A 144,179-nucleotide genomic window follows, 5' to 3' on the forward strand; every position below is an offset into this window, starting at 1 on the left:
TACAATATAATGAAATACATTTTTCCTTGAACAACAATAGATGGTATATTTAGTTTTTATAGACCTTGGAGAATGGGAAAAGGGTAAGTATTGCAAGGTTGAAAAAAAAAAAGTTAAGATTTGAACAGATCTAATGTACATCGACATTTTTAAAGCCAACCTAATCCCCTGGGTCCGAACAAACATTGCCTTTCAGCTATATGGATCCCTCACTCACACTCCTAACAAAAAGGAAGACACAATTCGGAACTAGAATGGACACTCTGTAGAGCACAAAATCCCTGCATAAAATCTAATTAACCTTTATATCTCAATTTTTTCTAAGGTGATGGTTGATACCTTGACTTTTGAATTTGACCTCTCAAATTTTAATGGGCAGTATATATATCTTCATACCAAGTTTGATGAACATTGGTTCATAGCTTTTACCCTAATCCTGGTGACTAACAAACAAACAGAGGGGAAAACATACCTCAGTTCAACTTCGTTGCAGAGGTAGTCACAAAATTTGCTTTAATATAAGCAAAAATACACGTTGAGGAAGACTAACTGGATCAAATGAAATAAAAGTTGACGATATACACGACCAGCAAAGGTGTTAATTGCACTGATTTGAACAAAGTCCTTGATAATTTACTTTCAAAGAGTATACAGGGTCGTGCTTTAGATATTTTTTAGAAGCTAACAGTCTAGCAAAATTTACAATAATTTGATTCTTTTTCCTTCTACTAAGAGAACAGAGTATTTTCTCTTTCTTTGCGTTAAATTCAAAACATCAGAGTTTATATACATCCCGCTAGAACAGCAAATGTGAAATATTGTAACCTTGCTCGGACCTGTAATGTTCCCCTAAGCAGTTATTGTGGTCAAATATTGGTCAAATACATCTGGCTACTGTATCAAGGAGCGCTGTGATAAGAGTGAACATCTCAGAAAAGTCCCTACTGAAGCTTTAGTTTAAAGCCTTTAAAGAGCAACCAGATCTCTCCGTGAAGGAGATGGCATTTGACATCAATGTATAAATGTATCCCGTTAAAAATGAGCTCTGTGTCTCCTCAATCACCAGATTTGAAAACCTTGGCTTATAGTACCTGGTGTCAGTTGAGTCCCAAGACTTGAGAATCCGATACTCAAGACTTGAGACCTAAAAGGATCGGTTAATAAGGAGTGTGCTGCTATATCAGAGGTCTAAATCAAAGACACCAGCAGCAAATTCTACCACCCCATAAAAGCCGTTATTGCCTCCTCTGGTGTTCATATTCCAGATGAATACTCCTAATTTTAAATTATATTAATTAAATTATTTTGTATATTGAATATATACAAAATTATACAGAATTGTTGAGTTCGGTTATTTAGTCTCAAAGCTTTTGCAATAACCGGTAGGAATTGAAAAATAATTAATCAGTTGTATAGTTTTGACTAATTTTAATGCTTTGCAACATATTTACTTTAACTGGATTTTAGAGAGTAAAAATGAGTCATATTTATCGGAATGTATTAAATGTATAACTGGCTCGTATTAGTCACTTAATTTTAATAGAAGTTATGTTCAATAGGAGCCTATTTAAGATAATTGGAGTGTAAAGACTAGTTATTATTAGAGGGTGAATTGTTTAGCTTTCCTGGTTTTTGGGAGTTGTCACAGTGATGAAAGGATTTTCTTGTACAAAACTTCTTTGCTATTTCATTCAATTATATTCAAAAACGAATAGAACATTTGTGTCTACTCATAAAAGACAGGATTTGTTCAATTGATTGTTGAACTTGGAGTAGAATTGAGGATCCACATTGGATTAATTCTTGACTATGACCCTATTTATATCCTTCTTCCCTCCTCCCTGGTCACAGCTGATGTATTGAAACGTCATTAATGATAAGCTGCTCTCTTCCAAAACATTCTTCAAATGGTCAAGATTACTATCTTGATTTTCGGTTTCTTTTTTTAACATTCCCAAAATACACAAGATATTCATAACTACAATATAAAAAAACTAGTGAATTTAAGGACTGTTCAGCGTATCCGTAAGAAGCTAGAGGACACCTGGGATGTTGATGCCACCATAAAGAGGGCACCCAAGGAGGAGGGCGCCGACAGGAAGGTCAGGGACACCGACTTTGTCGACAAGGTGAAGAAGAGGGTTGAGGATGACCCTAACAGGTCCATGAAGGCCATGGCGAGGGATCTGGGCTGCTATGAGAAAACATTAAAGGACTGTGTATCTGAGGATTTAAGGTGCAGGAGTCCAAAATCTCCATACAGTGGTTAACTGAGAACTGTTATGACGTCGTAACCAAGGATCTGTGACCTCCTAACTCTCCCGACCTTAATCCTTTGGACTATTTTGTCTGGGGCTATGTCGAGAGACATACCAACAGACATCCCCAAGGCCAGCCTGATGGACTCCATCAAGGAGGTATTCGGCAACATGGACAATGAGATGGTCAGAAGAGTCTGCGGCCGGTTCAGAGGCCGTATTGATGCCGTTATTGATGCCAACAGTGATTATATCGAATGAATGGCTACTCTATACCTATATGCTCGTCATAGTTTTGATTTACAATAAAAAAGTTAAAAAATGTAAATTTTGTGTTGTTTTTTGTAGAAAAATATTTATAGTTAACATTTGTGATGTAAATCGTGTCTATTTAGTAACTCACCTCTGTCCTTTTTATCCTCAAAGTAAAACTGAGGATCGGCAACGAAGTAATTCTTTCCAATAACCTTGTTGATGCCATTCTCCCTCTCCTCCTTCACACCAGCTGATTGTAACTGATCTATTCAAACGTCATATCCGCCTAGCAGCTTTCATCTAAAATATTCTTCGAATTGTGGGAGTAACCATGTTGATGTTTGGTTTCTTTTTTTACACGCCCGAAAGACACACGATTTATATCTCTAGTTATAAGTATAAATCCCTGTTGAATAAGATTAGAATTGAGGATCGAAGACGGAGTCATTATTGCTTTTGGCCTTGTGTTTATTTCCTTCAACTAGCAGCTAAACATTCTTCAAAATTAATAGGGTTGATTTTCGGTTTCTTATTTTATCACGTCCAAAATACTAAAGATTTTCATCACTATCTATCATCTCTATTTTCAATTTATTTCCATAAATATTTAGAACATTTTCTAATTATATTTATTAAAAGGTTATTTTGTTTGTATAATTTATAAATAAATATCCTATTCTTGGAAGAGGAAAAAATATATTATAATTACCTAATTTGAATAATAATTAAATAAACAATTTGGAGAATAACAACTCAGCTAATTAATTATGAATATGAATAAGAATGCTCTTTATAAAATGAATGATTAACGTGGGAAAACTTCGCATTTTTCAACAAAGGATTTCTAAATTCATTTAAACTAACTTCACTTCATTTCTCTCCCGTGTGCATATCGTGTTCAAAGTGATGAGTAAGCTTTGTATGAATGTATTTTTGTACATAAATACTTTGTTTCTTTCATTTGCATAATGTAATATTATTTTGAGAAAATGAAAAAGTTACGAGGGGGTCACTCCGGTGAATATGGTGGCTGAGGAATAATTTTGCTCTGGGGTTGGGCCAAAAATTCTCTCAGAAACAAAGATGAGTGAGCATGGGCATTATCGTGATGTAAAAGCCATAAATTGTTTTTCAACAATTCTTGGCGTTTTCTTCATGTTTCTTATCAAAAACCGGCAAATAACTTTAAGGTAATACGCTTTATTGGGCGTACGACCATACGGTAAGAACTCTTACTACACTACGCCATAGTAGTCGATAAAAAATAGTGATCAAAACATCCAAAAGCGAGGCTCCTCATTTTATTAAAGGTCCTTATACCACTTATCAACATTTTTTATTATTACTCAGAACAGTTTCATCGTATGCCATTGTCAACATTTCATGTGTTTTAGAGACCTTAACTTCATTTCTTTTACAAAATTTGATACAAATTATTTTATGCACGTTTTTCAATAGCAGACAAATTGCCGAACAAGCAAAACACTTCTAACCGTTATGCCTCTCACAAACAAACTAAACATATTATAAAGCTGAAATAGTAAATATATATTTGTGGCGAGGATACTAACATTAAAAAAATTTAGCAAAGGAAATATACATAGCTTGCTAAATTTGAAAAAATCACATCCTATATAAATGTAAAAAACATAATATTACTAGTTTGGATAATTTGTGTTCGTTATTGGTAGAAATAAAAATCCTGTGTAAAATGTGAGCGCTAAAAAAAACAAAAAAAAAAAAAAAAAAACACGAAAATCAACATGGTAACCCTGACAATTTGAAGAATGTTTTGGAAGAGAAGCAGATGTGACAAGGGAGGAGGGGAAGAAGGAAGTAAACAAGGTCATTGTCAAGAATTACTCCGATGTCGATCTTCAATTCTACTCTGAGTCCAACCAGGACTTACAATTATAACTCTGTAACAAATCCTTAGGGTTACTCTCCATCTTTTATGACCCCACACGAATGTTCAATCAAGTTTTGAATATAATTGATTGTAGTAGGAAAGGATGTTCACTACTCAGGAATTATTAAAAAAATGACTACTGCTAAGGAAAAGAAAACTCATTTTGTAGATTACCAATCCTAAAAAATCGGCAAGCTACAAAATTTACACGATTTACATTACTAGTAATTGACTCCTCTTTCGTCTTCTACGCCTTTGGCGTGAGTTGTATATAACATGACCTACCGGCGGTATGTAAAATAAAATAAACAACAACAAAAAAAAAAACATTGTAATTCTCACAATTTTAAGAATATTGAGAAGAGAAGCTGTCATGACGTTGTATTAAATCAGCTGCAATCAACCGTGAGAGGAAAAGGATATATACAAATCCCACTCTCTATCCACCATACACATTTTGAGGAATTACTCGGGTGTCGCTCTTCAATTCTACTCAACTAGGTTCATCAATTATAGCTACTGATGATAATCGTTTATATAGTTTTTAGCTTGCCCGTTTGTATTTTATAGAATTGGTAATCTGTAGCATGAATTTTCTTTTCCTTTCCTGTTGTCATTATTATTTAATTCCTGAGTAGATCACTTCCTTTCCTAATACTTTCAATTATATTCAAAATCTGATTGAACCTTCATGTGTTCTCATAAACTAGTTAGTATAAACCTGTGGATTTGTTGCGGAGTTATTATTGTAAGTTCTTGTTGGAGGCAGAGTAGACTTCAGGATCGACATCCTAGTGATTCTTGCCAATGTCCTTTTTATTCATTTCTACTCCTTTTCTCTTGTCACAGCTGATTGCAGCTGATCTAATGAAGTGTCATAAAAGCTTTCCTTCCAAACAATCTTTAAATTGTCAGGGTTACCAGTTTGATTTTTGGTTTCTTTTTTTAACATACCCAAAATACTCACCATTTTCATAATTACATACTTTTAAATATAGTTAAATAAATATTACATTAGACCTGCTCGATGAGGTATGTAAAAATGAAGTTAAAACCTGGTAAATAAGATATGGTATATATCCAAACATCGTTCAAGGGTTAGCAGCTGAATGCAATGGAAAATTATTTAAAAATTTAAAAAAAAATCCTGATAATTTTAAGAGTATTTGGAAGTACCTTCATGACGTTTTATTAGATAAAACTACAAATAGCCTTGAGAGGAAGGAAATAAACTCAAATCCAACTACGTCAATAGCAAGTACATGCAGACTGAAGTTACTCCTATGTCGTTCCTCAATCCTACATCCGAGTCCAACTATCACTTATAACTCCTGAGGAGCAAACCTCATTGGTACTTTCGCCTCAACACTTCTGAAATTTAAAGCAATTGACTCTTCAGTCCGAAAACCCTAAGCCCATTATAATTTTATCTAATTCAGTACATCTTTGGTCTGGACCGGCCTCATAGTATATAGCATTAACATATTTTTAAAGGCATTCTCTGACAAATTATAAATGTTATTTAAAAAATATTCCAACTATAAATGAATGCATAATTTTAATCAATTGTATCCTTCATATTTGATCATAATATGTATTATGCTGTAGATTGTATTTACGCATACACTCTTTTTGAACCAAGTTCATGATTATTATAGGGAGTGGGTTTATTGAAAATCTGTAAATTGTACTCAAAATTAAGAAGGCCCCCCCCCCAAAAAAAAAAAAAGTGTCAAAATAAATGAATGTTTGAGTCCCCATTGCTGAGAGGCCACATAGGATTGCATTATTTAATCTATTGGATCTACGCAATAACAATGTGGATTTCGTCATTATAATATATTATCAATTTCTTGAGATAACAAATACATTCTAGATAATTTTGTTATCTCTCATTAACCTCTCAAGGTAGCATACAGGGATGCTCAGTGATGAATATTATATGCCCCCCGTATGTCAAAAAAAAAAAAAAAACTGAACATCAACTTGGTAACCCTGACAATTTGAAAAATGTTTGCGAGGAGAGCAGCTTAGCTGTTATGACGTTTGACAGGGTCAGCTGTGAGGAGCTTTGACAGAGTTGGGAAGGAAGTCCACAGAAATTCCACTCTGTATATAGGAAGCACATAGTCAAGAGTTACTCCGATGCACACGCAAATGTTCAATCCGACTACGTGTCTATCAATGGTATATAGCAATGAATGGTTTTACTATGGTATTAACTATTCAGTATTCTCCCATTATCTCACCCTGTGTTTATAAACAGTTGACCAAATGTTCAAATAAGATGAAAATGACCCAGCATGGATAATTGATGTTATGTTCTATAATGTTAATCCTCTCAACTAAGGCTTGGGAAGAGTTGATCCTATGGATCGCAAACTGCGGTTTTTATTCAATAATTTTCGTTGATATCATTAATAATTTAAGACCCAATTGCTATATCGTAACATTGTTACATATTATAAATTATTTCTTAATAATTGCAACCGCCCAGAATCGGATTCAATATTATGAAAAACACCAAAAATAACGTCCATTGGCATCGTCCAGACCAACAAAATTCTAAACACGTTATTTCAATTTATTTACAACAGAGTTTGATAAAAACATAAATTAAATTGTTTACTATACTGGTAAAAAGTATATTTTATGTTAAATTGATAGTTTCTAATTTTCCTTAACGCATGTTAAAATAAAAAAATGGTTTCCATATGCGATTATTAAATTTAATATTTCCTAACAAATTTCTGAATTGTGTTTACTCAAAGACACTTTTCATTATGCCTTCAAGTTCAGTATTCATTTTCCATTGAAGAAAGTATAATTTGTTTAAAATGAAAATGTATGTAAAAAGAGTTAATATTATTTTATTTCAAAATTCATTAATATTTTATATTTATATAATAACTTATAAAGGGTAAGCAAATTTTTTAATCGCTGATGATTTATATAAAAATATATTGAGTTCAGAAGATTCTTCTGGGCTTTTGACATTGGGGGTTTTTGTGTTCATGGGATCAAAGTTTTGAACAAATTTATAGTACAAAAACACATTAAAACCGAGTTCACAAGAGGAATTTTGAACTGTACATGAGTTGCAAAAATAATTTCAATTTTAATACTTAAATAACCAAGTCCTTTCCTGCAATATTCCACTCCATTTCGAGTATCACTCAATTTTTGTTATTTTCATAGAACTTTAAAATGGAAAAGTAATTCATTCTCGCGTCTCCATTACCAACTAAATTGAATCTCGAAGTAAAGAAGTGTTATTCAAGATCCATTAACCATTTGAGGATAAGCATATATTTATTTCATTAGTTGAAACTACAGACTTCACAGCAATTCATAACTGCAGTGATAATTGGGTCTTTAGAGGGTAATTTTTGGGTTGTCCTTATCTGAATAATTTATAAAGTATACATTAATCACAAGTTTTGTATAAATAAGTATATAAGCAACATTCTTGCCTCGGATTTCAGAGATGAAAGACTGAAGGTTTTCATTACCAATGAAGGAGGGTATTGTTTTAATGGAATCGACCAAATCTGGAACAACAATTTCCAATGATGTTCCATATCACTTATCTTTCTTATAGAGTGAACAGAAAAGCAATGCTCTTTTCTGATGATTACACCTATTATACAAACACTATCATCTCTGAATTGAATATATATTTTTAGAATTGAGGGGATCTAAAAAGGTTCACGGCAAGCAATTCAAATCAGTTAAAGAGTATATTAATATTATGTATGAGAACAACGATGCAATTTAAAAAGAATAAGATGTTCTGAGGAGTGGCTCACTTTTGTCAGAAATAATGTTTGTTCAACAAAATTTAAATCCAATCCAGGTAACCATTAAAGTATTGAAAGAGAGATTGGCGCTGCGCCCAAGTGTAACTATAGTTGACAAGATATTCATCTTGAACATTTCAAAACTAAATGTTAGGAGGGAATAGAGAAAGACAAGACATTGTACATCCAATTGAGAGAATGGGCACCTGAAACCATCAATCACGACAACGAGTAAGTAAGAACAAAGGTTTTTTACGGAAATAAAAGAATATGTGGGTTTTGTCGGAGCAAGAAGAGACGAGTTATCATTTTCTATTTGAATGTGAGACGTTGTAATCCAATTTATAACGCCATCGGCAAACTTTGGGAGGAACATTTTTTTTATTTATACGATGAAGAAGGATGATTTTTTAGCCTTTTACTCTGGAAAAAAAGAAAAGAGTATTAATGAAACTATTACAAAGGCTCAACATATCTTGAATGTGAAACGTGCTTCCTCGGACTATGAAACCTACAGTGTTTTACCCGTCTAATTAATCATAAAATAATTTTATGATTAATTAGATCATTTAATCATCTTCGTAGTAAATCTCCAACTTTTAATAATTCAATGTTCCACTTCATTATCATAATATACTTGTCACGATTCCCCGTTTAACGGGACCTTATTGGTAAATCTATGTCACACATTACTCTGAAAACTCTCTTTAAGTCAAAATTAAGGATAGGAGTGTTTTTGTATGAATAAAAAAAATTGTTATCGTGATTGAAGGTTTCAGGAGCGAATTCACTCAATTGATATATTGATATTAATACTACTAATAATATTAATCTTGCTATTCTGTCCAGATCATGAGCTAGACAAGTGATATATGAAGATAAATATTGTTTATGGTTTTGGGTGCTTTAATTGAATATGATGCTCCATTGGTAAGAAAACGTGCGATCTTTCACCTTTGAAATCGGAGTCAAGAACGTTGACGATAATTTTTACTGATACACTTGTAATCGTTTTATGGTCGGCTTTTGTAACATCTTCCAAATTAATGAGATAAGGACGACCCAAAAAATAACCATCTAAAGGGTAAACTAATACTGTAGTCATGGATAGCTGTCGTGTGTTTGTAGTTTGGTCCAATGTAAGAAATATACCTTCCCCTGTAAGTTCTTTCTTTACCTTGGATCACACTTATTTAATTTGATACTCCATTGACTTGTTGACGGAAAATCGAGAGGAGAAAGTTACTTATCCAGGGTAAATTTCCATGAACTTAACTAAAATTATATGATTTATGGAGTGGAAAAATGCAGAAGATAAGGATCTTGGTTATATCAGTAATAAAATTGGAATTAATTATGTGAGTGGTATCCTCTAGTGAATTTGGTTTTTAATGCCTTGTTCTACTTTGAACGTCTTCAGGACTAAAGTTTTATAGATATAAAAACGTCATGCAAAAAAACCTCAAATCTTCTTCGTAACTTCATAATTTTTACAACAGTTATCCAAGATCTATGATTCAGTATCATGGGTCAATAATGTATATCAAACGTCATCACCAAGTAACTTAATACGTTTCTAAAACTTATAAAAATAATAAATACGTAGTTTTTAGTTAAATGCTACTTATTTTTATATGATTATGAATTCTGATAATTTTTTCCCCCCTCAAGATGACAGCTTCTAATACTACCTTTAAAGAACACACTGTATAATTTACATATTTAGTGATGACACTGGGTAAAAGTAAGTGAAATTCTTTGACGCCGCGATATCATCACTAATTGCCCATTTTATTTAAATAAGTTATATAAATAGTGTTATAAAAATAATAAACACGTACTAAGTCTACAACATTAATCTCATAATTTTATTAAAAGCGTATTAATTATCACAATGCAACAGCATTTTTGCCCGAAGGCCGAAACCCACATTTATTATTGTTATTTAACCTGTAAAACACAAATATGACCATTAAAACTGTCAATTTATGGAAGTTTGTCCTTTAAAGCCTTATTTTTAATCAAGTTTTTAGGATATAACTAAGACTCAGTGCCATATTTTGACATGAAAAAAAAAAAAAAAAAAATCACGATATATATGAAAATCAAAGTTTAATAATAAATTGATTATAATTTATTCCAATATCTTGATTATATTTAATAAAAAATGTATAGAACCACCAAAAAGTTGAGTAAATTGAAGAATCCTACTTACATCTCTTTTATTTTTCTTCAAATACTTTAGATCATACCTGAACTTATAGAATATACCTAATATTTCAATTTAAAAAAAAATTATTTAAAAAAGGTCGATTTTGATTGATTTATGGTCAATTAAGTTTCTAATATTTATTACAAAAATTAAATAACATAAACTGGTTAGGTTGCGTTAATATAGATTAGAATAATATTTCTACGAAAAAATATAATTACTTATGAGTCTATATAATTACATAATTTATGAAGGGAATTAAAACTAGTTAATAAATGCTTCATATTCAAATAAATTGATTAGTTTCATTGAATTTAAGAATGAATAATTATGGATTCTTAAATTGAATTCGAGTAAGAATAATCTCCCAACCCAGGAATAATATTTTTAAAGGCTAAATAAAATTATATTTTAATTAAATTAACGTGTCCGTGTGTGTCCTTTATGCCTGTCCACACTGTTCAACCTAGGACACTGAAATTTTGCATGGGTGCCTTTTTCGAACCTGGACAAGTTAAAACGGGGATGCCAATTTTTAGGTAGGCTATATAAAACCAGTTTTCGGAGCTCAACGAGACTATGTAAGGGGTTGAGTTATTTATCAAAAAGTGATTGGCGTCTAAAAAAACAAATATACGAACAACGATGTTTTGTAAATATATTATAATTTTAAAAGTTTTAAGCAAAAAAAAGAAATCAGTGAAAATTGCAATTTTTTTTCTTTTAGGTACAAAAAAAATAAACTTTCAAAAAGATATTGGATTCGTATATACAATAAAGTTTGTTCAAATTTGTCTAGATATAAATTCGACGCATTCAAACTAATGTTGAACTAAAATATCTATCATTTTTCATTTATTTTTTCAATTTTATCATTTTTTGTCTCTTTTTTTATCGAGCATCAATTTTCCATTTTGAAGAAGAAATTCCGCAAAAGCATGCATTTGTAAATAAAAATTTAGACTCAAAAACTCTCTACAATAGTGTACATAATTTCAATTTCCGGAACATTTTATCAAATAATTTTTGAAATATTTGAAAAAATGAACCAGTTATTCCCTGTTGGTTTTTCGAGAACCTTATTTGTTCCTGCAAGTACGAAAAAAATATTGATATGATTGTGTTTCTCTTTTCAATGTAAATAAATACTACTTTTATTTTGAAAATTAGTACAGAAACGTTTTTTTCGATTTTCTTCGAAAATCTCGATTTGACAATTTATTGATAAAAATGAAAATTGATTTATCATCTAGACATTTTTTTTGATGTACATTGTATGGTTGCTATGTCATTTGAAGTATATATCAAATATTTAAATATATATATTACAAAACTACTAAGCTTACAGCTTATTTGGGGAAAGGGAGTGCTATGATGATACTTTGTTGATAGCCTTATTCAGGGAATACAATAGTATTTTCCGGGAGTAGTATATGTAGTATAAAATATGTTCATTTACCCGCTCCATCGTTATTATCATAGCAAAAAAACTAGAATTATCAGGATCTTTCTCGACAACAACGAAACATTTACATTATATTTATTTTATAAAAAAATTATTCTATATATAAAATTATTTTTGTAATAATTTTTCGATAATTTTGACCATTATCAATGTGATGTCCCGTTCCATCCTTGACCGAGCAAGGCCGGGTAACCCTTTGTTAGTAATTTATAAAATGATCTCTTTAAAAATACTCTATTAAACTATTGGCATCTATAAATTGATATAATTTTTAGAATAAACATTCTAAAAATAAAAATATTTGAAGCACCCTCTATGTTTTTAACATGCCTAACTATTGCAAATTGAATGTTTTGGTCAACCTTTTTTTGGCAGCGTCAACTACTTCTTCACGTCATCATTCTATGTATTTTATCTCTATGAATGTGTCTGACATAGAGGGCGCTCTCAAAATTATTCTGAGCTGGCGCCATTTTTTAAACAACAAGCTACAAATTGTCACACCTCCTTGCGGAAATATATATATATATATTAGTTTGCTCATTTCTAGTATCGTGTTAGTCCTTATTTAGGACTGAAGACTGCAGATATTTGTCCTAAAAACTTAAAAAGTTCAATCCTTGATTACGTCACTCAACTTTGTTTCATTTTTATGAAATAAGTTCCAGTAATGGTAGTCCGAAGGACCTACTGTCTTAAGGACCGGACTAAGAATGGGCTGGACTGAATAAATAAGGATTGACACAACACTACTCATGCCCAATGTTAATAGAAATACAAGGTCATCATGTAATCGGGATCGATAGAATTTTCAATTTGATATACTGTACAGAATGCTTGGTAAAACGAGCAGATTTAACAGTAACAGTCAAGGAAGACGATGTATGCATACTCTTGGTAACAGTATTACTCTTTAAAAAACATGGTGGAAGTTAAACATCAGTCGGAAAAGCGTTATGGTATAATATTGAGCTTCACAGGCGTGAAATAGGTCCCAGAGACATCTTTTTCAACTATATAAAAGTGTCGTACAGCTCACTTCCTACAACTTGACAAACCGATCAAAACGCAATACATTTAACAGATTAATCGCAAGACAGACTTGCTGAAAAAAGAAGCACCGACTCACAAGATACTTAAAAGTTTATCGAAGGGATAATTTAATTTATTTGTTTATTGGTTTGAGTATAGATTTGTCACTAATACGCTGACGACAGGAAGTATTATTAGAAAGAGCCCAGAAAAAGAAATTAACTGCAACGTCTGTTTAGTGACAACAGTTCATTTTTTGTCATAATGTGAAGGCACATGAGATATAAGAAACAAGATATCTCGCATGGTTTTCATACGTAGGGAGTTATTTTATATCAAAAACACTTTTTTTTTTATTTATTTACATGGGTCTCCATTAAGATGAAATTAGTATTTTTATTACAAAGGTTTTCATTATTTTGTACAAACTTAGAAGTTCTCCAACTCCAATACCATATAATTTTATTCAACATTTAAAAGCAACTCTTACAGCAACAAAGTCAAACACAAACAAAGTTTAGATGATTGAATGTTCATGTTTAATTTTTTGAGTATGACCTTTATTTTTGTTTAGTTTGATACTATGTATATTGTGTCCTAGTTTTATTTTTTTCTTTCAAATTGTTTTTAGACTGACCTGCTTGTAGGTAAAATGGATTGCATTTAACCTTGTATTCTTTCAGGAATATTCGTCAATTTATATTAACAAATTTTTATTACTAAGTCTTTTGTGTGTGTTACAAATTGAAGTTACAGTAACCAAACAAAGGTTCTAATCTAGGGATTTACTAGCTGTGGCACGGTGTCCTCTTAATGTGTACGACTCATTCACACTTCAAGTAGTATTTTTAAGCAAAATTGTCAAAATATCATCAAAACGCGTCGAATGAGCATAAAACGTATAAAATTGTAATATATTTCACAAATAAAGGATTTTTTTTTGAAAAGTTATCAAATTGGAGGGGAAAAAAAGTTATAAGAAAATAAAAATAAAATCGATGAGCAGATTATGCAGAGGAGAAAAAATTTGATCGACTTTTTCAAAAAACCAAAACAAAACAAGTCCCTTTTTAAATAATATCCTGCGGGAACCCTTAAATATGACTGCCAATGCAGTCATTTTTCAAGTAATTTGGCATTTTAAAAGTAGATTTGCCCTAAATTTGAAATAAATATGCATTGAATAGTTTTGTTCTATAAAGGCATTTTTCATGAAGTTTAATTGAATAGGTTCTGTGGCCTGTCAACACAAAAACAAGCTGAAGTGATTTTTCACAAAATTGATTACATTTGTATTCTTTGACGAATTATCTTCAATTTCTATCAAGAAATTGTACTTTTTGCTCATTAATGTACGTCGCAATTTCAACTTCAATTAAACAATTTATTGATTCTCACAATAACAGAATAATAAATCAATATATTTTATTTGCAAGGCCATAAATGGGAAAAATAAAAGTTATCAAATAAAATAAAGCCTTTAAACTTTTCAGCGTCTTAACTCACCCACAAATTTGAATCCAAAGTCTCTAATTAACTCAAATATATTTATAAAATATTGCGTTGTATCTAGATATGAAGTAAAAAATATGAGGGTTTTTCTCATTTTTATTGAACATCTCTTCAGTTCCATTTTTGAAGGAGAAAAATATATTTGATGACATTGTTGCTTGAATGAAAAATAGATCCAGTGTATATATCTTTAAAAAAAAGACCTTTAGCAAATTTATCACTCAATTACAGAAAATACGGAGGTAACAGGGTTACAGGTTACAACTTTAATCCACACAAACATACGCATTCTCGGATTTTATGAAATAATGAGAAGAGGAAAAATTGGAAAAGTGACGTTTTGGAAAGAATGGCAAACTTACTTTAAACTGATATAATACCTATCACCAATATAGTAGTATACCATATATTAAGATACAAGAAAAATAAACAAACACGAGAGCGGTTCGAATGGAAGAAGTATTAATCACTTAATTCACGGTTATCAATTATAATATCAGTAGTAGATATGATGGATTACTAATATTTTTTAGCTTTTTTAAAATTGGTAATCTGAAGAATGAATTCTCTTTTCCTTGGCTGTTATCATTATTATTTAATTCCTAAGTAGTGAACTTCCTTTCCTAAATAGATTCAATTATATTCAAAGCCTCATGAAACATTCCTGTGGGACAATAAAAGATGGAGAATCCCCTTAAGGATTATTGGTTGCAGAGTAATAGTTGTAAGTCCTTGTCGGCCACGCAGTAGAATTAAAGATCAACATATTACGAATATCCTTGTTTGTTTCCTTCTCCCCTCGTTACGGTCGATTGTAGGAGATCTAACGAAACGTCAAGAATACTACTTAGAAGCTCTCCTCCATACCATTATTCAAATTGCCATATTGACCATGGCGATTTTCTGTTTCTTTTTTGAACATGCCCAGATGCAGTTGATTTTCATATCTAGTCCAATCATGTGCAGTTTTGTTTTCGTCGATTCCGTTACGGTAATTTGAATGTACAAAATACTATACAAATTGGTAAAAAGGGGGTAAATATTAATGGTTAAAAATATGGAAACATAATTCTTCGGTGTAACTTCCTAAAGCGGAATTAGTGTTACAAATGGATTCAACGGTCAAGTACCAATTAAAACACCCAGCATATCTCAGCATAAACCTCAAGAAAATAGATCAAAAGTATTTTTATGTCAATATAAACAAAATAATATATTATTTATAAGCAAATATTTTTTTTTTCTGATGAATTAGTAATTCTAGGATTCATAGATTAAAAATATTGATTTCTTTAGAAAATCTTCCCATTATTAAACAAATTATTTTTCTACATTTTGTGTTTACAGACATGTTTGCTAAATGTGTTCTTCGTGAAGCAACTCCTTATTTAACTATAGGAATACATAAATACATTTCCTTATAATACAACGCAAAAAATAAAAAAAAAGCAACAATAATTATCCTTTGATATGAAAAAGAAGGAAGGAAGGCCTCAAATAGAACTAAAGACTAACGTACATCATTTATATTGCTGTTATTACGCTATAAGTAAATATGAGGACAAATGCGTATCACTGAGAGTTGGGCATGTGAAAAACAATGTTTGATACTTCTACAAGTCTTTAATAATGTTTTTTTTTTAAAAATATATTCTTATTAGACATTCAACCATTAAACATGTCCTGTGACTTGTGAGTATGAGGAAGTGCTCCTATCAATGTGACATTTCCCCCCTTTCATTTGTATGCTGGCAAAAAGATTCAAAGTGGCGCCGTCTTGTGGCAAAATAATGCAACTCCATGATTTATAATATTATTCAAATAGCAATGGTAGGCTCCAAGAAATCCTGAGTGGTACTGACAAGTAACTACTCAATACAACAATTAGAGGATCAGCTACAATCAGCTGTTACAAGGGAGGGGGAAAAGGAAACAAAACAAAACAAGGCCATTAGCATACCCCGATGTCGATCCTCAATTTTAGTCTGAGTCTCACAAGGGCTTACAATTACAGTTACTCTCCGTCTTGTATGAGAACACATGCATGTTCAATTCAGTTTTGTATATAATTGAATGTAGTAGGGAAGGAAGTTATATAATAATGACAACTGCTAAGGAAAAGAAAATCATTTCTTCATAGACCCAATTAAAAAAAAAACCGGGCCAGCTAAAAAGTTCATACGATTTACAATACTAGTAATTGATCTCTCTCTCTCTCCCGTCAGAGTTTAACTATTTCATCTAAGAAATAACAATGTAGCGTTAGTAGATTTAGCTTGGCGTGTTATTTTCGAGAAGAAAAGAAAAGGAGAGCGCGTATATTTAGACTTGTTCATCCAAAGTTGTTTGTTTTAGCGTGTGTTTAGTTTTGTTGGTAACCTGAGCAATACTTTATTTTTATTTTATCAAACTAGTAATATGTTTTTTTCATTCTTGAGGAGAAGGTATTTAGTATCTACGCGGGATATTGCTCATGAAAAACGAAAAGAAACACTGAGGGTTTGTTAGGGAGTTATTTTATCGGTTATTACAGCTAAATTTGTCAAATTGTCGATGACTAATTACTCAGAACAATGGTAGGAACAAAATCCAAACTAATATATTCAGTGTGAAACCATGTTATGTGGCTTGAACAATCCTATCTGGAATGTAGCTTTGCATTCTTTCAGAGAAATAATGACTATTTTACTATGACTATTATTTGCAGGGGTGTGCAATCCATATTATTAGCTTTTAACAAATATAATTATAACACCATTTTATTTCAAGAGCAGTCTACTACAACATTTTTAGAAAATTGAATAATCTTTTAGTTTAATAATAATATACTTGATCGTTTAAATAAATCCGGACTACCTTTAACTGCATTTTCATTAATAAGAGAAGCAAGGTTTAAATTTTTATTTGCATGTTCTAATAATACAAAAGAGAAAATTCATCGAATGTGTTTGCCATTTGAGCCAATCATTCGCTCGATAATAGCCTAAAGGATTTTCAGACCTTGAGTACGTCCGTGGAGAGACTTTGTTCTAGTACTTTATGAAAGAGTGCTTCAAGGAGTTGATGCTATTGTGTAAATTGGCAGATACCTTCCAATCAAACTCCTGCTAAAAGAAGTAATCCATGGGATTCAAATGGGGGAAGTTAGAGGACCAGGTGCGGGGGAATCCAAATGACACATTCCTTTATTAAAACATTTATTTTTTTTTTTTTGTGTAACAGGCCTTGTCGGAAGGGACCGAGTCTTGTCGGAACAGGAAATCGACACCATTGGCATTAGCCTTCATCTAAAGTATCACTTATTCTTCAGACAGGAGTTCACAGGTCTTGTTAGTGTACCCATCCTATCCTTTGGCTCATAGAAGATGGGAGGGGGAGGATATAACACTGTTGTTGCTACGTATGACCACAATGTTCATGAAGCTGGCCGGAAACTTGGTTTTAAATACGTGTGGGGGGCATTAGCTCTCTCTGTGGTCAACCATCTGTCATTCTGGATGTCGTCTGATCTGTCAACAGTCCATTGTTTCCCATCCGAATAAAAGATGATTTGGTTACCGTGGGACTTCAAATCCTTCAGCAATTTTCTTCCGTGGGTAGCCGCAGGTGCCTTCATTTTGTCTTTTTGGATATGTTTACTGTAGAAGGGGTTTTATTTCTTCTTAAGGTGAATGCGTATGGCCCTGGATACTGTTGCATGGCTTACTTGACACTTTTTGGCAATAACATTCATTGGAGTCCCAAGAGATGACATTTAAGAACGTTTTATACCTACGAGGAACATGGGAGTGGGTTTTTTTTAAGACTCCAGGATTTGTGAGCTTTTCTTTTTTTACAGTCTAAATAAGTATGGATACATTGAGCTTATAAAATGTAAGCTTTTTTTTCTTTTTTGTCAGATTTTTATTAATTATAATTTCTGTTTAGCGTTGATATCCTGATTTTCGATATGTTAACATCTCTAGTATAAGGGTGCAAATTTTTAATCTCATTTTGTAATATACCTAGCAACATATTCTACTACTCTATCCGTAAATAAAGTCCAATCGCGGTCTTTTAGTTGTAAAACTAATAAAGTCCAAAAAGTCTTTCATACTGGTTTGTAGAATATAAGGAAAGTTTTTATTCACAAGACTCTTGTACTTGTTCAAAACACATTCATTAACTTCATAAAATGACTTAATAAGATCCTTTTGATTTTCGAGGTTGACTTGTCCTCCATCTATACACTGAGCAGCTAGTACCCCATCCAAAATGCTTCGAAAACATCCAATCAGTTCGCTGAAATGTATCAAATAACAAAAATAATTAAGATCAAATTATGATTGTTTCAAATATGTGATGAGCTCTCACAAAAACCATGAAAAGAAAACATGTTCCAGGGGCGTCTGCAGGGGTAAAGAAATTCTAATACAATGACAACATTTTGGATTTTTATGTTTACTTGAATAACTATATATTCACAAAAAAAAATCAAATTTTAAATTTAAAAAAAAAAAAATTCAAAAATCAATAATTATTTTCAGAAAATTAAATTATTGGAAAAAACAAAACAAAAATACATTGCCTTTAACAAAAAAAATTATATGTAAAATTTTCTAATATTCAATTGTAAATTGAAAAAAAACAAAACTTTAAAATCTATAGCTTTCTATAAAAAATTAAATTTTTTTGAAGAAAATCTCAAAAATCTATAGTTATTTAGAAAAAACTAAATATTTTGTAATAAACTTACTTATATGACATTTTTTGAAAAAAAATTCAAAATCCATAGCTGTTTACAAAAAAATTTCAAGAATCAATAGCTGTTTACGAAAATTTCAACTAATAAAAAAAGAAAGATTCAAAAAATTTCAGAAAAAAATTAATTTTTTTGGAATAAACATTTGAAAAAGTCAATTTTTAGGAATTGAATAAAAATGAAATTACCAAAAAAAGAAATTCTAGTTATAAAAAATTTCTCGATTTGAGACGGAGCTACAGAGCCTCCAGCCCAGGCCCTGTGCACGCCCCTGGAAATGGACGGGACTTTAGCCCTAAATATGTAGCCACATAAAACTAAATGTAGCACAACTTAATGATGAGAAAAATAATTTATAGTTTGTTTTTGTGTTGACAAACCACATATAATAGTGTATACTCAACATTTCCTTCTCCGTTGCTCCTTTTACACTTAAAATGGATCTAATGGTATTTCTCTCAAAGCATCGAACATATTCTTGCCTCAAATACTGTGAGGAACATCTATAAACATTCATAATTGACGTGATTTTGTCATTCATCATTTTATTCTCGTCATTAAAAATGGAGCTAAAACATCGAAGACATCCTTGAACATTGATGTCAGATATATTACAATGAATCTCAGTCTCAAAGAATCGAAATGCATCCCGAACATCCTCATAAGATCCCTCAGAAAGCCCTTGAAAATACGCTGGATTGTAATTTGAATAAAATTCATTAACGAATGCAGGTTCATTATCTTTATCCTCATCCATACTCCCACTTCCGAAATCCGCATCATCCACCCATCGGAACCCAACTGACGTTGACTCAAAATAAGAAAAACGCTCACCTATACAATTGAATACTTTTCGAATCCTATCCAACTGTGGATTTTCCTGACTCTCATCAAAGTTGATACGAGATAGGCAGTCATACACTAATCGGTTGTAGAGTCCTTGATCCAGGCAGAGAGATATGTTGTAAATAAAGGATGGGGTGATGTCAGATGGAAGGTTATCCGTGCAACTTGATCCCTTTTGAAAATAAACTTCTACGCAATCCATGAGACTTGTCACAGACTCATTGTTTGAGCCAGAAAAAAAGCAATTCATACAACTGTTAACGACCTCCAAATCTCCATTGGATTCATCTACACAGTTAAACATAACACTCATGGAGGAAATCTCATTGCGATCCCGTGGAAAGTCCCCGCTGATTGCAAAAGTGGTATATAAGAAAAAAGATGTTAGGATTAATGTGATCCGCTCGATCATGATTGTCGACTCGGGTTGCTCTTAGCTTAATGAGAGGTAAAATGAAATTGACTAAGTAGTCTCTGAGTTGAACTAGGAAATAAAAATTAGATTAAGGTATTACAATGGAAAATACTTCCGTAGTTCCATAAATTATGAACAATAGAGAGATGTTCGTTTTTAGCTATTACATACGTTTGATATCTGCAACGCTGATAATAATCATATTTGAATCAATTCTATCATGGTACATTTTGTAGCATATAAACACATCCTTAAATCACAGTTGCTTAATATTTACATATTACATGCAAGGCTGTTCCCTTATCGGTCTAGCGGTTCCAATCCTTGAACCGTTAGAACAGTAATCGACAAAGTCGAAGCAAGACCACAATATATTACTTATCGTTCTCGGTTCTTGTGCTTTTGTTCCTATATAGAATATATGCAGAAAATACAATTTGTATTATAAAAAATAAATTAGCTTTAAATATAGGCCCGCTACTAAGCTTGTCAGGGCCCTATAATATGTTAATTATACTGTTTCTTAAGGCAGGGTTTCACAAACTTGTACTCTACCAAGGTCCCCCTACACTAATATGTTTTTAGATATGACGATACATGTATACTATGGTCCCCACTTTGAAAACCATTGTCTTAAGCAACCTAAGTTTATGGGGCCCTACTGGAACTTGGGGGACTATGGACTCTTTGTATAAGGTAGCTGCTGCCCTGGTTCTATCTACTATCATTTCCTGGGACGCAATTTTCTACCGACGCCTCTTGTCCCAAGTCCCTGTTACCAAACTGAGCCTGTATAAAAAAAGAACCGAGACCGAAGACCGAAACCAAAACTGATAAAGCTGAACCAAGACCGAAACTGTTGAAATAAAAGTACCGAGATCGATAGAAACGCTGTACCTGAACCGGGCATAACCCCAATTAAACTACCTGTCAGCGCAACAAATGATTCTGATTTACACCTTTGAAGGTGTTGTAAATATACAACTATAAATATTTCTAGTCATGTACAGAAAAATGACTATTTCTGCTCAAGTATTTTCAAGTTAATAAAAAAAAATCTAGAATTACGAGCTATACTCGTTACTCGCTGGAATACTCTTTACTCTCATAGGTCCCATTCTCGCATAATTGATCATTCGTGATAAAAGGGGTGTCTATAAGGGGTTGTAGCCCCCCCCCCGCCCAAACAAGTAATTTTTGTTTTCTCCTACAAAATTTATTATTTAATTTTTCAAATTTTTTTGCGAAATATTAAATTTTCTTTGAGTGGCTTTAACTGTACCACCATAGTGGTTCTAAACACGAAGGAACAACCTTTCTTATATCTCAAAATACATCCCGGCCCTCATGCTGTACAGGGGTGAATTACAATGCCTCTAGGCAGTTTAAACTGCACCACAACCCCCCTTTCTAAGCACCAAGAATCTCTTCCAATATGCTAGAATACAACCCCGCCCACAGGTTATGCAGGTGAACTATTGTACCCGAGTCAAGTTAAATTTCTCCACTTTTGCTTTCCTGGGCATCAAGAAAACCACTTAATATAAAAAATACACCCCGGCCCTCAGATTGTACAGGTGAACTAATGTCCCTCAAGGTAGTTTAAACTCCCAGCCCATGGGGTGTGTAGGTAAACTGCTGTGGCCGAGGCAAGTTAAATTTCTACACCGCCCCTTCCCTGAGCACCAAGGAACCCTCTTAATATCCCAAAACACCACTCCATTTGTAAGCACTAAGAATCCCTTCCAATATGCTAGAGTACACCTTCACCCTCGGATTATGCAGGTGAACTTAAATTTCTCTGCCGCCGCTTTCCTGAGCACCAAGAAAGCCTCTTAATATCAAAAATACTCCCCGGCCTTCAGGCTATACAAGTGAAATGCTCTACCAAAATACCACTGCCGTATTTCTATGTACCAACAACCCTTTCTAATATGCTAGAATGCACCCTTGCCCACGGGCTGGGAGCTGCTGTTTCCTGAGTCAGGTTAAATTCTTCCACCACCGCTTCCTTGAGCATCAAAGACCTGTCTAATATACAAAATACACACATGAGGGTCTACTAGTAAAGTGCTAAAAATGCTATTTAAAGGCTACCACGACCCTAAAGACCAAAAAAAAAAAATATATATATATATTAACAGAAACGTTTCTGGAGCTATAAGAACCTACATGAATTATTTTGTTAGAAAAACTCATCAATTGGTTTTCACATTTTTAATTAAAATATATATACTATTTTAATCAGTGCCCTCTGATTTACTGAGCAATGGAAGGAAATAATGTTATTTTATTAATTAATTTTTTCTGTAAATTTCCAAGCATTTCTGAATTATAAACTATTTTGTCTTCATCGATTGATAATATTAATATATCAACAATATCTAAACACGAGAGAATAATAAGGCCACAAAACTTCCCACATTGAAACCACTTCAAGAGTTAAATGAAGAATAAATAAAATGATTTAGCACTTTTTTGTGAAAACAGTTCGTGTCATTAACTTTAGTCAAAATAGTGATATATACATCAAATTAATTAAGGCAAGAAGGATGGTTTAGATGGATTTTTTTCTATGAGCATCCGGATTTGTGTTTATGCCATTAGGATATCTATGATGTTTGGGATCTCATCTCTTTTTAGAAAATGTTTTGGTGCCTGACTTGGTGGAGGGCATCTAATTTAATGGAAGTATCATTCATTGTACAGATCCCCTTTAATGTCAAACTTTGATACTTTCTTATCCATAGGTTAAGTACACCTACATCGCTCGAAATCTTATGAAATCATTGAATACTTCCCTAAGAAATGAGTATATGTTTAATAAAGATGAATATATTAGTAAAATGAAATGTATAGTGAGGAACAAAGATATTTATCATCCTTCATCTGGAGCTCTTTCATTCAAACTCCTTCCAAATTCTACTCTATTTCGTCTCCTAATATTCTTAGAAAACTCTTTAATTGATGCGAGGCCTTAAGTGTCATTGATATACATAACTCATAATCATGACACTGAATCCATATATAAGGTTGTACTATTTATGTAATTATAAACGCTTCATCCTCGTTTCCGACTATGAATTTATTTTGGTACTCCTTTCTAGATATTTTTATAAGCAAAGCCGCAAATCATATTGAACTATTACCTACATAAATAGTTCATGGGAATTCATGAGTAATATATATGTTAATAAATTAGAGGTGATATTATAACTTCAGTAAACTTATATTCGAAAATATGAATTTCGCTTAAAATATTTCGCAAGTTATTGAGTCGGGAGTCCTTTTCTGAATTACTAAATGACTTGTCATCATATTTAAATAGTACCCTCGTGAGGATTTAGGCTCTTCACATCAATGTTCAATAAATAAATAACGGATTACACTAAATACTCACGATGTGGCCATTATTTCCGCATTCATTAATGTTAAATTATGTTCCTTGACAATTGTAAATAAGATTAATATGACATAAACACTTAAAATTATTTTCTTATCCATTGTAAATAATGGTGTAATTCACCTATATAAATATATATATGTAGATCACTGATTTATGTTTATACTTTTATTTTGTATATAATGTTTAGATTTATTAACTTACCACAATTTAAGATTATTATAATTATATACTCCTAAATATGTGTCAAAAACGTAAGATTTTTTATTATTATTCTCATTGGTGAAAGGTTTCTACATAGATAGTCTTTGTATTGAACTCCATCAATATTATGTTCAATGCTTCGTTCCAGAATGCTGTAGTATTGGCAAGGCATTAAAGTGTAGTGCTTACTTTTCTTAGCGTGTAAGTTTGGTAATTCAATATTTTCATAATTTAATTTCATTCGATTACTTGTTTAAATATTATAATAATATGAAAGATTATAGATAATTTGTCGTTATATTTGATTTACACAATATGTGTACAATTGTCTAATTTAATAAGATAAATTGTATCAGGAAAGTGATGATGAGGATTCCAACAGTTCTTCAAATATTTGATTAGAAATGAATAGAGCCCCTTTTTAAACCTAATATTGAGAGTGAGAAAAGGATAAAAATGATAATAATCTTTAAACAAAGTATCATTGTAATGTTTCATTGAATAATAATAAACACAAAATCCTTTACAGTATAAAATTAATCATAGCCAGTTGATATGTTATTCATCCGTGTCTACATGTCTAGGAGTAATTTATGAAGAACAACGTTATTATTATCTAGAAAAATCTTCATCCAAAACGATAAACCCTCTTCATTTTCTTCATAAGTCATTCCTTCGTCACTAAGGAAACATATTCCGAGGGTTGAACTTCTTTTACATTACCATTTAAGTGAAGATGAGGAGACCCAGTCGAAACTTATTCCTCAATATAATTTATCTGACTTTCGTCCGATCCAATCCTCATTCAAAAGAATAAGATCTCTTCACATTCTTCATGAGTCATTCCTTGGTCTCTAATGAAACCTATTCTGAGGGTTGATCTTATTTTATATTAACATCTAAGTGAAGATGAGGAGAGCAAGTCGAAACGCATCAAGGAACTCTTTCTGAAGAAACAGTAAAACGTAAGCAAGGATATGAATAGATGGATTCCCCATGGCAAATGAATGTTTCTCATGAATGCATGAGATATATTTCCAAGTTTGGTCGAATAATTTATTAAATCACTACCCATGTCCATAATCTGATAAAATAAAAGAGTTTTTTAGTCACATAAAAATGATAAAAAGGATTGTTATTTGTTAATGTTTACCTACGGATTTCCAGAAAAATACATGAACTCTTCATGTATGTAACAAAGAGCAGCGAGAATATTCTTCTATTTTCCGGCGAAGAGTCAAAATTAAATTTCCATCGATTGGAGTAATCAGTAATGTTTTTATTTATATTGCTTTTTTATATGACGTAATGGTTGTAATAATTGTATTTAATTGCCTTATAATGTTATGATTCGAATTTGTGAGTAAATCACACTGATTCGAACATTAAACCGATAAAATTTCATCTGCAACTCCTCTTTTCTTTAATTTCCCTAATTTTTTCTTTTGAAAGAGAAAAAATCTTTAAATAATAGAAAAAGGAGAGGTTTTGTCAAAAAGTCCTCAGATAATAGAAGGAGCCATGGTAAAGATGGATTCAAGGATAATAAGAATAAAAATGGAGAAATCATGCGTGCTTAATGAGTGCGTAAACACTTCTGTCCGCTTACATTTAGCAGTAAATACTTGCCTTTTAGAAACACGGCCCGAGTTTGTCGTACACTTTTATGTTTACTTAATGAAACTCGAGTACAAATTTACGAGTTTTGCTCGTCATACATCACTAAATATTTCTTTACATGTGAGTTACATTGATAAATACAATATAAACAATTACAATTAATACTCTTGTTTCTACGAATTGACGTTTAATAAATGATAAAAAGAATTCGCCCTAAATTAAAAAAATTCAAATTTATTTACTTCTATTCTCTTAATGTTAGAACAATGTGACATCCTTGATTTGATATTATTAAATATTTTAAATGTATGTAGTAATAAAAATTTGATATGACTAGAATTCAAACAGAACAAAAATACATGGATTAGTGTTAAGAGGTAATGGAATGCCCGATATTGATATGCCCAAGGAATCAAACGCTTGTCCCAGGTACTTCCTCATCATCAATGTGAGTAATACTCATCAAATTCTTCTTTTGAAGTGTAAGAAGCTTATCCGACTCCTGAAAGTCGGTCTCATCCTCATCGCCACTATGATAGCCTGATATATTCATAGTATCCCTGTTTTTAAGAGAGGCAAATGCGTGCTCTGTATTCGTACTAATAATAGAAGACGTCAAGTCCGATGTCTGACTTTCAATCATTGCATCCATTCTTTTTAATGTTTTTGTATCATATTCTTCTTCTTCTTTAATAGCGGCCTTGCGTTCGTCTTTAGGGAAAAGCTCCACTAATTGGAGTCCTTCCATGGTATCATCAAAAACCCAATAGTTTTCTGCCACGAAATTCGATCCAGGAATAGCTGCAACGTTCTCTATATTGCAGTCGTACAAATCATACTCCATGTCAAGGGACTGTCTTGAAGATAGGAAGGATGATACAGAAGAAAGATCGGAGTTACGATGATGGTATCTATAACGCCTATGGGGTTTGGAGGAGGAGAGGGTGTTAGAGTTGAGTGTAGATCTTGAGGACTTGATTGTTGGAGATGTAATGCGCATTGGACGAATGGTTGAGGTTGTACTTATTTGGTCTTCTTCCGTTTCTGTCTTCTTTTGAAGGGGGGAATTTTCTTTAAAGCAATCAGTCTTTGGTTCATCTTGGGGGATTTTAAAGGATATTAAACTCGCTATATCCGAGACGCTACGAGACTTTCGTTTTTCTGAAAGAAAAAAATAATACAAATGTCATGTTTGTAAAAATAGTTAGGGATCTATTGGCCTAAGACATTTTTAATTAAATTTAAAATGATAGTATGATCAATAGGTATTGTTAGTAAGCTATATATATATATAATATATTTAATTAAGTGTTCGTTTGCATAATACATTTAAGCAGAGCACACTAGTATGTTTTTCGAATGTAGTTTGATTTTTAAAAATATTCCTTATAGTAATTTTAAATGCATTTTAATGATAAACGTAACACAACTGCAATTCGAATTGAAGAAATGCTAATCACTTTTCCGAAATCAAATTAATTATCATTTGACATGATGGATAATTCATATTGGAAAATACTCATGGATAATGTTTATTTATCATACTACAATTTTAAATTGAATTAAAATGTACTATCGCATATATCGATAAATTAAATATTATTTTATGGCCAAATGTTCCTTCATCAAAAAATTTTTCTTCCAATTATCATAGAACCTTCAAAAATAATGATTAAGATGAATAATATACCCGCAGTAGAAGCCTCGTTCCATAGAGACGGAGTACCTTCGGGGGGCTTTAGTCTAAGCTTCACTTTTTTCCTTTTGTCATCTAAAAAAGCGGCATGGTATATTGCTTTCGTAATTTGATCCGGCGTGATCCCCGGAGGTTGATTATGCGTTCCACAAGAGCTTTCACTAGAGAACAATGCCAACTCCTGAAGACTTCTCCTTCGACTCAGTTTGGACCTTTTTTCCTCTTCACGAAGGGCCCTCAAATGCTCTAGAAGTCGACGCCACGTCATCTTTTTACTCAATTTTGACAGACTATTTTTCAATTCCGTGGTGTCAGATGCTAGTAGAGGAAGTTCTTCATGTGATGTCTCTGGGTGATGAATCAATTCCATGTTTTCTTCATCGGGCGTACAAGTGCCAGAGGAAGGTCGACTTTGCCATTCCATATATTTCTTTCGACGATGCTCAAACTGAAATACTACACAGATGAGGCAAGCCAAAAACACGGATATAATAGATAAGAAAATGATTCCGGCTACAGAGAGATAATGAATGACGGATGTAAGAATGGAATTCAATCCCGTCATGGGCTGTCGAGGTATGACATTTCTGCTCTTTTTGATCCTCTCTTTTTTAAACACTTCCAGGATGAGAAGGAATCGACAATCAATCCGTGACTCTTGACCATTATTCATTAATAAAGTGTTTACAAATGGGACAGGAGTCAGCTCAATCGTAATGAAATTAGTGTCTGAATTAACGGAATTGTTATGCTTTGGAATTTTCATTTGATTAATGATGTCATCATTTAGATTTGAGCCTTCCCTAAAGTTAAACCAGGATCCAGGGCATTCAAATTCCACTAGATTAGCAACAGCAGATACTGTGTAGTTCATACTTGCCTACATAATAAAATATAATAATTGGAATATATTAATTGAATTAACAATAGTTTAACATTAGGGACAATATAAAAAAGGGTATCTGAAGGGGCTTTAATCCCTCAATAAATTGCAAACTTATGCAAAATGTATTTGTTTCATTCATTGGGGGTATGCCTGTGGTTTAATTTTATTAGTTTGTAAACAAAGCGACATAGAGTGGCGCCGTCTTGCGGTAAAAAATGCAACTTCCTGAATGATAATATTATTTAATAGGAAATATAAGTCTATGTTACTCACATCAGCTACCCTTTACCCCTATAAAAAAACCTGTGGATGCACCTGGCATTCTATGGAGATCAATAAAAATGCGTGTATATTTTAAATTTTATGGGCCCATAATACATACTCATAAGTGGTAATGTAAATCGTATGATTTTTCATGCTGCCCTATTTCTTGGTTAATTGGTAATCTGGAAATTGAATTTTCTTTTCTTAAGCAGTTCTATTTATTATATAATTCCTGAGTACTAATCCACTGATCCAAAATCATCAGCCGTTCACAAGAAATTAAATTATTCCCAAAAAAATTCAAAAACAAAATTTCAAATATTAATTTTATGGAAAAAATATGCTGATATACACAACATTTCCAAAATATTTCAAACCTTAAAATTTTAAGAAACAAATTTCAAAATCTACAATTGTTTACATAAAAATAAAATTTTATGGAAAAAAAAAAAAAAATTCAAAAATATTATTTCAAAAATTCCATTTTTTAGAAAAAAAAGTTCAATTTTTTTTTTCAAATATTCAATCATTTAGAATTTTTTTTTCTAAAATCCACAGTCATTTACAAAAAATTTCAAAAAAAGAAATCAAGTATTAAAATTTTTATTAAAAAGCAAAAATTCCTTTTTTTTTTTTTTGGGGGGGGCTATAACCACTCCAGCCCATTCCCGGCGGAGGCTCTGTAAATCTATTTTAATTATATCATTTGTTTATATTAGTTATATTCTTCAGCTATTTAAATTTTTCTATCTGTTACCAAATCTCGTCATTAACCTTATTTTTTATATAAATTCACCAAAAGTTTTGAAAAAAATCTATGATCCATTCAGTGTGGATAGGCTGTTTATGTTATGACGACTAATATATATATTAATTTTTGTTATTACGACTAATGTATATTTTGCTCTTCTATTCCATGACTATTACAGAAAAGTAATAACATTAGACTAATATATTACTAATTGACGCATAACTAACTAAAACTGCCTATAGTCTATAGGTACAACGCATTTACGAAGTAGGAAGAGAATATAGTACAAATGTTTTTATCGTGACGCAAATCTTTTAGTAGTAAGTAATAATGGGACGATGCAAGGATACAAAAGAACACAATATATCATCATCACAATTCATGATATGCATGAGCACGCATCAACAAATATGAAGCTTCTCGGCTTTTAAACAATCCTTCATTTGAATCCCCCTTTTTAAATGAGAAGTTGCGTGAGTAGTGTGAGTATGAAAGTTGCGACATTTTAATAAAATTCTGTACAAGTTGCAACCTAAGAATGAGATGAATAATTATTTTTGATGATGGATTTACAATACTTGGGCTGGAGGATAACGCAAAAATGGAGTATTCCATGGATGATTGATGTATTAATCTTTCATGACTTGAGGTAAAATTTAGTTATAATATTATAGGGGGCCGTCAAGCTTAGTAGCGGATCTGGATCCATAATCTACCTTCCCTCTTTTATTTACAACACCTGGTTCCTATAACTACTTTTCAAGATCCATAAGAAGGCCTTAGTTATTTGGAACTCAGATACAAAAAGAAACGAGAGCGATAAGCAATTTATTGCCATCTCGGTTCAACTTGGTTTAAAATGGAAAAAAATTATGCAAGATATGTATATGCAAATCATCAAATTTTCGTAACCTATTATTCTTTTTTGTTCCATATGACAATTTTAGAAAAAAATAGGTTAAAAAAATGTCAATCAAAATTATTTTATGCAAAATAACTAAAAATGTCTATCCAGTATCTAAATTAAATAAGTCAAAAGTTTTTCCCTTTTTGATAATTTGATCAATATGTCCGACCTAAAGATGATCTCGTGTGATAATGTACTTTTGTAAAGGTAATTTTCATCCCATATCACAAGTTTTCCACCCTAACCGTATTCGAAAAATAGTTGAAAATCATACCGCTCTAGTTTACGGGCAGTTATTGCTTGTTTTTCGTAACTGAGTTATGCATGTTTTGGGTTCCCACTCTTCAGGTCTTATTTCAACCTACTCTATGCATAGTGTTATTTGTAGAATGTGCGTACTAATCACTTTACAGTTTACACAATACATATTTTATTAATATTGTTTGCATAAAATGTATGAATATTACGTCATAAGCAAACAACTTTCTCACATTTCATCAAAAAAACATCAAATTTTGCATACATTTACATCTTTTCTTGAGACACGTTGACATTTTTTGGACGACAAATACATAAATTTCCTGAGAATACGAAATGGATTTATCTTTTATTTGTATATGCATTAAAATCTGAACACATTGAACTTTAAACTTCAACAAGATATAATTTATTAATTAACAATAAAATTACAACAAAATACAAACTACCAATAGATGTTTGTCTGATGGCTTCCAGGAACATGTTGCAGATGTAGTTCTCGGTCATGGTGTCCTATTTCCTGGCTGACAATGGCCTTCAGGACCTCGGTTTTTCGGCGACGGACACTACAGGGCTTCCCCTCGACATGCACCCAAAAAGTGTACTTGTAGGGTTTGGCATCAGGGCTCAGGTGGGCCAAAAGTGTAAAAAAATAGTTTAAAACAGCTGAACAGACTCACTCAAAAGAGTATTGCAAAGGAGCAGAAGGGTGTCTTTCATTGCTGGTGTGAAAAGGCGCCTCTCCACCCTCACAAGGCTCATTCTACCCTCTTTTTTGATAGCTCTATAGACAGTCTGATGTGATCTCCTGTATGGACCATCATGTACTTGGTGGGATTGACATGGGCTAATTTATTTAACTATTCCGGGTACAGTTTGATCTTTCTGAGAAAGCCCTTCTTCCTCGCCAACATAGGAACTTTCTGACGGCGTAGACGGTTTTCCTGGATACGTCAAATTACTTGGAGTGCACGAATGGAAATTTGTCAATTACTTTCAAGTATCATTTTCTCGATTTGTGCGTAAGCTGTAAAACTTAAGTTTGTTTTGTTTTATAACTAATTGTTAATGCTTTAATAAATCGAAATATGAATTAACTTCATTCAATCAACATTCATTAATTATGGAATTAGTAAGTGTTTAGATTTCAATGGACCACCCTGTAAGGAAAACATATTTTGCAAGAAATATATTGTGCGTCAACATAAAATCAATCTGGAGCATAATTGAAGAAAATCCCATTAAATATTTATATATCATATAAACATACAGATATTAACACTGGAACCATTAGGGTCAGAGGCCACTTTTGGGGTATTTGCATTGTTAGACCAATAAGAGAAATACTCATTTTGTCTATAAAATTATAAATGTCATAATTTTAGAAAAAAATAACAAATTTAACTATAAAAATTATTTCAAAAATGTTAGGTTATTTGTTTAAATTTAGTCTTTCCACAAAAATGTGTATTGCTTATGGTCTCTTCTAAAAAAAGTTCTTTGTCAAATTTGGTATTTATAAAAAACCATTATGGTGAAAACGTCCAAAGATGCCTCCAAAAGAATACTCCAACGCCTCTGACGACTTGACTATTATATAGTATGGCTCACCACTGATAACTAAATTCCGTCACTGGTGCATAAAGTCCGATATTTCATAAACGTATTTGAGTTAATTATGGGGTTTGTAGTGGAATTTCTGGCATTAGTTTAAGTATAAATCATTTTAGCTATAGTTGATAAATTTTGAATGATTTCAGTGACTTAATTTGGCCCCGAAATGACCCTTTTCAACCATAACATCAATTTATTTATAACTATTTAATTATGACGATGCATTTTACGTACTTTAAGAGTAATTTACGACATAACCAAAGGTTTAATAAGAATAATTCGCTAATTGAGTGCGGTAAAAACATCTTTGCACTTCGTTTTTGCTACATATATCAAGGTTTTTGTAGATGTGGTAAAATTATTCCTGTCAAATACTAAAAATAAACAAAAAAAAAAAAAAAAAAAAGATCTTCCTAATTGTATTACAATCTTAGAAAATACCATCTGAACGTGACCAAAGAGTTTTTAGACGTTGGCGAGAGACCAACGGAGATTGCTATGTAACTCCACATCAACTGCCTGGACATGACTGTGATGAAAAAGGCCCAGAAGTGGTTGGAGGATAACTAGCCTTTGTGTTAAGGTGGCGGAGTTAATTATATAACTGTGACGTCATCAGGGGCCACTGTAATTATTATTATTATTTTTTTTTGAGAAAGTTTGATTTTTTGACAATTTTTGATAGAATGTTTCAGAATGTGCCTTATAAAAAGGCAAAAACATAAGAATAATTTGGAAAGGTTAAAATAACCCTTTAAAAAAAATTGATAAATTGAAAAAAAAAAAAAAAACACTATAAAAATTCCGCAAAAGTTGGGAAAAGGAGTCAACAGCCCTATAATTGTGGCGCCCTTCCCTTACTATTATGCTCTGTCTTTCATGGGCACACACACAAGTTGCTAATTAATTGAGAGATGTTCACTCTTCGAGGATAAAATAATAAGGCTAACAGTTTTCGAAAAAAGAAAAGAAGTATTGCACTTTTCTAAGGTCATACTTTCTACATCTCTTACAATCACGTATTATAGGCAAAAATCAAAACCGTCGTTACCCTAAATGACTTTAAATAATCCTTACTTTAATTTTCCAATGTAGAGGTCTTTGCTTCCTTTGAGAAGGAGATGATTCTTGATCGAAACAGCTGCTACGAGATCGAATAACCAATCGTCTAGAGTTTTGTTGCACAAGATAAATACATCCACAAGAGCAGGGTGACTCAACTGATTCTTCCTCATAGTATATTTTATTATTGTGAACCTCGAGAGCCTGTCCTGGATCATTGTCGTTATTACTATCAAGGCGGATACTATTGACATCATTGCATAATGGAAATCCAGCATCACATCCCTCTTCTCTGTCTACTGGTGATCCCTAACGAAAAAAAAAGATTAAAATCTGCTAAGGATAAGTCTGGGGAATATTGTGTCAACCACATTTTATTCAGTCCACTTCAGTTTAGAACCAACACATTTAAATCCTTAGGAGTGTACGTATATCCTTAGGACAAGTCCTTTAACTTTTCCAACATATAGACATATAAGAAATTGCACATATCCTGTCATACTAGAGTAGGTTTGACCGGCATTATCCAGGCCATTAAGAAAATCAAATTAAAAACACTTTTGTATCATATTATACAAAAAAATAATGCCGTAAAATTTTAAGAATGATTGTTAGCTATTTTTGCACACTTTTTTGTTTTTGTGTATGAAGATAATAAGGTTAACAGAATAAAAAATATTCAAGTTGAAAAGTCGTTCACTCAACTTTCATATTATTCTCAAAATCCTTTGTCTTTTTCCCTCTTCTTTTCTTCTTCTCTAAACCTGATTATCTCCTTTTTTAAAAGTGTTCAAATTTACATATTTATATATATATATTTTTTAGTACTTTAAGGTCCTTATTTTTTATTTTATCTAAAGTAGTTGTTTGTTAGTCAAAAAATGTTACTCTAAGGCTACCAAGGCCTAGAAGCCCACAAAAAGATTACCAGAATCTTTTCTTCATCCTAGAGAACATATATTTACTAAGTTGTTAATTGATTTTTGAATAATTTTAAAAGATAACAAACTCTCAATGACGTTTGCAAGGGATCGACTTTACATTGGTTAAGGATGATCACAAAGTTAGATTCTGAAGTGACTTCCTTCCTCTGCTCTAGATAAGGACCAATACAAAAAATAGTTTAGGTAATTAACTTAATTATGGGTTCGTACCCGGGACATCAATATAAAAAATCTCAAAATTGGCTGGAAAAAGGGTACTCTGTGGATAATTAATTCCCGAATATTTAATCATTGGCAAACGAGTAATTATGTAATGTTAAAAGAAAGTCTGAGAAAACAAAGTAGTCTGGATAACTCGGAAATAAATGCCACCTAATCACCAGGACTTTTGAAACAAATTCAAATTAGCAGAGGATAATTTTATAAAAATAACGTGAGACAATAATGGCATTCATTTTTATTCTTCAATGGCCCCTTGACTCCCTATTCATGCGCTCATAACTTATCTATACTTAGGGACATTAACCAAATCCGTTCATACTTTGGATGGTTATTTGTACGTAATATTCAAACTTTACATCGGACAACGCAGTTTTTCTACTCAGATAATCTTTTACAATATCACATTACTAACATTAGGGTGTACTATTGTCTATTAAAATACACAGGGGTTCTACCTGAGTCTAAAGTTCACGTACTCGTGTCTAATTGATTTAAAAAGAAAAAATAAGGGCAACCCATCTCTTCAACGGACGAACTCTTTTTCAGAAAGACTTTGATCTCTCCTTTTATGTGCATATAGTATGTTATTTTCGGTGATGTAAATTGTATCCTTTTTTTTTCTTTCCTAAGCCCCAGTCCTTATCAAGCAATGAAGGAGGCAAGAATGACTCCGATTTCAATCCTGAATTCTACTCTGCACCCAACAAAAACTTGTACTTCTAACCCCCTCCCCCCAAATCATCATTGTTACTTTCCAGCATTCATGAATGAGCACAGACACTCGTGGTTACACTTTAACTATACTTATTTGTTCTCTCCTCAAGAGTAAAAGAATAATGATAACAACTTTGGAAATAAAGGTGTCCAACAACAAAGAACACACGCTAATAAATGAGCAGGATTTGCACATACCCTTGATTATAGGAATGTGTATGGGGATGCTACAAACCCCTGGCTAGTTTTGTCCCGTTCCTTCTATAGGACTGCAATGCTATGCCACCTGTAGGTCCTTAAAGAAGGTGAAGTCGATCCCTCGTGATGCCATTGAAGGCGTTTTTCTTTCCCTTTTGGAAAATAAATCTATTACTTATGTATAATAGAGTCAATTATAGGATGTAGCAGTATCGTGATTAGCCAATTTTTTGTAGGGAGGGAGCTTGAAGCCCCTAAAAGCTTCTAGAGCCTCTCACTTCTTATCAATAAGTGTATTTGTTTGTGTATTTGTGTGTCTTTTACGGGTGCTCACAAGGTTGAGCCTAGGAGGGTGAAGTTTTGCATGGATGCCTCCTTTGAACCAGGTCAGACTACGACGGGGGTAGCGATTCTTGAGACGGCTAATGTATGGGCTCCAAACAAAACACGAAAAGTATTTTTTGGAGACTAGTTAGGGGGTTGAGTTATAAATCAAAAAGTGATTGGGTTTTCAAAATACAACTTTATGAACAACAACGTTATCTAAATTTATTTGAAGTCAAAAAAGTTAAGGACAAAATAAGGTCAAAATTGCACTTTTTTTTTTTCAAGTGAAAAACAATATAGTTCCATTGAAATATTGAATTCGTAGATACAATATTGTTGCTAGAAATGTGTTTGGAAATTCGTTTGTATATAGATTTGACACGTATAAATTGATGATTAACTGAAATATCTGTCATTTTCTGAACATTTTTTCCCATATTTTCTCTTTTTGTCATCAAACGTCAGTTTTTAAGAAGAAACGGTACAAAACGATGAATTTGGAACTTTAAATTTTAATCTCTGATATTACAATAAAGTAATTTCAATTTCCGAAACATATATTAAATAATTTTTTCAGTATTTGCAAATTATCGAGGGTTATTTTTTCGACAACATGATTTTTCATAACTTTTTTGTTTCTGGAGGCAAGAAAAAAGTATTTGTAGGTTTGTGTTTTTTTTACATTTCCAATAAGCACTTTTTTTTTTTCAATTAGTGCATTTTTTTTCACAAATTTTGATTCGGCAATTTTTTGACAAAAATAAAAAAGGAATTTCTGATCTAGACAACTTTTTTATGCATACATGTCGGGTATGTTATTTGAAGTTTATAACACAATATTTATTCTTTTAAATTTCATAATATATATATATATATACTATAATGCTTGCTCAGACCAAAGGGGTTTAAACAATAAGAAGAACAATATTGACATTCGTCAATGTGATTCCCTGCTTCCCCCATTGTCCGAGCAACGCCAGATAATCTTTTGTTAGTATATATATAAATTAAATCTATTTATATAAGTAATTATATAACAGTATTGATAATTTTTGAGGGCAGCCCCCCAAGATTAAAGGAGCAACACCCCAGGGATACTATAAAAATATAATTTATTCGTAACATAATAAATTTTTTTTCCCCAGATATGTGGAAAAATTCCAAAGAACCGATTGGCCTAAAGACTAATAGGACCTGTTTTAAAACTGAAATGAACTGGACCATATATATAATAATCGATAACATACTATCTCTGACTCAAAGCTTGTTGTCAAATTTGTTAATTTTTGTTATTTCCTCAAATTGTCCATAAAAGTGTACATACATTTGTAAACAAAATAAATAATGGATTGACGGTGAAAATCTCTTCTTTCACAAGGAAAGAAAAATCTTGTCCTAGATTTACAACCCTAGTTATGTTACAACTGAACACTACTTACAACATATAGTACTTAAATATTATATTTTAAAAGAAAGTTTTTTGACAGATATATGTCTAGGATTATATGGCTTCCAAAACGGGAATGATCATTTCCAAGCGAGTTTCTATGACTCATTCCAAATAAATTCATTAGCATATACAACAACACTCTGTTCCTTATCCAGGAGAAACGAGATAGAGTGAATGAAGGGAGGGAGGATTAGAATAATTATATACATATGTAGAAATGACTCACCTCACAGATCAAATGTTTTTTATCTCGACCTTGAGGGAATTGACAGTAACGATGTCGACTCCTATAACCAAGGCTTCCTCCCTCTTCTCGGCAAAGAGATGTGGAGCAAGAGCTCCAGGCAGACCAACCACTCCAACTTGGACTCAACACGTGAGAATCTGAAAAAAAAAAAAAAAATAATCAACAAATACATAAAGAAGGCGAATTCTGATGTTTTCTAAATGAAAAAACTGATAAAATAACAAATTAACAGGCAGCATCACCAATCTGGAGGGAGCAACTTAAGTTAGTAAACATCATAGATATCAACTCACTTTGAATGCCTGCAAAAACTGCACATGCGTAGGTGGGATGTTTTTTGCTGTTTTGGCGGTAAGCCTTGGTCTGGAAATCCTAGACAGTCTGAGACCATTAATTTTTTTTTTAGTTTGACCCAACTAATTCGGTCAAACTAAAAAGCTTGTTCTGGACTGGTTTCAGAAAAAAATTCGGTCTAGATCGGTTTAGAGGACAAAATTCCGTCTAGTTTGGCCCCCAAAAAATTGGTGTAGACACATTTTATAGATAAATTGCTTATAACATGACATCAAATTTATATTCAAGTTCAATGGCGTTGGTTTATACAGATAGAGCTCGAATGAATTTTAATTCCGTCGTGCATTTCTTGAGATGGATTATCAAGATAGAAGTATTTCCCTCGATTCTCTCTATTTTCCTTGGGTCCAAAATTCTTGGAGAACATATAATTCCACTTAATAATAAAATAATAAAACAAATTAATATGGAAGAAAACGGATTCTTATTACTTATACGACTTATTTTATATTACTCAACTGATTTGCTTGTATCATCGAATGAATAAATTTATATTATATGAATAAAAGTATTTTTTCTATACAACATAGTCTACTATTGAAAAAATCAATAACAGTTGATGTATAAACTAAACAGAAATTTGGCTTCTCATTATATATGAGACGGGAAAAAAATCAGTCCATATGGCCAAACGGAAAATAATTGGTTTATAAAGTGACACCGAAACAAATCAGTCCACGATCTGAGACTCCGATCTGGACCGAAAAATCGGTCGAAATTGGTCTTGAAACCATTGCTTTAGACAGAAACGAAAAAAAAAAAAAAAATCGGTGCTGGACCGAGTCTCAACACTAATAGCCATAAGTGTTGGGCGTCAATTAACAAAAATGTCCTGGTCTAGCGAGTGAGGAAGTAACTGGAGGTGATTATAAATCAACAACACAAGCACACAGGAAAAATGTTGACCTGGTTGTCTTATTAATTTATTTTTGACTTTGTTGGACTCAGTGTTTGGACTCCAAGCTCACGGAATCTCAACCCCATGGACTTCTTTGTGTGTGGCACAGTTAAGAGGCAAATCAAAAAATCCTACTTCAACACAAAATCCGAGTGGATGCCCCGGATTTAAGAAGTGCTCTCCTTTGCTACGGTCCAGTTGAGGGCGTTCTTGACACCAAAAATAAATTGTTCATTGGGCATTAATTTTTATTAAAATTGGATGATTATTTTATACTGTACTTCTAAAGTTTTTCAAAAATTTAATATTTGAAATTTGGTTGTTAAATTATTTGTCCGAAAATTAATTTATTGTGAGCAGCTGTAGATTTTTGAAATTTATTTCGAAAAATTTTAATTTATTGTGAACAGCTCTGGATTTTTGGTGTTAGATTATATTTTATTTATTTTTTTGTGAATTGTTGATTTTTGAAATTGTATTCTATAAAATGTGATATTGGAATTTGTCTTTGCAAAAGATTTAATTATTTCTTAATAGTTGTAAATAAATTGATTTTTTTTTTCCAAAAAAAGTTAATATTTGAAATATAGTTTTTTAATTTTTTTTGTAAACAGCTGTAGATTTTGGAAATTTTGTGAGAAAAAATTTAATTTTTTGAAAGTAGCTATAGATTTTTGAAACATTCCAAAAACTAAGTCCCTCCCCCCACCGGGTGTCTCATCATTAATGAGCAAAAACATTCGTGGTACACTTTAGACTAAGATGTTCAACCCTCAAAATGAAAAAATAGTTATAACAGCTATGGAAAAGCTGTAAAATACACTGTTTGGGTTGCCGGGAACAAAAAATAATTTGTGTTTTTATTTTATCTGATGTTGAGTTAAAAGTTTCAACGAGTCATAGATACTGCCTCATTGAGTAACAATTAAGTACTATTTTTTTTACATATTTCGGAAATCTTGAGATGCAATCGACTTATTTCGGCATAAACTTTTTTTTGGGCGAATAAAAATAATGGGAAATAAAAGTTCTCAATTAATGTTCTTAAAACTCTCAAAATTGATAAATATGAACATCAAGGAATATTAAACAGCTTTCTAAAACGATTTCGACACCAAAAGAATAATCATTTTTTTAAAAGTGTGTAAAAGTATACCACATATCGTTTTATGCTTCCAAAATTTTATTAGATCGAAATGACAAAGCCCCCTGAAGGGATGTGAAACATGAATAATTATATCTTCATGTTATGGAAGGCGTGTCACAGTTAAATGTGTCATAAAATCCTGGACCACTCTAATAGAACGTAATGATTTTTTATGGATACATTTAAAATTCAGTCAATATTTTCCTTTCTACTAAAAAATTTAATATTTGAATTCTTTCATTTTTAAATGTAATAATTGAAATTTTACTATTGAAATTTATTTCTAAAAATTTTTAGACAATAGCTGTGGATTTTAATTTAAAAAAAAGAATAATAATAATTTTTTGATAGTAAAGATAGATTTTTGAAAAGTTTATGTGAAAAGACATAGTTTTTGGAATTTGGATTAAAAAATTTGACTTTTTGTGAATAGTAATGGATTTGTGTATTTTTCCCGAAAAAGGTTGAAATTTATATCAAAAAAATATTAATTCTTGATTTCTTTTCAAAAAAAAAATCCAAAACCAAAACCCCCTCCAAAATATAATCTTGTGGAAGCCCTTGTTACTGTAGCTAAAAAGGCGTTGTGCTGGTAAATTGATCTTAGGTTAAATACATAATTGACAAGTGGAACATCACAAAAAAAAAGATTGTGAATCCATGTTTTAGGCGATAGTAATCATTGGTCGTCCCAACATATTTAATTGTTCTTTTTTTCCAAATCTTATTAATTATAATTCTTTCATTCCTTGAGAACAGAATACGTCATATGAATAGATATAAGCATTGACTAGTTACGTGATAGCGTGATCGTGAAAGACAGTGAGTAACACTGAGGATTGATTTATCTTTTATATTATTAAAAAATAGTTGTCTGCAAGCCGACTACTAATTACTCCAAGGAACTGACCACCAGCTCTTGTTGATCTATAATATTGATTTATTAGGAAGAAATAATGATTGTCAAAATAAATTTGTTAAAATAAAACGGAATGATAATACGATAATAACAATATGTGACATATTAAAGTCTAACCTAGTTTGCATGAATTAGCCCGTTTGGCAGTACAATTTATGTGTCTCAGACGGGCGTACATGTGCTAACGTAAAACCCTGGATTAGACGGGAACATTTCTCAATAATTCTTGTATAATCATTCCCTATATTTGAAAACTGATCGATTTTGGTCCTTTTTTGTTTTGTTTTTGGAGGGAGGGTTACAATATAGGTTTAAAAAAAAGATCTTGGACTCTTATATATATTTATGTAGACAGTAAGATTTGTTACAACTTAAAAGTCTATAGCCTTTTTTTCTCCCCCTTTCGTTATAATAAAATAAGGATTCAATTAAACGGAGAAAGTATCTTGGTTTTTATTAGTGATGTGTCGCGAGATTAATTTTGTGGCTCGAGTATTTTCGAGTTTTTTGAAATCAACAAAACACACTCGAGGCATTATGAGCTGTACTCGTTACTGTCCTAATACTCGTTACTAGCCGCAATAGTTGTTGCTCTCTTCAATATTCGTTACTTGCCGCAATACTCCTTACTCGCCCTAATACTTTTTCCTCCCTAACAAAGTCTTCCGTCAAAAAAGCATATTTCTTAAATAATTATTGAAAAAATGATGTTCCCTTAATCTAATTAATAGAGATACCGTTTTTGTAGGTAAAAAACAAAAGAGAGCGAGGAAAAGGCGGGAGCGAGACTATGGTACTACTTAATTAAAACCCTTTAAATATTCACTCTTTTGTTTTTATGATTTTAGAGGGGGGAAAATGAAATATTGCTCTAAAGCGTAGTTCCTTCTACGCTTTAAAATAAGGAAATATTATTATTATTTTATACGTCTAATATTGGCGAGTATGCTTACTTCAGAGGGAGAAGTTAACACCACGACCACCTAATAAAAATTGAACAAGAAATATTTTTCAACGTAGTTTTTTCATTACCAACAAATAAAGCCTACTAATAAGTAATAGTAGGCTTTCCATTCTTAATCGGCTTGGATTCAGCAGATTTCTTCCTCGTATGGACGCATTTTTTTCCATTTAAAAGAAATATAGGAGTGTTTTAAAAACTTTTCCGCGTGAAAAAAGGACTTAAAAGTATGTACACATTGCATAATCTTCAACCTACTTCTAAATTTGACAGCGAAAGGGAGTCAGTCTAAGACAATTTACATTCTCTCACGAGCTCGAAAAAGAAAAAGAGGTAATCCCAAGCTAGGAGTGTTTCGAGTTAACACTCGTATTTCGGGTTCAAAAGCCGAGCTTTGACAGTTTTTGTTTCGTAATCTACGAGTTTTGCTCGCGGAACATCCCTAGTTTTTATCTCTTATGTTGTATGTAATTATAATTTATCAGTCAACTAACTCATTAGTTGTTCAATACATACTTAATTATATTGTAAGAAGTTATTCACCTTTTAGAAAGTTGAATCCTCCCTAAAAAAATAAATCATTAATTAATAAAGTATTTTGAAGACAGTGAGTGTATACACAAATTATAGGGGATAGTCGTCATTGTTGTAAATAATGAGTTGGGCAATATTACTCCCTTTTTGACTTGGCGGGGTGTCACTCTTGTTGTAAGTGCCCTAAATTATTCTTGGAAATACGGTCAGTTGCTATCTGGGATCCGAGTAATAAGGAAAGTGCATTTGCCGTCGATAATAAATATTACCAAAGAAGGGTTTGATAGAATATTTTAGTATTATTATTTTAGATACTGATATCTTTTATTTGTGTCCATGATTATCATTTAAATTCAACCTAAATACAAATAGAGTGGTTACGTGATACATATTAAAATTATGTTGCTTACTTAAAAAAATACAGAATAAAACAAATAATCGAATAACCCCATAAAATTTAAACTCTCTTTTAATAAAATTTTAGAAGCTAGACGTTCTCAAGACTTTGGATAACATTTTCATTACTACAAAGTCTGCTTTTAGGTGAGTCATTGTTATGGGCTGCATATCCACAAGTCAATATTCCTTCTTCATTTGTATTCCATATTCCTCTTCCACGTTTGTTTCCACAATTTTACTCACATACTCAATTCTATTATATTCGTAGAACAAATGGAAAAGGATTCAATATGATTCTTACAGAAAGTGCAAAGTTTATCAAATTCATTTTCTCTTGATTTGCTAATAAAGATTGTTGATGTTGCAAGACGATATCTCAAGTATTTTTCCTTAGAGTTACTCTACGGATTCTTAAAGACGGGTTTACATCCGAATTTGCAAATTCGGATGTGAGACCAGCCCAGATTCTGGAGACATTTGGATACCAAATTCCAAATTCAAATTAGTTTTATTATATGAAACAAAGTTGAATTTTACAATTGAGTTTTATTAGTGCAATTTAATAAAATTAGTTAATTCTTCTATTTCTAATATACAAAAAACATTTTTTTAATGTATTTTCATAATTTGAAATTGAAAAAATGCTTTAAATGCATATAACTCCACAGATAATCACTTTAGAGAGCTAAAATAGATAAGATTATATGTTATATTATGCCAGAAAAAAAAAGTATCCAAGGAGCAATAAAAAAATAACTCAGTTATAAAATACTGAAGTTCTGTGTTTGGAAAATGGGGTAGGGTAGGATATGATTTTCAAAACTGTGCAAAACCATTCTTTACATTGTTAGTATCATTATGAAGCAAAAATAAACTTTTTATAATTTTTAAAACTTGTTAATATTACTTTTTGAATAAAAGGAAGATATGCTATATATGTATAGACTTATATAATCTATTGGTGGATATATATTTTCATTTTAAAGCTGTGTAAAAAAATAATTATGAATTAGTGTATGGCTTTTAGTTATTAAATATAAAAAAAATTGCAAATGCTCTATTCCTCAAAAGGTTAACTTGCTTTTCATCACTATATATAGACAGGGCTTGACGGTAGTTAAATTTAATCCCTACCTAACAGGGCTAGTCATTTTTTTTACTAGCTAAGATAACTACTGAACAATGCATCCGTTTTCCTCTCCTTCATTCAAAAGAACAGCCACATATTGCTTGGATGTTCTCCTCTCAGGAATGCAAGAATAATCATAACAGCTTTGGAAAACAAAAACACTGTTTAGTTGGTCTAAACTCAAAAAGGGTATTTACCTTTATTTGTTAAGAAAAATGTAAAATGTTGAATACTTTAACTTTTTTTAAATTTTGAAATCATTTTCTAAAGAAGTTTGTTAATAAACATTCCTTAAAAACAAGTGGAGTCATTTTTGATACAAACAGCCAGTGATGGGAGGTGTTCAACAAGCATCATTCTAGTGTTAACACAGCCCAAAAAAATATAACCATAAAAATGGGGCACCCATGTAAATGTACAATATACATATTATTACATAAAAAATAAATGGATTTCATTTGCTAATCTATTAGGAGCGATAGGGAGAGATGACTCAGATGAGTAATAGAAGCCCCCCCCAAAAAAAAAAAAAAAAAATTAGTCAAATGTTGTCAGGGGGCAACATCTTGAGGTTGTTTTTTTGATACACCAGCTGGCGCATAGCTAGAACTGTATAAAATATGATTTAGGATGCGTGCATTACCTTTTTCTTGTTGACAATATGAAAATACAAAAAATATCGAGCTTCCGGCAAAGTTGGGCAGTTGTAGGATTTTACAACTCAGGCACTCATGCATATATGTATCTTTGGCATATCATCTAAGGTTTAAAATGAGTCTCCCCCAGCTTGTAGTTATTTGTATTGAATTTTTGCAGTCATTAGTGTCAAATGAGCACATTTAATGTCAATTTCAATATATTTTAAAATAGAAAATATTGCAACATATATGTTGCAATAATTGTATAATTTGCTCACCCCTCTCTTTTATTGATTCTCGCCATTTTTATAAATATATTTTAAAGTAACCTTACCTTTCCTGGCCTCCCCCCCATGCCTAGGTAAGATTAAAACAATATCAAAATAATTAAGATAAATGATATTTTTAAATTTACAATTTAAAGTTTTCTTAAACTACTTAATCAGCGTAAGTTTCAAAAATGTATGATGTCCTTAATAATCTGACAATATAATTATGAACTAACCTCACTTTAAAACTAATATGATGACTATAACGATAAAACCCTTAAGGGAGTATTAATTCTTGTTCCCCTCCCCAGTAACAATTCAATGTATGAATTATTACATCCAAATTGAATTGAAATGCCATAGTTTTATAATTAATTACAAAGGAATTACCTTGAATTATACGTGGAACATACATTTTTGCTATAATGTATGTATGAGGTCGTAACTTCCGCATAGGGCATAATTTCGCTCACCAAGTTGGGCTACTAAATGTGGAGTTTAAGGCCAGCCTGTGTGCTTTTGGGCCATAATATTAGAATATATACAATATGGTTATACTATTGAGAATTAAGTATATTTAAAACATCAGCATGTAATAACTATTTTTTTTCTTCCAATGATGATGAGAGTTCACTTATTTATTGAAATCATGGTATTTCCATAGAATTCTCCAAATTCCGTCTAATAGATGGAATTTCTTGAATGTTTGTGACGTCCAGGAGATAACTACGAGTCCTCAAAATCCATTGTATTATAATTTAAAAATGACAAAACTACTTTACCGTTTTGTGTCTTCATAATTTTTCGTCTTTTCTGGAGGACAGGGCTGAATAATATCATTTATTCTGTATGTGTAACCCTTATTACAAATAATCAATAGCGTTATCGTCAGCTTATTTCCATAAGGTGTCCAATTGAGGATGACGTCGTCAATTAGTTGTAAAATAATTATTTAAAGCTAGAAATAAATGTTAGACTCGAAAGTTTGGAGCAATGGCTTCGCAAAATTAGGTTCAAACGACGGGCTTTTGGGCTCGACTCAAGACCAAATCCACTTCTAGTTCAAGAGGATTTTTTATTCTCCAATGATGTTATGATTATTCTTTAATTCTTGATGAAAAAACATTTAAATGAGAAGTAATTCCTCGTTAGTGTGCCCATAAAACCGAGAGTAACCCTAAGGACTTTTTGGGATGTTGTCAGTTGTAAGCCCTTGCTCGATTATGAGAATAATTGAGGATTAGCATCAGAGTAATTCCAAGAAAAGGACTGAAGGAAAGACAAAATCTGCCGCTTGTAAAAACAACAACTACAAGCTTATTTTATAATATTTATATTGATAAAATAAAAACGAATATCTTTATTAGGTTATAGAGCAGCTATCTAATCAATGTAGCCCCCGTCTGCGGCCAAGACCCGCTCAATGCAGCCAGGAAACCGAGAACAGGCCTTTTGGATCTGCGCTGCTTCTATCTCACTGAATTTCTCCTTGATGCAGGTGATGAGAGACTGCTTGGTGTTATGGAAGGACCCGTTGGTCATGTTCTCCACGTAGGACCAGACAAAGTAGTCCAACGGGCTCAAGTCGGGTTATCAGGGAGGCCAAGAGGAGAAGGGTACGAACGCAAAACCATTGCTTTTCAGCCATTTTTGCGTCCGCTTAGCTTTGTGGGCTGGAACCGAGTCCTGCTGCCACCTCCACGGCCTGTCTTGAAGATGTGGGACGGCATGGCATGTCCCTCACTTAACACGATCCCAAAGACCATGACAGTGGCCGGAAACTTGGTCTTCATGGCCCTGGGGAAGTCCCGGACAATCCTGGTGCTCTTCTCCTCCTCCTTCTTCCTGTCAACAACGTCCATCGGGTCTGATGACTCCTCCAGCTGCTTCTTGATACTTCTTACCGTTCTAACTGGGATTGACAGAAGGTCAGAGATGTCAGCATTGCTTAATTTCATGTGATCACTAAGCATAATCTGAATAGCAGTTCACCTACGATCTCTCTCATTGAGCATAATGACTTTTCTTGGGCACTTAAAATGATGCTATCGCTACGGTTATCAATAACTGAATCCTATGATCCGGGAAAAATTTTGACACCAAAAACAGACGAATCAGACTACTGTAGTACATGAGAAGCATGTTTTTCCTTCTCCTTTCTGATTTGCTTAAAATCGTCAGCACTTTGTGGTCTTGATTTAATAATTCATCATCACTAGCCAATACTTATTCATTACAATATATTTGTCATAATGGTAACGTGTAGTGCAGTATATTGTAATAATAGATCAACTTTGAGTAAAAAGTCTTCAAAAAGGAAAAAGGCTTTTGCTACATAATACAATTCCTACATTATTTTTGAACACTCTAAGATAAAAAAACAACAAAAGCTGATATCCCAATAAGGAAAAAAAAGTGGAGGTATGCATAAAATTGTGCAACACATGTCTTGAGTATAGGCCACATTTAATTATAATTAATTCTGAAAAATATTATTTAAGTTTATAGTGTGAAATTCATTTAGGTATTTATTATTTAAAAAGTAAATTTGGTTCTTTTTTAATTTTATTTTTATTTAAAAAAATTAAACTTTTAATTAAATTCTTTAATAAAGATAATAATTATTAAAAACTATTTTATAAAAAAACCATTTTTAATCATGAATCAAGAGGGAATAACAACTATATATCCGTCGGTGAATAGTTGTAGAGTTAGACCTTATTTCTTTCCCTTATATTTTGGGCGTTTTTCTAGATGTTTTGTCTGTCCGTCCTTTCCCTTGAGCCCTTTAATTGAAACCTATATATTCTTGCTATATACAGAGTATAATTTGTGATCTTTCCTTCCTCTTACGACTTCTTACAGCTGATTTGATCAAACGTCATGACACCCAAATGCCTCTCTTCTCTCAAAAAGTATTCAAATTGTCAAAAAATCGGAAAATCAAGCCCCCAATAAAATATAATCCTATAGACACCCCTAATCACTGATTTGTAGGTATTATAGATTGGATAAATTGGTTCTAGTTAATTTTGCCGAGAATTTTTTCGCCGCTAGTAATTTTTACCTTGAGGAAATTTTACAGCATGACATATTCGCCGTCTTTTATAAACATTTATATTATCAGTGGGAACAACTTTATTCTTGTATCTCGATTAGATTTTTATACTTCAATAACTATGAGAAGAAAAAATAAATAAAAATATGAAAACAATATTCATATGATTGATTTATCATTAATCAACCCTTGAGTAATGTATTTTATAGTCATTCCTGTTCTTCTTTGATTTCCAATTGTAAAAAAAAAAAAATTTGTAAAAAAATTTGTAAAAATAAATTTCTTATCAGAAATTTATTTTTGTACCATAACAGGTTACGTCATTGGAGCTTGTGGTGGTTATTGACAGACTACATTACTACAAAAATAATGTTGTTGTGGTGGGGGCTATTGGACTGGTGTCCCACCAATTAGAGTCCGGAGGATTGAGGTAGAGAAATGAAGGGGGCCAAAAGTTTGAGGCCCAGAAATTCGGACTTGAGAAAGAGATGCAAAGATTTTCGATTACCTTCTTGTACACTAATTTTTCGAGCTATCTGAACAAAACTTGACAAGATGAAAGAAAGCAATGGAATAATATAATTCAATGGACATATCTCATAAAAAAATATTCTCTTGAACTCCATGTACGTATTTTATCGCCCCAGTCGTTCCTAGAGAAGGAAATAATATACTTAATGTATATGGACTTCAAGGAAGAGTCCTAGGTCAGATGGAGTTAATGTAACACAGTAATGTTTTCTTATATTTAATCAATACAACTCCATCTGACCAATAAAAGAAACATTAAAACAAAAGGAAAGTACAAATAACACAGTACTCTATTTGTTTACTTTTGTGAAACTAACAAAAGAAAGGGTTGACAGACGTCATAACTGGTATCAAAGTCAGTTATGTTTATTTCTAGCACCTTGTAAGGTATATTTTATTCAACTTTGATAATAAAATAAGAAAAAGTTAAAAGTCCCATGTTGCAGGTTCCTCTGATCTCTTCTACCTATAATGTTTGTTTATAAGTATGCATCAATACCTTCCCCATCTTTCCTTGTATTTCCTTCTTCCTTTGATATTACTGAATGCATAGTTGAAATCTGGACACTATTATAAAAGAGAGGAGAAGGAAAAAAAAGAGGTGATGAAATGATAATTTCTCCAATCACCTTATAAGTTGTGTGTATTGACACCCCAGCCCAAAAAAAAACCACACACACAAAGAGAAAACAATTGAGTTTGATGTTCTACTTAGGACGGAACACCCGCCATCAGATATCCAAAACTTGACTAAGGCAATCAGGGTTACTATTTACAATATCAAGAAGGCCATTCATATACACACACATCTTCTACCAGTTAAGGACTCAGTTGATCCCCTGGATATGGGAGAATTACCCAGACGGGAATGTGGTACTTTAACAACATGGTGCACCAGCGCTGACAGCCAGGGTTATACTGTCATTTTTAGAGACTCACGAGCTCCTTCAGGACCCAGAGCCACACTAGCTCCTTCGGGACCCCCCCCCCATTTTTTTACAAAATAATGTACATATATTTGTGAAGTCTGCCTCTGGCAAACCATTAGTGAGCGCCGATCAAAATTCTTCAGTGAGAGCGCGCTCATTGTTTAGAATAACGAGCGAGAACACGCTTGCCATTTTAGTATAGAAATGAAATCACTCAAATTTTTGCTCATTTATTTAAATTTGTATTACTTGGTCCGTTTTTGCATCTTACGAATACATCACGAGGTAACATCAAAAAATTTTGAGAGTTAAAGAATAATTGTTAAGATTGCATCAAAAGACGGTTGAGGTTTTATCTCAAGATAAGCTAGAATCTTTTTTTTCTATGGTCCATCTATGGCTCTATGCTGTTTCCAGCTGACAAATTTGCCTCTCAGTTAGCTAGCCACTCTAAAAAGACTCAGACATGAGTTCCCATAGCCCCATCTCCTTCGTGTGTGGAGATTACGTTCGAAGATATTTTTTCTTTTTTGTAAGGGAAATTTACCAATTTAAATAGGATTTTCTTACATTTTTATCTCAAAATCTCATTGAAGCATAAGTTCAAAAACTTGAGAACCCTCTATTCAACCTCAAACTAATTATCAGACTTTACTGGATGACAGTGCACGCAACCTCGTTATAAATTTTTTCATAAGATAGTTGATTTTATAAGCTATTGCAAATAATCTATGGTTGTCACAAACCGTTGAGTACACTTGGACTTGCCTAAAGACACACTGTTAGGAAACATTATCAGCATTAGCATTTAATATTATTCTATTTGCATGTGGTAATGTGAATGATATGGATTTAACAATTGTTATTCAAAGATATATGGCAGAATTGCAGTTTGATCTAATGAAGCACAAATATTTCTTCATAATTGATACACTTCTGTCCTCAGCTACGGTTAAGAGAGTATTTTTTTAAGGTGATCTACTATATAAGGATAGACGTCTAAAATTAAAAAAAAAAAAAAAAAATCCGCCAAAAAATTAAATATTTAATGTTTAAATCATTGGATTAATCACTTTATGGATTTTAATAATCTTAAATATTATTTTAGACCCTTAAATGTCATTTATTCAGGTACCTTATTTCTACTTATTCATTTTTTTGGAATAAATAATATATATCAATTTCAGGAAAATAATTGTTATTATAAAATTTTGCGGGCTTCTTCTGCCTGTATATATATTAGTGATGTACCATGAGCATAACTCGTAAATTGGTACTCGAGTTTTATGAAGTAAATTATAAAAAACTCGACTCGTGTGCCATAAAAAGGCGAGTGTTAGTCTGAACTCGTACAAAGCTCAGAACTAGTCAAACCCTCGGAGCTTGTCAAAATATGGGATTCTGTGTTGTTGTTTTTCGAGCCCAAAATAAATTGTAAATCTTCATAGACTGACTTGCTTTTTCTTTTAAATTTAGCTATTTTTGTGAAATGATTAAGTACCCTTAATCCCAGTTTGTTTTGAAAGTAATCTTTGTTTGAATGTTGCAGGTCAAACTGGAGTACTCGAAATTGCTTGGAATTACCTCTATTAAACACTCACTCAAAAGTCCTTCTCAGACCAATATTTATAGGAAAAAATTGTCTGTATTAATAAAGAAAAAATTTCAAACATTGTGCATTTTTATGGAAAATTGTGATTCCATGTTTTTTTGGGTGATGATTCAGAATTTCTATTTAAAAAATTGAAAGTCGATGTTGTTGGTGCTGTTTTGCATTATATACTTTCCAGGAAAAGCTCAACATTTAGTAAACATTGGAGATGTTTTTTGTGAAAAATATCAGTAATGATGTTTGGACCCCAGCAGGTAGTCTCACGGCAAAAATCCTAGTAAATACCGTGTGCGCTCAAATTAACTATGTTCTTTGCGCTGAGCATTGTGCTAAACTCATAATTTTTATTTTATTTTGCCGTGAAAAAAGTTTTCTGCAAATGGGCAACCAAACAAAAAAAACACACAAATTTGATATCTCAAAGTTGTAAGACATAGAGAACACGTCTACACTTTCATTTTTTTTAACCACAGAGAAAGTAAAGTGTTCAAACTTTGGTATGAGACCAAAAAATTGCAAAAGATACATGGGGCTCATGCTCAAATATTCAAATACCTCCAAAGGCATCTCATAAAACATGCTAAGAATTTGAAATGTCATAACTTTTATTTGATTTTCTGAATCCGCGTCCCAAAAAACATATGTCTCTTGAATTTTATCAATTTTAAGTATCTTCTTCTTGAAGCTGAAAATGCTTAGAATGACACAAACGTGCTCCTGTGAGAATCCCTAAATATGTCTTAATGCATAAGGGATTCTAGCGAACAAAAAGTGTTAGAGTGAGTAACGAGTATGGCTCATAATTCCTGGAGTGTTTTTTTTAGAAACTCGAAAAACTGATATATATAAAATAAACCTTTTTATATAACTAATTTTATAGCGGTATTGATAATTTTTGGTACTCGCCAAAGCCCACTCAATATTTCCTTCTGCCCACATGTCAAGGGCCTGATATATAAAAGCACCAAATCACGAACATTTCAAGGCTTCTGTTGATGATATTGGTATTATTAGCAGTCAAAGCTGTCCAACAGCGCATCAAGAGTCGATGGAGTTTACTTTGAAAATTAGAAATTGCAAGACATGGGCCAACAAGGGGTACAATGAGGTACAAGGCTTAGTTAATGTAGTTCTCCTAGTTGTCAAAATAAAAGGTGTTAAAATTTCAAATTCAAAGTTTTCCGTTGTCAATGACGCACCCGGTAAGAATATACATTATGAAAGAGAAAAAATTATCTTTAAAAAAATATAATGTAATCAACTTTGGTAAGAAATAATTTTTCATTCTACTTGTTATTGCTCAACTACTTTCTATATTTTAATATAATTATCATACATGCATATATAATTTGAGTTTTAATTATAAAAACTTTTCATTATAATTATATACTAAATAAATATATTTAATTTTAAAAAAAGTTTTTTTTTTCTTCTTTTCATAGTTACTTTGTATACAAATGTGTTGTATAAATTTGAATCTATATCAATAAATAACTTACTAATGTATACAAATTGAATTAATAGTAAAATCGTTATTTTATTTTAGATAAAGCCCCTTAAAATAAAGTGTTTTTTTTCACCTTTAAATTGCAAATTATGAACAAATATTTGAAATCATTATAATATTGTACAAAGAATACAAGATGGGCTACCTATTTGTTCAACAAAATGATTTTTTTTTTCAAATGCTGTTTTCTCTGAAGAGGTTATCCGGTTAAAAAAATAAAACCAAATTCTGTTCTAATGTATCAAGTGGTTTATGTGCTTCAATAAACCTGTACATTGGTATGAATCCTTTCTTTTCTGCGTTAAAAAATCCGATAAAAAGATAAATCCGTCTGCAGAGACGTCTCTAGTTAGAGAGTGATAATTGAGTTGTTTGATTGAGGTGACTTTTGAAGACGATGATTCTGTAAATGAAGCGGATTTTTTTACACTAAAAAAGATGAAATTACGGGCTTTTAAGAAGTGAGACAAAAATCTCCCAATGATTCATCCTAATGGACAGGTTTATCGAAGCACTTAAACCACTTGACATAATTATGCGAATATAAATTGTCGATAATTTTAAAATAGAGCAGGAAATTTTGAAATTTCTCTCCCCCCCACAAAAAAAAAGTATAACTATATATAATTCTGTGTACGTCCTTGACGAACAAACTGGACTCGAAATCCATGATATGCCCCGCATGAAGATATTTCAAAAATAATTTCCTAAATGAAATGGCAAGTCCCAAATCAGGATGTAATTCACCGCCAATACTGAAGTTCCTACTAAGAACCCCTCAAAAACCCATAATTGTCATCTTTAGGTATCACATCTATTTCAAAGTTATATACATATCTTTATCATTGAGTTCACTGCCTTAGACTCCGACTCATTTTCGGCAAAGAGTCCATGGCCTAACACCAGTCCGGACTTGTCTCCGACATAAACTATCCAGCCATTGCCCAAAATAAGATCAATCAATTACCGACCATGATGAAACTCTCGTCTCAAATGTAAAATTTGCCTTGTTACAATTTCAGCTGACACTTTGGATAGTTTAATTGCTTGATTGTTATGTCCGAACGTAGTAAAAAATGTGTAAAAGGGGGTATTTGAAATAAAAATTAAGCCACAATGCTAAATTATGTGTGTTTGAAAAAGAGGACATGAATTTGTTGACATAGTTTATTTGTTGTGTACACGTTGTAACTTGTATAAGAAAATACTACACATTGCAAATACAAAGATTAAATGAAGGATTGGCAGTATTTGGGATGAGAATAATGCACTAACTGAATATTTTATTGATAATAGATATATTAATGGTGTAGTTGTTGACTAATTGAATACAAATTAATCAAATTTAAGTATTCTGTGGCACATATTAAAGTTCTAATCCCCGCAGTTATATTAGTCATAAATACCTAGTAACCATTTCATTTGAATAAATTAAAATGCAATGATTATATAAAATAATAGTTGTCAATGGTGTCATTAAATAACGCAGTTAATGGGAAAGATATTGGGATTGATAGACATCTCAACATGTATATAACCTTTATAGAAATAATAACGGATATATTACCAATTTCCTCTGTTGGAAGACAGAGACTGGTGGTTACATTGCTGGTTCCAATGATGCTGTAACTCACATATTTGAAGCAAACTTGTAGAAACTCTCTTGAAAAAAATGAGCAGGGTATATGTGCTGACTCTTCTAGTTCTTCAAGACCTCCAGGAACGCGTTTGTTTCCTAAATATTTCCAATGGGATGATGGAACAATCAAATTGTTTCCCGACAGACTATAGGCTAAATTAAAATAAAGTATTAATTAGTGATGAAGACTAGGGATGAAATGAATCACAACTTACCCTGTCCATATACTTGTATCCGATCCGATCCTGAGGCACAAAAGGGCCTTTCTACATTGATGGGTTTGATGTCATTCTCTAAGCAGGGATAAATTGATTTGTAGTTGGTACTAAGACGGTAGACAGGATTTCGTTCCACCACAATGGGTTTACTTCTTGCTATGATGGGTACATGGGTCAGATCTGTTCTGAGAAAAGTACGATATGTTCCTTCTTGTCCCCAATACGAACAATTAATGGAGACTTCCATGGCTGCTCTCTGGTAAAAATTTGGTGGAAGAGTGTATGAATACCAAATTTTAGCCTCATTAGAGATTTGACAGTCTTGAGAGTAGGGATTAACAAGGCTCTTGGAGCACTCTACAAGTTCCAATCTAGGAGCAAATCTGAGATTGGATGAGCGCACAAAGTCTTCCTCTTGTCGAAGAAGGGTAGAACAAAGAGTTCGCGTGAAGGAGATTCGAACATCCACATTTAAAGAATACGTTTCCAGCTTTTCAGGCACGGATACGGCCATTTGTGGCCATGATACATAGAGTACTTTACTTTTTGCGACAGTGACTCGTCGTGGTAAGACTCCTGAGAGACTAGAATTGCGGAGTATTGTAAGGTAAGCTCGATGTGGACCTGCGTGTGTGACTGTGCCACACGGGAAAATCACATTTCCCGCTTGACTCTCCAAAGGGACTGCTTGGGAGCTGAGTAAAAGCGTGGAGTCTACTTTTCGAAAGGAGTCAAGGAAGGAATCTCCGGGTAGGTAGTGGAGATGGATAGTTGCACCATCTAAATAGCTTGCTGGACCATGATGAAGATGAAAATCTGCAGAGAGATCTCCTTCCATGGCAGTGTACTGAGAGGGTAAAGAGACTTGATAGGTGGATGAGGAGGAGGAGGGAAAAGTGAAGAGGAATAGAAGAGGTAAATAAATTATTTCTAAATAGACCCAGAACATCACTCTAGTCTTCCTTCCAGTCCCAGTCAGAGTCGTCATTAGAAAAGTCATCTGCATCAGGTGTATTTGTACTATTCAGGTTCAGACTCATCTCCTCAGTGCCATGTTTGAGCCCTAGTTCCTTTGAATATCCTTCATAGCGAGAGTTCTCTTCCTGAGACTCAATAAAGGAACGAACAATATGTTTACACCAATCCTCAGAGTATGTTTCTTCTTCCTCCGCTTTTTCTGTTCGAGAGTTCCCTAAAAACTCAGCATCCGGATGTATTCCACGATTGAAATTCCCTTTGTCTTCTTTCCCGACGTTTCCGATGTCAGCTTCTTCTTTTTGTCCTATTAGAGAGGGTGGGGAATTTACCCCGACTAAGTTATATTTGGAAGGGGATTTTAACTCCTTTTCTGATGCACCCTTAGTGGGAAATATTTCATGACGTAGTCTTGAACAAAGTTGATCAGATGGGAGAAGCGTGGAAATTGATAGTTTTTTTAAAAAGTCTTCATTCGAGATACCTTTGAGATTGGGGATTTGATGCGGTAAAGGGAGGGGTGAGGAAGTACTCTTCATTCCTTCTTCATACAAAAATATCTGAAAGTAAGAATAATTAATTGGTATATTATACAACATATTGGTAGTGTATGAGTAGAGGGATAATTTCCTTTTTTATATTGTGTGGCAATCAGACTGAAGGGGTGAGCGTGGTTTCATTTTAAAGGCAAGATTATAAAGTGTTGTTTAAAAAAAAAATAGAGTAAGTCGCTATCATACCCTCGAGGAGTGAGGAACGTGGGGCTTGCCATTAAAAAAATATTGCTCAAAATGGTTTGACAGATAACTTTATGAAATTAAAGAAATTGAAATTTAAGTCCAGAGCTTTTATAAGTCCAATTTTTGAAAATTAGTTCATTGCCTCAATTTCTCATTGGCAAAATACAATTTGGCCAATTCATTTTTATAATTTGAAATATGTAAAACTATTTAAACGCAAATAACTCCAAGAATTATCATATTGATCAGCTAAAATTAATACCATAATATCCAGTGTCATGCAAGGATTATAAATTTGTATAGTTTGTTGATGTAGGCCTATTCAAACCGGATTTAGTGAGGAAAACATCACATTTTAATACTTTTACAAAATCAGCAATAACGCATGACTTAATCCGCTAATCGTCCACAACTATAAAATAATATATGTTTTGAATTTAATTTGCCATCTTTTTATATAATATAACTAACCTTTGAAAACCTCTGTATGAAAAGTTATTTAGAGAGAAATGAAAAAAAAAAAAAAAAAAAAAAATACCGACTATTAAAACTTGTTTAAAAAAAAATGGAAATTAGGTTGTCGAACCCTCTATAATATGTATACAAAAATCATCAATATACTCGATGGACCCTAGAGCTATAGATTCCCTCAGTATGAGGGAATCCTCACTTTGTCAATAGTTCCATATGTACATACACTATAAAGATAAACCCTCGTAGTTTCTGTTAGCATGATTTCATAACCACATCTGTCGTATAAATCAAAAAATAAAATATATTATATATTGTACATTGGTACATGATGCTATAATATAGACTAGAAAGAAAATAAATTTGCTGTCGTCTGTAGATTTGCTATTTCCTGTCATTATTAATATTACTATATATATTATTTATGTCTATACCAAGGAGCATGCCATTTTAGTATTGTACATCCATATAAATGTATTCATATTATGTCTCCACTATCCTTCTTTAGACATATTTTAAAAATGCATGATAACTTTTACAACTATACTTTTATATGAAAAATAAATGTTTTGATTCTATGAATTATTCAGGCGGAGTTTCTACTTTTATTTACTACCAGTGGATGTCGTGTCCGGAGTTATGAGGGGTCGGCTAAAAGACAATTTTTTCATAAGAAATGTGAAAGTTAACTGTGTTACCCTCCGTTTTTTATGAGTCCACTCACATGCAACTACTTAATACAGCCTAGAATGGGCATTGGGTATGTTAAAAAAGGAAATATAGGGAAAATTAATATGGTAACCCAGACAATTTATGAATATTTTGGAGGAAAGTAAGTTAGAACAATACTCATCAGGTTTTATTACAACAGTTACAATCAGCTTATACAAGGGAGGAAGGAGAAAAAGATATAAACAAGGATATTTGCTTTAATATCTTCGATACCCAATTCTACTCCAAGTCCAACAAAGACTTACAATTATGACTGCCCAACAAATCCTCAGGGCTTAGTTCCATCTTTTATGAGCGTACATAAATGTTCAGTCGGGTTTTGAACATAATCGAATCTATTTAGGAAGGGATGTTCATTACACAGGAATTAAATAGTAATGACAATTTTCTAAGGAAAAGAAAATCCCTTCTTTCTATTACCCATTACAAATTAACGGGCCATGCTAAGAGAGGGTCCTTGCAGTTTCCCATCATAAAGCTGATTCAAAGCACGGAGCAACCGATAGAGAAAAACTGCCAAAAAACTGGAATACACTTTCTGATTCAGAGGAGTAAGATCATCAGACTGAAGCAAAGGTTCATGAAACCCTTTCCTTATATAAGGAAGCACTGCGATTCTGCGAGGATTTGTGCCACCTTTTGTACTGACAGGAGTAAAGTTCACCCCGAAGATTTGAAGTTGCTAAAATAGTATTTAGTTGTTGCTCTGGGTCAGTTGAGTGTGGGACATTATTTTCTTCTGCGGGGCAAGTAATAAATGTTAGGGGCACTCATATTTGCCCAAAACATGCAAAAGATTAAATTTTGACTGAAATTGTAAGTCTGAACTTTGACCTTCGGCCCAACTACGGTTGAATCTCCTTTTGTCTGTCTTTAGTGTATTTATTTTTGTTTTTCTTATTATACTAACTCTTTTGTATCTGGTTTAAATTCATTTACAAACCAAAACAACCACTTAATACATTTTATAGTAATACACATTACAAATGTTGTTAAAAAAACAACAACCTGGGAACATCAATTTCAACCAAAAATAAATAATAGCGATCTATAAACCTAATTTATTTATATTTATGGCAAAATAGTTTAAGTCCAAAAACTCATATGCTGAGTACTTTAGTCTCTAGAGTGCTTACAAAGAAAAACAGGTAAGCCACCCAGTATATTAGAGGGATCATCCCTGTAATAGAGTTAATCCATTTTTATATATCAGCATTTATATTTCATTTCAATCATCAAATATACTGTACATCCAAATGAATTATGATCAAAGAAGGGATCAGTGTAAAGAAAAAACTATTTTTTGGGATTAAAAATGAAAAAAAAAGTTATGGTACGTGGTCTTTCGTCTTTTTGTTCGTTATTTAATAGGTTCTCGTGGTATACACTTTTCCTTCTGAAGGAAGAATTCTCACCTATCTTTGGTGTTAATTGTTTTAAAAATACATAACAAAAAAAAAATATATGAGCTTAAATATAATTATAATATTTTCACTGTACTAATGCTATTTTAAATGAATGTGGAAGGTTCTCCTCTTTATAAGCAGTAGTTAACTCCCCCAAAAAAAAAAAAAAAAAAAAAAATCATATTAAGGGCAGGTCATATTAGCAAAAGTCTTAATTCAGTAAACCCATAAGTCTCCCTCCCGCCTTTTCCTCGCACTCTTACGAAAACTCAAATCCCTCAAAAAATATTATAGATAAGAGAGCAATAAAAAAAATAGTGAGGCATATTCGATGGACACATCAGCAATATTTCCTTAATATGATTACATTGTTATTTGGCACATCAAAATATGTATATGATACACATCAGGGTGCACTATATCCAGTGCACCCTGTATTCCCATTCGATACTAAATGTACATACATACAATATTTCATTCCTACGACTACATTGTTATTTATTAGATGAAAAAATGTTCATGATATACACCAGGGGACAGTGCATCTCTGATGGAAAAAGATGTAGTTTCGGTCATCCCCCGACTTGAACACCCTTGATTACGATTAGTAGGACGCCAAATGCAACCCCACCCGAAATGTGTATGACCTGAAGTTCACCATCTCCAAATGTTGTGCCAACTACCTTGCGAATAAAATTGTGCAAGCCTGTGACAGCTTCGGGCACAGTATTTAGTCTGCCATTACTTCCAATGAAGGACATATCGAATAAGGTACAGCCTCTGTGATTTGCTTACTGTTCTTGTAAGTGTATTTTTTTTAAAAATCAGATGGTAAAATTTGGAGTTTTTGAACTTAACAATTTTTATTTGTTACTGACGCGCAAAATTTACTTCTACACCTTGTATTCCGCCTTATATTACTCCAAGGAACCATTTTTCTCTTAATATAAAATGTTTCAAGGCATGGAAAAAAAAACATGTATAAGTCATACTTACTCCCTATAGTGTACTATAAATGAATATGTTCGTATATTACTTTCAAGAGATGTTTCATTCTTAAAATTAAAATTTATTAAACTTTATTTTTGTAAAGATACCAGACCTTTGTATAATATCCCTTTTATATAAAAAAACATAGAAAAAACCGGAGAATATACGATAAAATATGTTTTTATCAAGTCTCAAAGAGAGAGAGAGAGAGTGAAATGGATAAGAGACATCAACAAAGTTAGGAATGATTAAACATATGCTTCAAATATGCTAAATTCCTTCAAATACGGGTAGTCTCTCTGCACCATTATGAATGTTTTATATAGTAGTTTTATTTGTAGGTAGTTTATATGAAGACATTTGAAGAAAACAATCCATATCCTCAGAAAGTAATTAATCTTTATTTGCAAGGGATAAAGCAGGAATCAGATAAAATAACATTCTACGTCATCTTGTCTATAACATGATTAGAGATTGGTTATTTGTCAGAGCGACAGGGGATGGCTTGAGCGAGACATATAGACTAATTGAATTAAGAACTTTGTTAATATCAGCTTCTTGTTATATAGCTTGGAGGGAGAAAATGAATTACTGTTGTAAAGAGCTTCATTTAAAATAGTATTAGTGCAGTGCCAATATTATCATTACCTATATTTAAATTAATATATATATATTTATTCTGTTATACATTTATAAATACATTTACACCAGAGATAGGGGATAATTCTTCTTTCAGAGGCGCATCAACCGTTTTGCATTTTCTTCTTACTTAACTCAGTTTATTCTTTAGACACATCCCCTCTTTAAACATAATATGCACATACTTACTGCCTTTCATGTACTATGAATGGACGGATTAATATGAATGAAAGACTTTTGTTCCTCGTATAGTGATTTTAATTGAGGATGGAGGTGAATTTATTGAATAAAATAAATACAAATCTATCCAGCTTTCAGAATCTGTTTATTTATTTAATTTTTTAATAATTTTATAAATGGTTTAAGAGAAAATTGAGTTTGAAAAAAAAAAATCAAATCCTTTTAGCGGCTCAGATAACTTGTGTATCCTATGTATTCGTTTATTTTTTTACAAATAATTATCGACCTTAATATTGGTGTAATTTGATAAAAAGTTTTTAATGTGTTTTATGGCAATCAATTTAAGTATCTCCCCTGGATAAATTACATAGCAACCTTTATTGTATCTCCCAACATTTTCTGTTTTATTTTGGAGGAGAAAAAGTATTTTGTAATCTTGATTATCGGCCGAACACTGATTTTTTTTTTTACAGTTTGATATCAATTACTTATTTCAAGACGGATTTGAATTGATAATTCAGTCCAGTCCACGATCTAATATAATGGATCCAAATTTAGTCGTTTTCTAATACCGAACCAAATTTTTTGGCTTCAATATGTAGAACAAATTTCTCCCAACTTTTCATTTATGAATTGTACAAATATGATTTACAAAATTTATCAGATTCCTCAGATATGTTGTCCCACACAGTCAATATGGCGGCAGTGATTCCCCTTTTGGGTGTATATTGTTTTTTGGTTTCCCTGTTCAAAGTGCCTCCTGGCCTTTATGACCTCTATCAGAAGGTGGCATTGGGTGCTTGTGTATGAAGAAAATGCCAAATCCATGCCATGATGGTCATAACTGCCACGGAGAAGTTGACCACGAGGTGATTCATCATTTTGACGGAGCCCTCCTTGATCTTCTTCTCCAAGCTGGACAGGAACTCCAAATCCCTCTTTAAAGTATGCCCTCGGCTTCCTTCTTTCTTGAAGAGGTCCTCTCCATTGTTCTTCTTCTTGGCCACCTTGAAAGTCAGACTCCTAGAGCAATTCAAATGTCCATAATCCTCACCACCACCTCCCCTTGAGCATCTAGAAGATCTGAGATACCCTGCATTTTTGCTTTTTGCTCACTCATGATAAAGAGATAAGGAAATGAGTTTTTTTAGTTTGATTATGAATAAAGATTGGTTGAGCCACAATGTCAAAAAAACACTCAACCTTCAAAAATCAATAAGAAAATGAACATCAATTAATAGCTCACGTTTTGAATTTATGAGGTAACGCCGTGGGACCGAACTTTTCTGTTTAGAATGGTCCAGACTGAACTTCTTAAAAGGACCGAATTAGTTCCATACTCTAAAAATCAGAAGGACCGGTCTGGATTTTCAGACCAAAACCCAACACCAATATATATTAAGCAATATTGTATAATGATTCTTTCTTGAGCAAGGAAAAAGAAGGAAAGAGCGAGCTTCTTCTCCCTCCAAATCAGAAAAAGTTTAATTTCTTCTTCTTCTTCCCTCACTTAAGCATAACATATGTTACTTCATATTAGTAGTATATAGTGAAGATTTTAAAAAAATACACACAAAACTTGATCTATAATTGTTTTATTTGTGTATATAATGAAGATAAAGAGACTCGAACTCTAATAGAAACAATTGAACTCAAACTGGATAATTGCAATTATTTTCACAATCAAAATACTCCTAAAACGTTTGCATTTAAGCAAGGATGTGACACGGATAAGGAATACCTGATATTGGGACCCTACACTCTGGATATTATTGCTCAAACCACTTTAAGAATCAGCAGGGCAAGAAGAACCGTTTCTGGAAGAGTCCTTGAGAATAACAGGAGATATTTAAGAAAAAGACGTCTTGATCTGCTCGGTATTCCCCCCCCCCTACCCCCATAATTTAAATAATGCAGTAGTCTGCAAAATCCGTTTTCAACCTCAAAATCAAAGTACAGGGGCGTCCACATATTTATATATATGTATAAAGAAAGGGTGATTCAAAACCAGCGGTTTTTTCCAGTAGGATTTTTTTTTGACAGGTGCGCGCGAGTTCTGTCAAATTCATACGTCATTTTTACTCAGTATTGTTTTAGAATTCTTCATGGAAAGATATACGCAACAACAACAACGTGTACAAATTGTTCAATTGTACCATGAAAATCCGTGTTCTGTGAAAGAAGTTTTTCGCAAATTAGACACAACTTATGGTCCACATAATCGACATTCAGAATCCACAATTCGCAGAATAATCGAAACATTTGACGGGACAGCAACTTGCTGGGATGTCCCGTCGTCTGGTAGGCCACGTACAGCTGTTTCAAAAACGCTGCCGGCCAACACGTTACCGTCAATGGCGAACGTTACCGCGCCATGGTAACATACTTTTTGGTACCTCAAATTGAAGCACATGGTCTCCACGATATTTGGTTCCAACAAGACACTTGCCACACAGCGCGCGTAACAATGGACTTATTGGGACATCCTTTTGCTGAGCAATTAATTTCACGATTTGGCCCGGTGAATTGGCCACCAAGATCGTGTTATATCACACCTTTGGACTTTTTTCTTTGGGGCTACGTAAAAGCAAAATTCTATGTGGAGGATTGAAGCATTGGAAGCAAATATTGAGCGAGTTATTCGTGAGATTCAGGTCACAATGATCGAACGCGTCATCGAAAATTGATGCGAAAGAATGGACCATTTAAAGGCCAGTTGCAGCCAACATATGAAGGAGATTATTTTCTAGAAATACTTGTAAAGGATTGTTTTTTCGGTTCATAATAAAGTTTTGACCACAATATAATATTTTATTTGTTTTATTTCTACAATTCATAAACCGCTCGTTTTGAATTACCCTTTATATATATTTTTAAATTTATTAAAAAAAAAAAAATTGTTAGAAAACAAATTTCGAAACTAAAGTTCTAAATATTAACTTTTTGAACAAAAGCTTTCAAAAATCTAAAGCCATTTACAAAAAACAAAAAAAGATACTTGAAAAAATTCCAAAAATTAAATTTTTGAAAAAAAATTTAAAAAGCCACTTCTATTTTCAAAAATCCAATTTTTTGAGAAAAAATTTCAAATATTAAATTTTCTATTAAAGAGCCAAAATCCACTATTTAGGGAGGGCTAGCATCCCTCCAGCCCCCCCTGGGGACGTCTCTGAATTAGTTTTGCTATAACCTAGCTACATGCTCCTAATTTACAAATAATTTGACCTTAACCCCATTGAGGTAACATTTTTCCTTTTGTAAAATTAAATGAGTCCTCTCGTCACCTATTCACCCATGGTTGTAAGGTAGGTATACTGTTTACCGCTTTTGGAGTGATGATCTCTGGATGAGACTGCCCCAAAATGATGGATACCCGTCAGTGGATGAAAATATGGATTTGGATTGCATAATAACAGATTCCATATTATGTATTTATCAACATAAACAGTGCAGGCTCAACCCATCGCCTTCCCTCACAAAAACATTAGAAGATTAAATTAACTGATGACCCTTCTCTGACGCACTTCGCTTTTTACTTTATGTATAGATATGGGCGTATAACTCATGAACATATTTGCTGTCAATTAATGGCTTATTATTCAAATTACTGGGATGTGTGTATATATCCCGGAATTTTGGCTATAGTTTAAGCTTTTATTTAATTTAGGATAATGCTAATCGGGAAGAATCGAGTCATGTTAAAAAAAGACAACCAAAAATCAACATGGTAACCCTGACAATTTGTAGAATCCCTTGAAGGAAAGCCGCTTGACTGGCATTACTTTTCATCAGATCAGCTACAATTACCTGTGACAAGGGAGGAAGGAAAAAATGATAATAACAATGACATTTGCTAGAATGACGTGGATCGTCGATCTTTCTCCTTCTTTCATTGTGAGGATCAATTTCGACTTCAATTCCACTCCAGGACAAAAAAAGATTCACAATTATAACTTCGCAACAAATCCTCAGGGTACTCTCCGTCATTTATGAGCACAAACAAATGTTGTTCAATCTGATTTATAATATATATCAACCATAGGTTGTATGTTGGTTGTAGTAGAAATGGAAGTTCACTCCTTTGGAATTAAAAAATAATGATAGGAGATTAATAATAGAAAATTCCTACTACAGTTTGCCAACTTTTAAAAAATGGGTAAGATACAAAATACTCCCGATTTCCATCCCTACTGACATGTCCCTTCAAAGAAACCCTATCAATTTATCATTCTTTTATGCTGCGGATAGATTTTGCCTACTTTATTTTTTTACTACCGGTGTCACAAAGGGATAAATCATAATTATTTGTTGATAAGAATAGACGATAATTATTCAGAGCAATACAAATGTAATTAACGCTAAATATTGAGAAAAATCATTTTAGCTTCCTTTTGTGCTCAGAAAAACTTGTTTATTTCAATTTTGCATAAAAATAATAAAAATCCATTTTGAAATTAAATTTAAATAAATATTTCAAATTAGAATAAAATTGTTTGAAAAGTATACAAATAACTTTAATGTGAACTATTGATTTTCGAACTTAAAAATTGTCTCAACCCTATAAAAAGGGTTACAAAATTATGTAAAACTAGATTTAATATGACAATACTTAATATAGATTGGGTATCAGAGCGTCAAGTACTGCTCTAATTGTATATGGAATTGAAAATATTTTATTGTAGCGTTGATTTGTGTAGTGGGTCAAAAATAAATTAAATAGGTATTTTACTATGTAATAGACGTGTCCCGTCCGTTTGCCTTCTATGTAGAACCTTAGGACCCATTCAAATCGGACGTAATAGTTGTTCGATAGAATAACCTTTGCCAAATATTTAATCTAAGTAAAATCTATCAATTTCTCATTCTTGACTTCTTTAAGTACAATTTTCTACTCACCATAATGGTTATTAAGAATATGAAAAAATGGAGTGATGTCCATTAATGTTTCCATTTAATGGCAATCAAAATAGTTCTTTCAGGACGGTCGGGCCACAAAATTAACATTACTTTATCCACATACCCGACCATTGGCCTTTTAGAGCGTGCTACTTCTTAGACATTAAATTTACCTGGAGGGGGATTCATGAAACCGAAATACCGCATAATTGCCTGTTATAGTATATGGACCATAAACTTTATTCACATTTTCAGCCAACTGCCTGGCGTTTTGCTTTGGTCTCCATGATCCCGCTCAAAGAATCACAAAACTATCTGTGAAGATTTGTTTTGTAGAAAATCTTATCTTTCTAACCCCATCTAGTGTAAACAGAGCAGCACACTTATACAACGCAAGATACACATGATTATATCCACCTATTGGAAAAATAATTGATTGTTATATATAATACTTATTAAAATATAAACTCAATATTGAAAAAAAAAAATCATTCAAGCTTGCTTTTGTGATGAGAAGAACTTTGCTTCTAAGAAATGAATATTTAATCAATCCCCCATTGAATACGCTTTCATATGCATAAAGTTAAACATTCTGGGAGAATATATATTTAAGTCAAAAACCAAACAATGGAAAATATGTAGGAGAATGAACCAAAGTTGGTTTAACAAATAATTGTAATATATTCTCTTATTTCATACTATTGTAAAGAGATTCAGGTTGAAAAAAACTGAAAATTTAACGCTCGGATTCCTGAGATTAATGTAAAAAAATATATTGTATGAGAAAATGGTTGTTTTCATTATACCATTTGAGGGATCGTGTTACCACAATATGATAACAAATTGAACATTTTTTGTATAATACACAATAGGTTTTTTACTACTATTTGTGAGATGGAATTTGTTTGAAAATCCAAAGCACTTTTACTATGTGAAAAAAAATACCAAAATTAATATGATAACCTTAATAATCTAAGGAATATTATATTAGATAACATCATGATAGCTATCAAGACGCTTAATTAAATCCATTGGGGGTAGCAGCTGTAAGATCACAAAAATAAACTCAAGACCCACTCAGTAAAAGCAAGATTATAAGCTGAAATCCGGTGTGTACCCATGATTACATATATATATATATATACTTTTTTTTTTTTTGGGGGGGGGTGTTTAGAATTTAAATAAATTCGAAAAAATTGTATTTTGTAGGAAAAAAATCAAAAATTATAATTTTATAAATTAAGTTCTTTCGAATTTTTTTCAGAAATCCACTGCTATTCAAAAAAAGAGAAAAAAAAATAGTGATATTCATTGCCACTTTCAAAAAATTACATTTTTTGGAAAAAACTTCAAAAGCAAATTTCAAATATTTCTTTTTTTGGAAAAAATTTCAAAAATCTACAGCTTGTCACAAAAAATGTAATATTTGTGGAAAAATATTACATTTTCCCCGAAAGATTTCAAAAATTAACAGTTGTTCATATAGAATTAAATTTTTGAAAAAAAAATTCCAAAAACAAATTTTAAATTTATACTTTTCAGAAAAAAATTTCAAAAATCTACTGCTGTTTATTAAGAATTAAATTTTTGAAAAAAAATTCCAAAAATTAAGTTCTTTATGAATGTGAGTCTGAGTTTTTAAAAGTGATATAATTTTTTTCTATTATTATGTAGGAGAGAACCTCCAAAAAAGTATTCAGAGTGACCGGAAATAAACATACGTGACATTGATACAAATTTACAGCATCAGGCAACCCTTTTTTCAGTTGGACTAAAAGAAACAAATAGAATACGATTACAATTCTTTCTTTTAGCCAAGTTACGTTCAAATAGCTTGAAAAATGAACTCATAAGAACAAAATCAAAAATAATTGTCAATCTTTCTCAAGCCTCAACTTGGAAATTTATGGCCTTGAGAGAGGTATAATTCTTCTTCATCGTCTGACTTCAACCCTCTGGACTATTATCGGGGGAGCACCGTACAGAACAGGTTCAAATACACACATCGCAACAACTTTGATTCCCTAAAGTCAGCCATAAGAGACGCACCCCAATGAAGGAGATTCCCTCAGCCTTTCATTTTTCTTATCAATATTCACAAGAACACTTACGTCAACTCACTCAAACGCCTCTTACATAAAAATTGCACCTCCAAAATGGCAGAAACTTTACTGAGTAACTGTGCAAAAATGCTAGATAAATGTGACTAGCTTTTATTTATGAATGCTGCCATCTTCACGTTGAGGTCGGAAGGTTTTCACACCACCCTCATATGTGAGTCCTTCTTGGACTCAGAGTAGCATTAAGGATCGAAAACGGAGTAATTCCTACATTTGCCTTGGAGATAAAAGGAGTGGGATTTGCGTTAATGTCCTTCTGCTTACAGCTGTTTATAACTACAGGGTGCGTGTAGAAAATCTGCCACAATTTAAAGACGACATTACTCCAACAGCTGATGTCTGATTCGTCTTTTTTTGGTGTCAAAAATTTCCCAGGTCATAGGATTCAGTTATTGCTAACCACTTGTAGCTATAATATCATTTTAAGTGCCCAAGAAAAGTCATAATGTTCAAAGAGAGAGATCGTAGGGTCGCTGCTATTCAGATTATTCTTAGTGATCACATGAAATTAATCAATGCTGACATCTCTGGCCTTCTGTCAATGCCAGTTAGAACGGTCATAAGTCTCAGGAAGCAGCCCGAGGAGTCATCGGACCCGATGGAGGCTGTTGACAGGAATAAAAAGGAGGAAAAGAGCACCAGGATTGTCCAAAACTTCATGAAGACCAATTTTCTGACCACTGTCATGGTCTTTGGGATTGTGTCAAGTGAGAGACATGTCATGCCGCACCACATCTTCAAGACAGGCCGTGGATGTGGCAGCAGGACTCGGCTCTGGCCCACAAAGCTAAGCGGACGCAGGAATGGCTGAAAAGCAATGATTTTGCATTCGTATCCTTCTCCTCTTGGCCTCCTTCATCACCGGATTTGAACCCGCTTTACTACTTTGTCTGGTCCTACGTGGAGAACATGCCCAACGGGTCCTTCCATAACACCAAGCAGTCTCTCATCACCTGCATCAAGGAGAAATTCAGTGAGATAGAAGCAGCGCAGATCCAAAAGGCCTGTTCTCGATTTCGTAGCCGCAATGAGCGGGGGTTGGGGGCACATTGAATAGATAGCTACTCTATAACTTAATAAAGATATTCCTTTTTATTTTATCAATAAATATTATAAAATAAGCTTGTCGTTGTTGTTTTTACAAGCGGCAGATTTTGTCCAGGCACCATGTATTTTAATAAAGGCTCCTTTCCTCTCAAAACATTTTTCCAATTGTTAGGATTACCATTTTAAGTTTCTTTATTTTTTACATGCCCAAAATGCTTAGGATTTACATCCCTAGACATACCTACATACGCCTCAATTAGATAATTAACTAATGCTTTACAACAACAGTGACTCTGGTTATTGTGGGAATCCTCCATATAAATATGAGGCAAGTCAACATAATTAATGATTGTGGTGGCAAAATGAAAAGTAATGATTATTTTTACTATTACTCTTTGGCCTTTTGGGGGGAGTGGGGGTTATAAGCATCATTAATGCTATTAATTAGATCCTTATTATGTTCTTAATAGTAGTGGAAACAAAGAGGATGAGAAGAAGAAAGAATTAAATTAATAGGAGGAGGAAGCAGATAAAATATACAAGATTAGCAAAAATAAAAAAATAGATGAAAGTCACTTTTTTCCAAACAGAAAGAAAGAACTTTTATATTTTATATATATATATATTAAAAACTCGGGATTAGGGAAAAAAGCTGCCATTTTTTTTTCTTCTTTGTCTTACCAATTTTTAATATAGGATATTTCTTTACTTTCTATTGGTTTATAATACATAAATATATCTAAGTAGTACATAATAGATCCGTGTTCATTAGATAGAAATGAAATCACGACGTATAGCAAAAAGAAGTGGAGCAAAGTTTTGGAGATGGGGGAAAACTTTTATATTTTTTTATTATTCAATATAATGCAAATGTATTATAAGAACTTTTCAATTCAACCACTCAGAACTCCATAAGGAAGTTCCCTGGGTACAAATTCTCACTGCAGAGAAAAGTAAGATATTTAGAGCTTTAAGACTCAATAATAACAATAAGACGGATACAGAATATAACATTCGAGAAGGAGTTGCTTGAAAAGTATGTTCAAAGCCCAAGATATACCTCTACTTCCCCCCATATCGAGATAATGTTTAATTTGTAGCACTTCTTGGAAGAACACACAGCAACTTTGAGCCAAATCAGTCGATTTCCTTCTGTAAGGCATTCGTTTGAATCGAAGAATTGACATGAAACATTATGGCGACATTTTGCCGACATTTTGGATTCGCAAGGAATACTCTCATCGACTATCTGGAAGAGGGAAAATCTATTAAAGTTGCAAATTATTCATCGTTATTGGACCATTTGAAAACAGAGCAGCTAGACTAGAAGAACGCCTACAATAAAGTAATTTTCCATCATGACAATGTACCTGCTCACACCTATGCAATTGTGGTCACAAAATTAATGGAAATAGGATTCTAACTCACAAGCCTTCACTTTTTTATCAATGATTTCTGGAGTAGTAACCTCAACAGGGCGTCCAGAACGTTCAGCTTAACTTTTGCCTATATGGCCAATCTGAAAGTTTTGAAACCACTTATAAACTGTTCTATTCGAAGGTGCAGAGTACTCATAATGTTTATCCAGCTTATTTAACGTCTCCTGAGGCGTTTTGTTTTTCATAAATTAATTTTTATAGAACACACGAAATTTATTATACGTTCATTTTTCGAAAATCACTCCACTTGCTCGATTAAAACTGTTGCCAAACAGAAAGAAATCGACCGATCTGAAAAAAGATTAAAGTCACACTTAAACATCAACTCCAAACTTTTGAGGCACTCATGTGTCTTTTTAGAAGAAGGGTTGGGAGTCAAATAATATGAAACTCTGGTATGTTAGAAAATGAAAATATATTAAATTGTTGAATTTAGAAAGCTTATGAATTAAAGAGTAATGACTTCCGATTGTGGAACGACCGTGATTATTATTCACAAGAATCATGGAGAGAAACCTTTCTTTAAAATTTACAGGACCCTGTGTCTTTGGAATGGGATGCACTTGCAACAAATCAGGCAACAATACATGATATTGGTGTTCACTTTCTTTTTTGGGTTTTTTTGTACCGGGAAGTTTACTTTTCCCCTCATTGGACATGTCAACCTATACAATATGCCCATTCCTTGCCATTTGAAAATGATTTTTTTCTAATTCAGGAGGGGACTCTGTATTGTGAAGATGTGATAGATGGATTAGAGAATTAAATCTATTTAGTATCTGGATGCATAAGATTATATCTTCTACTTCCCGAAGCGCTGATGGAAGAAAATTCACGGCACAATTTCAAATAGCCACAGGGATTTTGTTTTTCAGCACTCCATGTAAAGATTCTGGTAAATTATTCTAGACTATTATACACGCTTTTTCAGAATGTCCACAATTAGTTTACATACACCTGAGGGGTATATTCGCCGTGTCATCTAAAAATAAAAAAAAGTACACCTAAAGCTAAGTCAATGTGGAATACTTTATTAAATGTTGAGCGCTACCTGTAAAGAATATAACTGAGGGAGAACCTATGTTTGCGGAGGATATTCGTGCTATTTTAATTTCGGTAGTGCCAATATATGGTGCCTTTGAATTGAAGATCCCTAGGAATATTGAGGGTGCTTGGGAATGGGCCTCGAATATCATTAGATATCATTATCAAACGCATTAAAACATTTACGGACTTTGCAGAAAATATTAAAACTTTTTATATAGAGCAAAAACAAGCTAATTGTTAGTTTAAAAGCAAATTTGCTATGAAGGACATTTGTTAGTATTTTATTGATTTTAGATGCTAATATTATTAGATTAGATATATGAATATTTCATATTTGTAAGATTTAATCTGGTGAATAAATTTTTAAGTATAAGGTTTAATTATATTTTTGTAAATGCAGCTTCACCATAATTTTTATGAATTATTTACTGTCTAAATATAAGTTTTAAATAAAGAAAATATTAATTGGACATTAAATATATGCTTTTTTGTATGCAAAGATTACAAGAAATTTAAAGAATTTGTTAGTGGAAAGCAGCATAGATGTCTAAAGTTTTCAATTTACCTTCTGATAACTGCTGTAAGATGAAGCAAATAAACACAAAACGCACATTCGTATCTAGTAGTAAAGGGACGATTAATCGGGAATCGGTGAAAAAATGTTAAATTTACGATTCTGATTCTTTGGACTAGTAATTAGTTTTTACTTATTGTATGCTCTTCAAGAATAAAAGAATAATGATAACGGGTTTGATCACTAGCAAATAAATTTTCAGGTTGGACATACAGAAAGAGTTCAATCTTCAAGTATCTTATTTTTTTTAACACTTGTGGTGTTGTATAAAATATGTTCAGCCGGTAGTTAAAAGTAAAAGAAACTGAAAAATATGTTTTTACATGTTTGATCTATGAACATTGATGGAAGATTACATTCGTATAAAGTTTATTTTGATTCTCACCTTTTAAGTTTTATTTCAATGCGTGGATTGATAAACATGTTTTTTTATTTTTGTAACGAGTGGTCCATTAAAATCTAATCACATTGAATTTTAAATTTTAACAAGATGTTATTTATAAATGAATTTCGACAAAATTAAACCTATAAATAGATGTGTGTCTGAGCTCTCTGAATCATTAATACAGCCGCCCTTAGGGGTAATGATGGCTTCCAGGTGACGGAGGAAGGCCTGGAACCCGATGTAAATGTAGTCCTCTGCCATGGCATCCCAGTGCTGGCTGACAGTGGCTTTAAGGCCTTGATATTGGGATAACAGCAACTGGAGTGCTTCCCCTTGACATGCAACCGAAAGGTGTAGTCGAAGGGATTGACGTCAGAGAGGTAGTGGGGGGGGAGGGGGAAAAAGTATAAAAAAGAGTTCAAATGATTATTTCAAAAGAGCTGCTGGTGTCAAAAGTGGCCTTTCCCTCCTCACAAGGCTATTTCCACCCACTTTTTTACATAGCTGTTATACTCTATGACGTCACATCCATTTGTATTGCCCTGCAGTCGGTACAGTACATCAAATTAAAAATTATAGCAGGCCCAATTACATAATGGCATAACCTTATATTTCTATAAGCCTAGAACCTGACCAGGTTTGAGAAATCTGTAATCTAATCATTTTATGGTTCGGCGCGGATTGCAACTCAGCCTTTTCCACAATAATGGAATAAATACATTGTTTTTGAGACTATTGGTTTAATTGACACCAAACACATCGGGATATTCGCCAAAAAAACAACTAACAATGTCCGACCAGCATATCTACAGGTGTTGCTAGGGCTGAAGTTCGTTGTTAAAAAACAACAGGACGCATATTTTAAAACTTGTACTTTAAAAGAAAATTAATCTACATCAAAGAAAATGAGGTCGAAGTAATACCAGCTCTTCAATGAGACTTACTTACCTAACGCAATACTAATAAGAGGCTATTCTGCAAAAGTGTTTGATCAAACTTGGAGAAACTTGCTGAGAAATAGAAGAACACCAAATGTGTAGAGCATAACAAAAACACCACTTTCCCTATACACTTATAATAAGCTATCAAATTATGCCATATCATAAATATAAGGTACACAATATATTATCTTCAAAAGTACATTATTAACTTCAGAGCAAACTCTGTCCTCTCTATGATTATCAACTTTCACCCACTTCATAATAATCACCATAATTACAGTTCATTCAATATTAATGTATAATATAGGGATATATCCCTCCCAAAAAATTCAATCCTGTACTTCAATTTTAAAGGCACGTCCGAATCATACGCAAAAGCCGTTCCATTGCACACTTTTGAATCATGACATAACTAACAGGGTTATGTTGGCCCTTGCTTAGTTCCTATCCAGTCCAGTCACACTTTTTAATCCTTAAAGTAGGTAAAATCATCCCTCGTGATGTCGATGAGGGTTTTTTTAATCATTACTCCGTTATTTAATCAAATAAGTTATATTACAAAGTAAAAATATAATATGTGGGCATAAAATAAAAATATTCTTTACAAAATATGCACAATGATCATAATACAATCAGGGTCATTCAGGTAAATCAAGACCACTTTTAACTGTATCCAGATCAATAAGAAAAACAAGTAGAGGTTTAAAATATTATTTCAAGTTCTAATAATACAAAAGAAAAAATTCGTTGACTATGTGCGCCATCTTCGCCAATCATTCACTCCATACGTGGGCAAAGGATTTATAGCCCTTGACTACGTCCACGGAGTAGACTATGTCCCAGTACTGGATGATTGAGGTTATCAAGGAGTAGATACTGTTTTCAATAGTTCTTCATCATGAGTGAGCAAGAAACAAAAAGAAAGTAGATCTCTGATCTCATTGGCACAGAAATCAATATTGGAAAAGATTATGAACATTGTAAAGTGTTCCAGGAGCTTCAAGGTTTTCTAATTGGAAAAAAAAAAAATGGAAAAGACCTCTCAAGGAAAGTTGGAAGTGGACAATAATATTTGAAGAGGTATTATGAGTTGATGGCCTATGTGGAAAAGAGGATATTGGAAGATCCCTAAGAAATCCATGAATCCCTTCTACAACGAATTCTGTGTGTCTGAAGATAACATCAGGACGGCTTGGAATTGTCCTCATACATGAAGATCCCCATCCACGTTCTGACGTAATTTTTGAAGACCAGAAGGATTGAGAAGTGCAAGAGAGTCCTCAGATGGATAAAAAAAATAGTTCACTTGCATAAGGGGGGTAGGGGGTACCGAACCAAACATCCGGTCCAAATAGTTCCTCGGGGTTGTAGCAGCTGATTGTAAACAGATATTTCTTTCCTTCTATAAGGCCGGTGGGAAAATCGACCAGGACGCCTATTACAAGGTGCTCCAGTAGACAATATTACCAAGGTTGCAGGTAAATTACCTGGAGATGAATTATGTATGGACCTAAGATGGTGTATCATCACACACTCATACACCAAATACAGGAAGTTCTGTGAAAAAAATGGAGAATTTTGTCCAAGGATATGTGAACTTAATTCTCGTTAGATTTGAATAGTCTTGACATAGCTGCCTTGGAGAAGTAGACCAATAGAACTCATGACTTAAGTGTAGACTCGCTGAAAGCCTTTATCGATGCTTCATGGGACAATATGTCCAAGAAGTTTGTCATAAGCTAATGCAAGGCTTTCTGGTCCTGAGTGGAGGCTGTAATGACTGCTTATGGCGCCCATATTAAGTGACCAAGTTCGCAAAGCCTTTGTGAACAAGTTTTGTTTTTATACAAAAATCATAATAGTTAAAAAAATAAAATTGATAGTATTTATCCAAGGCTACTTTTTGAGCATGCCTTGATGACCCATGCCCTAATTGTCACTTGGTTCAAGCTATTTTCCAATTGAGAAGAATGACTTCTTTGGTCAGTGAGGGTGCGCACCTTCTCCATAAAACTTTGCATCCCTGACCTTCATGGAGTACTTTGGTGACCTCTGCAACCTCGAACTAGTCCTCCTGGGGTTCTTCCAATCCTCCAGTTTCTTCCTGGTTTCTTGTATGTTACGCATTGTCAGCTTAGTAGAGTTACAGATGTCAGAGTTGCTTATTTGTCCATGAATATTAATTAGACACATATGTAACATCGGGGCATCTCCGTTCCTCCTAAGTGAAAGTTGAAGCTCCGGCATCAGCTCTGAGTAAAGTTATTCCATTTTCTCGAAATTAGGTTGCTTGATTGTGTTTTATCTGTATATCACGCTGGATTTAAAAAAAAAAATAATAATTTGACGAAGACATTGGCTCCAAGGCGACTTAAAGAAGTTGCAAATTTCATCTTCATGTATGTATATACATTTTGTCTTTGAACAAATGATTTTTTTAGTATTGAAGTTGTGAGTGAATTGATATTTCTTGTCAATTCTTTTTTTTTTTTTTTTTTTTAAAGTTCTAAGACGTTGTGAGAAAAACCAATAACGACGATTTTTTTTTCATTTACAAACACACACTTTTTCGCTGTGGCTCTTCCTCTTACATACATATTTAAATAATAACATATGTATGTTTATGCTGTACACAATTCGAAGTTCATACCATGTACTTGTATAGAACATATAAATATATTAAAATTCTTGAAACAGAAATAAGAAAAATGTTTCTACGTCTACAATATATGCAAATAATTCTACAAGAATAAAAAGCTATTACGAACATATGTATGTTTAGCTCTTATGTCGTGGATATATTATTATCTGATTTTCCTTTTTAGAGAGGTGTATGAGTAGAGTTGGCAAAAATATGACCTCCCGGTATGCCAAGAAAAAACATGAACAAAACAAACATCAAAGTTAAAAAAGTTAACCCCAACAAGTTATAAAATGAAGGCTTCAACCATCCGCAGGCTCAAACACACATTTATTATTGTTATATGAGCCGCAGAACACGAATATGACCATTAAAAGTTTCCACAGATACAGGGTTGGACTTCAAAGCACTTTTGTAAAAATCAAGTTTTCAAGGTATAACTATGATTCAGTGCCATATTTCTAAAAGAACTATATATATGAAAATCAAAGTATATAAGAAATGAATACGAAAATTTCAGCATTTCAAAAATGAGTCATTTATTACTCTTTCTTGATTATAACTATTACAAAATGTATATAACCACCAAAAATCGATGAAATTGTAGAGCCTTATTAAATAGTTAATAATTTAGATAAGGGGATTAAAACAAGCTTACTGATGCTTCATATTCAAAATAAATGATTAGTAGAGTTAGCTATCAACTCATAAGCAATCCAATTTTTTCCACAGAATATTATTGTTATATATATTCAACGTAACCTAACTAGCTTATTTTATTGAATTTCTTAATAAATATTAAAAACTAAATTGATCAATCTAAACATACCTTTTTTTCAATGGATTTCTTTTGTTGAAATTCAAATATAAAGTATAGCATATAAATTTAGCTACGATATAAAACTCTTTCAGAAAAAATAAAAAGGTATTAGTTTCTTAAAAAGGTATTTTATTTTACTCGATTTTTTTTGGTGGTTAAATACTTTTTTTGCATTGAATTCCAATTAAAGTATTGTATAATTCATTTTTAAATACGGAATTGCTGGTATCAATTTGTTCTTTACTTTGATTTTCATCTATATAATTGTTTCATGACGAAATATGGCAAAAAACCGTTGTGATAACCTAAAATCATGATTTTTTAACCAGGCTTTAAAGGACAAAACCTGTAGAGGTTGAATGTTTTAATGGTCATTTTCGTGCTCTACGTCTTAAATAAGAATAATAAAGTTGGGTTTCAGCCTTGATCACACTGTAAGTTAGTCTTTGGTGTTGGAAGGAGTTCGACTGGTTTGTCTTTCGATCGCGCCCCACACACACAAAAATCCATTGGATTCTTATCTGGCGAGATTGAAGGCCCAAAGTCCAGTTGAAGTCGTCAAAATTATCTTGGAGCCATTTCAGTCTTTTTTTTTTAGGTATTGGAAGGGGGTCGAGTACCTTAGAGGCCTCACATTACCTCCTGACTTTACGAACGAATGTCTCAGTGAGTCCAAAAGTTCGAGCAAAAGTCCAGATGAAGTCGTCAAAATTATCTTGGAGCCATTTCAGTCTTTTTTTAAGGTGTTGGAAGGGAACCGAGCCCCTTAGAGGCCTTACATAACCTCCTAACTTTGCGAACGAACGTCTCACTGAGTCCCAGAGTTTGAGAAATTATTGTGTTATAACTCCCGGCACGGATTCCAAGGAGAGATCCGTGCCTTTTCCATATATTTCGGACAAAAAATTTGTTCACTGGTGCAGGTTTGAGCGAGCTAACTAAAAGCAGACTAAGTGCTCGTTTTCACCCAAGAGAGTGAACCAAAGTGGCGACATATAAAGCTTGTACACCATATATATATATATTGAATCTATTTTACTTTAAAAATAATGGTATGAGTATTTGAGATTCTTAAAAAGAAAATTTTGATTTTGTGCAATAAAGTTTATAAATCGGATTAAAAATAATTTTATAGGGTAATTAATATGCTTATAAGTTTTATAAAACTAAAATAAAACATTAAAATAAAATAATAATTATAGTAACATTAAAGAGCCTCATTAGGGATAAAGTAATTTTTATAAATTTTGATAAATTATTAATAGAATGAAAGTTTTGATTAGAAAGCTTTTGGTAAATTTATGTATATATTCGTTAAAATTGGTAGAATATTATGGATCATACAATTTAATAAATCTTCCATTTTTTATAATCTTTTAAATTCTATATATATTTCTAGGAGTAGTAGACGAAATACGTATAACGAAACATTAATTATTTTTAGCATATCAAACTGTTTGTTTTTTTTTAATTTGAGAATTGTTACACTTTTCATAGTTTTTTATATTTTAATAGGTGTAGTTATCAATATCTTTTCGTATTTTTTAAGGAGAAGTTTCCCAAGGTAAAGTGGGTCAATTTATTAAATTCCGTGATAATGAATTACAGGGTCGCCCATAAGTCTTAGAGACCTCAACAGCCATAAAAGTACACAAATATTTATTTGTCGACAGATATTGTTCCACCATTGCAATCAGCGTGAAATATCTTTCAACAGATAGTACCCTCTGACAAGTTGTCTACTGCAGGCGGACATCAAGTCCTCAACACTACGATATAAAATCCCACTAACCTCCCTCTCCAGAATCGACAATATGGAGAAGTCTATTACGTTGAGATCTGGAGAAGAAGTGGGCCACATGTTCTTGCTACAAAAGTGATCGAAAATGGTTAGGCATCACTCTTGCACAAAACTTTACAGTATGTGAATGTGCTTCGTCCTGCTGAAATCAGTAAGACCCTTCCCACTGTTGTTCCTGGATCCAGGGAAGTACTTGTGACTGGAACATGCCCAGATAGATACGTTGATTGACCTTCAAACCCTCAGGAATGAAGATCAAGGCCATCTATTTCCCAAAGGACGTGACCCCCCACACACACATACAATATCGCCGAGGCTGGCTTTTGGCATTTAAATACAGAGGGCTCGTTCATCTTCCCTTTTCCATACACAGAATAAATCAAACTTTGGTATTTTAATACCCGATATTTTTTATTTTTTCCCCTTTAAATACCTTGTTAAAATGTTAGAGGGATAATAGCTTTTGATACCAAAAATTTAACAGATAGTTTTAAAAAAATATCTTATTTGTTAGCTGGGGGATGATTAGTTATTTTAGTTATTATCTAAAAAAGAACTAAGTAGGAATTCCTCTGATGTTGATCATCAATTCTACTCGGACTCCAACAAGAACTTACCCTTATAACTCAGGAACACATCTTCAACATTACTTTCCGTCACTCCTGGTTACAATTTACACTTAGATGTTGGACGACGTCAGGAATAAAAAAGAACAATGACAACGACTTTAAAAAAATTTAAATAATTTAAAAAAAAGTACTAACAAAAAACTAGCATACTAATTTTACAAACCTATTTATGGTTTATACCTAGAGTTATGGCCCATGTGCATTATGTTTAAACCCCAAAAGAATGTGGTAATCCAGTCAATTTGAAGAAAATTTTGGAGAAAGATCAGCTAAGCTGTAAAAACGTTTTTATATTAGTTGGGGGCAGCGATGAGATGAAGAAAATCCACTCAAATCCCACCACGTATTTAGGCAAAACATGTAGACTGGATTTAAAAATACAGTTCTACTCTTTGACAGTTCAACAAGGACTTAAACTTATAACCAGAGCTCCCGAGTAAGTACATTAAAATGCAACCATCCGACTCCAGTATTTTGAATGCAACAAACTCAAACACTATTTCTTTATCATAATATATTTTATAGCCTATATAAGTACTAATAAGTCATTGGAGTCTAGAGATGATTAATTTAGAATTAGTTTAGAGTATAGGTAGTAGTATTTAGTAGAAAATAATTGTGTCAGTTATGATGGAAATATTTGAAATATAAGTACTTTTACAAGATGAACAACAAATGAAATGGATTAAAATCTATCTTTTGCTTATATATACATAAATTTCTGAGCATAATTTATGCAATCATAGCCAAGGGACAACAATACAGTGAAAACGTTCACTGCGATGGGGCATTTTCCACTCAAATAACGTTGAATATTTGGAAGGATGTGTAATCAACTAACATGGCCGGTAGCTATGCTCTACTCAAATTAATAATTAAGACTCGAGAAATCTTGAGGAATTGTGATTTTATTGACCATAGATCATCTTTGAAATTTGTGAAGCAAAATTCATACAGCCTGAGATTATATATTAGTTAAATTTACCAAAATTATAATGATTTTTGCAGGCGGAGTCGACCCAAATTTTCCAACTCCTTACTACGGCTCCACCTAAATCAGCAGAGACTCTGTGTTACCCTTCACCTGTGAAATATTAATAGTTACCTTAACCTTAAATCTTCCCTTCTCAAGAATTAGAGGATAATGAGAGCAGCTTCAAAAATTAAAGTAATAATGTTTAGATTGGCAGAACAAGAAAAGTCACACAGAGTTAAAAAAATCCTTTAGATAAAGATAGCACCTATAGAAAAATACGATAAATCGCACGGGAGTCAATACTTAAGATTTACAGCTCCAGTTAAAGTAAGACTTTGGTATAACATAAAAACAAACAAAGAAACTTCTATAGCAAAACTAGAAGTTTAAGCACTCCCTACCTATATCCATACATACATATGTAATACAATAGGCATATGAATATCTTCAAATTAATAGCTGTTCTTACTACCATTTGTTTTGTTTTATTTTGTGGAAACTATATATTTACAAGGTAAATACGCCATTCAAACATTCTGAGAGAGTTGAGAGATGAAGAAGTAATTAAAATTAATTTTCTTGGAATAAGCAGTTGGAGGGAAAAAAAGCATACAAGAACCACAATGGTTTGTTGCCTTTGCTCAAAGAAGAAAATGTTAGAAATAACGCTCAGAATCAAGAAATTAAGAATATAATTTGTAATATTAAATAAATGAGAAGGCTTCTTTTTTTCCTTTGTGCATTTCTCACGTGAAAGATATTATTAAAAAAATATTCATATATCCTTATTATTTTTGCCAATATTTGCTAAAATAAAAAAATGGTGGTTCAGGTGCATAGGGTTTTATATTTTATGGGGTGGACCCATACAAAATTCTTGAAAAAATATCATAAAAAGGAGGAACGTTTACAGAGGAGGGACTTAAAGCCTGTAGTGGAATTTAATTACGATTTTATCGCCTTATATTTCATTAATAGTTTTAATTAGCCAATCAACCGATAGCATAAACAAAAAATAAACCATTTTTGATTTTATCCCATGTTTTAAAGGGTAAATATGTTGGAGCAACAACAAAAACGAGAATGCATGATTTCCTCCAGGACAATATCAGTGCCAAGAAGGCTTCAGAGACCACTGGCATCTCAATCGCCTCCAAAATCAAGGAGTTCATTACAGCCCCATGCAGCTAAGAAATACCAAAACCTGAACAATTTGTGTGACTTCTGGCCTGCCTCCTTGTGCCCTTACTCTAGCTCTGACGTCCGCCCGTATGACTTAATAGTTTGGGGAGTCTTCGAGAAGAACATCTATTACACCTCTCATCCAAATCTGAATTCACTGCTATCATAAGAGTGTGGTATACCATGGATACGGTCTTCATCGTCAAGAGCACCCAATGTGTTCTCCGGCGTGCTGAGGCTGTTATTGGTTGTGGAGGACACCTTTAATAAAACACTAGGTAAATGTCTCTAGTGTAAATTTTTGGAATAATAATAATAATAAAAAAGGCAACGCGTGTGCGAAACGTTTGACAGACTACATCATCCAGAATTCCATACATACAAGAAGAACTAAAACTTCTACAGGCACAATATGACTCATTTAAGGGCTGTCTTCATATTTTCGTCCTCTAGTTCTCATCTCAACTTCCTGGTCTTTGGAGTTTGAGTGTCTTGGAGAGGAACCTCTCATCCAAATTTGGAGTCGCTGCCATAATCACAGCGTGGTACACCATGGACATTGCATTCAGCGTCAATAGATGTCAACCTGTTTGCCGGCGTATATAGTCTGTTATTGATTGTGCAGGGGAACATATTGAATAAAAATATAGCTTAATAAAGTACTTCCTTATTTCTAATTGGCTTTGAGTTACCTTATCATACGCATCAACAACGTGTACAAATTGTTCAATTGTACTATGAAAATCAGCGTTCTGTGAAAGAAGTTTTTCGCAAATTAGACCCAACTTATGGTCCACATAATTGACCTTCAGAATCCACAATTCGGAGAATAATCGAAAAATTTGAAGGGGCAGCAACTTGCTAGGATGTCCCGTCGTCTGGAAGGAAACGTACAGCTTGCAGCGCAGAAAATATTGCAGCCGTAGCCGAGAGTGTAGCCGAAGATCGTGAAGAATCGATTTGCCACCGCTCTCAACAACTTGGCTTGTCATATGCAACAACCTGGCGCATTTTGAAAAAAGATTTGGGTTTAAAGGCAACCAAAGCTCGTGCAAGAATTGAAGATGCCGGACCTTTGTTTGCGTCGTGTGTTCAGTGAATGGGCTCTCGAACGTATCTAAGAAAATCCTTTTTCCGCCCCAAATTTTATTCAGTGATGAGGCCCATTTCTTGCTCAATTGCTACGTATATAAGCAAAATTGACGTATTTGGGGTGAAGAGCAACCACAATTGTATCAGGAGCATCCATTACATCCATTGAAAACAACAGTTTGGTGTGCTTTATGGGCTGGTGGAATCATCGGTCCATATTTTTTCATCGAAAATTGGGGCAAAAGAATGGACCATTTAAAGACCAGTTGACGCCAAAATATGAAGGGGATTATTTTCTAGAAATAATTGTAAAGGATTGTTTTTTCGGTTCATAATAAAGTTTTGACCATAATATAATATTTTATGTGTTTTATTTCTACAATCCAAAAACCGCTCGTTTTGAGTCACCCTTTATTCAATTTCGCCAGGAATATTTTCGCCCCTGGTAATTTTACCTTTAGGAGATTTTGGTACATGACATATTTGCTCCCTTTTTATAAATTTATGTATAACCCTGTAGACAATCTAGTCTAGTTTTGGGGTAAATTAATTTTAATATTAGTTATGTTGGGGTAACGCAAAAAAAGTTACCCGACGTCTGGCTTAGAAGAATAGGATTTAGCAAAATATGATGTATATGAAATCCCTAGTCAATAAGAATCCTTTATAATAAATAAACTTTCTTGTAGGTAACTATAATATACATATTATTATCATAAAAATATATTATCCTTATGAATAAATATTTATAGCTCAAAATCCCTGATATTTTTTATCATATCTCATATATATATATACAACATTTTTTTTCCAAATAGGAATGGTAAATTAGGGCAAGTTGCAATTTTAAGACAACATATCTATTCTATAAAACAATAATTCTACATAGTATTAAAATAACTTATGCGCGTGACTGATGCACGCCCAGTAGAGAAAAGCAATGATAAAAAAAGTATTTATTTCAAAAACATTTACTGATACAGACTTTAGAAATGCAATAGAAGTTGTTCAGAATTCCGAGTTAGGCATGTAATGCAATGATTCATTCTCATCAGATCAGATTACTGGGCTCGTGCGGGCAAGGTTTGATCTTTCGAAAATAAGTTGATTTTTGGTTATAAAGCAAGATCGATTTCCCGTATATTATAATTTATTTTAAACATATGGGTTGCCAATTCGAAAATTCACCAAAAAAAAATCTAAAAAACCAATTATTGTACTAACAGAACGTATATTAAATACGATTTAAAAAAAACAACAATTAGGAAGAAGATTAGCGAGTTAATTTTAGTAGGTATCTTCAATCTTCATTATGGTTGAAGAAAGAACATGGCAAGTTAGCAATGGGGTTGACCAATAAATAAATCACAAGGTCAAACATTTAAAAAAATTGCTTTAAATTTACCAAAATCAGTATTTTCACATGGTCAACTATAAGAAGCATTTTCAAAGGTGTAGAGAATTGATTATATTTACATTAACGGACAGAAACAACCAAAAATGTTGTATACATGGAGGTTTTACAATATAAATATACTTATTATATAATTATAGTTGATAGAAAATCGTTTTAGTTTAGAATTCTAACATAAATAAGCTAAGTATAAACAAAATCTTTTTAGTTTTTCATTGGCTATATTTAAGCGTTAGTACAAGTAGGATATGTTTCTTCAAAAAATGTTAAAACTGTACCAAAGACGTTTAAAACAGTTTTAAAAAAATATCAACGGAATAATATTGAAAAAAAATAGAATGATGAATAAAGAAATATACTTTCCATAACTGAATTATTATTTCAGTTGTATTATTGGTCGGAAAAATTCATTCAAAAGCAATTCTTCAGGACCTTCTATTGCTTAAAAAAGTTGTTTGATGTGAAGTATAATTAGTATGTAATAAGCAGTGGGGAAAAAAATTGTAGCATTTTTGATAACTGTACAATTTATCCTGAATGAGTGAGTTTGGAATTTTTATCCAATGTCTCGCTCACGCATTCTCCTTGCGCTCTTTTTTTTTTCGTTAAAAACATGTCACCCACGCAGCTTGTGTCTTAACAAGATTAAAAAGCGTAAGTACAACAACAAGAGCCTTCAATTTCATTGAGTGAAAACTATGAGATATGGGGCACTATTGAGAGGAAAGGCAACACCACCTTCCATTTATAGAATGATATCCTCAAGGCTACTATTGAGAATAAGTGGTCTGACATGTCAGAATAATACGTGAATATGGCCTGCAAGGCCTTGGGACCCAGGATCGAGTTCATAGCAGAGGTGTAGGATGTCATCTTTGAGATTTGAATGTCTTTATAGACACTCTTTGTCTTCTTATAAGACTAAGCATTTTGAATTTTAAACTTGAACAAGATATAATTTATTAATTAGCGACGAAATGAATACTATAAACAGCCGTCTGTCTGAGCTCTCTTTAATCATAAATGCTTCCAGGCGGAGGTAGACAGTCTAGCACACACTGCGGATGTAGTCGTCGGTCCAAGCTGGTTGACAGTGACTGTCAGGGACTTGTTATGTGGATGCCGGACACTCCAGGCCTTCCCATCGAACTGAAACCAAAATGTGTAGTCGAGTGGGTTGGCATCAGAGGTTTAGGGTGAGGGGTAGAACATTTTACTCAAAATACTAATTCAAAAAAGTCTTGGAATGGAAGAGATTGGAAGTGTCAAAAGTGGCATCTCCAACCTCAAAATGCCCTTTCCACTCACTTAATTGATAGCTTCCTGGACAGTTTTGTGTGACACACCTAGATCTCTTGCATGGCCTTCATGGACTTGAGGGGATTGACCAGGACTGTTTTTTTAACTCCTCCGGATCCAAAGCGGCCTTTTCCACAGAACTTTTATTCTCTTTTTAACGTTTCGGAGTTGCTGACCGAGTAAACGGTGGTTCTGGAGACGCCTAACTACTTAAAGTGGGCCAATGGAAATTCGTGTATATCTTTCAAGTGTCTTTTTTTCGACTGTATGTAAGCTAGAGAGCTCAGGTTGATTTTGTTTTATATCTAATTTTCTATCCTTAAATATATCAAAATGCAAACTAATTTCAAATACTCAACCTTCATCCATTGGTATAAGTAAGTCTTCAGATTTGAATAAAACACCCGGTATATATATATATATACCGGGTGTTCCATTCAAATCCATTCAATATATATACATATATATTGTATATTATAAAACAATCTAAGCCCCTAGAATATATATGCAATATTACATCAGAAAGAAATGAAATATTCACAACTTCATTTAAAGAAAAGATGTGCTATATATGTACAAAAAATATTCAAACATTTGTAAACGATAACAACATTCATCTCACTTAATCATCACTTTATGCCTTTAAATATATACATGGGTGTTATATGCATACGTATTTATGGTACGGAAAAAATTGCTTGTGTGAGAACTTTGCTTTGGATTTTTCTCACTCTAAATAATACCCTTTACAAAAGTCCTTTTCGTAATAATACATTTTCTCAGGGTTCTAAAACTCATCTTATGTATAATGTACAATACAAAAAGGTAAGATAAGAAAATAAACATACCTAGAGTTGCATAAAATATGATCTGCCAGTATGAACAAATAAAATAATCAGAAATAAAAATAGTAACACCGACAATTGGAAGAATGTTTGGGAAAAGAGTAGCTGAGTGTTTTATTATAACAGCTACAAGCAACTGTGAAAGGAAGGAAATACACGCAAATCCAACTCTGCAAGGACATACGACAAACGAGGGAAACTCAACGTCAAGATGACATCACTTGCAGATAAAAGCTAGTCACATCTATCTGGTATCTGTTAACAATTACTCAGCAAAGTTTCAGCCATTTCGTCCGCGCAGTTGTTTTGTCACAGTCGTTTGACTGAGTTGATGTAATTGATTTTGTGAAAATGAGCAAAGGGGAGTATGGACCTGTCATTACATTTTTTTTTTTTGAAAATGGATCCCTTAAATCGATTCAAACAATGCCGGACATATTAAAGCTTGTTATGTGCAAATTTGACGTGTCTAAGTCAGTCCAACTCGGAGTAATTGAGCCATAAAGCAAAAGTGTCTCGTAAACAATTATTTTGCAAAGAACAATGTCCATGATTATTTGGACGGGTTACAGAGATGGGAGTATTGTTGAGGGAAGTGTGTAGAGTTACAATAAGACAATGTTGAAAAATAAAAATAAATATTTGTTAGGTCCGAAACTTTTAAACCACTCTTGATTATAGTCCTCTAAAACATGTTTTGTCCGTAAGTAAAAGGAAACGAAGCCGAATATGAACGTGGCAACCCTAGCATGTTCAACTTGATGTACCGTAGCAACTGCTGGACAAGACAGACAGATTTTGACAAAATAAAGTATAACAATGGTATATTAAAAGCATATGAAACTAAAAATGATTCATAATAATAGTATATACTCTTTGACGTCACTATTAAAAGCGTGGCGCGGAAGTCAAACATCATTGGTAAGAGTACTAGGGTATAATTTGTATTTATATTAAACTTGGTTATGTTCATGCATTGACATGTACACTTTATGCTTATAATTAGATGTTCCCTCCTCAACAATTATTACGACTTTTTGTAGCTGCAAAGTCCCAAGTTTTTTGTTTGTTTTTCCAAAGCTATGGTTCTATTTTTACAACTCTTAATGTAACTACAAATCCCACGCCGGATCTAACGTACATAAGCAGGCATTGATCCTTTGTCGAACCTCAATTCTACTCGAAGTAGACTATGTGCAAAGTTGAGACGAGGCTAGACCAATACAAAACCATAGAGAGGAAGAAGGGCTCCATAAAAAGCCCATCATTAAGGCAGATGCTTCAAGGATGCCCTAATCTGACTTCCAGAGGTTCACAGTCTCACGGCAGCCATGTATATCGACATATTTACTTGCTCCCTTGAGTCCAGACAAATTTAACCAACGGCAATAATGTCATTCCGCGAAATAGGTTCCCGTTCACATTCCAAAAATTACTCAGATCTTCTTATCGCAGAACATCGCCTTCTGGGATAAGAGAATGATGATGCCACCACCCTACAGTCCGGATATCAATCCCTCGACTTTTATGTATGTCCCCACGTAGAAACGAGGACCTATAGCATCCATTACCCGAACGTTGAAGCCATAAATGCCTATGACGACAAGTAGTGGGCTGCCAAGTACCCAAACTTCATTCACAATACTTGCAACTTTTGTCAAAAGTGGATTGTTTCCATCTCTGAAGCCTATGACGGTCAAATAGAATAAATTAATTTGATATTGGTTATGTATAAAAAACAAATATATATTTTTGTTAAATGTGTAATTGAAGAATGGCAGGTTATTTTCTTGACTTCTTTCCAAGTGTCTACGTTTCAAGTTTCCACCCGGTAGGCTTATTAGAATGAAGCAGAATACATTGCAATTCTCTATTTGTGACATCAATTAATTCATTCAATTTTATACTCGTACAGTAATTTATGAATGTCCATTTGAAAATATTATCATTTACATAGTATATATTAATAAGTGATGCCCTGCGAGCTGAACTTTAGTGATCGAGTATTTGAGGGATTCTAAAAAAAATACTCGAGGAATTACGAGATAGAGCTGTTACTCACCCGAAAACTAATTAACAACCAGGGCACTTTATGGCCGCTAAAAAACTTGGCAGTCAAATAAATCCTAGTTTTTAAAGAATTGTAGAAAATTTGTCATTTAAAATTTGTTTTTCTCCTCTCGAAAAAGTAATCATAAGACTCCCATTCGATACAGCAACAACATTCGTAACCGACTCAGATACAGCAGATCTCTTCATCTTATGGCTGCAAAACTTTTTTTAAGAGGTCTTAAAAGCCTTTGGACAGATAAAATTTCAACCACTGAAATTACGTTGGGCTTGTTGTATTTACAATAAAAAAAACGTTAAGGGTAGTTTCTAGGACTAACGAATTTTATTAGGACCGGACTGATGGGACTGCCGTCAACTCTAGCTACCGCTCATTCCAGCATTTTGTGAATAAGGCAACCTTTGAAAAAAATGTATAACATCCTCTAACTTTCTCCTCACACAGCCTGCAAATACTTTTGCCGTTATGTCTCAACCATTTATTTGTAGGTAGCGGCGAATTTGCAAAAATCCTTTAATTCCCCTTCTCTGTCTAAAGTTTTCAGAAGCCTCAAACAAGATAAGGTAGATTAATAAAAATTGTGTGATTTGTGCTCGTCCATTTCTTTATAATTGGTAATCTGAAGAAGGAATTTTCTATTCCTTGACTGTTCTCGTTACTATTTAACTCTTGAGGCGTGCACTTCCTTTCCTACTACAATCAATAATGTACAAAACTGGATTGAACGTTTGTGTGTGCTCACAAAAAGACAGATTTTTAACGGAGTTGCAATTGTAAGTCCTTATTGGACTCAGTGTAGAATTGTGGATCGACTTTGAAGTAACATTGTCTTTGTTTATTTTTTCTCCTCCTCTGTTGTCACAGCTGATTGTAGTAGATCTCCTCCAAAACATTCTTCAAATTGTACAGGGTTACTATATTGAATGATAATTTTCGGTTTCTTCTTTATGAATATATCTGATTTAAGCTCTCTATTAACGTACAAGTAGAGAAAATGACACTTGAGCGTGATCTACAAATTTCCATTCGCGAACTTCAAGTAGTAGAACGTCTCGAGAACCATAAGGACACCGTCTGCAAGTCTGAAACGTTGGAGAGGAAGAATAACTCTGCTAAAAGGCCAAACTGGGCACAGATGAGTTAAAAAAACAGCACAGGCGAATCCCCCACTGTCCATGAGGGCCCATGCAAGATATCTCCGGGTTTCAGAAGAGATAGTCCCGAGAGAAGTAAAAAAAATGGGTAGAAAGAGCCTAGTGAGGGCGGAGAGGCCACTTATGACAAAAGCAATGAGAGAAACCGATCTTCTCCCTTCTAGACTCTCTTAAATGAATCTTTTGAACCCTTTTCTCCCACTATAAACCTGATGCTAACCCCCCTCGAATACACCTTTTGGGTGCATGTCGAAGAGAAGGCCTGCAGTGCCCGTCATCCAAACACTGAGGCCCTCAAAGCAACTGTCAGACATCATTGGGACGCCATGACTGAGGACTACATTCGCAGCGGGTCCCAACTACCACGCTCTGGAAGCCCTCATTGCCGCTAAGGGCGGCTACATAAATGATTAAGAGAGCTTAGAGACAAATCTATTTATAGTAGAAATTTTGTAGAAATTCTATTGTTCATATTAATCATTTATATCTTATTGAATTTTAAATTTCAAGGCGTTCAGATTTTAATGAATAACGCAGTACTATATAAAGATAAAGTTTGAATTGAGGTTTTTTTTCGATGCACATCACTAATATAAATAATGATAATCATAAGAGCCCTACTACTAAAATCAACGGACTGTGAATACGTTATGAAGGCATGAATTTTCATATAATTATTACCTTTATGTATAATTATATATGAAGTTTGTATACATATATGAATATCCTTACATTAGTAGGTACTTTAATAATAATGCTGAAAGGTGTATAATTTATATGTTGGACCTATATAAATCTATTTGAAATATTTACAACAGTACTTATAAGGTAGACAAGATCGTTAAAGGTTGCAATAATCAATTTTTTTTTAAAAAACATATATAATTCACAAAATTTATTTTTCTGATAGCTATGGATTGTTTAAATTTTTTTCCAAAAAAAGTCAAAAATCTATAATTATTCACAGAAAATTAAATTTTTGGATAAAATATTGAAACATTTGATTTTAAATATTAAAAAATATAATATTTAAATAGCTATTCAGGATTTTTTTTGGGACAAAAAGAAGCGAAATTAAATTTTTGCAAAAAATTTTATCAAAAAAAATTTTATTTTTCAAATTAAATTTCAGGGGTTGAGTGCAAGATTTTTTTTTCTAAAAAATTTTACATTTGAAATTAAATTTTTTAAATACTTTTCAATTAATATAATTTTCTTTGAATAACTATAAAATTTTAATTTATTTCATGTATATTTTGTTAATATTTAAAATTAAATTTTTCAAATCAAGCCTTTTCCGCGCTAACAACGGCGCATAAGTGATCAGCAAAAGGCATTTTCACACTTAGATACATGGCATAATCATAAAAGCTTGTTTATATTTATTTTAGTTGTCGTTTAATTGCGTACGGGAACATCTTTATTCAAGATAACGGAGAGTAAAATCCTAGTTGTATGTTACTCCAAATTTTGGATCCACACTCTGTAGTGAGGCCATCTCTGGTATCATAAAAAGTGAAATGTTACGGTGAATAATGAAAAAACTATTATCATGTACCTCCTTAAGCAAATTGCCGCGTTTCCTTGCTTTGTTTTAATGCTTTAAGTCATCGCAGCATCTTGTGATTGAGCCATAGTCTCCCCTAGACCTTCCATTATTTTAATAATTATTTAGTCGTTATAATTTGATAATAACCTACTTATTCAAGGTCTAACAAGCGCCAATGACTTTTTTTATGCTATCTACTTTATTTTCGATTTGCAATAATTGCTCAAATAAATTATATATTTACTAGAATAACTACAAATTTTGACGCAGGAAAAAAAACAAGAGTCATTCTTGTAATAATATGTAATTAGAATAAAGAGGAGAACTTTGAATAATAAATTAATTACAGTTTTGTCAGGTTATACCCATACTTCAACATTTGTACATCTTGTTTCCTCTTTGAACTTATTGATCTATGTACGCAACGTATATGGGGTTCGTCACCCAAAAGCAAGCTGGTATTGAGTGCGGATATCTTATATATTCTTTGGGGAATTATCTTCAATTTCTAGCAATAAACTCTTCTTAGTAAACCTTTGTGTATGACGCAAGTTACACTTAAAATAGGATTTTCACAATAAAAAAATGAGAAATGGATATATTTCTTTTAAAAGAAGCATTATTATTGGGGACAATATATGTCACTTAAATTAAAATAAGGTTTTAAACTATAGCTAATATTCTTGTATATCTTGGCTCATCCCAGTAATTGGAATAGAAAGCCATTAAGTGACTCAAATATGTCTATAAAATATTGACATGCTTGTAAATTTTATCATTCTACAAGCTCATAATGAGAAAAATATTTAACTTTTTACAATTTCAAGTTATATATGGTCCATATGGTACAAAAGCAAGCTAGAATGATTTTTCTCAGTGTTGAGTGTGGATTAAATTTATAATCTTTAACGATTCATTTTTTTGAGTTTCTACTAAAAATCCTTATCCTTATAAACCCTTTGGAAGCGGCACAAATTGAACTTGAAGTAGCTCAATTTGATTGTCACAATAAAAGAAAGACAAATTCATAAATTACGATTGGAAAGGGCCATATCGGGGCCTATATAAGTTCCATAAATCGAATAAAGGTTTTAAACTATATTAAAAATGCTTGAGCATCTTAATCCATACCGGACTTTTGAATAATCAGTCCATATTGGACTCAATTCTGGGGCATCTGCAGGATTAAATATTTTTACTTTTTTATTATTTTATATTATTTATTTTATTTTTTTTATATTATTTATACATTTTTTTCCCCTGGTGAAAAAAAAAAAAAAAAAAAAATTATGAAAATTTTTTGAAAAAAAATTCAAAAATTAAATTTTTTCTGTAAGAAAAAAATTATATTTTTTAGAAAAAATTACACATAATTTTATTTGAAAAACATTATTTTTTTTTGGAAATAATTTCTAATATTTAATTTCAGATACAAAATTTTAATTTTGAAAAAAAATCAAAAACAAATATTAAATGATTTGTAAATAATTTCCAAAATTCAGAGTTGTTAACAAAAATTAAATTTTTTCCAAAAAATTTCAAAAATCTAAAGCAGCTTACAAAAAATGATATTTTTTGTAAGAAAATTCTAAAATTGAAATTTAAGTATAAATTTTTTTATTAAAAAGTTTTAACATAATACATAGTTTTTCTCAAAAAATTAAATTAAATTTCAAATAATACATGTTCTTGAACGAATAAGAAATTCCATTATTTTTTATTTTTTTTACACAACCAATCATATTCTATGACGTCACTATTAAAAAGTGTGGTGGATGTCAAAAATCAGTTACATATGCCTTATGGTATAATCTTGTAGATATTTCTATTAAACTTGGTTGTATGTATATATGAAGTCAGAAAATCAATTGATATTTTATCGTTTTTTTATTATTATTTAAGATTGTTTTTTCGTGGATGCATCACATATACATATATTTTCAAGTTGATGCAGATAATACCATGTAAACGGTGCAGTAAAAGCAGCAATATCAACCCTTATTACAAACAAATTGAATTATTTATTTAATGAACAACCCATGACAATGAGATCTGATTCCTTTGACTTTTATACAAGAAGCGTGTAACTTAATCAAATAATATTGTATTTTTAACCATTGTAACCGAAAGGATTTTTTTTTTAAATAACATAGTCTGTATATGTGATTGCCAATGCAAATTTGCATGCAAAATTATTTATAAATAACTAAGGTTGTAAATCATAATATTTTTTGCAATCTGAAAAACCAAAATACACCTATAACTAAGATGGTAAGCCAGACAATTTGAAGAAAATTGGAGTAAAGAGCTTTGATGACGTTTCATTAAATTATGCAGCTATTGGATGAATGATATTATCACAATTCCCTCTCCGTATCAATCGGAGATATTGGCAATAATTCGATCCTCAATTCTACTCGAAGTCCTCTCTGTTTATAATGGGCATGTTTAAAAAAATGAAAATCAAGATGGTAACCCTCAAATTTTGGAGAAGACCAGCTAGAATCTGATGTGGGAAGGGAGGATGGGAAAAGAAAATGAATAAAGACATTGGCAAGAATTACTCCGACATTCCATCCCCAATTCTACTCTGAGTCCGACAAATACTTGCAATTAAAACTCCATAACAAATCCTCAAAGTTATCCTACCTCATTTATGTGGGCACAACAATGTTCAATCAGGTTTTGAAGAAATGTATTTGAATGTAGTAGAAAAGGAAGTTCAGGCCTCAGGAGTAAAAAAATATTGGCAATAACTGGGGAAAAAGAAACATATAGTCCAAAAATACGGGCCAGCTAAAAAAATCACACCATTTAAACCATTAAATATATAATTAGGGATGAAAATTGTGTGTATTTTGGGCATGCAAAAAAAAAAAAGAAACGGAAAGTAACCCTCATAATTTAAAGTTTGTTTTGAAGCTTGACATTTCATTAGATCAGCTAATATCAGCTGAAGCAAAGGAGGAGGGGAGAAGGAAATAACATGGATATTAGAGGGGATGTCTCCGATGTTAATCTCCAATTCTACTCTGAGTCCAACAAGGACTTACAATTATACCTCAGGGTTACGCTCCGTCTTTTATGAACACACAAGAATGTTCAATCAGTTTTTGAATATAATTTAATCTATTTAGGAAAGGAAGTTCTTTACTCAATAATAATAACAACAGCTGGGCAAAAGAAAATTCATTCTTCAGATTACCAATTCCAAAAAAAATGGGGAATTTAAAAAATAAAGACTATTTAAATCACTAGATATTAACAAATCACTCAACCTTCCTTTCCTCCTTCTCAAAAAAAAGAAAAAAAAGAAACAACAACATAAATATGTAATGTTATATATAATTCGTCAGAGGTTCTTTTTAATATTACAAAAATACATACATGATCGATCCTATGGAATTAGGGCCCCTTTTCCTCCATGAAAATAACTCCACCAAAAATATATAACAAGTTGAGTGCACACTCTAATGATATTACGAAAATGCCTATATATGTTTATAATAACATTAAAGTTTTACGAGATCTAAACACGAATATTTTTTGTAGGTTAGTGTTTTTTTTTATATATATAAGTATACAATGAATGGCTGGCTTCCTCTCGGAACACAATTATCAATGGGACTGAAAAGTGAGTCGATGGAAAAGGAAAAAAAAGGAGGTGAGACGAGCACACGCCCGCACCAAACAAACAATAAAGAAAGGAACACAACTTACACACACAAACTCACGTCGTTCGTTCCTTTTGTCTGTTATTTTTTTAAGGGGAAAAAGAGAGGGGGGGGGGATTTTATTTAAAAAAAGGCGCCCTTTCATTCGTTTCAGGGGTGAGTATTTCAAAATGAATATATATTGTATACATATATATATATTAGTGATAAGACTCGGCCGGGACCGATTTGAAACATAGTTTGTGGCTAATTATGGATTTTTCACTTATTTTCTCCATAACAGTGTTCTGAATGTTGATTTGAATTAGCTCTTGTTCAAAACATATAGGAGATGCGACCTCTATTTAACAACCAACACGATTGACAAAAAATGATTTTTTCTAACCTAATAATCCGATTTAATAAAAAACAAAGAAAAACGAAAGCTGAATAAAAAAATATATTATAATTATTCAATATAATTACCTTTGCCTTCAATAACACACTCATTTTGACCTCATAAATGGAAGTATGTCATAATGGCAGGGTTCGCGGGCAGATTACAGAATTCATTTGTAGATTTCGATTTGTAGGAAGATTTATTGACTCAAAGGAGTCCATTTGGTTGAGGCCATGTCAGCTTGAAGATAAAACACTGGCTCCAACAAAGTCAAAAAAAAAAAAAAAAAAAAATCTCACAGTCAGGTCAAAGTTTTCTTCGTTGTGAGGTATGGGAGCAGAGTCTGTGTTGCAGGGGGGAGGGGGCTGTTGATGTGTTGCTCAACTGTGTCGACACGACTAAGTCCATGAGTTTGTGGTCGAGAGGGCTTTGAAGGCAAACACTGGGTCCAGCATAGTGAGAAAAAAAAATCCGACAAAAAGGTCAATGTTTCCTTCTGCCTTAAGTTGAGCTGTTGGCTGTTTCTATAATTTTTATTGCAAATTATCCATCACACATTTCCTGATCTTCCTTTTAGAATAGTTGAGATCCCCAGCATCGATATGGATGGTTCACAAAAGTGATTTTTGCACACTTGCAACGACATCATTATCCCTCTGGCCCTCTAACCTCATGTGATCAGTCCGCCTTGCTGTTGACTCATAATCACCTCCAGACTCTTCCGGTTCTTTCCTGACTCTACAAACAAACGGCTTGTCCAAGTTTAAGAAGTTTGCAATCTGAACATTGTTTTGTCCGAGCAGATCGCAACAAGGGCCCACAATTGTGGAAAAAATACTTCCTTGATAGATGTTTATTTTTAAGTGACAACAAACATTTCTGGCTACTCGCCAAAATAACAAGCAATGTCCTACACCGCATGGGCTAAAAGGTCATTGTTTAACAACGGCTGCACGTTGTATACAGAACTAGAACAAATGTTCAAATAGTTCAGATGCATTGACAATCTTCTTTTTTAGTTTGTTATACAGGTGATTACAAATTATTCGTATCTATTAAAAAATATCCACCACAGTATTTACTTTTATGAATATGATTTATTCTTATTTTATCCTTCTTGCTCTTTTCATTCAGCTGACATGTTGCTTTTCATGTTCCATACTAATTTTCTTTAGCTCTTTTACGTAAGCTGTGAGCCATTCAAACAATTATCCATAATAATGAAAGTTTATTTCAGTGGGTGTTTATTTTTCTGTTAAAAAATTATTTATAAGCTTACTATCTTAGACCTGTGCAGCTGTGAGCAGTTGTTGCTTAAACCCAGCACATCATGTCTAAAATAAATGTTCCAAGGTGGTCTGAAAAGTTTCTGACCTCCCCGTGAAGATGGCAGCATTCGTAAATAAATGCTAGTCACATCTGTTGAGAGTTACTCAACAAGGTTTAAACCATTTTGGAGGTGCAGACGTTTGAGTGATTTGATGTGAGTGTTTTTTGAAAATTGGCAAAATCGAGTAGGGAAGTGTTACTAAATATTTATTTGTTCAAAATGAAATTTACATTCCAACTGTGCCTCCAAAATGTCTGAAACTTTGTAAAGTAACCGTCAACAGATGCTTGACAGAATATTGTATAAAAATATACAAATTGAAATTTAGCTTACTGATGGTTTATTGGTGCAATTATTAATAATAAGTTATTGTTTCTATTTCAAAAAATGTGGTGTTTGTAAAAATATGTTTTCATAATTGGAATTTTGCAAAAATCTTTAAAAGAAAATAACTGTACGGATCATGATGCTAGGGAGATAAAATCGGTTCCATCAAATCCGATTTCATGCAAACAAAATTATTTGTGAATTTTTTTACCAATTAGGTATCTGAAATCGGACTTATTCCGGAAAACCCGAAATTTTTGGGACTTTTGCAGGATCGACAATAACTAATTGAATGATTCTGATATGTTACCCTTGAAATGTTGTATCTTTTTTTAATATTAAAATTAATGATCCCACTTACACTTTACAATGAATAGTTATTTAAAGATAAGTAAAAAAAAGTGAATATTACATTTTCGTTTTAATAATTATAATGACATAGGGGCCGTCATCTATCTTATTAAACTGTGTAAAACGAAATGTTAAATATGTACCATCATTTTTGAAAAAAAAAAAAACTTTTCTGATTAAAAAAAAACTTTTTTTTTTCCTTTGTAGAAAGGAAGTTTTTTTGTCGTACCTTGTACATATTTTTGAATGGAGCCATGATTAAACTACGGAAATGAAATCTGATGAAAATAACGTCATTTTATGTATTTGAATAATACTATTTCAATCAACACAATCCTTTCTTTTTAATCAGATAAAAATAATATTTTCTTGATGTGGGAAGGGGGGTAGGCAACTAGAAAGGGGGATTGGAAGGGAACTATGAGTTCATTTTAACCGAAAAAAATAATAATTATTAATCGTACATATTAAACAACCAAATAATTTACCGGAGGATCTGTAGGGGTGACCTGGAGGGTATATTTTTTTCCAAAAAAATCAATATTTGGAATTTTTTATAAATAACAAAAGATCTTTGAAAAAAATTTTCGAAAAACTTATTTTTTGGAATTTTTTTTCAAAAAAAAAAGAAAATTTAAGAATAGCTATGGATTTTTGAATTTGTTCTGTAAATCTGTAATTTCTTGTGAAAAAGTGGGAATTTTGGAAAAAAAATTCAAAAAACATAATTTTTGAATATTGTTTTCTAGAAATTTTTTTGTCAACAATTGTAGATTTTGAAATTTTTTCCAAATAATTAAATTATTAGAAAATGACTAGAAAATCAAATTTTTTCTAAAGATCTGTTCACTTTTGAGTTTTTTGTTTACAAAAAAATTGATATTTGAAATTTTTTGAGAAAAGCTACGGATGGAAAGTTTTTTAGAATTTTAGAATGGCTATGAATTTTTAAAACTTTTGCCAGGGAAATTTAATTTTTGTGAATAACTGTGGATTTTTCAAAAAAATATTTAACAAATACAGTATTTGAAGTTTTGTTCTAACAATTTAATACTTGAAGTTTTTTTTCAAAAATTTTAATGTTTAAATTTTTTGCAAAAAATTAATTCTTCAAATTTTTTTCCAAAAAAACCAAAAACTTTGTCCTATCATACTTCAATTCCATATAGAATCTTCATTTTTCGTCATCTAAGTCAGTTGTAAAGCTTTGAAATGAAAAAATAAATTAATATGGTCAGAATTTAAAACGACTTATACTCATCTCAAATAAATTGTACTTCAACGTGTTGAAAACCTATGAGCATACCCAATTCTTAACCCCAAGAAACTGATGTTAAACAAACTATTTGTTGTTCTTGACCATACTACTGTAATTTTCTAACATCTTATCTTGGAGATTATAAACATTAGATATACGCTAATCCTAAATTTGAAGAAGTATTTGTCTAATGAATTTTTGAATATTTAAATACATCAATAATTATTTACCAAAGTCTTTACACGAAGAAACTGATGTTAAAAAAACTATTTGCACACCATTTAAAGCAAAGACCCAATTGACATATTTCATGCTGTTGTTCTTGACTATATTACTGTATTTATGAATAGATGAAATTTATTCTGAAAAAGTTATTTGATAAATATTTACTCTTACTAATCTAATATTTCAATATTCTATTTTATAATTAGCTTGTTCTTGACACTCTTTACTCATAAAAGGATCTTATTTTTTTAGGAATGGCTCTCAAAATGCTTAAAATCCTCTTTAAGTCACAATTTAAAGTAGGAATGTTTCTCTAAATTGTCTCCACAGAAATTGCTATGTCTCACAAATCGTTGTACGGTGGATTTTCATCTAAAACTGTATTTAATTTTGTTTTGAATGGCTCTAGCTTGATATTGACGCGTAAATGTTCGAAAATAGTCAAGTTAATAAGTAAAGGGAGTCTTCCTTTTAACGCGGTAATGGCCTGGGTATTTGGTTCAGATCATGATTAATCATTGACAATTCTTCATAAATAAACTCATCATTTATAATCTCCATAGCTTTCACGACCGTTTGTGTTTTTTCATCAAGGTTGTTTAAATATTCCCTGATTACTTCCAAGTTATTGAAATAGTAATCAACTGTTTTCAGGCAAGTTCCCTAGAGTGTGAGGATAGGTGCTTCAGGTAAGGGAATTTGGTAAGAAGCTGTTCAGTTCCGTTTTCTTAGCCCGGCATTCAAAAACTTTTTTTTATTTCTGAAGTGAGCTCGTTTGTCTTTGGGAATTCTTTAGTTTCAAGTTCAGCCAACTTATGGAGTCCATGAGGTACACAAAATATATATTTCAATTGGGGGGTAGCATCTTTTGAGCTCGTCAGTCCAAACCAATAGTTAGTTGCGTACTCTGAACAACAAAATTTGCAACTTCTATATTTTATATCATGTTGATTAGATATGAACAACCCAAGAAGCGGCCGCCATCCGAAGGACCCATCAAAATAGCTGTCATCTTTATCTTCAACTTACCCTTTAATTTTAAAGGTTATATCCTTTCTGACAACCTCCATTAATCTATTGGTCCCATTAGCATATTTCTTCATAAACTTTGAGAAAATGGGATTCTCCACGGTGAAAAAAGGTACATTACAAGAAACTAGAGGTCGGTGTTAAAGTTGTCAAAAGCATCCTGAGTCAAATGTTGTTCGTATGCATTAATATTCGTGATGTGGGACGAGATCATTAATTGTCGTTTGACTCTGGTAATTACATCGACAAAATATTTTGTTGTCGTCCGGTTTTAGCTCCAAATTTCATGGTCAACATTAGTTTAAGGGGTAGGGCGAATTTTTTTTCGGCATATCACTAATTTTATTGTACAAACTCAATGGTACTCGGGGAACAATATATTCTTTGAAGAGATGTAGGCACAACAATAATTCGAGAAAGAATGAATAAGTAAGAAAAAAGGGAAATTCTACCAACTGTTTTCCTTTTCTAATCTAAAAACATTAATTTATTTGACCAAAGAGCCCAGCTTTGTATATAACAAAACCTACGTCTTATTTGACTGTTTTGCAGTCTCACAGGGAAAAATTATTTTGTAAAAATAAAATATAATTATTGTGCCTTTTTCAAATAAATTATATATAACAATATAACGTGTAATCCTATACAGACAAATTCCTAAGATTCTTTTTAATGATGTTTTATGTATGTTGTATAATATTTCATTATTTTCCTTGTACTAATTAATTCAATTTTTTGTATCCTACTCAAAAGAGTCCACAATTAACTTTTATTGCCATCTCTCAGAGATTTTGTGGACCTGTGGGGGCCTTTATTGGGAACCCATTCAACTTTGTCCCAGATAAGTAGTCAAAAATATTCAATTCCGGCGAGTTTGGAGGGCAAGAATTCAATGGTACGTACATCTCATGGATCTCTTGGAATAAAGAAAATCGAGTGTTTTTTGACAGGTGTGATAGGGTGCCCGTCTTGCTGCCCGATCCAAGACTGGTTTTCAAAAATGCTGGGGATCCAAGGAAAAACTTTGGCGTGTAAAATACTTATACATACGTTGGCGTTGACCCGTCTGGCCCTGCTTGAATATGAAAGGAAGCAAAACGTACATTCATTACTAAGAACGCCAAGAACCATAACTTCACATGGATACTTGGCTTTCATGATCCCATTTGCGTTATAGGGACTTTTTACCAACCATCTGTTGTTCCTTGAGTTATGCTTCGGAGTTTGAAATTAATTTTTCTTATAGGAGAAGTACCATTTGTGTTGATTAAAGCCTTTGTTCGGGTTACTTTTTATCGCTATGTCAGAGGGGTAGAACCTGTCCCTTTAAATGAGCATTGCTGTGGTACCGTAGATCTTCATTGATGACAGGATGAGTAGTTGAAGAGAAGGCCAGGGTGATGCTTTCATTAATCGCATTTATCGATTTTGGTCGGGATAGCTCACAATTAGTTTTTCCCTCAACAAAAATGGTTGTTTGCAGGGTTTTTTTCATGGGGGGGGGGTTCTAGGTGTTAAATTTTTTTGAAAAAAATCAAAATTTAAATTTTGTCACAAAAAATCATCGTTATATAAAAAAAAAACTTTTAGGAAAAAAATTTCAAAAATCGATAGTTATTCACAGAAAATTTCAAAAAGTAATTTTCAAATATAATTTTTTTGGAAAAAGGTCATAGCTATTCAAAAATATTAAATTTCAAATATTACATTTTTCCAAAAAATTATAATATGAAATATTTTGTAATAAATTTGAAAAATCTATAGCTATTCACAAAAAAATAATAATAATAATTTTTTTTTGCGTCAAGGGGAGTAAAGCCCCGTGAGTCCGCCCCCCTTTGTAGACACCCCTGGCATACCAGTACTTCGGAAGAATTCGGGCTGGTTTTATGGTAACAAGTTTTCTTGGAAATCATCATCGGTGAGTCCTAACTATATTGTTTGCGTTCTCTGAATTTTTGGACGAATCAAGTTGTGTAGCCCACCGCGTTAGCCAAAAATACATTGTCAATTTTAGCATTTAAATTTCACAAAATACACAAATGTTCACAACGTACTTTTTCCTTATGAAAAAAATACGGAGGTATTCTGTCGTAAAGAATCATAATGAGGAACTAACGTATTAGAGTAACATTCGTATCTAAATTACTCTCGATTAGTCTTTTTTTTGTATTAAAACTGGTTTGTTGAGGGAATGAATGAGGCCAAAGAAAATTATGAAGGTTAACAAAAATTACCGTTTAAATTGTTTTAATTATTCTTTTTACATGAAAATTAACCACTTACACTTAAAAATATTATATTTATCTCTTCTCACTCATAATATTTTTTTAGAACAAGTAGTGGGTTTACATTGAAAATGTCTTACGACATTAGATTTTTTATTGTTTCCCAGTTTCTCACCTCAATTTAGAAATTATGTTAAGCCTCTTTTGCCAAAGCTAAATGCAAACAAATCTTCTGAGGCGGCATGGTGCTGTTTATTGAGCCCCATCCCAGAGTTGCAGCTTCTCTATGAAAGAGCTGTGGATTTCCGATCCGTGCTATAGAAGAACTTGTATTATACCGGGTGTCCCGAAAGTCTTGACCGGTACCTTCGATGGCTTTTTTCGAGATCTCACAGACTTTTTATGTAGATGTTGCGTAAATAAAAGTTAAAGCCCGTATTCAGATTAACAAGTTTTGTTTCCATAACATTTCGAAATTCATAATTGTTTTTGACATGGAGGCTAAAAGACATGAAGTAGCTGCTCTGCTTCGTGCAGGAATCAGCCACAAGGAGATCTCTGAGGCCACCAGCATGCCTGCCAGTACCATTGGCAGGATCAAGAGGATGTTGGACAAGGGGGAAGGCCTTGAAGACAAGCCTCGAAGTAGGACCTGTCTTAAAGGCCACCAACGCCACTAAGAAGAAGATCAGGGCCCAGATCAAGATATACCCTCTTCTGAGCATCAGAACAATTGCCAAGAAGAGCAACATGGGTAAGACTACTGCTGCCAACATTATCAAGGTCATTGGGGGCAAGTCCTTGGTCTGCACCACCCGTCCCATGTTGTCCATGGTCAATATGGAGGCCAGATACATCCGATGCAAGAAGATTTTGAACAACATGAAAAGCAATGGGGACAGAATTCTCATTTTTTCCGATGAGAAAACTTTTACAGTGGATCCAGTCTTCAACCGCAAAAAGGATCGCTACATTAGCCTTAATGGTTATGTAGGATCGGAGAAATATGTGTCCATGACCAAGCACCCAGCCAGCCAGCATCATGATGCTTGGAGTTGTTGGCTCAGATGGTGAAGCCATCCATCCAGTCTTCTTCCGAGAGGGCTACAGGTTCACCTCGGAGGACTACATCAAGGTGCTCAAGACCAAGGTGGTCCCATGGATAAGGAAGGAGTATCCTGGTAAGAGGTTGTGTTTCCAGCAGGATGGGGCACCTGCACACACAGCCAAGAACACCCAGAAGTGGTTGAAGGAGAATGTGGAATTCTGACCTAAGGACTTCTGCCCCCTCCTCCCCCGACCTGAACCCCTTGGATTTCAGCATCTGGGCGCACATTGAGAAGCAGGCTAGCCAAAAACGCCACAGCATTACCAAAGCTCTCAAGGCCAGTATCACCAAGGCCTGGGCCATGATGGACACCACCTACATCAAGAATACCTGCTCCACCTTCCGTCCCCGTGTTGGGGCTGTTATGGAAGCTAAAGGCCAAATTGTTAAAGCCATATTATAGATTATAACCAAGCGAAGTTTTTTATCTCTACTTTTAGTCCTTGTAGATCTTAATGAAGTTGGAAGTTAGAAATCAGTCAGGACTTTCCGGACACTCGGTATATACACAGGGATACGTTCATTTTTCATAAGTAGAGTTGTAAAGAAACATACACTGCCGATATTTTATGTTAACAAAAACCCGATTTAGAGTCGCAAAAAATCGGATGGTAACCGGAAATTTTGGATGATTTACGCAGCAACATAAAAACAACATGAAAAAAATGGATTGAAATGAAGTCCTATTGAAAAATTAAACTTTTCTCTATAGAAATGATTTGTTATAAATAGTACTTTCTAAATAGAACTAAATATTGAGACAGTTTAAGAAGAAAGACCTACAAAACATTGACGTTTTTCCAAAAAAGATTATCAAAATAATTTACCCTCTTTTTCTCAATGAATAAATCTAGCACTTGCCCTGATGGTTACCCTGGGCCAGTGATATCGCGTGATAATATTTGGTCGAGGTAGTGGCGTAGCGAAACTTTTGTTTGTCTGCTAGGGACGTCAAGTAAACTCTAATATATATGTACTGAATGCCTAACTATAAAGTTTTTAGTGATTTTATACTTAATAACTTTGGTAGACATTTTTCTAACCCATAAAAAGTATTATTATGTGTTTCTTGCTAAGATTGTCTTAGTAAGCAAAAAATGAGTAAAAAGTTAGGAAGATGTGATGATCCGCGTATAGCGCGCATTTTTGTTTATATTTCCAGTAAGGACAGATCAAATTTTTCTTCTCTTCTCTTCATGCTCCACATGATAGCATTAGAAAAAAAACCACTTACTTTATCTTTTTTATAGGGTAAAATCATTATTTAACATAAAATAATGATTATTTATGTTCTTTAATATTTTTTGATAAAGTAACAAACTTTTGTTTTCTTTCAAACTTTGAACGAGATGTGTAACTTCAAGATGATATTCTAGGAAAATAAAATTTTGCATATGTTATTTCCTTAGTATATCCCAAATTTTCAAAACTAGCCGTAATCGTAATTCGAAAAACAGTTACAAAATGAACCGGCCTACTTTACAACCACTATAAATTCACCCTTTTAACTGAATTAAGAAAGTAAACTCTGCGTAAAGAAAAAAAAGCTCTCAAAAAATGCGCCGTCATTGGTGATATAATAACACCCAATATCTTGTGCATTAAAAAGATTACTCTATGACCAAGTTTCTCCTCAAGCTAACAGGGGTGTTTAGCCCCAAACAGCATAAGATAAAGAAAATGAACACAAATCCGATGTCGATCCGAATTTCTACTCTGATTCCGACAAGGACTTAAACATACAACTACTCAGCAAGTCCTCATTCCGTTTTTCATAAGCAAACACATTTAATCTTCAAAAATAACAGAATAATGATAACAAATTTGGAAAATAAATTGAAACACTTTTAGGATTAGCAACCAGAAAAAATATTGCACATCTTAAGTTTATAATTATCTACAACTCTAGGCATAAGTAAAAATGTCTCCGATACTTATTCTCTAGTCAACAAACTATGAGTCCCACAAGGAGTTTCACTTATGACGACTCTCCATCAAATCCTTAATGTTACTCACAGCTATTCCAGATCGCACTCACTTGTGGTTATACTTTATACCTACATGTGTTCTCTTCAATAATTGAAGAAAAATGATAACAGCTCAGGATAATAAAAACATTAATTTGGTTGTCACTTACTACTAGGAATGGGTTCGTTTAAGGATTATTATTTCAATACTCAGTTTCTATTCATAAGATATACGACAGAAAAAAAAAAAATAAATAAAGAACAAATGATGAAACTTTATAAGATATAATTATAGTTGGGGTTGATGGAATTGTGTTTTGTCCAAGCGCGCCAGCAAATACAACTTCAACTATCTGGTTCATCTGTTTCCTTTCGGACATAAACAAACCTTTATTCATAAATCATACTTGATGGCCGACTGGTAATTTCGAACATACTTATAAGATATCTCAATTATGATTTTTTAACATTACAACTTATCTGAAAATTTACTGCATATAGAAGCTTTCCTTCACCAAAATATAGCTTTGCTTGGTAATATTTCATCAAAATTATATTATCTAGAAAATGTTTTCATGTTAGTTATGATTTATTGTATGATACAAATAGTATTAAATATTAATTGTCATAATATAAAACTTTGGTATGTAAGTATAGAGAAGCACAATTAAGATTATTTGATGACGCAAATAAAATATGTGATGTATATATTAATGGAGAATAGTAACAACAGCAAAGAATAATCAAAATAGTCTAAATGACTTAGTATCAAAGGGTGTTAACGCAAATATAAAGTCATGTGGATTCAATATATATCGAAGAGTCAAAGTTGTAGGAGATCGTAGAACAAGAGCTAAGAAAGATTGTCTTAGACAGTGTGTCTTCCAATTTCCTCATAAGAATAGGAAAGTTTGCCTTCCAAAGAGCGTCGAATGCACAAGATGTGGCAAGAGAGGCCACTATGCAAGAGTATGCCGGTGTCTAAAAGAAAACTCTATTTCCATCCTCAACTCTATTCAAAAATTTGAACTGAATAAATTACCCATCGCTGTATTGAATGTCCATGGGAATTACTTCAAAAATATAACAGCTACATACGACAGTGATGCAATTGTATCTGTCGCTGGATCAAGAGTTCAAAGTAAATATCGACTCCAACCCAATTAATAGCGTATCGTTTAGAATAAATATATCTTCAACTTAAGTTATTTATTTATTTACACACATAAAAAAGGGATTGTTATATATATTATTAATATATAACTTCCTTAAATATAACTTTATAAATGTATATTATATTCTGTAAATTTATGCAAGACAAAATATATTGTTAGTTAGAGAACATCAAACCCATCATTACAGGAAGTGTACTTATAACTTCTTAGTGACCACCAAAGTATGAATAGATAACTTTGGCACGAAATCTAAAGAATAGAAATGAGGCAATAAAGTAACCAATTATTTAAAAAATATTGTTAGTATTTACGCGTTGACAATTAAATGATAACAAAACATTCATTCCATTTGGTGATCAATAATTCCCTCAATTTCTAAGCACTTAGTTTGGACCTCCTTTTCGTATTGATGATATTCGTCATACTAACGACTCTCTCGGCATCACAATTGATAATTGGAGTATTTTTGTCTACAAGGTTTTACCTAGCTGAGAGTTCATTTAGTTTTGTGTAGCCAGGATTCTTTTGAAGCACTTCTTTTAACTTGGTCTTGAATGGCTCTTCCTTCAAATCTTGAGTCAGATTTTCTACTATGGTTAGATTACTATGGTAGATGGCTATTTTTCCTGTATAAATACGGCTTCTTCTGTTAAGGAATCATTATTAATTACTTCTTGTGCTCTTCTGGTTGCTGCCAAATCTTCATCGAGGCTGTTTAAATATTCTCTGATGACGTCAAAGTAACGGTAGTAGTACTCCACTGCTTTTAACCAAGTTCCTTATCTTGTTATAATTGGTCATGGAGGAGGGGAATTTCGTACAAAGCAGTAAATACTCTCTTTGGGATGCTACAGAACATTTAAAGGGATGTTACACGACACAAATAACTTTGCTACGCCCAAATTGAATAATAAACCGTTGAATTCTCCTACATCTCCTTGAATCTTGTGTTTATTGAAGACTTTTTAGTTGTTGGTATGATGGGAGATTATGGAGTGGTGGATTACTTGCCCTAAAGTACAAAATGGGCACGAGGAACCGCAAAAACGTCAAGATATACTTTTATTTTTCATATCATAATTCCACACATCAGTACCTCAGTTCTTAGAAACCCATGAAAAAAGGCACGTTTTCTTCGTCATGATGACGATGTACGTGAGAAAGCAGTAAGGGGAAGTTGCTTTGATGATGATTCGTAAAATACTGAGGAAAATTTGTTTAGAAGATGCAAGCGTACCAACGTTTTTTATTCCTTTTTTTATATAATCTCTTTCAACCAATCAAATTATTTCTTTTTCAACGATTCCAAGAACCCTAATTATAGTATACATAATAAATGATTTTAGAGCCAAATAAAACAACTTAGATCTTCAACGTATATTTATAAATTAATGGTTTTTTTAATTATAATAATTATTGAGGAAGATTGAGTAAGGTACTCTGACCCGGGGGTAAATTAATAACATTTCTCGATACAGAGATCTGTGTTGAAATGTCTGAAACTGTTTATATCCTTCTTTTTCCAAATAAACCTGCCTTAATAAATGCTTTAGACAGAAAATCCGTTTCCTTTAGTGTCATTCAAACTTGTAATGGTGGATTCTTTTCTTTATTTGCTCAACTTTTTCAAGACGAAATATGGTTTCTTCTTTGTCTTGTTTCAACACTACGGCTTGAGTAAACTCTCGACTCAAAGTTAAAGGAGTGATGGACATAATAAAATACCGAATTGGGAAGCTTTAATGTTAAGTTCTTCGTTAATACGAGTGGAGACGAATTTTTTCTTGTAATGAGGTTGGAAGCGTCCGCAACAACTACCTTGAGGACTACATTGGTGGTAGAAGGAAGGATTTGACATCATAGTCCACCCAATAGCATTGTAAATCTTGGAAAAACCTCTGGACGTGGACATAATATATCTAGGAATCTTTTGCAAATCCTTTGATCCCATAATAGTTGACACATAATTGAGTTTAACACAGATGTCAAAAAATGATGGGACTCCGTACCGAGGGGATCATAAAATGCGTTACTTCTCCCACAATAGTTTCTTTGATACGGCCAAAATGATCGAAAATAAAGGCTCTCTGTCCTTCATCTTCAGATTGCAGAGTTCGCAGGAGCAACTGCATGTGCGACTCCAACGCAGATTTGACTGATACGATTAAAAATCTAAGCTGCCATTTTGACTTTTCGTATTCTTCTTTTTTTTAAGAAGCAACTTCAATTTTGCCCACGAATATTATTTATTTATTCAATAAAAAATTTGTGAATATAAATTTATCATTAATGTGTATCATAAAAAATAAATTTCAAATAAGGATTTATACTGTATTTTGATCTTAATTGAGGAAATCCAAATCTTTCATCGTTTTAAATTTAGAACTAGAGATATCACCTAAAGTTCAAATCATACGAAAATGAATGTTGTATTGTTTATTTTCTTACAGATGAGAGCTTATATAAACTAGCCGTAGTCGAAATCGAAAAAAGTTTTTTTAGCATCTTATATGTCTTGTGAAGCGACGTTGGTGTTTTTAAACTTGTTTTGTGTCTTTGTCAATTAATCTCTTAGTCTAATATATATCTAACTTTGAAGTAGTTGGAGGGGGGTCCATTTGCTTCATAAATCAGTGACAGTGGTTTTCAACCTGCTTGGAGGCCCTGTCATTGCATAAAACAAGTTTTGACCCTTATGTTAGTAAATGACGGGAAAATTCACCCAATGGAAATTTACTCCAGGTCAATTTTCCTAAAACTTTATTGTTCTTTTGTGTTTTTTTAACGTCTTTATGCAATTTCTGAAGTACATTAACATACATATTTATACTTTCATTATAAAACCTTAAGTAATTTTAAATTAACTCTATACCCATTCATATAGAGTATATACTTATTCATATTTCATATTTATACATGCAAGGAAGGCCTTTATATTAAAAAAAAAATGATATGATTGTCATGATATGTTATTATGATAGACATTTTGGTGAAAACTTATTTTTTAAGCAATACGTTTTGTAAATAGCTTTTTTTATAAGTCAATTTTTGATGACTTTTTTTTATTATGAATAACGTCTGTTCCTTGACTTTTTATGACTTAAACCTATTTTATGGCTTTTAGTACTAAAAAATTCCCGTACAATGCGGATTTCACATGAGACGGATTGTTCTTGTTCCCAAAAAACCGCGGTAAGTGAGGATCTCCTGTATTTAGTATTGTACATATTTAATAGATATACGCCACTTGCACCCATTATATTTTATTATATCAACTCCAGAAGCCTTTATCGTCCAGACATTGTTTTGATTATAAATCCTTTTATACGCCAGAAAAATATATCAATTTACTCTGCGTCATGATTAGTTGATTTGAGAAAGTCTCTTTATAACACCTTGTAAGGAGTGAGACAATGGATATATACATACTCCTGACAAACAAACAGTTTTATGACTTCAATGCAGAAAGAAAATCCGTCCTTATCAATCATTTTTAAGGTTCAATTTATTTCTTAGGACAATTATACGTGACTCGTCAGCACGAAAGCGAGCTAGACTATTTAAAAAGTGGTCTGAAAAGTTACCAATCTCAACGTGAAGATGATGGCACTCGCAAATAAAAGTTTGTCACATCCATCTAGCATCTGTTGATAGTTAGTCAACAAAGTTTCACCCATTTTGGACCCGTAGTTTATATGTAAATGTCGTTTGAGTAAGTTGATGTGAGTGTTTTTGTGTAAATGGACAAAATCAAGAATTGAGCTGTTATCTTAAAATGTTTGTTTTTGAAAGTGTAACCCTTAAATAGATTAAAAGAATAGAAAACATATAAAGGGTTTTTGTGTATAAATTTGAGGCGTCAAAGTGAATCCAACTCAGAGTAATTGATCCAAAAACAAAAAGTATCTAGTGAACAATTATTTTGGAGAGAAAAACGACGTGTATGGTTTAAAGAGATGGGAGCATCGATGGAAGATGTTTTTAAAGTTACAAAGCGACTATGTTGAAAAATAAACATTCAGAAAATATGTCTTGTATTTTTGTTCGGTTGGAATACATTTCCTGGTGTGAGAGCCAAATAGTCCTAACTCAAAAACTTACTTTACAGAGATAAGTTTAGGAACTCATTACTTTCATTATGAATAATGGTGTTTTTCAATTTTTACAAGAAAAAGTATCTGAGAAATTTATTTCAACAATTTCAATCTTTCTGTTTTGTTAGTAGTTAAATAATATATTAGAATTTTAGAATGAAAAGTTGCCAATCACACTAATAAATGTATTTTTTGTGTTATGACAATTTGTCTGTCAATCCTCCATTTTTATTTGTCCAAGAATTATTATCAATTTATATAATCAAATTATTCTAATTAAACATTTGGGTGTGCAACAAATTGGGTTCTAGGAAAAATGCCCTGTGGAAAATTGCGAGTGGAAGATTGGCCCGGAGAAAATTGCCGTATTTTGTTCAAACTTTATGATGAATAATAAGACAATATAAATTCGTTTAATATTATTTTTGACAAATATCTCAATAAATTTGTTTGTTCCATCCCCCAAAAGAGTACCTTCAAGTGTGAGTAATATTATTTCAATACAATTTCCTTACTATTTCTACTAAGAAATGGATAAAGAGGTTTTGTAAGGAGGGGGATAATTAACTTAGGGTCTCTTAAAGTATGGTTGAATACCCTCCGTATTCAGATTGCCCGAAAGGTAGTTAGAAGGGTTCTTTGTATGTTTTTTTTTTGCAATGGTGGTGGTTTTTAAGGATCCAAGGATACCCTCAAGTACCATCCTCCACCTATGCAAAATTCTTGTCTACCCATACATTTTAAAAGTTTTTTATAATTTATTATCATCATATAAAATACCATGATATGAGGGGAATAACTCTAAGCATTGAGTTATGTGAAATCCGCGGTGTTTGTTGCCACTTTATGTGAGGATCTCCTGTAATTGACTCTAGCATGTCTATGAAATATTGAGCCATAAAAAAACATTATTAAGTAAAACTAGAACTTATTTCATAATCATCCAACAAAATAATGTCATAGATAATTATATAATTATTTATAAGTTATCCATAAAAATGTTTAGAGGACAACTATTAAGAAAAATTATAACGAAATTAAAGAAAGTATAATATACAAATTTCAACATTTTACACTATTGCATTATTTTCAGTTGCTCCCTGCTTTCATTTGGTAGATACGTTGCCTTTCTAATTCTGTATGCATATTTAATCATTATTCCACTCCTAACAAATCTCTCCATAATTGTTAATTATATATTGACCGTCTTCTCCATTCCTCGATGTATTACCTTTTTATTAGAGATTAGGAATTTCCGTCAATTCCCATGCCAACTTTAAAAACGGTTCCTATTCCTTATTAATGACACATTAACGAATAATAAAATGATTTACTTTTCTTAAAGTTTAACTTTTTATTAATTAGGACATATCAATCATAATTATAACGATAATTAGTGATAAATCGTTTGAATACATATCAATCATAATTAAGATTAGAATTAGTGATAAATAGTTTGAAATTAAAATAATTTAAAAAGTTAGTTCCTCTCATTGCTACGAAGTCTATTTATTCATGTTTGGCTCATATATATATATATATATTGTTCAAACTATGTACTCAATAAACTTTAATTTCAATTGATGTACCTGAGTTTTGTTATACAGTTCTTTTATTATTGAACTATTTAAAATAGAAGAAAAAATAATTTTGTCTGGGGCTCTTACAAGTAGGAGCCCCTAATCTTACACATAACTTAGTATATACTATGATCCTCAATTCTTTCCACTGGTTCACCATTTGAAATAGTAAAAATAAAATTCATTTTTTTCTTAATAATTATAATTATATGAGCATAATTAAGTAAACACATGTATCCGTGGAAACGCATTATTGACCCAATTTCAAAAACTGACACTTTAAAAAAGGACCAATTTCGATACATCTGTACACTTGGGTCTCCCGTTAATCAATTTTTTTTGAGCTATGTAAACACAAAAGATCTCAAAATTTGAAAAAAATAGAAAAAAAAAATAGTGAATATTTTGGAGGGCTCTATCGGTCTTCAAAGTTTTGGAAAAAATTACGTCTTCACAGATTTAAACCGTTTGTCTAAAGTAATACAAAAAGGAATTTTGAGAGTTATTTTATTATTAAAATCAATTATCAAGAATATAGAAAAATGGTAAATACAAATTAGAGATTATAATCCATGATAAAAACTTAAAAGTAAAAATTTAGTAAAATAGTTATTTTTTTTATTAATAAATTGTTCTTTTTATTTTTTGTTATTAAAGAAAATAAAGATATAATTTATTATATCTTTATGTATCAAATACACAACGAATTGATTTGCAGACAACGCCACATTCTTAGAAATTTCGAAATTTACTGGTTTTGACCTGCAAATTCCCTCAAGATTAAACGTGTTTATGAACATTCTCACAATATTTTCCATCATTGCTAGATTAATTTTGATGCATTGAAAGCACAGTACATGTTACGAGAGTTACTGTTTCTACCTACAAATTTTATCCAGATTTTTTTAGAGGATTTCATGACTTTACTCATGATAGTTTTCATAATTGCTAGAGTAGTGTTTATGCTATGAAAGTATAGTTTTACAGCTTAGCAAGTGAATTTTGTGGTCTTATAAGTAATGAGTTTGAGGCGTAGTGAAACTATTTGTTGTATATTGGAACCATACAAATCGGGAAATTAATGATCGGCAGCTACCAACTATAAGCGACGTCATTCATTTTATTTTATTTGTCAAGAAAGACTTTAAATTAAAGTATAATGGAAAAGATTCAACTAATTCAGGTATTTATGCGATTGTCCATAAAGAGACTAAAAATATTTATAACAAAGGTTAGATTCTAGTTGTAACTAAGGAACCAGTTATTCAACTGTTAAACTCTTATTTAAAAAAGTACCTTAATTTGAAGAAAAAATATGCTAAAAGCAAACGAAATGACTGTTTTCAAAACAAACTAAAGTATTTTTTTGAGTCATCCGATAAGCTTTTTGATGTGGCTGCATAGAAATGTTCCTCATTTGAATCTTGTTTGTGTATAAAATCTAAGAAAGTTCTCATCCATGAGATAAGTTTGAAAAAAAAAAGAGAGGAAAATGTTTATAGGCGGTGTTGATAAGAAAGAAACGATTATTTGAATCAAACAACGTTAGAGGCAGAATAAAAAGTCAATGAGAGAGAAAAAACATTTCTGTTTCACTAAGGAATTGGATTTTGTCTCAAAAAATGGCCATAATGATGCAGAGAGTGGATTTTTTTGGAAACTTGTCCAATACTGGAGGCTTCACCGACAGATACAGCATCGACTTCAACGGAAAATCGAAATAATTTAACGTTGTCAATAGTTGCAAGGGTCGTTTTTGGATACGGTTTATTAACGCAATCTGCTGTTGCGTCTGCAGTTTTGGCTGACTTTGGCTTAGTTTCTGTTTAAAATTTAACTCTGGTCATTGAAAAAAACAAGATTCCCAGAGCTGTATCTTAAGCTCGTGTAAAAGCTTCAAAAGGTTTTGAAGGAGTTGTCATTATTAGTATTTACTTTGATGGACGAAAAGACAAAAATCAGGTAAATAAGAAAATACCATTGGAAAGAAGTTATAGAAGATCCCATCTCAGTTTTATTAAAATCTGGATCATGTTATTTTCGACACACAACACTAAGTCGTGCTAAAAGTAGGGCCATTTTTACTTCGATCACAAATTTATTAGAGGGACGAGGGGGGAATTTCGATGCCATAATTTCCGTTGGATGTGACGGAACTGCAACTATCACCGGTTGGAAAGGTGTCATGATACAATATTTTGAGGACTTTTTTTTGTGAAACCGTTACAATGGTGCATTTGTATGCTTCATAGGAATCAATTACTCCTTTGTCATTTATGTTTGAGTTCAAATGGTGGCACTTTGGGTCCTATAGAATATTCCAGACCAATTGGGAAACGATTGGCTAGTGGTGAAACTGAAACTGTCGTTCCTATTTCTGCAGTGACTGGTAATTTGACTAACTTGCCAAAGAATACCGTCGATCAACTAAGTACAGATAAAAAATATCTGTAATAAATATGTCAAGCCGTGTCAACTGGTTCCTGCACTCCTGAGGTGGCAAACTGTAAACCTGTAAAATTGGCACAATCAAGATGGCTTACTACTGCTAATAATTTATTCAGATAATGTGATACTCAGACTTTATGCAAGTACTCATAATCCATCAAAAAACTTGCATGTACTTGTGATCTACGTGCTTAATGTCTGCTCTCTAGTGCTGTTTCGAATCAAGCAACGTCTTTTGATGATGGACCTAAGCGTTTTTTTTAACTGATTGTTTACTCTAGATTTGTACAACAAAATCTTAGGTCTGTCGAGGACCCGGTTATTGTAAGAAATGCTCTTTTTTTGCGAACTCAAAAAACCTACATGTCAGTATGTTTTTGATGAGCGGTACCACATTCGGAACTTGGCATTACAAAAAATAACAAAAGCTAGGGGAACTGAAATTAGCTCTAAAATCAAAATATTTAAAATACCAAAAGTAAACTTGTATGTAAGAGACTACAACGAGATTATTGTGTGGCACAAATTCCAAGTTACATCACCACCAGTTTTTCGAAATATTTCTAATGAGGACTTTCAAATCATGGCCAAAAATAAGGTATTATAAATTTATGATTTTCCTTTTCAGATGCAATCAATGGATATATGTGTTAAACTCGTAACAGATGCTTCACAAAGTGTAACTAACGCACCTTCTTGAGATGGCTATGTAAGAATTAGATTGTAAACTCTAGCAAAAATGCCCCATTTTCAAGTCATTGAACAAAATGGAGGATACATTGAATAAAAGTGCATCCACTACATCTCTTTACTAAATTTTATAAATAATTAAAAAAGAAGTTATAATTACAAAATTGTCAGTGTTAATCTCTAAAGGACAATGTATCTTAAACAGTTTATAAATTATATATAAATGTGAATTTCTGAATATTTGTAGCACAAAATACCATTTTTTTATGTCATAGATTGAGTAGAATTTATTTGCACTCACATCTACTATAACGTAATATTACCATTGTATGACCCCTGATTAAAACACATAGGGTATTTATTTCAAAAACAGAGTCAGATACAGACTTTAAACATAAAATAAAAGTTGCTCAGAATTCTGAGTTACGTACCTTTGTTATATTCCGATCAGAAGAAATTCTTAGTTTCTGGGGCGCCATTTTGTTTTTTTTGCTTAATAACTTGATTTTTTTCTTCAAAAAACAAGATGGATTCCCTGTGTCTCAAAATTGTTTTTTTTAAAGTATATAGGTTGTGGCTTCAAAAAAAAATCCAAAATGAATTATTGTACTAACCGAAAAAGGGATAATTTATATCGAATACGAATTAAAATATGGAATTAGGTAGAAGATTAGCGAGTTAGTCTGAGTATGCATCTGCATTATGGTCGAAGGAGAAAAATATTTCTAATTAAGTTTTACTTAATTCTGGAGTTATTTCATCCTCTAATAAAATAATTGGAAACAAAATATATAATAGATGTACGTCCTAGTATATATATATAATCTAATATTAGAATAACGACAGACCCATATTTCAAACGAGGATAAAAAGCCTAACGTAATTACCCTTTCGAGAATAAAAAGGACAACATAAAGCTCTCTTTATAATAGCATATCCAGGTAAGGATATATTGTATACTTATATAAAGCTATATCAGCAATGGTTGCAAAATATATGTGGGTATGTTTGTTTGAATTGCCAAGAATTATGTCATAAAAAGCCATTAAAGTATATATAACATACATAGAACCGTTTATGCTATGTATTTATTTGAAGAAATTTTTTTGTTGTCTCCAAGTGCAGTGTCATGAGTAAAATTGTACATTCCATGTAGAAATTGGAGACAGCGTCAGTTGACAGTTTAAATTCAATTATTGAAATCTTTAAAGAACAAAGAAATAAATTTGTTAAATTAAGTGACGTCAAAACTATGTTATTGGACTAGGAGGATGAGGCCGGAAGAGATCTTCTGATCTCATTAGGTAATGCACAATGACTATTTATACAATGTGATCTCCTCCAGCCTCGTTCCTTAGTCCTTAGTGCAAATTTTCTAAATATCTCGAAAAAGTAAAGGTCCCTCCTCTAATCCAGTGGCAATAATATATTCTTGGCATTGCAAAGTTATTTCTAATGTATTTTATGGTTGCGATAATTTAATTTCAACTATCCCCTGTCTCAGTCACTGATTTTGAGATAGAAAAATAAAGTATGACGTTTGGGGAAACTTATACTGAATACTTGTATTGTCTTCAGTGCAATATGCTTCTCTACTTATTAATCTGATGAGTAAACTTAGGACTTTGACGCATTTTTTGGGGCAAAATCGGGGAAAAAAAGAAAACTTAATTTGTGAAAAAACAGCACCCAAAATATCAAAATTGAGCCATTTTTATTTGAAGAAAAATACAATTTTATTAGAATAATATAATGTTTCGTTTAATACCGATCTTAATTCATTAGTTCATTTTGCTAAATTATATCAATAAATCAAGATTTTAGAAATATTTCCTTTCTTTAATTTTGGTATTATACAACATATACTAAAGACATCCACTTTCTCATTTATTGCAAGATTCAATGGGGATTATTCAACACATAATTTAGGGTTAAATTTATCCATCCTCTAATTGACTGTTCTCGGAATCTGGCTTCCTATTATAATATCTGATCATATAATCATTACTCTGATTTCATTATTAAAAAAAAGAGAGAACCTACTAACGGAAAGTTTTGGCAGGTAGATTTTCCCTCGTACAATATCATCAAATGCTATAGTGTAATCCTACTAAACCCCAAGCTTTCTATATTTATTTTATAGCAGCTTATAGGAATTTAACATTTTTCGATAAAAATGAGCAATCTTTTATGTTTTCGAAGGCTTTTATTATTATTGGACCATTCTTGAGGAAACAATATATATAGATGTAAATTGTGTGTATTGTTTTGTACATTTCTTTAATTGGCCAGATGGAGTTGCACTCATAAAATATGAGTAAGTGTTATAGTCAGATATGTTTTATATAAGAGCGGTTACATAATTTTATGCATATGGACTTCAACGACGATTCCTAGGTCAGATGGATTAAAAAAAAATCTGAATTAAAAGAGGAGATGTGTGTAAAGAAAAAACTAAGCATAGCAATTAGAAAAGGAAAAACGGTTGATACACGTGCTCGCTCTTCTCTTTTGTTCGTATTTTAATAAATTGTGGTATGGTGTTAACATTTCCCTCTGAAGTGTGCATTATTTCTTATCTTTGGTGTAAATCTATTTAAATATACGTAACGAAATAAGCATATGTTAATTTACTATAATTATTAAATTTTCCCTGCACCAATGCCATTTTAAATGAAGAAGGTTCTCCTCTTCATAGCAGCAATTCCTTTTCCCTATCCTCCCCCCCTCCTCCGAATTAAAATATCATATAACGGGCAGCTAACAAAGGTTTTAACTCATATGGCTCGCTCCCGCCTTCTTCACGCGCTCTTTTTTTCTTATAAACTACTCAACTCTACCTATTACAAGAATGGGGTTTCTGTAAGAGTGCAAGGATAAGGTGAGAGCGAGACAAATGATACATCTGAATTTAGACATTTGCAAGATTAATATAAATACAAGGTTAGATCATCATAAAATGAGACTTGCTAGAATTTTCAATCTGATGTTTTGTTCCGACTGCTGGGCAAGATAGGCAGATTTTGACGAAACACGCAGCCACTCATAGTCCATGACGTAACTATTCCTAAAATTTTCAATTTAATATATCGTACAGACTGCTGGGTAGGAAAAATAGACTTTGACATAACACGCAACCACTCATCTACTATGACGTCAATATTAAAAGCGTGGTGGAAGTCAAACATCAGTTGTACATGCATTATGGTATAACCTTGCAATTCTAATAACCTTGAACCTTTGCTAATATCAGCTGCCTGTTCTTCTATAAAGAAGATCACCTCCTATGTTTAAAATAGCATTAGTGTAGATGAAAAATTGAAAATTTCACTAATGATCAGAGGAAAATGTTTTACAGGACGACGACCTAGGAAAGCATTGATTAAAAGTGGGAAATAGTATCCAAATTGACCGTTTTTCCCAGAGAATAAGTTACCCAGAAACATGGGCTTCTGTTCTTGTTAGGAATGGGGTTTTGCTTTGGAAAGTTTTGTCCTTTTTGGGACAGGGATCGATCTTGGTCTTTTTATTATTATTTTTTTGGTTCCCGAAACATGGATCCCCTGTGGACCATATTCCCCTCAGTTATTTACTCCCTGCCTCCCTTTATATATTCCGTTCTAGTACAAATGTTACTTTATATATTTGATAATTTATACAAAGTTGAGACATTCATATGTAAAAAAAGAAGTACAATAAGTTTAATATATCAAAGTGATAATTGCATAAATAATTTTCAAAATAAGTCAACATTAAAATCATTTAAAAGAGCTCCAACTCGTACATTTTGTTCTAAAGCTTCAGAGGGTTATCGGATTAAAACCCTATGAAAATATTTAAAAACATGTAACTTCTATATTGTTTTTAATTTTAAAATCTTGTCCCTATTGTAATTCCATACGCCCATTGTCACTTTATTAGACGTTGAAGATAGTGGGTTAGTACAGGGAGCGGGGATCAAATTGTCGCCAAAATATTTTTCTACAATAAACAACACAAAATATACATTTTTTAACTTTTTTATTGAAAATCAAAACTATGACGAGCATATAGGTATAGAGTAGCCATTCATTCGGTATAATCACCGTTGTCCTCAATACAGCCTCTGAACCGGCTGCAGGCTCTTCTGACCATCTCATTGTCCATTTTGCCGAATACCTCCTTGATGGAGTCCATCAGGCTGCCCTTGGTGCTATGGTGGTGGCTGTTGGTATGTATTTCGACATATCCCCAGACAAAATAGTCCAAAGGATTAAGTTCGGGAGAGTTAGGAGGCCACAAATCCTTGGTTACGACGTCATAACAGTTCTCGGTTAACCACTGCATGGAGATTTTGGGCTCCTGCACCTTAAATCCTCAGATACACAGTCCCTTATTGTTTTCTCATGGCAGCCCAGATCCCTCGCCATGGCCTTCATGGACCTGGTAGAGTCATCCACAACCATCTTCTTCACCTTGTCGACAAAGTCGGTGTCCCTGACCTTCCTGTCGGCGCCCTCCTCCTTGGGTGCCCTCTTTATGGTGGCATCAATATCCCAGGTGTCCTCTAGCTTCTTACGGATACGCTGAACAGTCCGTAAATTCACTCCTAAGGTTGAAGCAATCGTTGAATTGGAGATTTCACCTCCATTATTAACTAATGCCATAACTACGGCGGACCTCGAAAGCTCCTCGTTCCACTTATAGCTCTTTATCTCCTCATATGATCACGGCATGATGCTAACTGAACCCACGTTTTGTCAGCTGACGAGAATAGCTTTCCTATTTGGTAACCGGTTTTTTATTTGATAATGTCGTCTTCAAGTTATCAAGGTTTAAAGTAGGCGACAATCTGATCCCTGCTCCTTGCAAATTTAAATTTAGAACAAGTATTTTTTTATATAAATTAATTAAATTTAATCATTCACTCAATGAGGGAGTGGATTACTGGCTGAAAAAGAATATAACACTTCATGTTTTATGACTAAATACTACTTCTCTAGTTGAAGACAAATAAGAATATTTGAGTTGGTGCTAATTCACAATGACTCGGTCATAAGGAGGCTAAAATAAAAGGCCATGTTTAGGTATGGCAAGTGTGTGTTAAAATGTTGACTTTCGCCTTTAGCTGTAGAATTTTTAGTAAACTGTGCCAAAGTTAACAATTTTTTCTCTCTCTTCTCCCTAACGCAGCTACACGTCTGTACTGGATCAGAGCTGAATTGAAATGAACCCTCACTTGGGAATAAATAAATCCACTTCAAAGAAGGAACAGAACATACGACATTTTATAAAGGAGTTACCTTTCTCTATTCAATTCAGGGTTTAATGAATATATTTATAAAAAGCTTTCCCCTAATTGGAAAAAATACATAATATATGTATCTTAGGCTCAAACATGAAGCTCCTTTGTTGTGTTTTATTTGTTATTGTCAATACAGGTATTTCAAAAATTGATAGGAAACAAAACAATTTTACTACCCAGGTAGAAAAGAAAATGTACTAAATATATGTACCTAGTTGGAATACACAATAGAGAGAGTTGCTTTCTACGTGGGAGTAAGAAGGTAGGAAGGGATCATTCGAAGAGAAGTCTGCTGAGGTGAGTGGTGGAGGACTCTCTAGTACGCTAAAAAGGGAGACGTGAATTACAAAATACACATGTTATTGGGGTCTTAATCACTCATCTGTAAATATGATGAGGATGGATGCTTCTCATTTTTTATTCCTGAACATATAATATACTCCCTCTTTATGTGTTTTTCTTACCAATTCATGAATACAAGGAACGCTGAGTCATTCTTAATGAATTTTTTCCTCTGGTATACATACACATAATAATATTCCTCTCTTTTTCCTCACAAAAACAAAGTTGATAGTTGCATGCTGGAAAACTTTTGTGTGACTATACATATATATCTTAAAGTTGTCGATAATTACAGCCTGCTATTGGATTAAAAAGACCAATATATTATATTGTGTATTTCGTTGTTGTATATATGTGCCCCAGCGTCCACATAAAGATAGTATGGAGCTATTCTAATAAAAAGGATAAAATCCCAATGTATGTAAGCTCTTTTACCAGGATATTATTTACCCATTTTAAATCACAAAGTGTTGAAATCCATGGCTGTCTCCTGGGTGACTTATAAAACAATTTTATTAACTATTAATTGAAGCCCAAAGAACATGTTTTAGTCAATGTATCCGCCTTCAGAATTGATGGTCCAGGTTGTACCCGGAATCTGCTGCAGATATTCTTTATGTACTCGGAGCTCATGGAGGGCAAGGCATAGTTGACGGAGGTCTTATAGGCGTGGGCACTGTTGTGACGTCTCCTGAAGGCTCTTGGACTCAATGTGCGCCTATATGGAATATTCTAGGGGGACTGGGCTCTGCAACAACAAGAAGTACTTTGGCCAGAATTGCATGTTACCCTGGAACTACTCTTTCGCTCTCTTTGTGACGCGGACAGGTGCTCCATCTTGTAGGAACACCCAGGAAGAACTGCCAACGATAGATTTGATCCATAGGAAATATTTAATTTTTTGAGAATGGCTACATATATTTAAAAAAATTAAATAATTTTTTTTAAATTGTTATAAAAATCCTGGCCAAAAAATACAATCCTGCAGACACCCCTGTGCATATATGTGGTGCATCAACGTAAAGACAGTCTTAAAAAATATTTAAAAAAATGAAGAAAATCCTCACTTATGCAATATTTACTCTTCATGTACGGGATGGTGAATTTAAATCCGGAAGCAGTTTTCCTCAATATCATGGTAACCCAGAGATCTATGTTCATAAAAAGTGGTCTGTTCAGATTGAGGCCACAACACTTCATACCATAAAATATAAAATCATTGAAATGTCCTTCTAACACGAGTGCCATGTGGGCATTATTATGTGCCTCCGTGCCTGGTGTACACTCAAGGATATTATTGAGTTGTACGAAGCTCCTCAAATCAACTACTTACAATGTTGCAAAGAAGGCATGTAAATAGTCTAATGGGTCTGTAACAAATACCAAAAGGACTTATGATTGCTCTTGGTACAAAAAACACACTCCAGACTTCCTGGAGCAAAAGGCACAAGGAATTTAGCCCTCCTAGCTAATCGGATCTGAACCCCTTGTACTACTATGTGTTGGGCGTCTTGGATAAATAAGCCCCTAAACATGTTTATAGCACTGTTGACTCATTGCAGGATATTCTCGCTCGAGACAGTGGCTAACACAGATAAGGACTTCCTCATCAAAGCCTAAATCAAGTTCAGGGTGAGGTCAGTGCTATGTTTGAAGCTCAAAGTGGTTGTTTTGAGGTACTTTCCCCAATTATAGGCTTTATATTCAATTTTTTATATAAACTTTATTTAATTTAACTAATTACAATTGACTGTTGTTAGTACTTGAGTCATATTTCGAATTTGACTCGGGCTGAACTAAGAATTAGGGTTATTTGGGATCATTGTTCAATAGCTCACATTTTAATATATATATATTGTGAGTAATTTAGGCTCAAAAGGCCACTCGTGTGCAATCTCTTCCACACCGGTATGGACAAGACTGCAAATTTGGATTCGCTACAAGATAGGTAGTACGCCATGGAGACGGCGTTTTTGTTATTAAGAGCTGTTAATCTGTCTCTAAAACAATTAACGACTCCATTTGTTGTCGAGGCACACAGGTTGGGAAACACTGCTTTGGCTGATGTTGAAATTATAATACACCTTTTTATCAAGAGATGAAATAATATACAGTAATATTAAAAGAGAGAAATCCAGATTTTTTTTTATCTGGCCGATCCGCACCTAATTTCTCTTAGGGGCCAATCTAGACTGAACTTCTTTAGAGGACCTAATGAGTTTGGTACACTCATAATCTTAACAGTCTCAATCAGTCTAGGATTTATAAACTGTAACCCAATACATACATGTAGTTAGCCAATTCAATCTCCCCAACTCTAATACAACTCTTCTTTTTTTTCAAAAATAGGGGACCATTCAAATTATAACAATCAACGTTCAAAACAACAATAAGGGGTTAGAGAATTAGATTAATTAAATTATGATTTAGAGATACCATTGTTAAAAATTTACTTTTTAAAATAAATTTCGCCTGTCAGCACAAAAACAAGCTAGTATGATTTTTATCAAAATGAGTCTTCATTACTTTTGTACTTATTGACGAATATTCAGCAATTTATATAAGTAAATTATTTTTGAGTAACGCTTTGAGTGTGCTACAAAGGCACACTAAAAGTAGACAAAATTAATTGTCAAAAGGAGGATAGTTTGTTTGATATTATTGTTGAAAGGGACCAGATCAGGGTCACTATTCCTTTCTTAAATCCAATCAAGGATTTAAACTGTACATATATATCATTCTTTTGTTTTTTAAATCATTCCAAAATTTTGAATATTAACCCTATAATGGATCCAATATATCTATGATACCGATATTTGCATAAATACGCAGACTATTTGTAGCAAATAATTAAATGTGTAATAAAATTCGTATGACGTATGATTTTTTTTGAGAATTATACAGTAGAGAATTTATTCTGGTATAAGATTTAATATAATTACTGAATATAACCGCCATCAGCTGCTATGACACCCTCCAAGGGGCCGCGGAAGGCATTGCACACATTGATGATGTAATGGTATTCCATAGCTGTCCATTGCTCATTGACGCTGGCCTTTAATGAGTCCAAATTCGGGTGGCGGGTAGTACAGGCCTTCTTCTCAATTTGCCACCACACACTGTAGTCAATGGGATTCAAATCAGGTGATTGAGGTGGCCAAATGTTCTTGTGAAGGCCTCCTTCACCTCATCCACATTGATTTTCCGTGGTCTGCCGGTCCGAATCCCCGCTTCAGATCTTTTCCCTCCTCGACAAGCTTCTGGACCTTGAACACAATAGTCCTGGATAGTCCAGTGTCCTTGATTATCTCCTTGACAGACCTAACGGTGCGGAGGAGAGTGGCAACCATATGACGTTTAGCCTTGTCATTCATCGTAAACGACTTTGTTTGATGCGAGTAAGAAAAACAAAAGATTTACCGAGTTACTTGTGCTGGAATTTTTCATTTCCTGTCACGGAATCTCGAGGTATTAGCGCTTAAAAATTAGTCCGAGTATTTATGCAACTACCAGTATGGTATGGAGAAAAACTTATCATTTCTCAGTTTCTTGACTTTTGTTCAAGATTGTTTCTATGTTGACTCACCACAAATAATATAACTAAATAATTTAATAAAGATATATAAATGAATGTGGTTCTAAGCATATTAAAAAAAAATTAAATTATTTTTATGTGTCTTGAAAGTAGTTTGCATACCGCTGCCATCACATTTTATTAAATTGGAACATTACTCAGTTATTTACCAATTAACTAGTCAACAAAGTTTCCGCTTTTATTCCCTCTTGGATTGAACAGGAGGTGTATTCTTTGTAAAACATGAAAATGAGCTTTTCAGGGTCCTCTCTCTAAAATGCCACACATTTTGAAAATTACAAAAATGATGATAATTCAATAAATATCTTCATGTTTTGAAAACTTAATTTATAAGTACGATCAAGGACAGGTTATTTATGTACGTTTCCAATAAATAGTAGCCCCTTTTGCCTTAATGAACAGTTCCGGCCTGGTGTGGAACATTGCACATCAGTTATTTACATACATCGGCTCTAGGTTGGCTCAATCAGTGATGATGGATCCGTTGGTCCTTTGTCGAATGTTGGACTACCTAAAGCTTTCCCTTTTCAAGCTTGATCAGGAGGATTTCCCCCCGAGTCACGTGCTTTAATCGATCCAAAGACTTCAAATCTCGACGAGGAATTCTCTTGAAGACATTAAAGGCATTGCTTCAGACCATGTTGGTCTGATTACTGTAAAGTTCACAAGCGAAGCCATTGACAGTCTCAGTGAACCTAGTGAAAGATTTTGGTGTTCCTCTGGCGGTCACCCGGTAAACAGTAGAATTGTAGAAGCAAATCACCTTTTGAGAACTCCAATGTGTGTTTTCCATGCGAGGATAGCTCCTTGTTTTTAGTTATGACACTCCAATTTCTCGGTTAACTTTCCTTATTTTTTGTGTATATTTTGTTTGGACAATTGCTTGCAATTATTTATGAGGTTTAAACATCGAAATATAAGAATTAACAGAAATAATTGTCCATGTTATTACACACCTTCAAAGATCTAATATGTAAAAAAACATACCCTATAGTTTCCAGATTACAAAAATTTATTTTTCAACATAATCTCCAATACACTTTTACAAGTGATGTTCAAATAGTACGATACCCTGTTTGTAATAAATCCTGTCTTGCTAGGAAAATTTGTGACCAATTAAATATTCTTAAAGTTTGAGAATATAGAATACTCCGAGGGGGTTAAATATGGGGAATGGGGGGGGGGGAAGAGCTAAGAATTCAAAATTTAATTAATTAACTTTGACCATTGAAATATAGAGTTTGTGATCTGGTACATTGTCTTGATGAAAAAAAAAAAATCTTCTTGGACATATGCAGCCGTTTTTGCTTGATTTCGTCATTCAAACAGGCAATAAACTTACATAATACTCGCCGTTGATAGCTTTTCATTTTTAGGATAGTCTATGAAAATTATAACACGTGCATACCGAGAAGGTGATTGTTTTTTTTTTTGTTTTTATTGCCTGTTATCCATTTTGAAATGTATACAATATCTAATAGCTCATTCATTTTTAGTCGATGATCCAACATTACTGCATTATGGATTTTTCTTCACAATGTATGCAATCATCATCTCATTTGCTTGACGACAGTGATGCTTTGTTTAAGTTTCCTAGTCAAAATTTGAGTCTTTTAAACGAAGGAGAAGACTCGTTCAATGTAGAATCCGGTTCAAGTTTTGTATTGGTGGTAATGAAGCCTTTCAGATAAAGTATTCTATCAGAATTATGACCAATTTTCACAAATTAATTAACTACATTCACTATAGAAGACTGACAAACAAATATTAACCAATAAAAAAACCAATTGAAAAATATTTTTAGAGGATTGTATTCTTTTTAATACAGAGATTTAAAAAAAAAAAAAAACTTCTGTCATTTTTATTCAGGCTTGGTATTTCTGGAACCATTCTCGGTTTTTTTATCAATCAGTATTTTTTTTACACAGTCAAAAAATACATCATTAATATAGGGACAATCCATGAAATATTTCAAATATTGCATTGTTCTAACCAAAAGCATCATTGGTTCGTTTTTCATAGAGAATAATTATTCGTCATATTTTCGGTTGATACTTGAACAAAACATACAACATCCCTCAATAAGTCACTGGTCTGACACACATATTTGTCGAAAAACCCGAAAAAAACTTGGTAAACCAGACAAGAGGAGCAAATTTATTGGGTGAGCTACAATCAGCTGCGACAAGGGAGGAGGGAGAGAAGGAAATAAATATTGGACATTATAAAGAACTACTCTGATCTCCATCTTCAATTCATCTCTCAGTCCAACAACTCTACATCTTTTCTGAGGACACATGAATGTTTTATCAAGTTTTGAATATAATTGAATTAAGAAGAATTGGAAGTTCCCTTTTCTGAGGAGTTAAATTATAATGACAACAGGCGAGGAAAAGAAAATGCATCCCTCTGATTACCATTGGCAAAAAACTGTGGACTTAAAAAATACAGCGGATTTTCTTCACTAAATATATGGTAACATTTTTGACGCACCTACATTGTTTGCAGTTAGTACTCATCTGCAAACAGTACATGTCGAAATTTTTATTTCATTCTGAACTTTAGTTTAGAGGTTACAATGTTTTAGGCTCCGGTTTTTGTTTTTCAAAAAAAAAATACAGGAAATAATTTTGCTACTAATCAAACAGTGTTTTTGGTGGAAAACCCAACAATTGTTGAAGCCAAATAGTAGATAGTGCGCTATAAGGACTCTGCACCAATGAAATAAACTATTATTGACTGTTATACTAAATTTAAACAAAATCGTACAAATAACGATCATGCTTAACCATCTGGTTGCCCACCATTGGCATTTGTTTCGGAAAACATAAAAAATTTCTGCAATATACTTTTAAAATACCGTAAAATGAAGATGCGTAGCTGACACTTTGAAGCAGTCATCCATCCGTAAATTTGTAAATGTTTGAGAGAAGAGAGAGTGATTATAGCTGTCATGAATTTGCATTAAATTAGCTGTGAGAAGCTGTGAGATTATGGAAATAAACACTAACCCCACTCCATATCTAGCAATGCTAGAAGCAGGAATTAATCCGATCTCGATCCTCAATTCTACTCCGTGTCCAACTCAACAACAAATCCTATGAATTATTCTTTGTCTTTCAAACGCTTGTGACTATTTTACACTTATTGTACTCTCGTCAAGAGTAAAACATGACAGCTTTGATAAATTAAGAAATATTACAAAAGGATGCAATCTTCGAACTATGTTTTTTTTTTACTGCTGCTTTGAAGATATCAGAAGTAACAATTATTGATTACAAATTTTGATATGCACAAGGGGATTTTGAAGTGGGGTCCGCGTTTGCTCAGACTGAGCCAGAAAGAATTACGCATCGAAGATTAAAAGTGTTGTTTGGAACTGTTCAAGCGAAATCAATAAATGAATTTTATCAGGTTGTTAAAATTTCAAATGAAACAAACATGGATCCACCACTATCTCTTTGAATAAAGAAAACTGTCAGCTGATTGGGCAGCAGGCAGTGAAATCCATTTGCCCAAATTGTGTCAATTATAACTACTGTAGCCTCTAAACCAGTGGTCGTGGAACAGGAGTAAATTACCCCAAATGTGGTAATTTAGAAAATTTTAGGTGTAATGGGAAACCACAATCCTGTGGACGCCCTTGATTGCGGTAAATTAATTTTACTACAAGTTGCTTTGGGTTTCACGACAAAAAAAGCTACCCGACCTCTGCTCTTAAATAATGGACAGCATGTAATGAAACTTTAACACATACATTTTGGAAATTAGTACTAACCATAAACTACTTGGGTCTTTCAACAATCTTCCCATATATGTGTCAGACCGTAAACTTATTGAGTGATGTGTCAAGTAATAAATTGTAAATTGTAGGTTTGAAAATAAAAGAAGTATTAATCTTGACAGTTTTTGGATAGTTTTTAATCAACACTAAATTAAGTTTATGTCTGTTTGTAGGAACAAAAAATGATTTTGTCAGCTTTGTAATATACAATATCTGTAGAATTATTTAAAATATTTAACATATGAAAAAAGGAAAGAAAAAAGAACAAAGCTTCTTCCCAACTAATTAAAAGTAAATCATTGATAATAGTATTAACTCATTAGTGCTCCTCAATATAGTTTAAATATAAAAGTGAAAAAATTGTATTCGAGATTTAATTAATACACTAATTGAAATAATTATAATTAGTAGTTACAATAAAATTTATGATTACGAGGTGTAAAAGCTATCTATGATACCACTTTGCAACACTCTCTTAGGCAAACATGGGCACTTAGGAAGCCGGTTTTTTAAATTTTGGATACGTTGTTCAAACTTGTACCATTTGGAAAAAATGGAATTAATTATCGAATTCGCTGTTCCAAATATTTAGAAAGGCATGCAGCCCTCTTTGAAATCGGCGCCGGGAGCCACAACAAAACAATTCCTGGAACTCTGGGACTCAGTGAACCGTTCTTTCATATGATTATGTAGGAATTTGATGCCTCTAAAGGTGATTTTGAAGTAACACCCTCAAAAAAGTATTAAATGGCGGCAAGACGATGTGTGTGGGGGTAGGATCGAAAAAGAAACCAAGGGGACCCCCTGCAACACCAAAGACGAACTTATCAGTCAGTTCAAGAAGTATTTCAAGGATTTGCGAACAAACCTAGTGACAAAGGCCTTCTTGTGCTTTCGGCCTTGTATAGAGACTCCAATTTAGACTGATTCTGATTTTATTAAATAAAATTCATCAATATTTCTCAATCTGGTTATATTTTTTAATCTGATAACTGGTTATAGAGAAAATTGTGTTTCAATTATATTTTTCGCGGTACTAATAGCTTGCACACTCTGTATAATGGACATATAAATACACGATATTGCTTATGAAATACACAGCTAATTAAAAAAAAAGGTTTTTTTTTTTTTTAAAGTCCCAAGAAATTTTTTATGACTTATTCCCTTGGGATTTTGGCTTCCAAACTCGAGAGTTCTGAATCCGATTATTTTTGTATGGTGTAAGGTGCGATCAATAGACAAAACAACCGAAATTTCAGCAACACAATACAAGAACTGATCAGTCGAATCAAGACAGGAATCCAGAATTCGGCAAGGGACCAAGTGGCGAAGTCCTGCTCACGCTTTCGGCCGCGTATATAGTCTATTATAAAAGTTGGAAGGAATTTTATTGACTAAACAGAAATTCATCAAGCTTTCATAGTATAGTTTCATTTAGCATGTGCTTCCTGTAAATTAGATAACTGTGTTCTTGAAAATTTTAAGATAATTATCTTTTTGTTCAATCGTGGCAGTAACCAGAGATTTAAAAATCAGTCACTAGTAATTTGTCCATGAAAATTTCTCCTGCCGTTAAATTTCCCATATAAATTTTAGTTACCTTTATTTTCGACTGTTATATCACAGCTAATGATCAAAACTTGAATAAAAAGAAAGAAAATTTGTGGTGAAGGAATAATGAAAAAATCTTGTTTTTAAGCATAAAGGAATGGCGTATCTAGGATCATAAGATATTATAAAACAAATAATTGATAAGTAACATATAAACACACAAAAAGGCGGCAAAATTACATATAATCGAAAAAATCCTTTGTTGCCTATAAATTTTACTTAGAATAATCATTATTGCCCTTGTAGTAAATGAGACTGGGGATGGCCACAATATAGAGCTTGTCTACTGCCACAAAGTTTACGTTACAACAGTTATAATTTATTGTAGAATATAGTCGACAAAAATAAAGAAATTTGGTTCACTTTTCTTTGAGGTATTGAATAAAAAATTATTTTGAATGGCATACTTAATCTTAGAAATGGGGATTGTTTTTCATAATCAGACAGTTTGCTTTTTTTTGTAATTTCTCTAACTGTTATAATTTGAATATTGATTCTTTTGATATGATACAACAACATTTTCGTTTTACCCATTTTTCTTTAAATCATTTGAACCAAAAGAAATTCCAATTCGATTATAATAAGAATTCGTGATGCCGATTCTGATGTTTTAAAATTTTAAATAATTGTTAAAAAATACCATTTTACTATAAATTTCTAAGAATTACAATTGATAAAATAAATCGCCTTCCTTAATTTAATGGAAATTATGCTTACATAAAATAAAACAAGGCGATTCCTCTGCCCGGCGAGCTTTTCCACGGCGAATTTTCCGAGGGCGAGTAATCCCATTACAAACTTTGCAAAGGCGAGCTTTTTATGTTCCTTTACTAAAACTAATTCCACTAAAATAACAATATCTGCACTGACTGCATATTTTTTTTGAAACACTTTAGTTGATATTTAGTTTATGTTCAATTTGTTTCTTCTCAGTTACCAAGCATTTTACTGGCTTTAATTTCTAATTAACAACAAAAAAAAAAATTCAATTCATTTTTTTAATTAGGAATCGGTAAAATTGTTTGAACGCAAATAACTCTAAGACAACGTGGCTAGATAGTATTGTATCCGTTTTTATTTAGGACCGCAGTTTATTTCGGAAAAACCAACATTTTAAAATCACCAATTGTCTTATTTTAATAAATAAAATATGTTGCCAATTAAATTTATATCTTTTTGTATATCATAAGTATTTCTCTAAAACCTCTTACTGATATCGTCTTTCAATTGGGGCTACGGAATGCTACGGTTGGTACCATTTACAAAACTTATTATAATCTATGGCTCATATTGAGAATTTGTAAAGTTATTTTCTAAATGCTTATACATTATAGGTATTAAGTGTTATTAATTTATGAAACTTATGGAACCAACTCATTTATTAAGTTTGCTTCACAAATTTCAAACGCGCTCTATAATCCCTGCAATCACAATTCCCAAAGAGTGTATGATCCTGCAAACGCCCCTGATGTCCCAAGCTGCTCAATTTTTTCCTGGACTTCAGCTAAAACGCTTTATCATTCCCATTTGAGGAAAAACAACTCACCGATATAATCTCTAAATACATATGTTCAATCTATGAGGAACATATGTTCATAATATGTGTTAAATTATGTCGTTTCTGAGTCAAATCTGCTGCGAGTAGTTAAACCAAAAATAAAAAGGATTGCAACTGTCCCACATATCCCCATTACAGTTCTCTCTCTCTCCACACAACCAAAACAAAGATAATGAGAAATAACATCTTTCAAATGAACTACATAATATATTAATCCAGGATTTTATTGTTCATTAGTTCTAACAAAGGTTCATTAATGGATGAGTTAATCGCATGATTAAGAATAGCCAACAGATCAATAAATTGAATGCACAACATATTGTTTTCGTCTCTGTTTACTAAATATGAGAACCTTTCCATTTTTATTCAACCCTATAACTCAACATATATTGTATATCTATGGTCGTCTCTATATTCTAATTATTCAAACTAAAATTATTGCCTTTAGTCTCACTTTGAAAATCAATGTTTCTGTGGAAGTCTTCACAAGGAAGGAGGCAAATTCATTAACTCTGGATCAGCGATGATGCCTCTAAGCATAGACATACCGGAAGGGACGTCATGGATTTCAATTTGTATCCTTGGTGTCGGTCTCCTTTTCAAAAGTGAAAAAAAAAAGGGGGGTCCAAATATCCATATGATGATGGCGAGTATCTCATCCATTTCTTAGATGTATTAAATGAAGAAATAAATAAATCTGTCGAAGCAGATAATGAATCTTTTCTTTAAGAACTAACTCCTCAGCTTCAAGAAGATACTGATTTGTCTGAACAAGAAACTGATGTTTTATACTATATTACTGGGTATATTTTGAACTAGATTAAGACATATCCGTCTGTTTATTTGGAATTTTTATTTTTTATTTTATTTTGGACACTAGTAAAATTGGCCCATATTCAAAACTCCTTGATTTAAAATTTTTGCAACACATGTCTTGATTATTGGTCAAATTTAATTATAATTAATTATTTAATATTAGAAATACCAAAGAGTTAACTTGACTTCTTTTTTAATTTCGATATCCTATATATATTTTTTTTATCAAAAACTTTTAATTCGTTTTTTACTTTTATTTTTTTGACAAAGATATTTGCAAAAAATTGTTAAATATTTTAATTCCATAATTAAATGTTGGACTGTATACCTAGAAAGACCAAGAAGTCAATTTGACTTTATTTCTGCTAATGTTCTAAAAACGTATAGAATCCTACATTTTATGTATAGTTTGAATTTTTATATGGTAGAAAATAACTCTAGACTGACGTTGGGAAGTGTTGTAACATAAATTGACAAGTTTGAACAAGTAGTTATGATTATGGATTTATAATGCGTTGACTCATTCGAACTTGAGCATTTATTTTATTGATAGCTCTTGATCAGTAAAGATGTCTAGGAGAACCTCAAACGTTTTTTTGTCTGATGAGCAAGTTAAATAATTTCTATTCTATATGAATCTGGCGACCATGATGAGGAATCTGACTACAATAATGATTAATTTATAGAGAATGATTCTGAATTTTCATTTAATTCTGAGCATGACACTCTTTGTCCTATAAAAACTTCAGTCTTATGCAAATTGGTCTAATAGTTTATTTGAAACAATATTTCATTAGTTTTTAAATCAAAGCATCATTATGCATTTATCAACTTATATTTGGCTTGAATGGTAATACAATGAATTTTTGTCAATTCAGAGATCATGCCAATGGTTTGAATGTAGATATACATTCAAATGATGGTAGTTTTCAATCTCCCTATGGAACAACATGGATTGAAAAAAAAAAAAAAAATAGTCATGCTGTTGTAGGACGTATATCTTCCCAATATGTCTTTAGGTGGTGTCCAGGGCCTACTTTGTTTCCAAAAAAACAAACAGATGGTTACAGGGTACATGAAGTCTCCATTTAATTTGTTCATTGACCACTTCATAATTCGGGGAATGGGGAATCGTATCATGCACAGAAACAGTTGCCAATGGTTGACACATTGACAATCGATAAACAGCTATTCCCAACAAAAGCAAGATATCCATTCACTCAATATATGAGAAACAAGCATCAAATTTTGGTGGGCTATAGATGCTGAATCTCATTATTTACTTCATGGATTCCCATATCTGTGAAAAGATGAGCTTCGGCCAAAGAACCAATCACTATCAGAGAAGGTAGTCTTTCAACTTGCTGGCCCATCTCTAAACGAAGAGTGGAAAATTACCTGTAAATATTTCTTTACATCGTGTAGACTGACTATTTTCTTAAATACAAAAAAAAAAAAACACACATTATTGTTGGAATCATGAATAAGATTCGTAGAAAAGTCCCTAAAGCAATTAGGAATATGAAACAGCCTCTCTATTCAACAATGGTACTCAAAAGTGATGATCTAGCTCTTACGGTCTATCAAGGAAAACCATCGTTCTTATACTAAATTCTTTACACAGAGCATTCAGTATCTCAAATACTCTTTGGAGTAGATAATATAGACCATTAGAGACAATATATTAGATTTGGGAGCTATTAATGCAAATATTGTCTACAATGCTATTAGAAATAAAAGAATAAGTTGGAAGAAATTCATCTTGCAACTTATTGAAGAATTACAAAATGTATACAAAGTAAAAAAGAAGTTGAAGCTGCTGATGAAAATTATTCAAGAGAAGAAAAAGAAGCACCCCCCATGAAAAGAAAAACTTCCCAAGTTCGTCAGTGTAAAAAACAACAAATCTAATATTAAATGTTGCAGGTGTAAAAGGATCGTCCGATGAGAATGCATTGGAAAGGTAATGAATGAAAACATCTGTAAAATTTGTACTTTATGTTTTCTTTTTGTATTTTCATATTGGTTTATGTTGATGTGTAGGAGCAATTTTTTGAAGATAATATATAATTTTTATCACCGGTCAAAAACATATTTATATCATATTTGTTTGAATTCAACCCAAACTATAGCGTTATAAAAATAAGTCAAAATAACTTCTTAGTATCTTTACTGAGCACGACAGGGTGGTTTTTTCTAGTGTTAAATGCATTAATTGCTAAAGTTTACTAAAGTATTTAATATTTAAAAAGTAAAATCGGTTGTTTTTGAGCTTTATATATAATTTTTTATATTAAATTATTGATTAAATTATTTTGTAAAGATAATAAAACATAAATATAAACAATTATTTTATAAAAAATAACCTTTTTAAATCATGAATCCTGAGTGAATAATACCTTTATATTAATCAGTACAATACCTGTAGATGAAGACCTTATTTCTTTAACTTTGTTATTTTAGATTTTTTGCATGTCCCTTCTTTCCCTTGACTTATTTAGTTCAAGCCAAGAATAGGTTGAAGAAGGATAAAGGGGACTCTGTTCGAATAATCATCATTTGATGAAAAAGCAGTTTTTGAACAATAAAAAATCAGTGGGTTGTTTTTTGTTTAGCCTTAAACTTTTTAGCTCATATGGAAAAGCACTGTTCTTTCGAAAGAAACAAAAAAAAAAAAGCTGTAAATTATTAAAATTTTATGACTGATCTGCTAGATCTAAATATTTTCCAAAAGGACTCTAAATTTGCAAATCTTATCTTTGGACCAAAAGGAATCTTTTGCGGCATTAAAATCCTAACCCTTGTAGAATTTATAAAAGTAAGCTCCATCCTAATCTACATACATATTCTGCATGGCTTTCTATTATGTTTGTAGATTGTATAATTCTAATGTAAGTATTTCTTCTTCTGTTTCTTTCATTATAATTTTTATTGCTTATCGAAGAAGCCTCGGAGCTCAAACCTATTATGTATGCTCCCTATACCAAAAAAAAAAAAAAAAAAGTTTAAACGCTTTATATTAATGTAAAAAGAATAGAAATTAAATTTATAATATATTATTACTATAGGAAAAAAAAGATATTTATATGTAGACAATCTGGAGGGGAAAGTAAGAAAGAATGGAACCATTTTTAATTTTTTTTGCTGAGCTGTGTGTTTATTGGATTATATAGAGTATTTGTATGTCCATAAAGCAGGGTGCTCAAGCTATATGTCCCGCGAACATGACTTTAAAAATATGTACAATATTTCTCCAGTTATCCAATAAAAAAATAAAAGCAGATTCAGAAAGCCTGATGACTTCCTGATTTGTTTTAGCCCATAAAATTCCCTCCAACTTTAATACAGTCTATATACGAGGCCGAATCCGAAGGCAAGGCTTCTCCACACTTGGTCCCTTTTCAAATTCCTTCTTAATCCGACTGATTAGTTCGTCTTTTGTGTTGAAGGAAGTTAGGTTAGTTTGTCATTTGATCACCTCTACAACCAAAAAAAATAATCACATTCAGATCCGATTGATTTTGGAGACCAAAAGTCCACGATTGATTTGCTCATTTACAGCTGACCCTGGGCATTGATCTTGTATTCAAAGCTTTCAATTGATGCGGATAGGCTTCCCATACTTCCACTGAAAGAGAACAGCCTGGAGGCTCATCTGTTCTCCATTTATTTTGAATTTTGCTGAACCCACATTCCGATGTAAAAGATTAGCTCGTCAAAATTGTTTTGACGCCATTTCAAACTTTTTTTGAGGTTGGCAGGGAGCCGAGTCCTGCAGCCACATGCGAGACCTATCCAATTCCCTCCTAACCTTGAGAATGAATGTTTCACTAAGCCCTACATTTCGAGTAATTGTTATGTAGTTCCTCCTGGCGGGGATTCCACGGGGAACTCCGTGTCCTTTCCAAATATAGGGACAACGAATTCGTCAAATGATTCATTTTTTTTCAACTGGTGCAAGTTTAATCAAGCTATTTTACCAAAAAATTGCCAGTCTAAGTGCCTGCGTTTGCCCGAGAGAGCTCGCCAAAGGCATAGATAGCCTGTGTACCTTGAATATATACCGAGTTATTTTCTTCATAAAATCATAAAACCTCAGTGGAAATTTCAAACTTGTAATTCTACTCCTTACTCTCCATATTAAACTTTTTAGAGTTCTCCGGATTACGGTTACACTCACTATATGTGTATGTATATTATACCGATCAATAGTACATATTATCCTCCTTTGTATTATATAAAATACGACAATGAATGGAGATGTGTATCGCGTGGCGTTAGCCATCTATGAGACGTATCAAGAGTTGAATAAAAAATTACTTTAACACGTGTTAGATTATTTTCTAGAAGTTAACAACCTAAAAATTAATTTTTTTTTTGTTACAAAGCTGTTATCCTTATTTTTTCATTCTGAAGGAGAGAACATATAATTATGACGTGATAACAAGGCTATTCACCATGCCAAAAAACTCTGCGTTTTGACCATTGCTAACACCTATTAGAAGCACTGCATCATCAACAGGTGCTATGATCCACCCAGTGTCATGGTCTGGGCCGGTATTATATTGGTTTGAAAGAAGAATCACCGCTTTTTGATTGAGGAGGGATCAACCAATGCCTCAACAAGGCCGTGTTGGTCAACAACATCCTTCCTTGGCCTCAGTACACATACGGTAATGCCCCTTACACCTTTAACCAATAGGGGCACCCTCTCAAACTACAAAAAGTGTATATAATTGGTAAAAAATAATCAAGGAATTTTGAGAAAATAATGTGTGACCTCCTACCAGCCTTGACCTGAATCTCACGGACTTTACTATGTGATCCATCCTTTAGGTCAAGACTTGTATCAAAGACACTCTGAAGTGGTCCCTCTTCCATGAATAGGCCAATATCTCTGAAGAAACTGCCTGTGCTCCATCTGCCCATAACCTATTCCTCTCTGCCAATTAATCCGGGCAAATGGGGGCTATTTCGAACAAAAGTTTTTTTTTAATTAATTCATATTACAACTTGATCATTTTCAGAAAAGTTTATAGTAATTAATAAATTTATAAAGTAAAACATATCTTCAATAATTTATTTGTCACTTTGAATAAACCTTACAGTTCAATATTTTATTTGATTCAATTATAGCTTTACTATTCAAATAACAAGATTGAGTTAGCCATAGATGTACTGGAGCTATACCATTAGTGACGTCACAGCCTATTTTAAGCCTAAATACCATTTCAACCCGACAATACATATACAGGGTGATTAATAAAATAAGTTTCTAATCACCGGGTATATGTGTTCTAATTACTAGTTTTTTCTTTCTTCCATTCTATGGAGTTAAGCCTGTATCCCTTAATTAGAGAATTCGATCAAATTATTAAAAATGAACTCAAAAACGTGGTTTTATATCATAATAGGACTAAATTTTAAAAAATATTTTTTTTTGTAATTTTGATGAGATGGCTAAAATTGTCAAATTATAAAAAAATGCTCTGTATTTCAAACGAATTTATACGGTATTTCAATAAACATAAATCATTTTCCTATGGATTTCAGTTTATGTACATATGAAAAGAAAATGGAATTGAAATTTTATGCTTGAGTTGTTTTTAAAAGTGTTTATTCACATTCAGTCACCATTCATAAATTTGATATTAATAATTTATGAGTTACGATTTTCGAATAGGATATTGTTTTAGACATTCAACAAGGAATATATGTATTTGAATAGTTGTATCTTAAATTACTTATTTCATAAACTCATTTTGAAAAGATTAAAATATATATTATCTAAAAAAAAGAATTTTTTAAGCTATGGTGTCAACAAAAAAAAAAAAAAAAGGTTTAGTATCTTCTGATTGATATAGTTGAAATCAAGACTGTGAACTTTATGACATTTCGGGACGAGGCCAAGTCCCGAGTCAGGATTACACTTCAAGATAGAGACCTGAGTCTGACATAAAATCCAAGTCAGGAGTCGAACAGAAATTTTAAGTCTGAGTCACTTATCTGACATGTCACAAACTAGGATACATATCTGTGAATACGTATATTGCAATCTGTCTATATATCTTGATAAACATTACCCCCAAAAGATGAAAAAACACTCGCATACTCTTCAAAGAGATCACCCTACAAAAGTATATGAGTGACAAATACAAATAGTGTAGTTTTGATTTCCATTCAAACGGAATTATCTTGAAAACTGAACAATTTTTTTTGGATTAGGCATATTGTACGCTGGGGAAAAAGTAATTTAGTATTTTTTGCTTGATTTTAATGCTTTATAAGAAGCATTAAAATCATTCGGTTCAAGGCAAGTATGCCCAAAATGCAACTTAAAAGTGGTCTTCGTGTAGAAGCCCTTGTCTCTATTGACAATAACTCGGACAACCATTTCACATGCCTCTATTGAGGACAAATTTGTTCCACCAAGTGCATTGACCATAGACAGGAACAGGTGGTAGTCACTTGTGAAGAATTATATCACGTTAACTGGGAGCCTTATAGGCTATTTAATTGAGTGTAAATCCTGAAGGGATCCCTTGAGTTCTGTTTGAAAGTGACTCTATGTGAAGACTTTATTCACATAGTTATATATTTTATTATAATTAAATATATTTATTATTTAATTAATGACGGATAATATTTAATTATAATTGTTTAATTATATTGTTTGTTCAAGAGGATTTTTATTCCTGATTACATTTAATTAATAGAGTTTATGTGCTCGTGGACCTCAACAGATTCAACATAATGCCTAAAGCACCAACAGTTATTCCCAGATTATGATGAAGTTATCGAGAACGACTAATATATTGTATGTTCAAAAGGATTTTTATTCAACTTGGGGGTCAGGTTCCGACTGTCGTTGTCTTGATGATATCTTGTTGCCTTATATTCACCAATGCTGGGCGCATTATTTCAAATCCCAGCTTCTATTGGTCGAGTTGTTTACAGTAGAGGGCAGAATTGGGCAAAGAAAAAAAGAAGAAGTTTGAACCATTGTTATGCTACACGAACCTGGAAGAGTATGATACATCGCAAATTTTCTTGGTCGCTTTCGACGCGTAGTAAAAATGTAAAACATGACAAATTACTTCTTTTGATCCATACTCGACACACAATAATTTACGACTGAACAAGACAAGGGCAATATGTTGCAAAAAGTGTTTGTAGTATACACTCAACCCTTTACAACACTTTATCGTATGGTCCGATGTGACTAGTATTGGACAAGATATACTTAGGTTGGGAAAAACCGTCATCTGTCCTAGAGAAGACCATCTGTTTTCTCTTTATACACAACCATCTCTTTATCAATTGACTCCTTTGGAGTTTGAGATTCATCACTGAAAATAGAACGGATGATGAAATTTGAAGAATTTTTTTTTTTTTAATATATCATTATTAAACGTACCTTAATCCAAATAGATCATAAAACAATTTAAGAGTGGACTGGAGATAGTTGGAACACAATTTATATTTGGTACATTTAAAAGGATCTGGTTTAGTGTAAAAAATCACCCAAATTTAACACAACATATCCACGTAAGTCTGCTATAGTTTGATTCTATTTAGAGATGATAAATATATCACGAGTAGTTAAAAGAAATCCATTATTTCTATTAAGGTTTATCGCCCAGTTAATCAAAAAAATGCTTACATGAGGTTCAGGCTCTACGATTTCCATTATTTTATCCACATTTTCGACAATTCCAGAGCCTGATGGATCATTGACATTAAAATTACTGGAATGGAATTGAAAAACTGAGATAGCGGATGATTGGTTGTTAGAGTATCAGAACAATAATACAAACTCAAATAAATCCAACTCGAACAAACATGGGTCTGGATGAAAAGCTTCGTGAGTACGAACTCCTATCTCTCTTACATCATCTAGTGTACACTGATTGTACTTATGCAAAGGCCATCTATTAGAAAAACAATGGATTTCTTTTTAATTCAGCTAATATTATCTTTTACAGAGTTGTATTATATGCTTTTCTTAAAATGTAAATATGGTCTGATATTAATGATCAGACGTGTATTTAAGTATAAAGAGATTGGTATGCCATTAATAATGAAAAATAATATCACTCAAATGACCGTCACAGCTACGCTTACAAGACCGTTTCTTTTTTATGAAATGTTCCATCATCAAATCCCAAAGTGCCTGTTGTATGCCCTCAATAACTTCACGAATTCCATCTTTGAGATCTTGGATCAACGTTGGGCTGAGGGCATAGACCTTACCTTTCACATGTCTCCAGAAAAATAAATGGCAAGGTGTTAAATCACAGTATCTCGGTGGTCAATTGTGAACATCTCTTCGAGAGATAACACGATCCGGAAACTTTTTCCGTGAAACAACGGGCGTTTCATTGTTTGTGTGATACGTAGCCCCATCTCGTTGAAATTAAACGTTCTCCAGATCAGTACCATCCAATTGCTGGCATAAAAAATCATTAATCATCAAAATGGAAGTAAAAAAAAAAAAAATTCGACGCATTGTCGAGTATCACTAGGACCAATGTAAAAAGGCTGAGCAGGTAGACAACAAAAATTGTGCTGTTTATGGATCCAATACAGTATCGAATACAACATTAAATCTGTGGTTCCAACGATTCCGTGTTTTGAACATAGTGTACGCTGCTCGATGTCAAGGTGGAGGCCTTTCTGTAGGCTTCAAAGATTGTATTCAACGGAGTATACCGCTATCCATGAGATTTGAGAGCAAATTATATTGGAAAATACATTGGTAATGTGTTTTTTTTAATATCAGACACACCATATATATATATAGATATAAAATAATTTTAATTTACTCCATCGGAATAATTTTATAACATCATTGAAACCTCAAATCTAATGAATGTATCGACGTTCATGTTATTTTAAAATTTCTAATGTATTTTCTTTATGAAACAACCAAAATTAATGTTATCATTATTGTTTGTAAGAATTACTTTAGTAATTGTTACATTTTCTTTATTAATTTATACCATTGATATTGGATTACAATAATAAATGGCGATTAATAAAAAATCCACAGCTTTTCACAAAAAAATAAATTATATATAATAAAGGAAAAATTCCTTAAATTACTTTGCGGACGCTCCTGGGTACATTCAAAGAAATGACGACCTATAGACACAGCCTTGGATACAGTATATAGCTTTAAAATGAATCCATGACGTCATTTTATATTAAACGTCATATATTTATTCATGGATAAAAGTTATTTACATAGTAAATATTTAGTAATAAGACTACTTTACAATTTATTTATTTCAATTATATGTAGGCAAAGAAGGAGCTCACGTTTAAGAAATAATTCTTGATAACATTCTTTATTAATTCTCTATTTGAAAGAGGGAAGGGAAGAAAAGGGAGAAGAAGTGAGTTAGGTGCTACCATAAATAAAATGTTATATGGGGGAATTATTTTATTTATTATTATTATGAGTCTACCTAGATATGTGTAAGTAATTATGTGACTTTTGATGATGAGATATTGGGTCTGGGAATCCAAGACCGTCATCATTTTTGATAGCGATAACTACTAGGGCATGAGCCAAGCTCACTTATATTAATTTGTATACAAAGCGACATAGAGTGGCGCCCTCTAGCGACAAAACAGTACAACTCCTTGAATGATAATAATAGCTGGCGTAAAAAGAAATCCGTTATTTTCTCCCATAGGTGACTTTTATAATGTGGAGCTCACATTGTAAAAGTGTTGATGGTGTTTGCGAGGCGCCGTTAGAAAGGTAAAATATCGTATTAAAAAAAATTCATATAGTTTTGTGATTCTTTGACTCGCATCAACGATGGACACGTGCAAAGAAAAAATACGACGTATTTGACGGTTTTTCTTCCCACAAGATAAAAAGGGCTGAAATGTGAATAGTGCCTATTGTTCTGATTATGTAACAGCAAATCAAGAGGAATTTTGGTTTCGTGGATTCCGTTCTGTTAATTTTGATGTCAAATATGCACACCTTTCTTGTAGACCAATTGCTGAATACAAGGATAAAATAATCGGAATCGTCGAGAACGACCTTCATCTAAGCACTGTTTTGATTCACGAGGAGTTACACATCAATGAATATTTTTTTCTTAATCCATTAAATATAATGGGTTTCTCTTATTACACCTAATATTATTTTTAGTACTCAGGATTTCTCTGATGTTTTTATGCGTTGACGAACACACCAACTTTGTTCCAAATTACATAGAAGATTCCTTCCCAAGAAATCTTCAGTGTTATTCCCTGTTTTTTATGAGCACACTCACATCAATACTTCGATGTTCTCTCTTCAGGAAGAAATGAATAATAGTAACAGCTTGAGAAAAAAGGATATTTTGATTGTATTAGCTTCTAGTGAATCCCCATCTAAAGTCCTATTAATTTTTTTATTCATATAAAGGACTTCCAATTTTGCGTTATTTTTTATATGAGTTGAACAAAACCCCTGCAAGATTTAATACACGCCGTTTTTATACAATTATATACAAATACTATCTTGTTTTTAACATGACGCACGCGCTCAATTGTCTCGTAATGCCTGAAATCAAGTATCTACACTCAAAAATGCCTTACTTTCAACATAGATTAATACCAGGCACGCAAACCTTTCAAACTCCCGTGTTTGCCAAAGAGAGTGCACGACAGTGCTTGCATAGATACCTTTTGCGCTCTGTATATACTCACAAACTTTGCTTTATGAATATAGATGCTTCTCACGTTGAAGACGACGTGAAAATTCTTCTGCATGCCCCATTTCAACAAGCTACATACTTAGGCACAATCTTAAGTATATATATTTTTTTAGTGTGTAAAAGCCCTATTCGGTCTCTCAAAGAAGTTTGGTTGGAACCCGTGAGCCAAAATGCTTTTTTTAGAGTAAGTTTAATATTAAAATGTTTAAGGTTTCGTGACTATGAGGTGAAGATTATGTAAACCTCCCCCCTTCCATTATATTCTGGAACACTGGCATGGATCCGTCTCAGAGAAGAATTTGACCAAGATCGGTCTTTGTGAAAAAATTAGGCTGGATCCGTCTCATTTAAAATTTTGTGTGAGCTGATTCGACAGATTAATGATTGATAACGTCATCAGTGTTTTTTTGTGACGTTCTATGAAATTTGTATTTCATTATTATTAATATTTGTACAACCCATAAATCAGCACGGGGAGAAAAGCAAAGCAAAATTCGGTATTGATGGGTCTTACAAAAAATCAATCTGGATTCTATAAATAAATTTTTGATGACGTGATGTGTGTGTCAAAATGGTAAAGATTGATCTACAATGACTTGATATGAATTCAACATATTTATAAAATTCATACATTTGGGAAGGAGACAAATTCGATCCAGAGCCTGAGACAGAACAAAATACGTCTACGATTTGAAAACAAATAAGTAAATAGTATGCGTGAACCAAAATTACTTTAAGACCGAACCGAAAAAATTGTCTCAACACTAAATTTTAGGTACATTATACTTATAAGTCTGATATGCGTTTGTGTATTTATTTTTTCTAATTATGACCATAGGGAGTTGATTGATTATGTTAGTGTAATTACGACAGCTTATATGTACATATACAATGTCAATATTGAATACCTACAATCTACATGTTAGGGTACTAGTCTTGAGACTTGGTCTAAGTCAGTTTTCTCCAGGTCCGGTCTGAACCCTTAAACTAGTAATGTGACCACTCCAAAAATATTCCTGATTGACAATTCAGATACTATTCAAGTAAAAATAAAACGTATGACGTCACTAAATACCCCTCTTTAATGTCGGAATAAAATATCCGAGGATGAATTTACTGGAAGTTAAAAATATGTAACATTTAATACTATAAAATGCATTAAATATTTGTTTTCTGTTAGAATAATGATTGTTTGCTTTTGCCTCATATTATTCTGGTTTGTCAATCAATGAGCTTTTTCGAGTATGCATCATGTCTAATTATAATTACTAACGTAGAAGTTATTAGCAATCCTTGTATCCGAATTGTTGCCGTTTTTATTTATTTCTGTTTTTCTTATAATAATAAATTTTATTACTTACTTTGTTTGAATTAATTACATTTTGAGAATAAGCAAAATGTCATGTGGCAAAATAGTTTAAGGCAAAATTACCTAGTACTATATTCACCGATTCTCAGACCTGTATAAAAATTCCAGATCCAAAACAAACACTACCAGCCTTGCAACAAGAAAGGTGCCTTCCTTCGAACAAGGTTTTATTTTTTTAATGTCTGTATACATACATTCTATCTAGGCTTTAAGAGAAAATTTATGATCAAACTCATTACTTTTACCTCATTTCTCTCCTCTTCGTTCTTATAAAAGAACCCATAATTTAAAAATTGAGCCTTTTAATATCCTTACTATATAATACGTTACATTTATTCAAAAAAGTTGAAGAAAAAAAATATATATATGTAAACTACTGAGCACCCCTATGTAACAAAGAGTTTTTGTTCCTCTCAAATTTCCCGCCTTCGATGTCATATCTAATTAAACATTTTGCATTAAATAATTATTTTCTTTTTTTTCCTCAGAATACATGGTAAAGGTACGTAGATGTTATTAATTAACCAATAGTGTTTGATTCGAGCAAATTTGAGTTACAGTTATTCAATTCTGGTACAAGCTGAGTTCGGGTTAGGACCCTATTTCAGCCAGGGACGTTAGCAAGGGGGCTCAAAAAAATGATCTAATAAACTGGATACTATCAGAAAAAGTATTAGAAATAATGAAATGCCAGGACCCCATCCTCGAAAACAAATGATTGGCATATCTATCAATTAAAAGAAAGATACATTTCTTGGAGAAATCTTCTACAGTGAGTTTGCTTTTTGAAGATAAGTTAAAAAAAAAGAACACAAATAGGACCCAGGGAATAAAATCAAAAGAAGAAAAAATGATTTTGGGTCAGATGCTTCGATTCAAGGGATAGTCAAAGCCCTTGGGCCACCTTTGCTCGATTATTCCCAGTTTTGTGTAAAATATGGAATATATAGTTACCAATTACTTTGTCACAGGTTAGTGTGTATGATAAGACTAATGAAGAACAAATTTTCTTGTTTTTTATGGCATACAGGGAAACGGTCTAGCATTTTTATTTGAATGTGAGGATATAGCTAATGTCTAGGATTATTTGAGATGTGTACTTAATTTTAAAATATTATTATTAAATACTAAAAAAAATTTGACTTATTTTAAATACTAATTAATTTTATTAACAGAAGAGTTCAAAGCCTTTGAATTAAGCTCAGATTCACTGGAACACCCATGCCT

At 32.6% G+C, this 144,179-nt stretch overlaps 2 protein-coding genes, 1 long non-coding RNA gene and 1 pseudogene across 4 annotated transcripts; all 4 read right to left on the reverse strand.

Moving 5' to 3' along the window:
• Positions 1-18,339: 18,339 nt before the first annotated feature.
• LOC121124693 (uncharacterized) lies at positions 18,340-20,468 on the reverse strand. Of its 2 annotated transcripts, XM_040719873.2 has the most exons (3): positions 20,019-20,468; positions 19,589-19,865; positions 18,340-18,724 (listed from the first exon to the last, which is right to left on the reverse strand). In XM_040719873.2, the coding sequence occupies exons 1-3, from the start codon at positions 20,440-20,442 to the stop codon at positions 18,469-18,471; spliced, it is 957 nt and encodes a 318-aa protein (XP_040575807.1). In that variant the 5' UTR covers positions 20,443-20,468; the 3' UTR covers positions 18,340-18,468. The 2 variants fall into 2 exon arrangements, with proteins under 2 accessions (XP_040575807.1, XP_040575806.1); XM_040719872.2 differs by having other exon boundaries at positions 19,589-20,468.
• Positions 20,469-25,890: 5,422 nt separating this feature from the next.
• Positions 25,891-93,639, reverse strand: gogo (golden goal). Its single transcript, XM_040719414.2, has 7 exons — positions 93,397-93,639; positions 53,952-55,489; positions 53,665-53,889; positions 37,192-37,349; positions 33,126-33,419; positions 27,363-28,248; positions 25,891-26,833 (listed from the first exon to the last, which is right to left on the reverse strand). Exons 2-7 carry the CDS (start codon positions 54,958-54,960, stop codon positions 26,085-26,087), a joined length of 3,321 nt encoding a protein of 1,106 aa, XP_040575348.1. The 5' UTR covers positions 54,961-55,489; positions 93,397-93,639; the 3' UTR covers positions 25,891-26,084.
• Positions 93,640-105,160: 11,521 nt separating this feature from the next.
• On the reverse strand, positions 105,161-105,679 carry LOC121124431 (uncharacterized). The gene is made up of 2 exons (XR_005866305.2): positions 105,372-105,679; positions 105,161-105,309 (listed from the first exon to the last, which is right to left on the reverse strand). It is a non-coding gene; the product is annotated as an uncharacterized lncRNA (long non-coding RNA).
• A 794-nt stretch (positions 105,680-106,473) lies between these two features.
• On the reverse strand, positions 106,474-107,244 carry LOC121124077 (prohibitin 1-like; annotated as a pseudogene).
• Positions 107,245-144,179: the final 36,935 nt, after the last annotated feature.

The sequence above is a fragment of the Lepeophtheirus salmonis genome, chromosome 9 (genome assembly GCF_016086655.4).
Source record: "Lepeophtheirus salmonis chromosome 9, UVic_Lsal_1.4, whole genome shotgun sequence".
Taxonomy (NCBI): Eukaryota; Metazoa; Arthropoda; class Copepoda; order Siphonostomatoida; family Caligidae; genus Lepeophtheirus; species Lepeophtheirus salmonis.

Excerpts from the sequence above, each read along its gene's own strand:
- LOC121124693 (XM_040719872.2), bottom strand. The coding sequence starts at position 20,442 with ATGATCGAGCGGATCACATTAATCCTAACATCTTTTTTCTTATATACC. Across the intron at positions 18,725-19,588 it reads GGAGCAACGGAGAAGGAAAT|CGAACTGATTGGATGTTTTC; the intron begins GTTGAGTATACA and ends GATACATTTCAG.
- gogo (XM_040719414.2), bottom strand. The coding sequence starts at position 54,960 with ATGCAGATGACTTTTCTAATGACGACTCTGACTGGGACTGGAAGGAAG. Across the intron at positions 37,350-53,664 it reads TCTTCCAACAGAGGAAATTG|ATTCTCACGTGTTGAGTCCA; the intron begins GTAATATATCCG and ends TTTTTTTTTCAG. Across the intron at positions 33,420-37,191 it reads AAAAACATTTGATCTGTGAG|GGATCACCAGTAGACAGAGA; the intron begins GTGAGTCATTTC and ends TTTTTTCGTTAG.